The sequence below is a fragment of the Ciconia boyciana genome, chromosome 1 (genome assembly GCF_034638445.1).
Source record: "Ciconia boyciana chromosome 1, ASM3463844v1, whole genome shotgun sequence".
NCBI classification, from domain to species: domain Eukaryota; kingdom Metazoa; phylum Chordata; class Aves; order Ciconiiformes; family Ciconiidae; genus Ciconia; species Ciconia boyciana.
In genome coordinates, this window is record NC_132934.1 from 71552479 (window position 1) to 71678168 (window position 125690).

The 125690-nt window shown below is 41.2% G+C and overlaps 2 protein-coding genes across 2 annotated transcripts; both read left to right on the forward strand.

Moving 5' to 3' along the window:
* Positions 1-32285: 32285 nt before the first annotated feature.
* Positions 32286-40732, forward strand: STRAP (serine/threonine kinase receptor associated protein). Its single transcript, XM_072874259.1, has 10 exons — positions 32286-32549; positions 33684-33819; positions 34580-34661; positions 34924-34996; positions 35582-35678; positions 37115-37252; positions 37829-37965; positions 38707-38856; positions 39392-39457; positions 39796-40732. Exons 1-10 carry the CDS (start codon positions 32438-32440, stop codon positions 39855-39857), a joined length of 1053 nt encoding a protein of 350 aa, XP_072730360.1. The 5' UTR covers positions 32286-32437; the 3' UTR covers positions 39858-40732.
* An 825-nt stretch (positions 40733-41557) lies between these two features.
* On the forward strand, positions 41558-101233 carry DERA (deoxyribose-phosphate aldolase). The gene is made up of 9 exons (XM_072874270.1): positions 41558-41821; positions 53168-53265; positions 56773-56920; positions 58643-58738; positions 60042-60176; positions 67728-67856; positions 91106-91218; positions 95495-95644; positions 97431-101233. Exons 1-9 carry the CDS (start codon positions 41641-41643, stop codon positions 97485-97487), a joined length of 1107 nt encoding a protein of 368 aa, XP_072730371.1. The 5' UTR covers positions 41558-41640; the 3' UTR covers positions 97488-101233.
* The last annotated feature ends 24457 nt before the right edge of the window (positions 101234-125690 follow it).

Below are 125690 nucleotides of genomic sequence, written 5' to 3' on the forward strand. Positions count from 1 at the left end.
CTATGACTTACAAACTTGCCATCCAGCCATGCCAGTTACTAATGCATCAATTACAAACCATGTAAATTTATGGCTAGGATTAAAGTTGAATGCATGACGATAAAAAGCCTTCCAGTAAGACAAGGGCTCTGTGACATTACGAATTATCTGGCAGTTCTTTCTGCACAATCCTGTGTGGATTGCAATCAGCCAGTGAAGTAACGCGGAGGACCTTTCTCCCACTGGAGCCATGGGGAGTGTTGCCATTTATTTTGGAAGGAATAGAATCAGACCCAAATCCTTAATTTGCGCATTACTCAATCTCTGCACTGAGAGCTGGCTGGCTGACACTCGGATTTGGAAGTCAAGGACCCTGTCCTGGAAGAAACCTGAGGCACAAGAAAAGCCATATGGGAACCACTGACATCATGTGGGCAAAGCTCAGCACGTTCGTGATTACTAGATTTTGATCTATCCCTTCTCAAGAGCTACACTGTGTTTGATTGATGAGACTCTAATTGAATTTAAGCAAATAAATTGCAGGTTACAAAGCAAACTCGAACGTTGTTATGCATTTTTGATGCCTCCATATTCCTATCTTACGGAGACAAAAATGAAATAAGACACAGGCAATCAATCTTTCTATATCTACGCTCTGCTCTTTATAGGGAAGCATGACAGATGTTTTTTATTACAATTGTATGTTTATTGGGAGAGAGGTAGAGCATTAAACCTCAGATATTTCATTTTCCTTATATCTCATATTCATGAGAAAAGAAAGAGGGCAGGCAGAAAGAAAAATATATAACTGAAAAAAAATTTTCATCTGTTTTGCCAGAATTTATAGAAGTTTCTGGTTTTCTTTTTCCTTCTAGGGTTTTGTACTATACTTCTCTGGTGGAGGAGGGGGGGAACAGTCTTAGCCATATGGCTCATCCCAGGCCTTCAGAATTCTTAAGTCAAGTCAAGCATCTAAAATCAAGACATTTCTTTAATAATCACGAAGTGTTGATAAAAAAAATGCCGACATTTTTATTCAGGTTTGGGGTCTGTAGATTTCATGTTTCCTAGCAGAAATGTCAGAGGGAGAGGTTTTCTTCTAACACATGACAAAGATTTGTTGCATTCACAAGACTATAGCCAATTAAGCTTTTAAGAAATATATCAAATATCATTACCACAATACTAAAATCACTAGATTGGCCAGAATTACTTTGTATTTTTATTGTTAATTGTGCTGAATTTTAATTTTGAAAACAGTAGTCCCAGTTCCTGTTTCTAAGAACAGAAGGGCCTGGTTCAGCTGTCTGACCTGTTGAGAGAATGTGTAGGTCATCTGAAATTCTGTATTTGCATGTGTGGGAAAAAATCGCCATCATGTCAGCACACACTTGCTTAGTTCTGATTGCACAATTATTTCATTAGCTGAGGGAAGTAATTAATAATGCTGATGACAATTTTTGGTTACATAGCTCTTGCCACAGACCTCAAAATCATCTACCAGCATTAATAAATCTGGAGAGACGAGCTTCATCATTGTACAGAAGGAGCAGCCAAGGCTCAGCTAATACTGAAAAACCTCACAGTTATATCCTGAAACTTGCATAAATTGTATTTTTATTAAAGCCTAAAATCATAGAATTTCAAAGATGGTACCATCTAATCCTGGGAGATCAGAAATGAAAATAACAATAAATGCATATAAAACAACTCCTTGTGTGTGTGTACATGTATAGTCTTAAATACATTTTAGATGCACCTCATGAGTTTTGCGTGGAAGAACATGACTTGTTATTTCTGGTCACACTGCATTGGCAAAGCTGAGGAGCCTTGGTAACGCTGGGAACTTGCATCCACTGTGCATGGAAGTTGGGCTATGGTAGGACTTGGGAACCCAAGCTGCCAGCGTGGTGCTCTGACCATTAAAGTGCCTTATACAAAAATGGGACAATGTCTCTGAATTTGATTTCACACAAAGTCACAGGTGCAGTTCTGGGACTTACGACTGAGAAGCTGATGACATGATTGAAAGGCTGCGTATAAGTCACAAATGCAACTAGGCTCAACAAGCTTTTTCTTCCCTAAGGAAGGAGCCCATGAGATAGTTTCATTTCCATACAGTTTTCAGATCAACATATGTAATGTCCAAGTTCATAATTGCTTAAGTCCATGAGAGATGTGGCAGATCTACAGCTGCATTACTTGAAGCTATGATTTTGCCTTAAGGCACCCCAAACCCTGTGGTAATATCAGCATTTGAAGCACACATATTACCAAATCAAAGAGGACCTTCCCTGAGCTTATAACAAGTAAACTCAGGGAAGGCTAATAATAATAAAAAGGGAGACTAAATCCTACCTTTATTATGATCATTAGTCAGCTAGTGGTGGATTTCATACTGAGGCAGTCACAACTGTTTGATCAGATATGCTGGCGCAAGGAGAAACCACCTACCGTAGGACACCTTATGCAGCGCTCCCGGAGCACAGAGAAATATGGTTGAAGGCCCTCTGATGCAGTCTGACACTGAGCAAGCAGTTTGACAGCTACTGTCAGACATTGAATAAAAACCTGCTTAGGAAAAGCAATTAACTGCACAAAGCTCATCAGGTGGACTGTAATGGCTTCTTAACAGTTTACTAGCACACTGCACAACAGTATAAGGCAAAGTGAGAACGTAAATGCAACCAAACAAAAACATGCTTTCAAAAGGCAGGGTTCAATTACTTGGGTTGAATTTTGCCCAAACTCCATGCATGCTGCAGAAATCACTGCAGAGCAATAGAGGAGATCTAGAAAGAATATAAATGATGTGCCAGTCAATACACACTTTTAAAGGAATTTTGGAACCTTTATTATGGACACCTGGGATAATATTCTACTTTAATTGCCTCATACGTTTATCCCATGGCCCACTCCTGGTTTCATCACCTTTATTTAGGATCTTGCCTCAAAGACCTATGAACCTCTTGTGAGATGTTTCTTCTTCTCAGACAGCTTTAAGTAAATTGAAGGAGTTGAGGACAGGGACTCCGCACTCTAACTCACCAAAATATCCCAAACACTATGAGACATACTGCGTATATATCTACAAAGTGGGAAGCATCTTGTACAGTTTACAGCATATTGCTGTTCTTGCGTGCCATTCTCCCTCCACCATGTGAGGAGTTTTTAATTTAAGATGGATTCTTCTAAATGCTATTTTGCACCACTAGCTTATTAAAATCTCTTAGGGTTACTCACCTTGGAAGTTCACTGCAGATGTATGTATTCAGAAAGAAATATCTTCCCCTTTTATTAAATAAATAAGCAAAGGTTTGGTATGTGGTTTTCAGACAGTACTGAAGGATGTCCTTCCAGAGGTCTGAAAGACCTTTTCTACTCCAAAACAATCCTGTCTGGTAAAGAGGGGATGAGAGATTTCAGATGACATCTACCATATGCATGTTTTTCCAGGGAGAAACAGGGCAAAGATGTGGGTTTTAACCCAAGGGCTTATGAAAGTTCATAGCGTTTGGCACCCTCTCTCTCATCGATGCAACGATTGGGAGGTAGCATCGCCAGCTGTGTGACACACATCACAGGAAGTATTGAATAGAAATGGCTGGGGCATGGAAAAGTACTCAGGAAAACTCCTGGCTGGAGGTCACTGCCCCTCACCGGACCTGGATGGTGGAGGGGTCTTTGAGAGCACCATCCCTGTAACGGCCATCCTACCATCAGCTTGTTCAGCTTTTTTCAGCGGTAACTAGAGAAGCAACACTAAGATCCCACCGCATGCTCCACTCCCGTGTCTCTTGGGCATCGGGTTGCCTTCAGGCAAGGGATGTTTTGCTTTCACTGGGTGGCTGTTTGCCAAACCTCCCTTCTCCCTCTGCTCCCCCAGAAGTGTCCCCCTCTCCTCCCCAGCCCTGTGCTCCCGGCTGTAGCCTCCTAGCTCAGGAAGCACTGCGCTGCCATGGCTAGGGACAGTCCACAGGCATTGTACTAACCCAGCAACACCTCAGCACATGTCAGACTTTGTCTGGACTTGTTTTGGCCCGCCTGGAATGATGTTTTATCTTGTTTAGCCATAACAGCAATTTTCTAATGTCAAGGTGGCTACTGCCTAATTTGCTTAACTTTTGCTTAGCTCTAGAGTTGAGCAAAATCATATGGCAGAATCATATGGCATAACCATATGGCACAATAATTTTTATACAGATAATACTAATGAGCTGATAGTCTGTGTATTATGACACATTTATAACCCTACTATAATCATGTGGGAGGACAGCAGAAGCCTCCAACGTGGGGACACGGGATGCAGCCCAGAGAAGTACAGGCACTGGATGATACCAGAGACGTCAGGGTGATAAACCATTCACCTGCAGTGAACAAACTGGGGTCAGACACAGCCCCGGGGTGGCCAGGCAGAGCCATGGGGACGAGGACAGGCTGGGATGTGGGCCCGCTGGTGGACCCAGCTCGGGGGGGCCCATGGCTAGGCACGGCAGGGCTGTTGGGAGCTGGAGACTGGCCCTGCTGTGGAGTCTCTGGAACAGGGACCAATGGCCCCGGGGGGCTGAAATGGGGTCCTGGGCCACGGGCTGAGCAGGGACAGTGAGGGCTGGTGGTGCTCCCAGGGCCATGACACATGGGACACTGATGTCTTGCTGCAAACCTGCTACCCACTTTGTTCGTAAGGAAGACTCACGCCATCACCCCCAAGATGCAGAGAGGCAGTGGAAAGGAGCGTAACACTGGAGAATAAGGGGTATATTTGTGAGGTTGGTTTTCCTGTATAACAATTTTTAACCATTTTATTAATATTTTATATTAATTAGATAATTTGGACTGTGAATATTTGTGTATTGGAATTGTACTACTACTAACTGTGTGTTGGATATTTGTTAGCCTGTTAAGATTTTAGTTAGACAAAAAAACTCTTGGCTTGTGTGTTCCCCCTTTGCCAATAACAAGATTTTGCACATAAAGCCCTCTTCATCAGTCCTCCCCTTTCCCCTTTCTTCCTCTCCTTTTTATGTGATGCCCCATCACTTTGCCCTCCCCTTTATAAGTAAGTGCACTCAGCAACACCCACTGACACAGTGACGGGCCAAAAGCATTTTTGTCCTTTCTAGCAGCAGTAAGATGCCAAGCATTCAACCCCACTGGTGCCAGAGGGCCGAGAAACAGAGGTGGGTTCTTCAAGACCAACAGCCCTTGGCCTCGATATGCCCGTCACTGGCACACCATGAACGTGAGACTTGCAGAGCTGACTCCCCCCATCCCGCTATGAAGCCAGGCAGCACCAGGGCCTCCCCTCCCTCCGTGACCCTATACAAGAGACACAAGGGAGTGCGAGGGGAAGGGGCGCAGGGTGGGGAAAAGCCATCGTGCCAGGCTGCAGGTGACAGGCACATCAGTGGAAAGGCTCTCGCGTGGCAGCTTAGCATCATGGTCCATCCCCGTCTCCGCACCCGACCACCACGGAAAGTGGGAGAAACCTGAGCTGCCTTCCCTCCTGACCCTTCACAGGGATGCTTTTCAATGAGCTGAAGGAAGAAATCGAGCTTACACACAATGATAATCACCCTGTTTGTTTACAGAAACATTTTTCCACATCTTTTGTGGTTTCAGTTTTTAAAAGGGTGAGATTTTCAAGGCTAGGACTTGTCCTCACATATATATGAATACAGTGCCTAGCACAGCCAGGGCTCCATGCTGAGAAGGAACTCTGTATCCTACCAAAACAGGCAAAATAATTACAAAACTAATGTCAGTCCTTCCTCTTTACACAATCCTATGTTAAAAGAATAAGCAAGCGCTTGGCCAAGAGAAGAATTTCTTCTTCCTCTGGAGTGGTGTCAGCCAGCAGAATTCACCGCTCCAAAGGGCAGAGACACCCAGACTGCTGTTGAATTTAAAAAAGGGGGGTTGAATGGTCTCGATCAGGCGATGCTTGTGGCTGGTGCAGCTGTATGGAGACAAAAGGAAAAACTGAGAAGGATTGAAACTCTTATAACGTGACACAGATGACTTAACCCCTAAAACGAACAAACCAAGGACTGGGAACACACTCGTGAATACGGATATTTCTGGACTATAAGAAAAATAGGAAGAGAAGGAATTGAGCTAATCCCAAAGTAAAATAAACAAAAAAACCAGTTACTGGAAATAAGTGAATAGATAATCTGGGAGACTCCCTGGAGGGACCGTAAGAGCTTTCAGATTCACAAGCCTAAGACAGCAATACATGCCAGAAATGTGCACAGCAAGGCATTGCTAGCCTACCTACTCTATCAGAAACCTATTTCAAGGATTTGTAACCCACAAAGTATTTGTGGATTTGTGGGATCTGAAAAAAACATAGCAGGTTTATGACTGGTTTTTTCCTTGCATTTAAAACTTGGGCGATGTATTTTTTTTGATGCAGGTGGAGAAAGTGAAACTTGGATGTCTGGAACATCCCTCCTTCTCAGTCTGAAAACAAAAGCAAAGCCAACACAAATGAGACAGTTGATGGGATTTCTACCCAAACAGCCCAAATCTCTTTTGAAAATAAAAATGCTTAAGTGCTCTTATTTCTTTAGACTGGTCCTTTGCTCTTTGTCTTTATTGCAAAGTGAAACTTATTCTTAATTTGTTTTGATAACAGTTGTGCAAATTATTTTGCTCCCTTCTTTTTAAGTGTATTTACACATTGTACAAGCTGCAGAAAATGGCAATAATTTTGTTGTAACACTGCTCCTAACGTGCCCTCAAAACAGAGGCTCCACAACACTTTAAAATGGTGCTGTATCTGCATAAAAAAAGAAGCTCTCTTTCTAAGGCGTATTATATGCACACCATAGCCAAGCAGAATAAGGGTAAGAATAAGCATATCTCAGATTTCTTTTCTTTTTAAATCAACACAGACTTTTATAGTCCTAAAAGAAAGTGCAGGCCCGTCAGAAGGGCATGTGAGTAGGCAGGCTCTGGTTTTGCACATGCACCCGCAGGAGAGGCTGCTCTCCCTTAGCAAGGCACTACGGCCAGCTTTGCATTTCTCTCTTGTTCTCTGCCTCCAAATTCTACCTTGCCCTCTGGAGAAAGTGAATAGTTACGTGGAGGAGAGTGAGACACGGTGAAGATTTATTTAGGTGTAATTACAAGACACTCTCAGATCCCGAGATGAGAATTGTGATAAAACTGAATCCAAAGTCTGCTGAAGCCAAAAGGATATTTTCAATTCATGGGATGTTGGAGCAGGCCCATACAGACTGCAAAATTACTACTGAACTTTACAGAGTAAACGACTGTTGCAACAGATAAATCAGGATGCACGCAGTACTATGAAACTAGAATTAATTATCCTTTCATGTGCCTTTGCTCTGTATTATTCCAAAGAGATATTCTTGTTATCCTCATCTAAGTTATAGGCTGTTAAATTATCAGCACGAAGACTGCAACAACTGAAAACAAATCAGGAACAATGCCTTGAGCTTCCCTGTCTGTGAGAACAGGGCAAATGGCAAAGACTGTTTTTCAGTGCTGAGTTGAACATAACATATATAACATCTGACAGCAGCCCCAATCAAATCACTATAGCATGGAGAGACAATACTCCCCCAGTGTCAGGCTCTGTGTGCTGAGAGCAATTTTCAATTAACTTTCCTCATTTACGAGGTAGATGCTAGAGCAGTTTTGAAGGAATCCAAAAGCTTAGTGGTAAATGAAAAATTCTCTTGTGTGCTTTATTCAATGTGCTTCTCCCAGGAAGAGCAGGGAGAGACAGTTTGACAGCTTATTTCTTTAGTGGAGAGACAGACAGACATGTTAGGTTACCCAGTCGTGTCAGCACTCTCCATTCACTGGCAACTGAACACACACAATAGGTAAGGTTGTCTTAACGGGGACACGGGATTTTTCCTGCAACCCCCCGTGCAGTTTCCTTGAGGACCTACTGGCCAAGAAAGCTGAAGGTTTTAAAGAAAATTTTGTGTTTATGAGTGCATCTTCTCAATAGGGGGTTAACTCCTGTTGGACACTGATGTGACCAGCACTGGCATATACTCCAGGATGTGGGCTGAATGAATTTTCCCATTTCAAGCAGATACAAACTTCTCCAGTTCAGACTGTGGGTTGTTTTCTCCACACAGCGGTCTGCCCAGTGCAGTGACTCTAGCTGATGGCCACTTGTGGCTGAATCTGAGATTTGGTGGACCTGATTCTTGTTTACTCCACTACAGCACTGTAGTTTCACCATTTCATTTTCTTATATGGATATTTTATTTATTTATTTACACTTACTTGAAAGCCCTGTAAAACTGCAAGAGCTGGGGTATAAGAGGCTTTAATATAAATGAGAATCAGAAAATTACAGATTCGGATAATAATTCAGTTTGAATTACACTCTAGAGGAGGTCATTTAATACAATCTCCTGCTCAAAGCAAGGCTAACTTCTAAGTTAGCTCAGGTTGCTCAGAGACTCCTACAGTTGAGTTTTGATTATCTCCAAGAAATGGAAATTCCACAACTTATCTGTGATTTTTTTTTTCCCTTTCATTTACTTGGAATTTCCCGTGTTCCAACCTGCGCCCATTGCTTCTCATCCTTCCCTTGCACCTCTGAGCCACATCTGACCCTGTCTCCTCAGCATGCTTTTGTTAGGTCGTTATAGACAGCAATAAGTTCTTCCCTAAGCTTTCTCTTCCTCAGGCTGAAGAAACCCAGCTTTCTCAGACTCTCTTTGTACATCGTGTCACCCAAATAAATCATCTTAGTGACCTTTTCCTTCACTCACTTCAGTTTGTCCATGTTGCTCTTGTATTCTGGGGCCCAAAACCAGACACACTGCTCTAGTCATGGCTTCAGAAGCACTATTGGAGAAGTGGAATCACTTCTTGTGATCTGCAGCTACTTTCTTGTTACTACCGCCTAATATGTGCTCAGCCTCCATTTCCTTGGGGCACACTGCTGATGCATGCTCAAACCTGGCTGCCTACCAGGATCCCCAAGTCCTTTATGGCAAAGCTGCTCCCTGGCCCCGTCAGTCCCCAGCTTTGTCCCCAGCTCTATAGCCCTAGAGCTAGTTCATGTTTGGTCATATTTTTCAAGCATTTGTACATTAAATTCAGCTGTTGTTTTGCATTTTGCATTTGATTTTAAGCAACCTGGAGTGGGGTCAACCTGTGTCCATTGCTTCAGTCTAGCTGCTGTGTGACCCTGGTTTGAGTGCTTTCAAGCACTTCTGTTCTACAAAATAATAACAGTAATAATATGGTAATGTCTGCAAAATCTGGGAGTAAAATAAAAATAACCAAAAAAAGACAATACATGATATATTCTTGTTAATAAGACATTATGATTATTGCTTATGTGGTCTATTATTATTATAGTAACCCTGTAATCCTAATAAAGAACCCAGCAGTGTAAGAAACCAGTTCATAGAAATCTTTAGGAGGTAAAAGGATTCATATCAATGTAAGCTGTTTCAGACTTGGGTTTCACTTACTATTGAGCCCATTTAACTGTAACTCTTCCAGCTCTTCTGTCTCCTTTTCTTGAAATACACATCCAAGCTGTAGTTAAGATACTGATGTAAAATGCAAATATGGTGAATTCACTTCCATGTCCAACCTTTCTCTCCCTCATCCATAAGCTGCTTTTTAAGACCACTGACACTGATCTGAGGGGCCTTCTCCCTGACCATTCCCACCAGACTTCTCTCTCCTCATATCCAAACAGCTTTATGACCCAAACTTTCTTTTGCAGTTCAAAAATAAATCCCAAGGCTTGAAATCTCTCTTTTTTTTTCAAATCACCCGATTTCTGAACTCTGCTGGCTATGAAATCTGGTTTACCATACAACCCCATTCAACACAAAAGTTTATGTTGACAAGTTAGGGTATGTTGCGAGACTGCATAACTGTAATGCAGGACTGCTGTGCGGAGGCATGGTAGTGTTTTTATGGAATATGAAGGAATTAATTGCATAGTTTAGAATGAACTTGAGTCTCTGGGTATGACTAAAATTCTTTTGCTGCCCAACACAGGAACAGACTATTGTTCAAGGCATGTTTATCCTAGTGAAAATATATTCATTTTTCCGAGTAACAGCTATAACAGAATGAAGGTCTCTTCAGTAGTAGCCCTGTTTTTCAACAGAAAGGCTTTCCTGTTACCAACATCTTTTCATAAAGTTTTATTTTCATATTAGGAAGATTTCATTGCTGCTATTAAACAAGACTTTATGGGCTAAGGGTTGGTGTAAAGTGAGATAGAACTCAATTAATTGATGGCAAGACTGAAGTTTTTGACTGCGGATCTTACAATACATTGGAAATAAATAGCTCAGTCCCCCATCATCATTTGTCAGCAAGTGATTTGCTACATTTTTCACCCTCATTGATATATTTCATTGAGTTTACAATGTTATATTGACCTTATCCTTGTTCTAGTCATCAATTTCTATCCTTAAGATATTTAAGGATATTAAATCTTTAGAGTTATTGCAGTAGACCTTTCTCTTCAGAGAATTTATTATTTTATACTAGAGGAATGTGATTTTTAATGACCTGCATTTTAAATTATTTCTCACTTGTAGGCAGTTTTGACCATATAGTAATAAAAATGAGGTACAGGTCTTCTCCTGGGTCCCGGGAGGAGAGCAATAAACTCTAACAGCTAACTACTTGCAGCATTACTGTTTGCATTAACTTAAATTGTGGGAATATGCCAAAGAAATTGCACTTGATTTCTCATTAAGTTGCCTAAATTTCAGTATGCTTTATTTCACCTTGTTGGGGCTCATTCTTGGGTTTGAGTTTGGTTTGTTTTGTTTGGAGCCCTGTATTGATACTTGGAAACAGAAAAAGTTGGCTGTCGGGTATGTTTTCATAGGTCATGACAGGGGGTAATTTAGAATTGCCTTTTCTACCACTGAGTCATCTTTTGGACTCATATGAAGATCTGCACATACCTTCTTCTTTCTACCAACAGCCAGCACTTTGTTTGCCCAAGGCTTGTTCTAGCATCCTGTGGATTCCAGGCCTGTGTTGTCACAGCTGCACTTACTACAATAGGAAGTTTGTCATTAAGTTAGAGATATAAAACAGAAAAGAATTTATTTAGCTTACAGAGTTATAAAGCCAGAAAGTATTGAGCTTCTAAACTGAAATGTCATCTAGGGCACTAAAAGTACACAACAGCGCAGTGTAGAGGAATTTGGACATTGAGCATGCCAGAGGATGATCTTGAATACAGAAGCTCAGCTGTTTTGTACCTTTTAAAGCTACCTTCTTCACTTCCAATACTGTATAGATACTGTATAGTCGCTTGTATGGCCACTATACTGAGGCTTGTAAGGTTGCCTAAGCTCCTGGACAGGGAGATTTCTCTTCCACCCTCTTTAAATGCCTTTTGGGCTTCTTTAAACAAGGAGATCAGAGTGAGAGCAGCACCTCTGCAGCAGAGTCCTTTCAGTGTCAGAAAGTTTCTTGACTGCTTGCACACTACCCAATGCAGTAGGGAGCCCTGATTGATAATATAACACAGAAGCACGAAACACAGACACTAGTGTTATGCTCTCACAAGTCAAGATTTATTTTTCCATTTTAACAATGATGGGCATATTTCAGTGATAGTGTTTTTTCTGGTTGTTTCTTTGTGGAACTTTATATGCCTAGGAGGGATATTCACGTTGGCTATAGTGGGTATCAGTATCTAGCTATTGATCACTAGCTCAGTTTCTCAAAGATATGAACACTTAAACCCAAGCTCGCTCAAGACCACAGCCCAGACCATAACCCTCACAGTGCTGAGGATGAAGTAGCCAAAACTCTGAATATTTAACTAGTGAGTTCAGAACCTGTGAGTTTTGCAATTGTCTGGTACATTTGGTTCCCAGTTCATCTGGAAAACCTCCTATGTATATTCAATATTTGGGTCCTACAATATATGTCCCTACCTAAGACAGGGAAAAAACTATTGTAGTTGCAATAGGACAGTCAGGCCACTGCAGGTCCAGAACAAACCAAAACCCAGCACTCTCCTGCTACAGCTGCCACCACCATCTTCTACCCAATTCTGGAACCACATGGCTGTTCAGAGGAACAAATATTTATGCATTCTTGATCTTAGTCTTTGCCACTTTGGGATCCACAATAGCTGCTCCTTATCAGTGGTTTCAACTTAGTACAGTTAGTACTTAGTACACCCTGTCTCCCCAGACAGACCTTCAGCTCTTGCTCAGTACAGCAGTTAGGCAGCTGGAGAACAGGCAGCTTAAGGATGGGGTGGGGTGAGGGGGTGGGGGCATCTTCCTAGGGCTTAAACTGTTGTAAGGGTTAAAAAGGAGGCAGAGGAATAAACAAAAGACACAAACATTTGATGTTGGAGAAGAGCCTGTTTATTTTTAATACACCAGAGAAATAGCTGAAGCACAAAACAGCCATGTGAAAAATATGAAGTTAGCTTGCAGAGCTGACCTTGGCAGCAAAGCAACAGATGCCCAAGAGACGATATCAGTTTTGCATCCAATTTTTGTGAGATTGAAAACAGAACAAAACAGTGTTAGAAGAAAACTGCCCTTTTCCTCTTCATTTGCAAGGATTTGAAACAGACCGCTCTTGAAATAAATGTGTAAACTTATATCCTTACCAATATCAGAATTTTCACACATTTTTGCAACAGTATTTATTATCCTGGACCATGTTGAGTGTGAACCAGAACAGGCTCCAAAATAAAATCATAAATCCAATCTAGAGATACCTTAGACCACATTATTTAAATTGAATTGTTCAAAGTCTAAAATGTTTCTGGAAAAACAAGGATCCCATCAAAAGTATTAGAACTTCATTTGGACACATTTTGAAACAAGAAAAAATGTTTCAAAATAACAAAAATAGCTTATATAGGAAAGGCATGGCTGTGTTCTCTTGGCTAGACAAAAATAAAATTGATTTGCAATAAATGTAGAATAAAAATAAGATAAAAATTAAGCCAATCCTATTGTATTCTCATAAGGTATTCTCATACCTTAAAGTGCCTTACAAATACCATTTAATTACATTCAGAACTTAATGAGAGACATCAATTATCTGTCCCATTTCATCGTAGGAAATAGAAAGACAGATATCATACATTCTTTAAATATTTATTCCCACTATAAAAATAAATGAAAAGACCATATGCAAAATTTGTTTCTGGTCTGGTGTCTGTATTTCAGGTACTTACTATGACAAATTTGGGAGTTAAATTCTATTAATTTGTAACATCCTTTGCCAAAACATAGTACGAATATCAATATATATCGCCATATTTTCCTAGTTGTTCCTTTTTCAACACAGGACAGCCATTCATGAGATACAGTAAGAACTTAACCTGATGTAGCACAAGCCAGTGGTTTTCAAACACAGTGTGTGATCTATCTGGAACAGGCAGAGGCATTTGATACCGAATTCCAGAGATAACGTCGAAACAGAAGCTTGTACATAAATGCAGTATTTTCAGTTGCAGAATAAGGAGCTGGACGTTCAACGTGACCTTGCAGCACTCGGCGATGCTGCGGCACACGTGGCATGCTTCACCAGAACATCTTCTTACGGCAGCCGGACCGTGCACACCGAGCCCAGGGTTCAGGTCAGCACTGCAAAATAACAGTACAGGAGGACAGATGTTTGTAGGCACACTGGTGTTGCCCTTGTAGTTCTTTTTAAATGTTATTTATTTTACCATATCAGTTTAGTATGGGATCCTCCAAGAAACTGATGTCCTTAACTTAACCACAAAACAGAAACAGAATGGACACAGTGTGCCTGAAGTGAGGGAAATGTGTTGAAGGGATAGGGATTTCTCTTTCTATATGCATTGAATTGTTGAGAAACTACCAGCAAGTATGCTATAAAACTGTTTCGCATTATCTAGAATTTGCACACCAGATAAGCCTCCACACCTTTTGAAATTTTTATCACTTTATTAATAGCTTTATTTGTTATATGCAGATAAATGAATACATCTACAGGCTTCAAAACCAGGCTCCCCTTCTGATAACCACTCAGTATGCATTCTCACTCATATTATTTTCCTTTGCAAAGTGTTCTGTTACGAGAGCAAAGGTGACAGAATCTGTCCCACTGTAACAATCTGCTTATAATCACACAGAAGAAAACCTAAAGAATCCCATTTTACAGATGCTATATGAGGCAGAGAGACTATGTGATTTGACAAATTGCACAGAAAACACAAGAAAAAGGTAAAAATAAACTGCAGTTTTGCTGACATCTAGTTGAGCCTATGCAGCCTTCCACAACTGATGACAGCCTGGTTTGTACTGGTAGCAGGTAACAAAAGCTGCTGCCCACTAACAAATTATCAGAAGTTGTGAGTTTCTTTCTTATCATAAATTCAAAATGGATAATGCATTTGTTATTGTTAATGTTATTCATGTCATCATGGCTCCCAGAGAATAAAAATCCCATGACACTGAGATCATGGGAACGATTGAAAATAACTCCCTTCACAAGTGAATCACAAAACTGGAATCTTTGAAATGTCTTTGAGGGTAGACCATTTTATATTTAAATTATAAAAAGTTATCCCAGAAAAACTGGTATCTAGAACAGAATCTTCGGCAAAATTGCTAGTTGTAAACATCACAAATTATGCAGTCTAGCTGTGAAATATTAAATGAAGATATTTTTAGTTTCCCTTTGACTTTGAGCCCTTAAGGTGCACTTGGGTTCATATTTATTTTTTTTTCTCTGTGGGACCTAATAACTTCATAAAAGTGAAGTTTGAGCTTCTTCAAGATCTGAAGTATCAAGTGAAAACATGAAATACTGAAAGTGTGAAAATGAAGCTGCAGCAATCAGTAGTGTTATTCCACTGTTGCTAGCCAAATAGGAGGATGGGTATGAAAGCGAGCACCATTGGAAAAAAAAGGCACTCTTAAACTACCACACAAATATCACAGGCAGAGTCCCCTTGTTGGCCTACTACAAGGCAGAAAAATAAAAGCAAAATAAATGAACCAAGAGTTGTGGGGTTGGTTGTCAGTTGTTTTTGCTTAATACTTCCTCTTTTTTTCCTCCTACTCACCAATAAAATGGAGCAAATTGTAGACTGTCATATAGATCAGGTGATTTTCAAGCTGCTACCCAATTCCTAGCATTGCCTGACCACCTGGAACACAGCTGATTGCTTATAAAGGAAAGATAAATCTAGTTTTCTGCAAGAGTCCCTTCACACAATGACAGGCACTCTATTGCAAACGTAAATCTTGCATAAAACTGTTGCTTGAGCAATCTCAGCATGAATCAGCAGCTGCAGGGGTTTATCTCCATCAGGATACGTGGAAAGGCAGAAGAGGCTGTTTCTAAAGGGAGTTGAACATGTAGCATAAATCCTTCTCTGTTAGGAAAGATTTACTTTATAATTTGAATCAACTCAGTTCTAGTGGAAAAAAGTCTTTCACAAGAAAGGTCTGGAGGTGTATCTAAAATTACTCAAATCTGGGAACTAACAGAATCTTTTTCCAATTGGCAAGCTCCAAAGTTGGAGTCCAGAATGTCATAAAGGTCCCAAAATGAACAGCACTATTTTTCTTTTTGTGCAAGTAACTTTTAAATGATTGTGGGTTTGTTCATTCTAGATTGTAAACAAATCTCAGTAATCTTAGTTTACAGTTCCACGTTTCTGATATAAAAGAAATTATTTTGTACCATAAAAATGAGGGGAACATTCTACAGGGGAGACAGGTAACTGTGGAAAGGATATGAGGAATGGTTTTATGGTTCAGGACTGCGGAGTGTATGATCTCCTTGAGAAGATTACTCAGTAGTGAAGACCCTCTGCCACAAATATCTGTCTTCAGCTTTAGCGTACTTTGTCCTGGACTCTCTGAGCTGCTTTTCTGTAGTGCAGATAGCAATGCCCTGCCAATAGGAATAGATTAAAACTTGGTGATGGCTTTGAAGATTAGGATCTGCCCCTCAGATTGGCAGCCAGAGTAGACCTGAAGCTAGCAAAGATCAGTGCTGAGTAGAATAGCTGCAGTTCTTAATTCCCCTGAAAATTAGACAGTTGCATTCTTCAGCAGCAGAAGCCCTGCTGTTGTCTTTACCTTTGGACAACCTCTGTAACCAATGGGCTACTGTTGTCAGGATCTCTTCTGACTGGATACAGGGAAATGAAATCAAGTTTAAGGATGAGTTTTTGCCACACTGCCAATGACCTAATGAATAGGCTGATGCTTCTGATCACATTAACATCTGGATGGAAGGAAGAAAATATATTCTAGCTACATAGGTCAGCTCTGGGAGGCAGCTACTGTTACTTTGGCATGGCACACCATTGATCTGAGTAACTGGTTCCTCATTCAAGCATTAAATACTGTGGAATTTTTGATGCTGAATTCTTCTGTGGAAAACTATATAGCCAAACAATTATACCTGATGTATGGTTGATATCACTCCATTTTCCCAAGTGGTATCATATATCTACTGAAACAGGATTTCTGCCTAAGACAACTTAGCAGAAAAGGACTTCTTGCTCCTTACTGATCTCACAACACTATTGATAGGGAATGACTGACTTCCGTGTAGTACTGATTGGCCAAATCGTGCATTTTTCCTGTTTCACTTTGTGATGAAAAAGGGTTTTCTACAATGATGGTCAGACATGCCATCAAAAAGCCATCAAAAGACTGAATATTCACATAGAGTTTCTATCCAGTGCCACAAGAAAGTCTGGCCCTTTCTTTGCATCATTGCTACCCTCTCTGTACCTTGTTGATATCCAGTTAATCCAGCAGCAGGAACGTTTGCAAGCCTTACTACTTATTGACAATGATTTTTGTCTAAAAATAGGAGGATGAAATAGTGCGATAAATGGGGAGGCTACCAGTATCCATTGTTATCCTGACGCTCCTACTGCTTTCATGAAATTCATGGTTGTCTTATTTCTCTGAAGCTCATAAATTCTGTTAATAAATATATGCTGCTTTGGCAGTCAGAAGACACGCCAGGCTAGTTTTGCAGGTTGTCATGTTTTGGAGCCCAAATGTGAGAGCTTCATGTGTGTGTCTAACTCAGAGAGGTGGGAATCCCCTGTCTCCGGGGAGTGCCACTCTTACTTGGCTGATATTGCCTGTAAAATAGGATAGACAGTCATCCCAGATATCACTGCTGTGGTTGGATTACACAGTTAGTACAACAGGATAAAAAGCTAAGAGATCTGCTTAAATGACAAGTGGCACTAGGTGACCTAGGTTTGCAAAAAATGTTATTTGAAATAGAGAAACTGTGTGTCTTCCATTTCTTCTAACAAAAGAAGAAAAGCCGGACACAAACTGAAAATGCACTCCATGGTTGTATAAATCCACTATAACTTCTTCAATCGTCTTAATGCTCTGTGTATCAACTATTGATTCAACTACCATACAACTTCTCCCTAGTGTGCTACTGTGTCGCTTTGTAATTATTTCCATATGTATACATTTACCAGATGAGTTTCTCAGGCTTCTGGAAGAAAAGATCTCTAGTTTCTGCAAAAAAAGGTCTAGAGAGAGGATGGTATATATTCTGATGGTGGCTTCTTGCAATCGCAAAAAAAACCAAAACCAAAACCAAACTTCAGGCATATTTAGGCAGGCAATCTTCTCAGATCTTTAAGCAAAATGATAAATCAGTAGGTTTGTTTTCTGCTTTTAACGCACCATCTTTTCTTCAATTAACTAAGTTTTACATAGTGTTTAAGACTCCTTAATAAAGATTGTGGAAAAAGAATTAAGTGCCCAATCTACTTTCACTAAAATCATTGTAAAAACGCCCACTGGCTTGACTGGAAACAAGTCTGGACACATTTCAGTTATCACTAGAAATAGAAAGGCTTGATTTTTTTGGTCACTAGTTCCATAACCATATCCAAACTTGTTGGAAAATACTCATTTCTTTTATAAGTTGTTTAAAAATCTGGAATATCACATGTTTTCCAAATTATTTTGAATTATTTTAATGCAGGGGCTAGAAAACACTTCACTGCCAGGACCAGCCACATGCTTTTTGGGAAGCAGCTAATGCACATTAAATTTCTGTAGAGGGGATAATAGTGAAGACACTTCCTTCAATTCTAAACTGAGTGTAATATAATATAAGCTCTTTACCTTTGGTAGATGAATGCATTTGTGATGAAATGACAAACATTACTGTCATCTCTCCACCCAGAGCAGGTATGAGAGCAGCAAAAGCAGTGACTGCAAGACTCCACACTCCCTGCAGTGCCCTAGCAATGACTTTGGTTCTGTTCCTTTGCCTTTACGTCTTAACTTTCAGCTGAGACTGCCCACAAAGCACCTAGCTAAAATTACTTTTCTTAATCAGCAGACATCTTAGGGAGGTGGACAAAAAAACCTGCTGACTCACTAAATAAATGCCACCCAAACGTCAAATGGTAATGTTGTGTAATCACTACTAATTGCCCTTTCTTCTCAGTCCTCCTAGGCCACGGTTTACCTTAGCTTGACAACAAAGAATGAACTTAAGCCCATCTGTTTACTACTTGAAGTTGATGGAAGATGTTTCTGACAGGTTTCTGGAGGATGCTTTAGAACCCCTAGCTTACAGACACCTTTGTTCATTTCCAACAGTATAATGCAAGATACGTGACACCACGTGAAATGCAAAACAAATAGGAGAGAAGAAAGGACTTGATAGAAGACAAAATTTGCAGCGTGACTTTTGCTGGTTAACTCTCTTTGGGAGTGTGCCTATGTTGATGGTTCAGTTAAAGCTGTTTTATAAGTAGGAGAGTAAGTGGGTAATAAACACACTGCTGGGAAGACATTGAAAAAACTCATTGAATGAACTTTTTTGTATGATAATGCAGAAATGATGGAGAAAAGTAGGGAAACAGAACGTTTGTTTTAAACAGCCCTTTGAGACTACTCTGTATATGAAAGTATCAAAGGAGCGTGACAAATGTGAATGAAGACATATGATTAAATTGCATGATTTGCAACATAGAAGCTGACCTCATCCTTCAAAGGTGACTGTTATTGAATCCTTCTGCTGACTACAGTAACAGCTGGATACCCAATGGCAGTGCAAATCAGTCCAAATCTGACCCAGGTCAGACTGTATGGCAAACCCAGGAAAAATAGCATTAACACCTCTAGCCTTAACTACAGAGTTGTGCTTCTTGCAGAGTACTAAATAAGGGGTCTGCAAACTTTTCTTCAGCAGTCTTAACGGTGGCTGCCAATGGCAGTGCCAGCTCTCATTTCATTTTGCATTTCTGTACCACAAAATGCATGTACTACACTTCAGGAACATCCACAGTAGACTTGCAGCAAAGCATGAGCTGAAAAATCACTTTCCCTATCTTGCCCTGTAATAGTTAGAAAAATCCGGTTTGACCACAGAAAAATTTCCACTGCTGATTGATTCCTAGGTCTGTTTGGCTGATTATAATTCCCCAACCTACCCTTATGTGATTCACACCCATACATCTGCTCTAGCTTCAGTATATAATTGTTATTCCATACAGACAGCCCAGTATTTATTCAAACAAGGGTGCTCTTGTGTATTTCTCCTTTTTTAGGTTCTCTAACAAAAGTAAATCGGTCACAATACATTACATTGTATGTGTGTGTTTGTGTGTAGGAATAAAAACTAATTTTATTATCCTCTCAAAGGCAGCAGCTGATTACTAAGACAAAATAAATAAAAGTATGTTAAATGGAGTACTGTACATTTACATGAGAGACAGGGAATTCCAGGCTCCTCTAAAATACTGTGGCTAGTTAAAAACGATGATGATTTCTGTTATTTTCCAACATCTTTTCCATATTATAAAACAAATGTTTGTTCTCCTGAAGATCTGTTGCTCCAGTAAAAAAAATCTAAGCCATGACTCTGGGATGGTGCAAGTCTTTGACTCCTATGTTATCATTTTGTCCTGGGAGAAGCAGAAAAGATGCTTGTGGAATGAGCAAGTTGGTACTGCTTGGATTATCTTCATAAAAGAAGCTGAAATTAGTTTAAAAACATTTGTGCTCTGCCAGAGTCAGCTGATTTGGTTCTCAGGAGTTTGTGTGAACACTTGTTTCATGGGGTTTCTTTGGCTCATGCATGTGTTAGGACTTGGGGAGAGTTCAATGAACCCAGATCTCAAAGCAAAAATATCTTATCTACATTTTCTAGTGAAGATGGTTTTTGAAAGCTAAATTTAGTTTTCTGGAAAATATTTTAAAAGTAATTTAGACTCCTTTAACTTGTTCTATGAAAACAATCTTTATATAGACTTGAAAGTCTAGGGCTAGCAGTTTGGCTTTTGGTTTAAGGCATTATACAAGTAGGGAACTACTTGTAAAAAATTTTGTAACTACAAGCCTAATGCCAAGTCATGTGGTACCTGGATGTGGAATTTGAGCTATTTTCAGTAACATTGATTGAGATAAAAGCATAGCATTGTTTTTTCCTTGAAGTATAAAGATTCACAGCAAAGGAATTAATATAGGTTTTATTCCTGAAACCTTTGTGCTTCCTACGACTGTTTTCCATGGTACTTGCAGTCAGATCAAGAGCATATGAAGCAGTATGTTTGTTTTTATCTACTCATTCACATTACAGCTCTGAACAAATATCCAGTAACTATGTTTCCCCTCAAACTCACATCTCTTCAAGTACTTCAATTCTGAGTTTCGCAAATGGAATCAAATCAGCAGCTGGCACTCCTGAGACCAAGACACTCATACACACTGAATTGAAAGTTTGCACAGAAAGCCACAAAACAGCTTTCATCTGGAGTCTTCTGCACTGTCATCAAGTTCCGCAGTGGAAAATGGGTGAAAGGAATGCATACATTTAGTTAGCAAAACATTTGTAAAGCAGTAAGGATAAGAATATTAAGCAAATTAGCTGTGGCTTTAATGGAGGAGCTGATAAGAGGCAGAAGAGAGAGGTAACAAAAAAAGCAGAGAGGTATCAAAGTCTGGTTAGAAGCCACAGGGCAGAAGCCCGAAGGCCTTCAGGAGGGTAGGGGTTACTTCAGTTATCACAGCAAACAAAATATTTCACTTCCAGGCAACCAATTCACACTCAGCTACAGTCAGCAGTGCCTATAAGTGCTAGTGATCTGACAGACAAGATGGTGATCTGACAGTTGTCTAATGGAATATGTAGAATAAATCCAATTTTCAGTAGAATGAAATGAATGTACTAATATATAACTTTATACTTTTCCACCAATGTATTTTAACTCTCACAAGAAGAAGAAAAATTGTTCAGATGATAGGATTAAACTGTCTTTGGCCTCTCAAGTGATGCTGTCAAGAAGAGGTCTTTCTGATACTTTTGATTTTTTTTTAAGATGACAAGCCAACTGATAGCAGGTTTTGGTCTTTCAAGTTGGCACAGATTTGATTAATGATCCACAGATGGAAATCTCTGTAGCTCTTGCCAACTGTAGTAACAGCCCATTCCCAGGTGCTGGGCAGATTTTTAATGGAATTTTTTTTTTTTTTTTGGCTGATACACTACAATGTAACATGATAAGTTAAATTACTCATATCATTCCTGTAGGTTACCCGTTATGAGTTTCCAAATTCTGCTCCCATTTCTAACTTCACATATGGTTATTTGTTCAGTGCCTTGAATAGGTGAGATACTAGATGCCTATTATTGGTTATAATACTATATTCACATGAATTATTTTCAGTGTTGTTTTATTATTCATGTAAATAGACTAGCTGAAGTCCCCAGATATGCTAGTGTGATACGGGGTTTTGTCTGTAATCTGTTTGCAGCTGTCAACTCTTAGGTCGTCACACTGTTCAAGGGATTTGCAGGAGCTGTAGAGTGTTACTAGTTCTGTAAAATGACTTTTTTTGTCTGCCAGAAAAACTTCTTCCCAAAAGCCTACACTTGATAATACTCCCACCCTGGTCCTCTGTACTTTAGCAAATGAAGAGTGCCCCAACTGTCTCAGGGAATGTCTCTGAGATGCCTGAATACACTGCTCCCTTTGGATTTACTGCCCCCACAAAGATGGGGCAATCCAAGTCTGTAAAACACAAGGACAAAAACTGAGATAAAGGATTAGGCGTAAAACCGGGGGGAAAAATGACAAGTAGAACACCTAGAGAATGCTATTCTAGCTGACACATAACTGGATACCTCTGTTTGCTCAGATACTCTTACAATGAGTTCCTATGATATGCTCCAGCATTCAGAGCCAAGTACTCTGTTTCCATAGAGATAGAGTACTTTCCAGATAAGGCCTAAGATTAACTACTTAATGATTTTTCCTTACATGGTCCTATACTTATTCCTTTGGAGTTAGCCTTTGTTGTTAAACTTCAAAGGCTCTTGATGGGTCTGAAGGGATCTAGCTACCTTGGGAACTTATGATTTCTTCCTGGTTCATGCTCAGTCAGCTGATGAACCTGTAACTGTATAAGCAAAGATGATGGTTTCACCTGGAATCAAGTGGTATGGGTGTCTAAAAATTATTTCTTCTATTTTTATCCAGTCTGAAAGCCAGCCACTTCTAGCCTAAATCTAAACTGCTCTTTCATATAAAGCTATTCATACATCCACATTAAATGTTATATAAAACCTGGGTCACATAGACATTCACATGCAAATAAAAGTCTTGGTTTTAGCATCCTGTAGTGATTGCAGATGATCCATTACTAGTACAGACTAGCTTGGACATGACTGTGAGATGAACTAATGCCTCCCTCCAGTTTGTCAAGCTGTTCTTGTGCCACCATCAAGAAACAAAAAGAAAGAAATAATTATACTTTTTGGAATCCTAGTCTGTACTTTGACGATTGTATGATTAATGTATGATTGTATGATTATACAATGTGCAGCACCAAACATGCAAGTCGCATAGAAACTCAACTGGCAGGTATCTTCATTGCACTAATGAATTTCCAAATATTTGTATAAGCCTTACGAGCAAAGTTCTACTCAAGAATAATGACGGTACTTCCTATCTTTTTGACTCACTCCACCATTACATATTTTCAGTTCCTTGGAGTTATATAACCATTATGCATCTTGGACAATAATCTTTGTTCCCCCAAATCTCAATAAAATGGAAACCTTTGCAAATCACCCTGCCATGTCTCATACTTGTAAAAACACCATCACTGTCTTCTACCATCAGTGCTATTAATTTCTTTCAAAGTTTGATCCTGGCAAAAAAACAAAACACCACAACTGTAGTTACTCCAAGCATAATGCCAAATTAATCCATGATTAATCCATGAGCTAATACTGATGACATTGGTGGATTCAGTCCAGAGACAAATGTAGCTTTAAGTTGTTTTGAAATGGAGCATACTTTCAAATCTCCAAACAGCAATAATATTTGTTTAAAAGTTGGGGTTTTTATGCCCTTAGGGCAGAGAGAGTCATATGAAATGGTTGTCTATGCAATGAAATTTTACCTAGTAATTTTTCTAAATACCACAAATATACACTGCATATGAGTAGTTTCTCTTATCTTTTTCTTACTATCCTCTGTTTTCAAGTTCACCTATTTTTCTGGTGTGTCCTAAAAGGCAAAGACAATCTAACACATATAATCTTGGAGATACCATTTAAAAAAAAGTTCTACTTTTTCAAATCTGATTTATGGTACAAGTAGTAGCAGAACAACATTGCTGTGTTCTAGTTCTCTGCAATGCACAACTTGCTCTGATAAACCAGCAAATGTCACGTTGTCTGGTGAAGAAAGGCTTGCAGTCAAGTTACAAACGAAGCTTTATTTATCAGAGATTATAGCCTTTTACATCCTGGCCCCATACCACTAATATTAATGATATAACAACTGGACTGTAAGTGATTGCTAAAAAATGGAATCTAAAGCAAATCTGCATGATTGTTCAAAAAGCAATTAGAAAAGGCTTATTAACAAGCCTGACTAATGTTACCCAGTTTAGCTTCTTTTTTTTTAAACTGTTGAACTCGGCAAAGCTTATACCTCTGAAAACAAGAAAAAAAATTACAGTACATGCTGACATAAATTTAATTCTGTATCTGCTGCCCTGTAGAGGTCTTGATAGCTGCCTTGGATTATATAAATAAATTTCACTGTGTTCTTTGCATTTGGTCTAGCTCTTTTCATTGCTGGAAGCATTTGCTGCACTAGCTTGGCATTATTGCAATGTAAGAGGTCACTTAAGGAGCATCACTGATCTTCCCCCTGCCATGTCTGGTTGCGTGACTAAAGGAAGCAGATGTATGTGTCTTTTGAATGATCCAATTTGGTACTGAGTTATAGCAATCCTGCATCAGTCAGCATTGTGTCTCTGATCTACAGAGTCAATAATGCATAGGAAGCATATGTTAGATGACATCCTGTGTATGAAGGTGAAGGACTTGTAAAATGTAGCAGTGGAGCAGGATGTACTTCTGAGGAATCAGGTCAATGCTTGAATGCAAAGTATGTATAGGGGACTCCTGTCAGTCCTTTAAGACATAATGTTTTGCCTTAAACAAGCTGACAATTTTGGAAGCTATTCTGACTCATCTTCAAAGGCTGAGGGCAAATACGTGTAGTGAAGGCATAAGAAATCATCATTCAAAGGAAACAGGAAAGGAAATAAAATCACATAGGCTGAAAGGAAACTCCAGAGTTAACCTCCTCCAACCTTCTACTCAAAGGAGGGACAATGTAGATCAGGTTGCTCAGGGACTTGTACAGTCAAGTTTTGAGTATCTCCAAGATAGGAGGTTCCACCAACTCTCTGGGCAGCTCTTCCATTTGATCACTGCTGTGGTGAATTTTTTTTTTTGCTTACATTTACTTGGAATTTCCCAACTTGTGTCCATTGCTTCTCATCCTTCCACTGTGCAACTCTGAGAACAGTCTGTCTCTGTCTTCTTTACACCCTTTTATAGGTAGTTATACATAAAAATAAGGTCCTCCACCTTTGCTTTATCTTCTCATGCCTGGATGACTCCAGTGTAGGACTTTGCACTTGCCTTTGCTGAACTTCATGAGGTTCCCTTCAGCCCAGTTCTCCAGCCTTCAACAGCCCCCTTGGGATCCCTCATTTGGGATCATTTGCAAACTCGCTGAAAGTGCACTCTATTCCATCATCCAGATTGTTAACAAAGACATTACGTGTTACTGGCCACAACAATGATTACTGAGGGATGCCACTGGTAACCAGTTGCCAGCTCGACTTGTACCACTGATCACAATCCCCTGAGCCCAGCACTCCGGCTGATTTCCCACCCACCTATCCACTTACTCAGTTCTTATCATTTTGGCTCTAAGGATACTATAAGAGACCATATCAAAAGCCTTGCTAAAGTCAAGGTACGTAGCATCCATTGCTCTCCCCTCATCCACACAGCCAGCTATCTCATTACAGAAGGCAATATGGTTGGTCAGGCATAATTTGTCCTTGGTCTGAAAACGGCTCTACAACCTTCCCAGGAACACAGATGAGGCCGACTGGCCTGCAGTTCTCCAGATCCTTCTCTTGTCCTTCTTGAAGTTTACCTTTTTCCAATTATGAAGAACCTCCCCCGATCACCATGACTTCTAAAGGTGATAAACAGCAGCTGTGCAACGGCATTAACTTGCTCCCTTGGCACTCTTGGAAGGGTTCTCTCTGGTCCCATGGACTTGTATATGTCCAACTAGCTTAAGTGCTCTGAGGATAGTAGGACTAAGGCTGTCTGCTATGGCTGATTTTCAGAGGCTTATGTTTTAATTACTTTAGCCTGTTAGAACAGTAAGTATAAACATCTTGCACTGTGAAGAACACCTTCCAAGTGAAAACATCAAAGCAGCCTACAATTATGGATGAACTCAGCTAAAGCTTGTTCCTGAAAATTTGTATTACTATTTCTTACAGTACAGTAAGCTCAGAGAGAGGTATTACAGATGTGATGATACTTAGAGAATAAGAATTTTGCTGAACTGTTTCCTGGAAAGCAAGTGAACTGCCAGACAATTTTAATTCTCCTTTAGCAAAGCTTTTACAATCTGATTCATTTTTATTATGAATTTAAATTATTTTTGCAGAGGTAAATACTTATTTAGCTAGCCTGAATTATCAAGTAGTTCCAATATGAGGCTTGAAAAGAGGTAGGAAAATAATATTATGTTACTTCCATGTCTCCTCTTTTACAGTGCAGTCATGCTTTGAATGGTCTAGAGAGCAAAGTTGCTGACTGAGATAGAAAATGGCTTATTGCAGCCAGAACTTAGCACCCATAATACCTGTAACTTAGCTGTTTCACTTTGTCTTGGTTACAAGATCTCTAAGCATGGGAACAGACTTGTGTATCTCTCTCTCTCTCCATTTCCGCTTCCCATCTCCCCTATTAACACTGCAAGATCACCTATCCTACCAAGCCTTGTGTGAGCTGCTACAATGCTGTTCATTGACCTTTGTTCCTTCTACAAATGCATATGATATGCATTGGCTTACTGCAACATTCTATGCTGTTAAATGGATTGACTGAGCACAGTCCTGGTTCAGGATTTTGGAACACACACACACTGTATGTTCCTCTCTAGGTGAGTTTCCTATATTGACTCTGTCTGGGCTTCCCCAACTGTGTCTTTAAATCTTTCAGCCTAAACCCTGAATATGTATACAATTACTTTACATTCCTTTATTTTCTGAGGGTTAACCTTAGCAAGTCTGTATTCTGAGAACATTTGGATAGAATTTAGAGAAGCACTTCCTTTTCTTGGATTTGTTTTTGTTTTAATAATTTCTTCAATTGTTGTCCCTTTGGTTTTGCAGTTGCTCAGCTTTTCAGAGAAAACACTGGCTACTTAAAGTTTGTTATTTCTTTTTCTTATAGCTCTCCTCTCTATCTGGCCAGCACTGTCAACTTTTCCCTTTCAAAAGACAGAATGGGACCTGAAGACTGAGGAACAGATAAGCTATTGTAGCAAAGATTAAACAATTTTTAATATTCCTTATTGGTTTCATGACTCTGTGGTTGGTGCATGCTCTGAATGTGCCTGATCCCTGCCCTCCAGAAAGATGGAAATTCTCCTGATGGTCTAACTTGCATGCAGAAAACATTAGGAACAACATTCTTCTCAGAAGAGGAAATCCTTTTGAGATCCTGGCACTAAGGTGGTGATTAAAGAAGTGATCTTACATCTGATCTCACCTGAAGAGATGGCGAAAAAAAGGTACAAATCCCACTATGAGGCACACAGTTGATCTCTGAGGTAAGTCTCCTATTTCCCCTATTATCCAGCTTCTGTGTGTCACATTTCTCCTACTAAACCATTTATTTTCTCTTCCTTGCTGCTCGCTCAAACTCCTCTTCACACTCTTCCTGATTCCTCTACAGCCCATTTCTCTGTCTAATCCCCTTGGCCTCTATTCACACAAACTATACTACCATGCACACCCAACTGAAGAGTGCTTGTGGTCCAGCCCTCACATTCCCTAGATCTACATTACAAGAAGTTGCATGAAACTAGAAAAAATATGGTCACCTGTTATGAAAGGGTGATCTAGAAATGACTCCTTGACTTGAAGCACACTGTTCTATTATTTGTGAAATATGATTACATCTGCCTTTTATCTTTCATCTTGTTACTCGGTGATAACTGACTGCTCAAGGCTGGCACTCAGCTGTAATTATTCCCCCAGTGAAAACACAGCAACATGCTCTTCAATCATTTTCACATATCTGCACACAGCATCTGTAACACATCATCCTTCAGCAGCCAGCTATTCCTTTTTTTTTTTTCCCCTAAATCAGCTGTACAAATTAGTAGGGGACATTTCTCTAAAGAAAAACTTAACAGAGGTAAAGAGCATCAACATGCCTACAGATTACACTGAATGTTTCAAACCTGCAATACATTAAAAGAACTCACATTCAAGGTCCGCTAACAAAGGGGCTGCCCTGCTGCTGTCTGTTGTGGCATCCGGAGATTTCCATTTACCTATTTAGCCAATTCATTTTAGAGAACTAAGCATCTAGTAACTTCTTGAGCACTACATCCACAAAGCTGCCAGGTACAAGCTGAAATAACCATCAGTAAGCCATCTCACAGCAGAAGCTCTCAGCTAGATCGTTAACGTACTAATAAATATGTAAGGAGCTCCACTCAGTGGCAAGAGAATGTATTTCCAACTATGATATCTAACACAACATGAGAAGAAAGGAGTCTTTGGAAATGTAAATACGTATACTAAACACCCTCTACTTAATGCAATCTCTGCTTGATTTATTTTAATCAAACCACTAGAATCACGACCTTTCACTAGGATAGCTTTATTCATCTTCAGCAACAATTTCTGAGAAAATTCCATCACTGGCTGTGGAAAGATGTTGTTTAATCAAGCAGACACTCTGAATTATAAATGTTAAGTAAAAGAGAGTCTTGCCCAGGTGCTTTATAACCTGTGATTGGCATACTTGTCATTCTGTGCAGTAATGGGGTGAATTACTCTGAATGATTAAAATGCCCTGATTACTTCCTGACAAGTTGGGGTTGACGAGTATTTATTTAACACTACAAGACAGTTATTTTGATAATAAAGAGATAAATATGAAACTATGAATAAAAATGTTTTAATGACATTTCTTTTCTTTGTAATGTTATTGGAGTCTGATATATAATCACCTTGGCTAGAAGAAAAAAACTCAGTATTTTTATTTTAAGCTTGCTAGGCTTTCATTTGTAACTATTTTTTCCATCTTTCCTTCTTTTTCTCATACTTTCTTGAAACTTCATACTTTCTCTAGACTTTCTTGAAAATTTGAGGCCTGTTTCACAGTTTCCAGCTTCTCTAACAATCTCTCTATTAAAAGTAGTCTAGCCTGAGTGCACAGGTATTTCTAAATCAAAGATTCTCAAAGTGTTTACGGAGATGCTCCTAGGGAGATCAGAGGAGGGCAATGGCAGGGGAAATGCCAGAGGAGTTGCAGCTAGGGCCTAAGGCTGTCAGGCTCCAACAGAGGAAAACAGCAGCTCTGAACACAAGCGGAGGAAGCATGCCTGATAGACATGATTGCATTAGGATGTTGCTCCTCAGCAAGAGCTTGCTAACCATGCCGGATCAGTTCAGCATCTCCTTTTACTCCTGCTCTGTGTGTATTTTGCCCCTTCCCTTCTCATCCTTGCTCTTGCTTGTTTGAAACACTTCCTCCCGAACACACTTCTCATTCCACTTGTAGTGGCTCCATGGCAAAGTGCTTCTCCTTCCCCAACTGCAAACATGCTTCATGGTAGTATTTCCCCTCCCCATGCTCAGTTTAAGAAATGCTGCATTATAAATTTCTAGTTGGAGTTGGGCTAGAGATGCAGAATGTACTCCAGAATGTAGAAGGAAAAAAGTCTGAGACTGCCGCTAAACAAACTGGCTGACTGAATTATGCATTATATATCCCGAGTTAGGCCTAAGACAAACTTTGGAGACTTTCAATTACTATGTTCTGTCTTGGTATTAAAGATTTGATTTAAGCAAAAATGTAGATAGCTTTATTTTCAGTATTATTTCTGTACGTCTTTAATCATGTTTCCCAAAGACAATAAAGCCCCCCCCTGCTTTGTAGAATTGCAATTTAAGAAGTCACATCCTTCTGTATCACTGTTAAATCTAGACTCTAAAGGCCTAATTCCTATACTTCCTGTCCAGCCATGTGGCTGTACTATTACTGTACGTAGGAATGCAAACATCTTCAGTGCAGAAGGCAAAAATCAGTTGGTTTCTGGAAGCCATTGTCTGGTACAGAGCAGAGGAGCTAGCAGGTGGGAAATGAGGCCAGAAAGGCTGTGGTTGGGGCCAGCAGGGAAGTGCCAGGCTCTAACTGGGAATCAATCAAGCACCTACTGCTGGAAGCAGATACAGGCACCATGTGGGATCAGTGCGCATGTGATCATCTACATGCTTATACTAAGTCCATCTAGCAGCAGAGTTATAACTTCTATAAAACTGCGCAGTAGCTGATAACAATCAATCCACAGGTACCCAGTACAATTATTTTCCTCAGGATGAAACACAGCAGTTAGTAGCGTGATGCCTAACGTCTGCCTAGGTCCCACACTAGGTATCTAAGTCCCTTTTGAAGGATCTGGCTTTAGTGACAGCCAACATGTTCCTTACTAGAATTTTCATGTTCCTGCAGCATATGAAAATCTTAATCCGTAACACCACCCTACAGTTTTGCCGGGCCTAGTGGGATTTTTAATATAGTCTAGATTTTATAGGTTTCACATCCCCATGATTTTTCTCTTTTTCTGATTTTTCAGCTACCTACCGGCAAATTGGAAATATTTTTGCCTTTGTCTGCCTGTTATAGATTTTGTGTCTTCCTAAGTGGACGTCGTATTGTTGCTTTGTGCAGGTGGAAAATCAAGCTCCAATTTAATAGAAGACAAAATCAATCAAAGCTATGAAATCATTAAAAATAAACTTCCCTAAACACAATCTTCCCTTTCTTTCCATTCCTCAATACTAAATTTTAAGTAGGTAACTTAAATTTAATGCTAAGTTTTTATCTTTACTGACCCCTAGGGGTTTTTTCACTCAAAAAGTTTATAACATCAGTTATCAAAACAGGGTTTTAAAATGTAAACCCAAGAAGCATTGCTAACTAGGAGATGTAACTCTACATTTATATTAGGCTTTGAAAAAAGTAAATGTAAAAGTGATAAATCTTTTGTTTAGTCCTGTTTTAAATATAAACTTAGATAAGGGATCTGCATCTGTCTTTCCACCTAGTCTCTGCCTCATTCCTATAAATGTATCTTTTGTTGTGCAATGGCTCTACTGAGGACAAAAACAGATACACAGTTAGGAATGAAGAAACAAAATGACAAGGAATAGGGCAAATATAGAACATCAATATAAGGTTTAGAACACTAAGACTAATATACCATGACATTTTGGAAACACTGCTATCATATAAAGTATAATAAAATTGCATGTGACTTTTGCACTCTGAAGTTTTAGCCACTCAAGAAAAGTATTTTATACATTAAGCTCTCAAAGTATTCCTAAGAATGGGATAGAATACAGAAAATTCTTCAGTCACAAACAGTTTTATCAAGGGAAACACCCATTTTGGGAATTCTATTTAAGTATGACTTTTAAAGTAACATTAAAAGCTTTCAGAGATACATTTGAATTTCCCATGATTATAATCTGTAGTCTGAGACTTGCTAGATTCAGCTACAGGCCTATGTCAAAGCACAGTGAGAGACTTGTATCACTGTTAGGAAAAAAGAAGTCCAGAAAATCTTAAAAGATACTGAGAAGGTCTATGTGGTAGTTTGTGCCTGTGTGTGGAAAAACTGGAAGTGTCAGCTACAGTGGTAGTATGTGCGAAAATTGGTCATGAAATTACAAAATCATTAGGAGTTACTTTTGAGAACTTTGGGATGACAACTGAAACACCACAAGGTCAGAAACTGAAATACAGTGCCTATCCTTTAAAGAGAAGCTGCAGAAGAGTGAAGTCACCTTAAACTTCAATTATCTGATGATGATTTGTTTTTTCTAGTTCTAAGACTTGAAAAAAGAGATGAGTAACCATCAATCATTCTGATTTTTTAGCCTGTTGAAGAAGAGAAACACCACTTCCCTAATTTTTAAGTACGGCTGTTGATGCATCTTCAAATGCCATCTTTAGATGCTTCTGAGCACAAGCCTAGACACTACCATCAACATGGCTCCCTTGTGTTTTATGCAAACCCAGGTGGGTGCTGCTATGTGTCCCAAGACCCCTACGTCCCCTTCAGTCTGTCTTCCCACCACCTCCCCGGCCGGAAAGGCTTATCGGGTCCTGCAGTGAGCCGTAAGGGGAGCTACCCCGACAGAAAAAACGGCGCTTCCTTTCGGCAGGATTAATTTACTGCTGGCTGAGGAGCCTGAAGAGAGCAGGGGAGCACCGGCGGGGGCACAAAGAACTAACTGGGGGGGGGGAGCTGGGCAGGGCCGTGCCAGCACCGGCATCCATTTATGTGAAACCCCAACTATTGAAAAGCAACTACAAGGCCGGGGAGTGCTGGGAACGGCTGCAGAAGGGCTCCTTCTCAAGATAAAGGAGCACTGAGGAGCGCCGGACCCTGTCCTGGGGTCAGTAAAGCATTGTTCCTGCAGGAGCTGGGATGGGGGACGAGAGAGCGCGGCCACCCCGAGGGAGCGGGCGGGAAGAGCCCGCCCGCCGGCCCAGCTCCCCTCAGCGGCCCGGCTCCCCTCAGCAGCGCGGCACACCGCGCGAGGCTCACCGCTCTCACCGCTCTCCCCGCCGTGCGCCTGCTCCTGGCAGCGCTTCCGGCCGCGCACCGGCCAGCTGACGTCGCTTCCGCTCCGAAGCGTTTCCGTGCCGTCATTTCCTCCGCCGCCGCCGCCGCCGCGATCGCCGTTTCCTGCCCGGCCGGAGAGGACTCGTGTCCCTCCCCAGGCTCCCTGCGCGCGCGTCCCGCCGCCGCCGCCCCGCGCCCCCTCCCCCCGCCTCCGGGGCCGCCGCCGCCGCCATGGCCATGAGGCAGACCCCGCTGACGTGCTCCGGGCACACGCGGCCCGTGGTGGACCTGGCCTTCAGCGGCGTCACCCCCTACGGCTACTTCCTCATCAGCGCCTGCAAGGGTGAGCGGGGACGGGGGGTGGCGGCGCCCGTGTCGCCGGCCCCCTCGTTTTAGCCTGCCCGGCGGGGATGCCCTCGCCACCGGCGTGGGCCGCGCCGCGCCTCTGCCCTGCTGCTCGTAGGCCGCCCATCGCCTTCCTGAGGGGGTGTTGCGGGGTGGGCGGGAGGGGGCCGAGCAGCCGGTGCTCGCCGGGACGGTTGTGCCGGGGTGCCCTGTTCGCCCAGCGAAACGCTGGTACTCGTAGGGTGATACCAGCTTATGGTGTTACCGAATGAAAAAGGGAGCGGACAGCTGATTTTCGTGGTGCTTAATTACGGGGTTAGCCTGGGGGGTATCACTGACCTCATTCGTTCAGTTTGGATCCAACCTGGGGGTGGGGGAGGAAGCCTCGAAAAGATTTATTTCTGAAACTGCCTGTTTCTACCGTCTGTGCACACGTGCTGTAGATTTTAAAGTGAGCTCCCGTTTAACCAGGGCAGCTGCCTTGCTGGACATAGAATGATGTCGTCCTCCTCCTTCCCATGAGAATGCTTTTCTGATGTGAATAGCATTTCCCCTTCATATATGTATATGTTGATCTTATGTACGTATTCATAAGTTTAAAAGGACATTCCTCTCTGCCTTGAAGTGCTTCCAGTTCAGCTCTACATCTTGTGTGAACAACTTTTTGATAGCCTCCCAGAAAAAATAATCACAGGAAAGGCTTTCTATTTCTGTTTCATTTTTGCAACATCTCTGTGTTTTAAACGTACCTGATTACAAACACCAGACTTATTTTTGACTACTGTTAGTCTGAAAATATTGTTCCAAAGTAAAAAACCGAACCTGTTCTGCCTCAAGAAAACTTGATTACAAAGAAAACCTAAACACAGTGCTCCTTTCTGTCTTCCTTCTACCTTAACACAAACCTAAAGAAAACTTTTATCTCATTTGGAGTGGTATTTTAATGCCTATACGGTTTTAGATGCCTGCAGCAAGTACAGCTGCATATCTAAGTTCTTCAGCTAAACTCTTCTACAAAGAATGGCTTCATAAAGTATGTGCTCTTTCCACGTGCTGGTGCAAGGGAATCTTTTTGTAAAACAGCTTCCTTTTTTTATCATGTTACCTGAATATTGGTTTTGTTTTTGTGAAGATGGTAAGCCTATGCTGCGTCAGGGCGACACAGGAGACTGGATTGGCACGTTTCTAGGTCATAAAGGTGCTGTTTGGGGTGCCACTTTGAACACGGATGCCACTAAAGCAGCTACAGCAGCAGCGGATTTTACAGCGTAAGTGATTAACTGTCTTTGAAGTCTGTATTTTGATTTTAGTTTATAGCGCTCTTTGACATATAGAAATTATTGATTCATTTGTTTTTCTTTAGTAATTGTTACCTAATTTATTGCTAGCCAGATTAAAACCTAGACTTTTAGGTTCTTGAAAGCAGCTACAGTTAATTCCATCATGATGAACAACCATGATTAATTCTTGATAAATATACTTAATTACCATACCTGTTTGCTAGAATAACATTTCTATGCGGCTCTAATCTCTGGCACTGTAGTTATAGCAGAGTTGAAAGAGTGATTTTTATTTTGCTTCTACCAGCTAGCCTCTTTTTATTACAAGAAAACTCTTGTGAAAATTCTAGTGAATTATTTCTTTGATGTTTTTTGTTGTTTGTTTGTGCTGTTTGCAGCATATATTAACATTTGGCAAGTTGAATCCTGTTAGTAGAGGGGAATCTCTATTAAGTTACAGAGAAGAACTGCCTTTGTCTTAAAACTAAAATGCTAGTTAGTCTGCATTATCCTGAAGAAGATGATAAAGGAAAATGGTGGGATAGTGCAAAAGAAAAAAAAAAAAAAGCTTTACTAAAAGCATGTAAAGTATTATCATTGACTTACTGGGTTATAACTTACAAGAATGTAGCATTTATGATAAAATGTTATGATGGTGTCAGGAAAGATTGCTTACAAACTAATCTGACTGTTCAGGTTGATTTGTCCTGGTGCTGCTAAAATATAAATGTTTTCTCTTGCTGTTTAGCAAAGTGTGGGATGCTGTGTCAGGCGATGAACTAATCACATTGGCTCACAAACACATTGTCAAAAGTGTGGATTTTACACAGGTATGAAAAGCCTTTATACCGTATTCACCAGGGAAGTAAGCTCTTGCGTATGTTTTGCTGTTGGTTACTTTTCTACTTTTTACATGTGTATCTTAACAGGCAAATAACCTAGCATACCACTTCTAGTTTATAAGATTGTAATGTAAATGTAATAAGTGTATTAGAGGCTGTCTGAGAGAAAGAACTGTTTTTTTAAGACTCACAGATGAAGGCTGGTATTTTGATTCAAAACAGAGTTGACTCTTTATAACTTCTGTTTCAGGATAGCAATTATCTGTTAACAGGTGGACAAGATAAACTGTTGCGTATCTACGACTTGAGCAAGCCAGAAGCAGGTGAGTCTGCTTTTAGAACTGATTCTTGGGTTTTGGAGTTAAATAGAAGTTCTGAAATTAAGAGCTACTTTCTGTTATGAATCACAAAAGGCAAAGTTGAGGGTTGTTTTACAAATGCAGTGTCTATAACCTTTTGGTAGAGTAAGATAATCTGGATGTTTTAAGTTTACGCTTTTACAAGTGATTTAGAGTTTATCTGTAATGGACTTCAAGGATAGCATGTTCCAGTTCAATGCAGACTCATTAGCAATAGGTCTAATTAATTAAAATTTAGTCATCTGAAAGAAAAAAGACTCCACATATTTAAGTGTGCTTAAGTTCATGTTGATACTGCACTACTAATGATTGAGATGAAGGTAGAGAACCTTGATGTTAAGCTAGTGAAGCTTTTTAAATTCAGGCATTCAGATACCCAGTTTACATTTATCCTGTTCCTGGAATAAGATCTACAAATAAAGTCATAAGTGCTTGAAGTAATTTTAGTTTCTAGTAAATGGTAATCCATATAGCTTAAAAAAGCTCCCAAACTGCTGCATGACATTATTTCATTTTCTTACATGTATTAAAATATTTGGCTTTTTTAAGAACCTGATGTTGTCAGTGGACATACTTCTGGCATTAAAAAGGCTTTATGGAGCAGTGACGACAAACAGATTCTTTCAGCTGATGATAAAACTGTCCGGTAAGAAAAAGTAACTTTCCGTTTTCTAAGAAGCTCACTTTTATTTGTTGTCATAATCTATGTGAGAAGATAGTTATGTTTTTTGGTAAAGGTTATAAGTAACACAGGTTATTTGATCCTAGATTATTATAGCTGCATGCCTAATACAGTTCTCTTCTGCTGTTAGAGACATAACTTTTGTAGTAATTCTAATTTACCCCATAAATGTGTCCTCCCTGATAAGAAGAGGTGGTCTTGGAGAACTGCATAGTGGAATAAATGTATGCCTTTCATAATCCTAGAGGAGATGAATTTATAGATGAAGTCTTGTGAATACACATTGTGCTGAGGTATTGCTGCCTTGTATTCTGCAATGCAGCCTTGAAGTTGCACAAGGCATGGACTAGCCAGGGACTGGAATAAACGACTAGGAAGAGTATCTGGAAACAGTGCAGTGTTCATAGACGTAGCCCTCTTTCTCTGCCATGCTGATAAGTTGAGTAGGCTTTAGTGTTTTTTATAAGATGGCTCATCTAGTTACAGTTAAGTGTTTTGTTTACTTTATGCCCAATTGGTAGGACACGTGCTGAAACCTAGACAAACCTGGCTGCTGGGGAGATGAATTGACAAAGACCCTTCCTCAAACTACGTTGTCCAGAAAAGATGGGTGATGTGCCTGACTGCTTCCTCAGCTTTCTGGCTGATACGACCAATGTAATCTCATGCCTAGCTGTCTCACCACTCTTATGGCACAAAGGAGAAAGAAATAGAATGGTCTTTTCTGCTTTGTGGAAGGAAGGATGGGAGGGTGAAGTCACTGGTGCAGTTTCCCTGTAGTGTCCTTTTCAGCTCCAATTCTTTTCAGTTTCCTAGTGTTCAAGATAGGCAAGAGCTTAGTCTTGTTTATTTTTCTCTGAACTGTAGAAATAGAAATGCAGCAGTCAGCTAATGAACAAAGATTCTTACGTGTCATAGCAAAAAAATTTATTTTCTTTTCTGTTTAGATAGCTCTTGCACCCTTAGAAGAAAACTATTATCTTAAATGAATCTCTGTTCTTTGCATAAATTGGCATTAGTACCTCTTTGCCTTGTTGAGGTATAAAGGCAGAATGGAATCTTCAAGCCTTGCTTCTAGAAAGCTGTATTGCTAGGAGACTTATAACAAGGTTTTTAATCTCTAAAAGAATCCTTGTAGTTAAATGGTACGTGTACCATTTAATGCTGTTGCATTAAGCTTCAAAAGTAGCAGTATTTTAAAATAAGCATGTCTTCATTCTCACCTAGGCAAAGTTTTAAGGTAAGGATGCCACTGAATATCCAAAGTACCTGTGGAATCAAACCACGTTCTTTGTTAGGTGGCTTTTTTGACCCAAATCTTACCATTGATGGGAGGTGAAAATTGTTTGATTTGCTGAAGTAATCTGAGAGTCGTCTTTTCCTTTTTGTTTCCTCTTAAGCCTCTGGGACCGGAGTACCATGACCGAAGTGAAGGCACTAAATGTTGCAATGTCAGTGAGCAGCATGGAGTATGTTCCAGAAGGACAAATACTTGTGATAACATATGGGAAGACTATTGCTTTTCATAGTGCAGAAACGTGAGTCCAAAACACAGAATTTTCACAAGTTGAGTAATGGGCTTGGTTGTGGGTAAAAACTGACTGTATGAGGCCAGAATCACCACGTTGTCAGAACTGGTGTGAGTAGACATCTTTGCTTGCCATCTTGTCAGAGGCAGAGTGTGAAACAACTGCCCTTTTCTAAAATAGTGAACCCTAACTGTCTATAAGATGCTACACTGTAAAGGTTCAGTGCCATTTTCGTATTTCACGCTAATTGTAATTGTGGTTAAATAAGTCTCAGCCAGGGTTCAGTTCAGTGCTTTTCAGATAACTAATTATTTATACATTTCTATGATGTCTTAGGAAAGCAAGTTACACACTTAAGTGTATTCCAGAAAGTAGTTCTGAATGTGTGAGCTTTTGTTTTGCTTATTCTGAACTTGTTTCTAACTTGATGAGCGTGATTTGCAAGTATTAAAACTTGTTTCAGAAACTGTGTGTGGGTGTCTTCTGTTTTTCTTAAAAGCAGTTGTGATTTGTAGAATCACAGTTTCTTTGCTCTCAGGATCTTTTTGTTTTTATGAACTTTGTTAATGAACTTCTCCCCCTCAGTCTAGAGCAGATTAAATCATTTGAAGCACCTGCTACAATCAATTCTGCATCACTTCACCCTGCGAAAGAATGTTTGGTTGCAGGTGGTGAAGATTTTAAACTCTATAAATATGACTATAATACAGGAGAAGAATTAGGTATGTTTGTCTTCTGTAATCAAAAATGAGTTCTGAAATAGGTATTAGATTAATGACATAATGACTAATAAATGAAACTGTTGTACTCAAATAAAGTCTTAGCATAGCATGCTGTGCAAGAGGATGAAAAGGTATATTATCAGTTAAGCATTTATCTTGGTATACCTAACATTATTCTTCTGGAACTAATTAAAGCCTCCATTAAACAGGTCTTTGTACCTATTTAAAAAAAAAAATTAAGTCATTCTGTATTGCTGCAATACCAAGCTGTATGTTAAGTGTCATACTATAGCATTCGTTAAATACGTCTAATGAGTTGCAGCTACTTGCCTTTATGAAAAATGTGGTATGTTTGTGTTGTTCTTAATGCTGGCCAAATATATTTCAAAAAAGTGTACTTCTAAATTTGTCGGTTGATCCTGTCCTTGTTTTAAATTCTACGTACGTAGAGGGCATGGCTGAAGGAACGGAGCATGTGTGCTCCATGCTACTGGCTTGCTTCATAGTTTTGCTTAGAATAGTTAAGCGCCTATTTTCTTGCAGTTAATAAAACATTAATGTTACCTAAATTAGAGATGGCTGAGATACCAATTAATAGAAGCTTTGGTTTTTGTCAGAAGTTAAATACTGAGAAAGTGCCTCCCATCAGTATCTTTTTCCTTCTTCTGATCAGTTTTTACTAATTAATTTCAGTTATTGACTGAACATTGAAATTAATGGTCTTGATATGTTCTCTTATAGAATCTTACAAAGGACACTTTGGTCCAATTCACTGTGTGAGATTTAGCCCTGATGGAGAGTTATATGCAAGTGGATCTGAGGATGGTACACTAAGGCTGTGGCAGACAACAGTAGGGAAAACCTATGGTCTTTGGAAGTGTGTAGTTCCTGGTAAGTGTGTGCTAGTTCCTGGTGAAACTTGGCTGCTTTGTGTGCACTTTTTAAGTGATACCTATCGTAAGTGGTGAACATCATCTGAATTTCATACAGTAACTGTACTGTCTTCTGAGGGTCTCTATCATCCACTCAAGTCTGTTAGATTTAAGGATTTACTTTTGTAGCTGTCATTTAAGCAATTAACTTCAAACCTGTAAGCTTATTGAATATAGACACTTTGTGGATAGTTAAGCAAATAGTCTAATGTATTTTTATGTTATAGAGCAAGAAATAAGAAATACCACTTTCATAAATCTAGAAACTATCTAGAAAAGAAGTGTGGATGATAGTTTTATTTTGTATTGTACTTTGGTTCTCTCAACTTGGAGGGGGAACAATTTCTAGAAAACTGCAAGTGAGTATTCATTAATGGATTGCTTACCCAACTCTTTCTCCTCAATACTAAATTAAGTGGAAATTTTTTTTTTTCATTAAGGTGGGTGGGGGGGACCTGAAGGTATTGACTGTTTTTTCTCCCTTCTCTCTACAGAAGAGGAGAATGCAGAAGCAGCAAAAGCAAGGACCACCCTTCCAGGAACTGCAGAGGAGGAAATAGGTAATGCACTGAACTTGCCAGCTTCAACTCAGCTAAGTGTTAAAAGATCAGTCAAGGTGGTAGCATTCTTTAGCATGGAAGAGGTAGTTTTCCCCCAGTACCTTCTGGCATTTTTCACTTTTCTCAAAAGATCTTCGAGTGCGTTTTCCTGAAAATGGCCATGTGGTAAGTGTCAGACTAGTGACTAGAGCTGTGCAGACTGAACAGATGAGGTAGGATAACTGGATGAGGTTAAGTGGAAAAACAGACTGAATTGGACTTTAAGCAATTCCTGCAACATTTCTTTGGTTTATATATCTAAGGTGAAGTTAAATAACACCCTTCTTATTTAATTGCAGAAGATCTTGCCTCTGAAAACTCAGATTCAGTGTACAGCTCAACTCCTGAAGTTAAGGCCTGATTATTGCAACTGTTATGCAGCATATGGACATACGAGACTAAATCAAGTTAACAGTGATAAACAGCAGCCTTCCAGAGTGCACTCTCTACATAAGGCAAAGATGGGCAGTAATTGATGAGGATGTGGTGGAACTGGCTAGGTGTTGTCTGTAAGAGAGCTGAGTATCCAAAAAAAAAAGAAAAAGACAAGTAGTAGAGTTTTGCTATCTTTTTAGCATAACTGCCTACTGTCTTTTCAAAGACGTGTGCAAGCCAAGAATCCAGTCTCTCCAATTTCAATTAGACTCATTGTAGTGTGTTTTCTTTATTATGGAGAAGAGATACAATGGCTTTTACCCATTTTTTTTCTTGAAAGTTGGAAAATTTGGCTTTAGTTGAAAAAGAAGGGTTTATGTACTAAAACTATTTGGTTTGGGTTTTGTTTCATTGTAAACTGCTTCTGAACGTTTGTTTTTAGTTGTCTAAATAAAAATGCCTCTCAAAACTTTTATCTTACTCTTGAGCGTTGGGTTCATGGAATGGAAAAGCAACTAAGTTAACTATGTAATCCTTTCTAGCATCTTGGTTTTGTACTATACAGAGGGAAAGCAGTAAGAATGTTTCAGTGTTGGTACAGAGGGTGGCAAGTTCCTTGATCTGTAAGCTTTGTGTCTTTTTATTCTTTAAACTTTGAATGTAAATGTGAGTCTCTCAAATCAAAAACAGTGAAAACTCCTAAATTAAACATGCTGCCTGAAATATTTGGTTGTACATGAAAATCTCAGAGGTTGGCTATGAATCTGTATAAAGCTTGGGTTTAGTCCTCCAGACTGGATTAAAAAGTTACTCTTTCAAGGTTACAAATAATTTTCTTCATTAAAGAAAATATTGCCATTCTTCCACTTGTCACTTCCTTTAATGTTATGCTGAAAGGTTTACATAATGCATTATGTATGGAAAGGAGAAAAATTATACACAGGTATATTTTGTACACAGTTTTATTCTTTTCATATTCATACTTGTCCTTACTGTTCTTTTGGATTTCTTCCCAAGAGTACAGTAATGCTGTCATCTTAAGAAAACTGAAGCTTAACTTTTGAAAAGTGGGGTATACATTGAAACATGGGGAATTCTGTCTGAACCTAAGAAAATACTTTTCCAGTGTGGAGGGCAGTCAAACAGTGGAACAGCTTGCTTGGAAAGATTGCAAAGTCTGTTCTTGAAGATACTCAAAACCCAACTGGATGTGGCCCTAGGGACCCTGCTCTAGCTGAGCCTGCTTGAGCAGGTGGTTGGACTCGGGTGGTTGCTAGCACTGAGCAAACAAGGCTAAAAGTGCAAGATGTTTTGTCTAAATGAGAATATTAACAATATTTAATACTTTTTTCATGTGAGTTTGTGTCATTACAACTCTGGAAAAAAGTAAAGGCTGTGAAGTTGTCAGTGGCTTTGTTATGGGACTTTCATTTTGCAGGTGTTACTAGAAAGTTTTACAAGGTTGGTTAAGTTTATAGAGCCCATTGTGTATGTGTGACACGAGTTTCTACTTCAACTCGATTCAACAAGATTGAATCTACTCAACAAGATTGAATCTACTCAACAAGATTCAACTCGAAGAAATCGGAAGTTGCTGGACCTCATTACCATCAAGACAAGGTGTTCTTTATCACGGAAGGAACACAATGTGCTAGCACCTCCCGTCACAGAAGGGCAGTGGTCTCACGCTGTGGAGGCTGAGGGGTGGGGGTAGGCCTTGCCTGCTTCGTTACCGACAGCTCCGGTGCGGTGGGCTCGGGACTAACACCATGGCGGCGGGGGAGCACCGTGCCCCGGCGGCAGGAGCAGGCCCGCCCGCCGCCGCTTCCTGCCTGCGCGGGGCGGGACCGGCGAGGCCGAAGTCTGCCCGCCCCGCTCGGGTCCGCCAGCGGGGGCGGAGAGCCGCCGGCAGCGGGGCCATGGCGGGCCGAAACCCGGGCACCGAGCTGGGTAAGGGGCGGCGGCCTACGGGGAGGGCCGGGGCGCCCGCCAGCTGCGGCGGCCCGACCGCGCGGGGGCCGCGGAGGCGGGCCCGGGCCCGGCTCCTCCGGGGAGAGCCGTTAGCCGTGGAGCCGTGGCGTGAGGGGTTCCCGAGGCGGCAAACCGGGGAGCGCTGCTCGGGCAGGGCCGCCCGCCCTGGGACGGGCGGAGAAGTGCCGGTGAGCGCCCGCCCGGGCGGGTGAGGCGCCGGGTGGCTCCCGGCTGTGGGACCGGCCTCCCGCCCGCCCGGCCGCGCCTCTCCGGCCCGGCTGACCCACCTCGGTGTGTGCGAGGCAGGCTGCTGCAAAACCTTGTTTTTCTGAAAAGCCAAAATAGAAGTAGGCTTACGATTCCTTTAGGTTCTTTAACGTATACTCGTGACCTATAACCGGGGGGCCTGTAGGAGGCTTATTTCCCTTTGGTACTCCAGGTTGAACAGAAATTGAGGTTTGCCCATCATGTACGGCCTCAGCTTGAGAGGCTCCAAGCAGGGCACCAGATTGTAGGACGGCCGGTACTGCGGGACTCGGCAGCCCTAGTCCTGTCACAAAGCTGGGCCTGGTCCCCTCTGCACACCTTTCTGGTTCTTACTGAATAATCCTCCCTCCCTCCTTTCTTCCCAGGAGGTTCAAAACACTTTTTATTAGTTGGATTCTGATTTGCAAAGTCAGGACTTTACGTCTCCTTATTGTTCTCCTTGTTGCTTGCTCTCTGAAGTCTGATAAGGATTTCCAGGCGTTTGCAGGTGGTCTTCAGGCCCGAAAGGTGGCTGTGCCTCAGGTGAGGTAGAGAGCAGCCAAGAAAGGGTTTCTCTGACATTTCCCAGCTGGAGCTCCTCTTCTACTGATTGCTGGGGGAGGGGAAGGAGAAAGGGCTACAGCTTTCTGACTTCTCCACCCAGCAAAACCCAACTGCAGTGGTGGAATGAATTAACGTGATTAGTCTTCCTACAGTCTGCCTTTAAGGTATGAGACTTTGGTCAATATGAGTAGATGGACAACTAAGTGGAGGAAATACAGGGGTGGCATCATGGAAGATGGGAAGCAAAGGACAGCTGGTGTGCAGCGGGGAGATCTCAAAGTTAGCACAAGCAGAGTTCAGGAGGCCATGCTGCACAGAGTCATACGGCTACGCTCCTGTCTCTAGCACAAGCACAGGCATTTTTACAGAGCTAACATACAGTTTAAATGATCAGCCTGTGGACAACTGGGAGCTGACTACGTTTTCATTCACTGAAATCATTGACATGTTGTAACTCCTAAAAGTGAGCTGTCAAGTTGCTCTCTGATGTGCTTATTCGTGGGCTGCTTGCAAGGACAGGTGAGTTTCAACTGTTGCCATCTGAACAGCATCTTTTTGCTGAAACAAACATGTTAATAATGTAGTGGCAAAACTTCAGTGTCTGTTAGGAAAAAAGCTAGCACGGAAGTTTGCAAATGCACTCCATTTACTTTAAGCTAGGTACATGTTGTGCTTTTTCTTACTGTAAATTTAATCTTACAATTAATTGTCAGTGTGTGGGGGGAGTCCAGAAACCTGAATGTGAAGTCAGTTCAGTTCTTATCAAAGTCATCCTCCAACGGACAGGCATACATATAAGGAAGGCCATGCTGCCAAGTGGGAAATTACTGGAAGAGATGAGTGACTTCACTAACGTTTGGCTGGATCTTGCTGTACAACCGTAGTCAAAGGAAAAGTATTCAATGTGCAACAGACCAGCACAACATAATTGTTGATTTTTGCACCCACTAAAATAATTTTTGAGTATGTTCCAAATATTTTCTGTAACTCTTTCTTCTTCTGTAAGTAGCCCTCCTCTGCCCAAGAGGCAGAGTCAACTAGTGCTCAAGGTTATTAACGGAGAGAGCAAGAGGGATGGATGTCTTCAGGGCTGCACCATGTGGCCTCTTCCAGCTGCAACTGATTTACCTGGAAAGGCCACTGCCCTCAGCTTATCCGCAGGTACTTGTTGCCATCCCTTCCCGATGATCTTTGTTTAAATCAGTTGCAGTCAAAATGAGCTGGGTTAGATGTGCAGGACGGGCATAGCAGGGGAACGGCGTGGCTGCAACCGTGTTTGTGTTAAGCAGCAGCATACCCACTGTGGCTGTTTCTAACAGTTGCCTTATGCTGGCCGCTTTAAAGGGAGAACTGAATCTCCCTGCCATTTGCTAAATACACATCTGAAATATACGTTAAGTGGTATATTTAAGTAAGTTGCTGTATCTTACTTAGTGCTGTATCTTAGCTGGTAGCAGTACTCAAAAAGGACGTTAAACCCTTGCCTTTATCTTTCATGGTTGTTAACAACACACACTGCTTCTGTGACTTAGGCACTTTGGCTTTTGAAGGTTTTGTCAGCTTGTGCCAGCAGCTTTAACAGTAATTGAAATGATTTGCCCTGTATCTCACAGAGCATTCTGTAGGATTATAGTTTCTAACAGGGACACCTAGTGGTAAAATATCTTTTACTTAAAAATAATTATTTGAGCCCTTCTCTCTGTGTCTGCTATTTCTGTGCTTGCTACCTAATGTCATTATTTAAGCAGTAAATTTCTAATGCTGCCATTAGAGAGCATCTGTTTATCAACGACAAGCCAAACTCTTCTCAAATCATGGTATAATAATGCTTTCCCATGTGATTTTATTTTTTTGGTAAAATAAATACAATTTTGTAAAAGCCCTTCATTCATTCTTTCTTTCTTTCTTTCTTCTTATCACTGTTCCTTAGTAGAAGAACAAGGTGTTTACTTGGAATAAAGAACAGGTACATGTAACAGATAAAAAGACACTGATTTGCATGAACTAGTCAGAGGGTCACTAATCTAATACACTGATACATTTGCCATCAGAGAGTTGTGTAAAGAAGGTGGATAAGGAATTTTACAAGTTTGTCATTCCACCGGGACTGTTTGTGGAGTCATTCTTGGGTACTGGGGCTCACCACAATGCCTGCAGGGGCTGAAAGGAGTCTGCCCCTCCTGCTCTGCTCCCAAGGACACTGTAGTATAATGGACCAGATGCTTCATGTTTTGTCACATTTCAGAAAAGCATCAGATGCAACTTTTTAATGACACTTCACAGTAAAATAGTGAAACACATCAATGAGCATCTGTTTTGTAGTGTAAGCTAGTAGCATACTCCTTTGGTTTAACTGTGGGGATGCAGACATCTGCCACATGGGTTTTCTGTTCCCTGCAGATGGAATTTTGATGCAACAGCTTCAGAAGTCATGGAGAAAGACAGACATTCAGTAACCTTGAGTAGAGGCAGAAAATGGCAAGTAGGATGTTTAAAACCGAGCAGATAACACAGCTTGTTTGTGTGGAGCCTGAACTTGTGCCTAGATACAAGTCTTTCTTCAGGCCACTCAGTAGGGAGATTGGAAGGGAGAATGGCCTGAACAATAATAACACAAGGTCACGTGGCAAAACAACAGTAGAGTTGATTGCCAGTCACATAGTTTTATCATTTATTGTGTTGGTAAAAGCGTAAATCGTGCCTGACCACCCTAATTGCCTTCCATAGTAAAATGACTGCATATGTTGACAAGGAGAGAGCGATGCATGTCATTTACTTGAACTTTAGCAAGGCTTTTGACACTGTCTTTTGCAATATTTCTTATCCAGGTTGGGACATTTGGATGGGTGGATGCCAAAATGGTTAAAAACCTGGTTGGATGGTTGGGCTGAGAAGGTGATGATCAATAGGTCATACTCTACTTTGAGGCTGGTACCAAGTAGGGTAATGCAGGGGTCTAGCCTGGGACCTATCCAGTTTAACATTTTTTTCAATGACCTGGAAGACGGACTGCTTGCTCATGAAGTTTAAAATTTAAAACTTGCTCATAAGTTTTAAAATTAGCCAGATTATTCAGAGGGACCCAAACTGGCTGGGGAAATGGGTCAACAGGACCCCAGTGACGTTCAGCAGGGCCGAAGGCAGAGCCCTGCCCTGGGGAGGACGAGCCCCGGCAGCCACACAGGCTGGGGCCTGCCTGCCTGGGGAGCGGCTCTGCCAAAAGACTCAGGGCCTGGTGGGCAGCGAGCTGGGCACGAGCCAGCAGTGCCCTGGCAGCAGAGATGGCCAGCGGCCTCCCGGGCCGTGCCAGCGGGGACACGGCCAGTAGCTCATGGGAAGAGAGGGATCATCTCCTCTGCTCAGCACTTGTTAGACCGTATCTGGAAGATGGCGTCCAGTTTTGTTGCCCCCCAATAGAAGAAAGAGATTGATAAACTGTCACAAGTTCAGCAGAGGGCCACCAGGATGGTCAGGGGCTGGAGCACCTGTCCTGTGAGAAGATACTGAGGGAGCTGGGCTGGTTCAGCGTGGGGAAGCAATGGCTTCAGGGGTCCTAATAGCAGCCTGCTCATCCCTACAGGGAGTGTATCAAGAAAGCAGAGCCAGGCTCTTCATAGCATTGCATGATGGGATGAAGCGAGACAGCAGGCTTGTCTTGAGACAGAGAAGTTCATACTGGATATAAGGAAAAACTTCTTCATGCGGGACAGTCAGGTGGTGGGGCAGGTTGCCCAGAGAGGCTGTGCAGTCTCCATCCTTGAGGAGTCCCAAACCCCAACTGAATAAAGCTCTCAGCAGCCTGGTTTGAGCTCAGAGCTGACCCTGCTTTGCACAGGAGGTTGGACAAATGACCTTCGGAGATCTTCCAACCCAAATTATTCTATGATTATATGGTTTTTTACCTATGTGTGTGTGTCTACCTAAGTGTGTGTGTGTGTATATATATATACACATATGTATTCTGAATAATGAATAATTAGTTACAGTTGTTTTGCAAAGTATGTTCTTGGATTCTAAAAAAAAAAAGATAATCTATCTGTGTTGCTCAGCCCCTCTAGTTGAAGGGCCAGAAATACATTCATTATATTTCAATTGATATTTTTAATTATAGTTGGTATTTCTGAGCCATTTACATGTGAGAGCTAGCCTGTTGGTAAGTGGCATTTAGATAATGAAGTGTTGCATCCCTTTTCAAGACAGCATAATTCTGTTCTAATATATTAATAGCTGGGTTTAGCCTGTACTGTGGCTCTGTTTCTTGACTGTTCCTTTCTAACACCTTTTGAAGCTGCTGGATAATTTTAATCAAATTTGAAGAAATAGATGTCTCGGAATTAAGTAAGTCACTGGGTGGAGTGACCAAATTAGTTCCTCTGTTGAGGGAAAGGCAGACACAGCTCAGCAATTACATGACTTTTCATTACATCTTTTTTGGAGGGGGCTTTATGCAAGTAACAACGTCCTGTTTTGCTCCATGATTGTAAGGACCGTAACAGGACAGCTGGGTTATTGGGGTGAGGAGAGGTCCCTGGAGCCAGGGAAGAAGAGAGGGACTCTGGACCTGCAGGAAACCAAGCTCCCATTTTTCTGCAGCTCGCTTTCTGAGGAAAAGCTTGTCAGAGGTTTTCAAAGTGCTTTGGAGGATACTGTGATCCATTTCACGTGATCCACGGTCAACATTGTGTGATTGCACTAATGTCACAAGATAGTAGAGCTGATTTCTGTCTAGTTCAGGGCTCATGCCTCGGTGTCCTGCTTTGAGTATCTAAAAGCTGATGACTTGGAGACTGAACTTCTCTCATATAAGGGGGACCCATCTGAAAATAAAATAGGTCCATAGCAAGAGTCACTATGGAAAAATAACTACAGCTTCTGTCTCAAAGAAACTGAATAACCCCCAAACCTCTAAACAGCTTACATGGTAAGATACCTGTAACAAGACCTGATCCTGAAGCTTTTTCTCTCTCTTCAGTGGCTTTGCTCGGCTGTGCGTGGCCAGCTGGGGTCAGCCTGTGTCCAGCTGGATACCTCATTGCTCCACTAAAGGTTCAGGACGCAGTTTCACTCCCTTCTCCAGGAATAACAGCTTTCATCACGTCCCTTACCCATTTTATCATGTTCATGGTAAGAGCAGGAGCACACATGCTGTTTCTGGCACAGAGGAGGAAATAACCAGTTGGGGGGGCAGCTTCTTTTGGGGACAGTGGTGCCTTAAAATGCTTGTGAAACTACAGCCTCAGGCATACTTGAGCTTTCTGTTTCACCATCTGAAGGGATGCCATCTACACTTTTTTTTTTTTAAACCTTCTGAAAAGCATAGTCTGTTTTATGAGGAATGTGTTAGGTATCTTAGGTATTTATGTAATTATACTAATGAAGTGGCTTTATTTATTGTTTTCTGAGGAAATGCTTGGTATTTTTGGATTCATGTTCTTCAAAGAGGAGATGAATTTCCTGTTAAGATTTTGAATATGATTTTTTCAAATGTCTTCAGAGGAAAAAGTAAACTTGAAGAGTGATTACAGAATATTGGCTAATTAGCTATAGTGTAACTGCTTTAATTACTTTTATCCCCGAAGCCACATGACTGTGCAGATGACTAGCAGATGACTTATTTAAAAAAAAAAAAAAAAAAAAAAGACGTGTTCACACTGCAAGGTTAATGAGCCTAATTAAATACGGTTTTCCTTAGCCAGATACTAAATCATAAAGCTTGGAGTAGTGGGGGAGGGGGAGAATCCAAAGGCAGTCAGTTCTATTTCAAATAATGGTTTTATTCTGATTTTTAATGCAAAAAAAAAAAAAAAGCTGGAATTGTGAGTGATTTTTCTGAATAGAGACGCATTTAAAGATTTGGTGAGACCTCACATGGCAAACTCTGAAAGTCTATTTAGAGACAATTACGCTGAGACATATTTGTTTTCACTTGCTCACTGCTTTAATTAATGGAGAAGTGGGCTTGAATAAAAGGTCTGTGTTAGACAGAAGTCTCCATCTGCTGCTGTGTATCACCAGAACCTTTGTCCTTCCTCACCGTGCATTTTTTTATTACACCATTTTATTTCCTTTAGTAAGCTGCATAATGTCTCACGTTAAGTTGTACAGACAGGATGGAGTTCTGATTTATTTTTAATTATTTTAATTTTTTTTTAAAGTTTTCTGCCTTTGCTGTGCACAGTGGTTCAATATCCCACATTCACAAATATACTTGGAGATCCAAATTCTTTCAAGGAAACTTGCGTCTCAGGCACAAAAATTAGATATTGCACCTTACTGAGTTGCCATGTGTCAGCTACCTTCATGACTAGTCCGGAGTTATTAAAAACAGAAGGTAAAATGTGTTACACAGTGAAAAGGGCTTAAGCCAATGAATTTCATCATATTTGCAAAGAACTAAGAACATTCAATCAGCTATTGCTGATCGGCTGATATATGGTAACTTTCACAGGTGACTTTGGGCAAAGATGAGCTAGCAAAAGTAGTAGCTTTTTTTCACTTCCACTATTCTTTCCCCTCTTTTCTCCCATTGATAGTGAATTTCTTAAGCATTACTTCCCCAACCCCCGCTCCCCCTGCAAAGGGTATTACACTTCACTATTTCTTCTAAGCTAATCTAGTGTGCAGTGCTCTGTTTCCTGCAGAGATTACTCAGACCCTCTGAGAAGCTATGCTCAAAAGTCAGGTAGGGGCAGATACAATAACAGTATGTTTCTACCAAAGTCCAGCACAAGATGAATCAGACTGAATCTGCTCCAAATAATAAGTAACGAAGGGTTAACCTACTCATGGGGGAAATTTTGGTTCTTTCCCTTAAATTCAGGTGTATGCCCCAAGAACCAAGAAGGTGAAAATTTTCCAAGTTTAACAGACTCGGTGCTGTCTCCATCATCTTCCTAACTCTTCTGTAGAAGGCAGTAGTTTTTATAAATTATTTAGTTGGATTTCTTGGTTTTTTTTCATAATGTAGAAAAAACAGGTTAGGGCAGAGTAACTGAAGCTCCTGGATCCATATTAGAGAGCAAGAAGCTGAGTACCTCATCTAAACGGCTTGCTTTGATTTTATCACGTTTTGCAGAGAAACTGAAAGGTCACCATGCACCCAGTAGGGTTCAAAAGTTATCTTGATAAATTGGATTATGATTAAATGATTCCACCTGAGCACTTGGCATACAGTAGGAGAATCACAACACAGAGTTTGTGTTTTATTTATTTATTTGTGTTTTCCTCCCCCATGGACTTTGTCAAATATTCCCTATAACGGCCCCATGGGAAGAGAGGTATGCTCTCTGCTGATCACATAGGAGCCTCAACCTTAAAGCAACTGTGGAGGATGTAAAGGTTTCACTAGCTTATATTTCATCTGTCTGTGTTTATATGGTTTGTATTTATTGGTATTCAAAAAGAAGGACATTTCTAGCCATGGGGTTTGTAGCAATAGCTTTTCTCACCTGCTTTCTACATGTCCGTTGAGCTTCTTGCTTTTGGGGCAGAATGAATAAGCCTGTGGCTTTGAAAGTGGAGAGAGGTGATAAGGGTTTGTTTTTCAACTGGTTTGTAACTTTGCAAGCTCCTCCTTTTCTTTTTTGCCGTACAGTGAGACTGATGCTAAAGTCTTAAAGAAATCCTTAAATTCCTTAGGATTCCTTTGAAATTCCTTCTTTGGTTTTACCTTTTTCGCTTTTGGCCAACATTTTGACCTTGCAGGTACTGCTCATTTAATTACTTGATATGGTCATAGGAAAGTGGTAGCAAGGTGGCTTACTGTGCTCAGAACAAGATTTCGTTTAGCTGTGTTTCATGCCTTTATCCTGCATTTCCACTGAGTCATCTTTACCCTAAATTGGTTTCTCCAGAGCTTTTTGTAAGTCTAATTAGGAAAACAAGTTTGTATTTACACATATTAGTTCTGCACTTTTTTTGGCTATTAAAGCTATAAAGTAGGAAAAAAAATTTGAGGCTAAGATTTCTGTACAAAATCAGTGATTTTGGCTATCGGCTTTTTAAAAAGTTTTAAACCTTTTTTAATCAATGTGCTCGAGGGAAATGCAAGTTTAATACAGTAGCGTAATGGGTTTGCATGGCAAGGTTTTGGTAGTGGGGGGGCTACAGGGGTGGCTTCTGAGAGAGCTGCCAGAAGCTTCCCCTACGTCTGATAGAGCCAATGCCAGCCAGCTCCAAGATGGACCCGCTGCTGGCCAAGACTGGGCCCATCAGCGATGGTGGTAGTGCCCCTGGGATAACATATTTAAGAAGGGGAAAAAGAAAACTGCACAACAGCAGCCGGAAGAGAGGAGTGAGAATATGTGAGAGCAGCAACTCTGCAGACACCAAGGTCAGTGGAGGAGGGGAAAGAGGTGCTCCAGGCGCTGGAGCAGAGATTCCCTTGCAGCCTGTGGTGAAGACCATGGTGAGGCAGGCTGTCCCCCTGCAGCTCATGGAGGTTAACAGTGGAGCAGATATCCACCTGCAGCCTGTGGAGGACCCCAGGCCAGAGCAGGTGGATGTGCCCAAAGGAGGCTGTGACCACGTGGGAAGCCTGTGCTGGAGCAGGCTCCTGGCAGGACCTGTGGAGAGAGGAGCCCACGCTGGAGCAGGTTTGCTGGCAGGACTTGTGACCCTGTTGGGGACCCATGCTGGAGCAGTCTGTTCCTGAAGGACTGCACCCCATGGAAGGGACCCACGCTGGAGCAGTTCATGAAAAACTGCAGCCCCTGGGAAGGACTTCACATTGGAGAAGTTCATGGAGAACTGCCTCTTGTGGGAGGGACCCCACGCTGGAGCAGGGGAAGAGTGTGAGGAGTCCTCCCCCTGAGGAGGAAGGAGCGGCAGAGACAACGTGTGATGAACTGACCGCAACCCCCATTCCCTGTCCCCCTGCGCTGCTGTGGGGAGGAGGTAGAGAAAATTGGGAATAAAGTTAAGCCCCGGAAGAAGGGAGGGGTGGGGGGAAGGTGTTTTTAAGATTTGGTTTTATTTCTCATTATCCTACTCTGATGTGATTGGTAATACATTAAATTAATTTTTTTTTTCTCCAAGTCGAGTCTGTTTTGCCCGTGACAGTAATTGCTGAGTGATCTCTCCCTGTCCTTAACCTCGACCCACAAGCCTCTCCTTATATTTTCTCTCCCCTGTCCAGCTGAGGAGGGGAGTGATAGAGCAGCTTTGGTGGGCACCTGGCATCCAGCCACAGTCAACCCACCACAAGTAGTGAAGAAGACTAGTAGAGATGAGATGCTGTTAATAAATTCAGTCACCCAGAATTATTATCTCTTAGTATCTGAGCCCATGTCCATAAACTGACCTTAACTGATGATGGTATTTGATGATTGATGGTGGTGATTTGCTGATGATTGGTGGTTAATGATTGTCGATGTTGTCTTCAGAGTATTTTCATGGACTGCTTCTATGATTATTGTCTTCAGAGTATTTTCATGGACTGCTTCTATGATTAGTATTTAGAAGAATTATTTATGTTTTGGGATATGAGAGATTTTAAAGATGTTCTGATTTCTTTTTCCTATGTACTTCTGTGAGCAGTTTGTGTTTATTGACATTCAAAATTCACTTTTGGTTTATCATACGAAGCAGAAATTTCAAGATTCAAGGGCCTGAACCCTCATTTCTCCTTTATCAGGCAGTTACCCTTCATTAAGCAGTGTCCCATTTTTGGTACTTCTGTTTCTAGACGGTTACATTATTTTAGTGAATGTTGAGTATCTGCTTCTCTTTGGGTCTGGTTACTGTTTCTGGATAGTGAAACTGATTGAAATTGTGAGCCAGGCTGTCTGCAGCAGGCATCTGAAGGAATTCACACGTTGAAGATGTTGCCCTGAGTCCTCCAGGGTGCTTGGCAAGGTGAGCGCTGCTCAGGCAGGCATCTCAGCAGCTTCCAGGCAGATATGTTGCCCAGGAATTCAGTGCTTTTGGAAACTTGCAGTCAGCCCCTGGTAGCAAATTCAGTAAAATTAGCTCTAGGCAATAACAACTCAAATGCTTTGTTATGCAAGGGTCTGTCCAGAGTTTTTGGTGACTGTGGGGTACAGTTCCTGTAAACAAAGGTTCATGCACACCACAAATGCTGGTGCATCCTGGGTGCTGGCAGACAAGCAAAGGACTGAATAAATGTTACCATATTCTGAAATCAAGAAGTAAATCAGCAAGCAATGGCAGAAGGCTGTTTTGTGGGGCTTTTTTATATGCTACATGTATAATAGATTTCATAGTCCAGGATTGGCAATTTACTCTCATTAACAGTAAGTTAATTCAGTTGTAATGGCAAACAGAGCATGCTGTGTGAAACATCCAGTTCACAGATCGTACCCTAACAGAAATTAATGGTAGTATGTTATTTTGGACTGGCGATAAATAGGCAAGCCCTTAAAAGGACATAAAAGCACAACATGCTCTTCAGAGGTCCCAAACCAAGCTACAATTTTCTTCTGAAGTCCCACACCATATATTAGAAGAACACAGAAATAGGTGAGACTTTTTCTTCTTCTTTTTTTCGCACCCTAGAACTTGGCTGGATCTCAGAAGTGCACGTGAATCAACCTGCAGTTGTGAGGCATGCAGAACGAATTAAAAAATGGAGAACTGTGAAAGGTAATTGGCAAGTAAGTGGTCTTTTTATGCATTCTGTTCCTGTATTTTTAAAGCAGTCACTCTCCCTCTCCAGGCTGCAATATTGAATTTTTTTCAAGATGCATGTAAACTTAAAAGATGTGCTTGTCCATGTCTTATTTTAATAATTTGTATTTGATGATGATGGGATGGAATAAGGTGACGCATTTATCCAAACAAGTTAAAAGCCTTATAACTCATGAGTGGCAAAACCGCAAATGAATTTAAGTCATCTTTATTCATGAGTGGATTAAATTGTATATTACTATCCCACCACATTTATTCTGTTTCCCAGACAGACTTCTCTGCACGCTGACTTCTTATTTTTTAATTTTAAAGCTGTAAGATATGATCATGGTCCCTGTCAAGTTTGACCTACCTGGATTATTTTTCTTTACTTAAACATCCTCAACATGTGTGATTTCTTTGCTTAACTAGTTCTTACCTAAAACTCAAAAATCCTGACTGGCTATGGCACTGGGGGGGAGAAAGGGGGAAAAAAAAAAAAAAAAAAAAAAAGAAAGCAAGAAGAAAACAAGGGCCACTAATGTTAAGGGGGCTAACTTCTCAACTTCTGAGATAAGGTAAATGATCAGTTATTGTCCATCTTAGTATAAGATGTAAGCCACCGCTAAAGCCAGTGGTGCACATGAAGCTTTCTTCAAGGCTATCTTGTATTCATTGAACACACACATTTAATGTCTTAGCAGTTACTGTCAACCCCTCCTGTTTACTGCCTCCCTGGCAGAACTGGCAGATACTGGCCCAGTATGCGTTTTGGTTTCTTCAGTTTGTATGTGAGAATCGTAATGCAAAGCCATCAGGTCAGCAACATAAGTTAATACATTCTGCAAAGCAGAGCAGGTGAGGCACGGCCACGTGCTGGTTTCTGCCGTCTCAGCGGCAGGACGGGAAGCGCTGAAAGGTTGAACAGCAGGCAGAGCTGGCTGCAGGATGCCCCAAGTGCTTTGGCAGCGTTCAGCCAAAGGCAAGGTCTGAGAAATGCCATGGAGCAGACCTGGAGCTCCCAGTGAGCTCTCAGCTGTGGGGTTGTAACCAGTGTCTGAAGGCCAAGTTGATTCTTCGTTCACCAAACAGCTGTTCTGCAAGCAAACCTGTGTGATTCCTCCCCTCTGCACGCTAAACAAATCGCTTACTTGCAACAGTAACTTAATGTGGAAGCAGAAGGAAGGTGACACTGAAGGATCAATCTTAACAGTCCAACATAGTAGACCAAAGCAAGAATCATTTAATTATACTTAATTATTAAAAAAACCTGTTCAAAATAGTTGGTATCCTAGCACGTTGGGCAGCCATTCTGGGGTGGCTGAAGCTGCATTCACAATGAGCACAGATTTGCGGATGACGGTTTGGGGATAATTTGATGTAGCTGTGTAAAATCCTACTGGAAGGTGACAGAAAACAACTTCCTGCCTGTTACATGAACCTGAAAGTCTGTGCTTTGAATGTTATAATTAAATAAAAAATGGACATAAACTGAGGAAAGTTAGACATTAGCTCAGCATTTCCCAAGAGCTTCTTACAAATAGAAAGTCACTTGATACTGAGTTTAGCAGTCCAGTGGCTCTGGTTTGGGAAGTAGTGTCAGTGAGAAAATCCAGAGGGTATTCCATAACCTTGGCTATCTTCAGATACTGCAGGTGCAGTAATGTAAAAAGTAAGTCTTCTGATTTGACAGAAGTTACTGTATAAACAACAAAGGAAGAGAGAGTCACAAGCTTTGATTACAAAGACTCATTGGGAAGAAAGGGATTTAGTGTCACTCCCTCAACATGGCTGTAGGACAGAGGTTTAATTTTTACTAACACTTCTCCACTCTCCTGTGTAGTAACACTGGTACTGAGCTACTCGAGTGAGGTTTTACATTGAAGAATGCCAAGAGATTATTTTCAGAAGCATCTCTCCTGTATTTGAACACTGTCATTGCAGTCATGATAGTCATGTGCTGTTTATTTCACAAAGATGATTTTGAACCTTTATGTGTTTGAATGTAAGTAGCACTACAGATTCAAATTTTGAAGGCCATTTACCAAAATACTCATTTGAAAAACCCTTTTAAAAAGATGAAGTTCATACCAGTTCTTGGAACTCCCTGGCTACATCTGTCTTGATGACTTTATGATTCATGTCATAAGAGATGAGACAAAAATTCCCTAAAGTGAAGGATAAAAAAATCCAAGTAAAAGAAACTTAAAACAATTTAAAGTGAAAAAACCTTCTGGAGTATTATAGGGTGAAAGTAGAAATAAGTTAGAAACAAGCAGTCAAGCTTAGATTAACAGACGTCAGTAACGGTTCATTACTCTGTTTAGTCACCCCAAAGTAGCTTTCAGTGTAACATGTACTGCAAGTTCAGAAAGGAGACTCCCATCAGTGAAGTCTGAAAGGTTTGTAGGCTGGCCAGCTTCTTCAGATTTGCAGACTAATACCTCCATGAAGAAACAACAAGTTTTGCTGCCTATACTGACAAATCATGTCACAGAGCAGAGCAGTCAGGGAGGGACTTTATGGACTCAAGTGGACTTTGCTGTTGCAAACTCCCCTTGTTGAACAAGTGCCCACTAAGAGATGTCAGCTTTTAGTGAAGCCATCACTGTAAATGGGAATTTGCTGGAAGACCTTCAACAAATATTTCACAATAATATCTTAAGCTCAATTTCTGTTCAGCAAAAAAATCTCAAAAAATTTTTAGTTGTGCTTCTGTTCCCTTCTCTGATTAGTAAGTAATTTAAAATTCTGTAGCATTTTCATCTAAAGAGTGCTTTAGCCCTGTCACTTAGCTCTTGCTTTTTTTTCCTGCACCAAATAATTACAGATGTTTTTTATTCCCCATTCACACAAAAGAAACTGGAAACATCTGGAGTTGAGACCCTAAGTTTTAAGAAGTCTGGGTTCTTACCCCCTATTGATTCCATGTTTCACTCTCACAGCAGGAGAAGCATGCAAACATGCAAGTGTGCAAATTGCTGATGTGTACACTCATCTGGTTGTTGGCAATTGCAGCCCTGTGCTCCTCTTGAAGCATGCGTATAATTTAAAGATACAGACGTACTATATAGAACGGAGCATGTTATAACAGCGAGGTTCCTCACATAGGTGATGTTTTTATCTTTGTCTTATAGAATTAAAATTGAAACAAGATGGTTTTTGTCCAGGTAAAAATGTTTGTCTGATTCTTAGAGTCCCATTTGGTAGTTAGCTTTTGCACCAAAAATTGGAACTAGATCCTTTGATTCTGAGAGAGCTGACTTTTGATTCCAAATCCTTTCTGTGCCATTAGCTACTGCTCAAGACATGAACAAATATCTTCTATCCCTGTCTGTCATAAACCATTCTTTGCATATCCTCCACGTTATATCCCATACGTTTCCTTATTCTTAGAGTGAGAGCCAGGCTTCTGATTCCTGCATCTTCTAAGTCAGTTTGGTTTTGGAAGCATAAGCTGAAATATTGTATTCTTTGCTTCACTCCCTGTGTAGGCTGCTTGGTTGCTGAAAGCTGTCACCTGCATAGACCTTACCACTCTTTCAGGTGATGATACTCCTTCAAATGTTCACAGACTGTGTTTTAAAGCAAAGCATCCCATCAGAGAGGATCTGCTGAAAGCCTTGGATATGCATGATAAAGGTATGATTGGTTTAGTAGTGTGTGTTGTGTAGAGAAAATGTCTGCATTTCCTCAGTGTTTTTTCAGTTTTCAGATAGGTGTAAAAATGGCCTTCTCTTCCTAGAACGGAAGCAGTTACGGTAGGCTGCACTGCAGAGCTAACAGTCCTGAGAGAACAAACTAGGTCCTATATGGTCTGTATTCAAAGCAACTGTCTTAAGTTCTAACTGCAAAATATCTATTCCTTTGAGTTAATGTAAGAATACAAAGAGAAAAAAATCCATTCTCAGTTTGGCAACCAAAGTGAAGCATGGACTTAGGGCAACACTGTAAGTGTTGATACCTGATGAGTAAATTTGATATGGAAGCCACGAGTGTGTAACCTCAGTGTATGTCTTTTAATAACAGTGCACTAAGGTGAAACTAATTGAGTATTCTGTTAATCTGCTGATGTCCTTACTAAACTGGAGAAGGGGGGTGTGTTCATGTGACTCCTTTGGATTTCATGCTTAGCTGCTGTTGCTGTATGTAACTACCGAGCCTGCCACTTTGCCTGTCAGAAAAGATGCAATCCACAGTCCTAAGCATGTTATTTTTACTTCGGAAAACATTATCTGTTACCTGCTTGTTTCAGTAGTTAAGATAGGAGACATCTTTGCAGCCCAGTCTACTTCAAGTAATCAGTCCTGTAGTGAGTGTATGTGGTTGTGTCCATATCATGTGTACACACACACACGCACACACACAGAGTTCCCAGCTAAGTCAACAGAGTTGAAGGGGCAGAAGGCAGCCCTTAAGAACCAGTGGTAAAACTTTCATTGATATTACTCAAGCAGGCTCCATCTGAAGTCCCAGTGTTACACCCAAGACTGACCATGATTCCACTTCAGAGCAAACTGAGACTGTCAATATAACTATCAATAAAACCTCTTTATATCTGAGCAGCTTTTCTGAATTTTTCCAGATGTAACCACTGATGTGTCGGTGAATAGCATTTGACTTTTGTCCTGTCATGTTGGCCTTATGATGATTATCAAAACAAAAATCTCAGTGACGTTTGGGGCATGCTTTTACTATTGAAATAATTGAGTTTTACATGGGCATTGGTCCACCGATTGAAGTCATATGATGTAAAACCAAAAGGGAAGTCATATGATGTAAAACCAAAGGGGAATCAGGCCTCTGATTTTAAGCCATACACATAAAATATCAAAGATTAGTCTTTTTTTAAACCTTGGATTTATGGACTCTTCAGACAGTTGAAGTATTAAATATGAGGTCAATTATCTGAGACTTTGAGAGAATAGCATTTTAACTAGAAATGCAGTAGGACTGCATTAACATAAAGACTGCTCAGTTGCTGCTGGGCTCAGTCTGGCTCAACAAGTAAGGACAGAGCTTGGCAGTGCGGTTGCTCTCGCAGTAATTTGCTGACTAAGCATGTCTTAACCGCACATGTTGGCATTAAACAGTGAATCTGTTGATAAAAATCTTGGCGGTTTAATTCCTGCTAATGCAAACTTGCTCCCAGGGTCAGGTGAAGGAACATGAGGGAGGTAACAATATGGAGAATCACCTGAAGTGCTTGAACAATAAAACAGATATCCCTAGTGTAGGTGCTTAAAACCCTTGTGAGAATGAGGAAGTGGGAGGTGCAAACAATGCGCACATGCTCATAATATGGAATGCACTAGAGAAGGTGGAAATCTATACATACGAAAAAGTGAACTGTGGCTTTTGCAGGTATTACTGTCGGAGCAGTTTGTGTGTATCCTGCAAGAGTCACCGATGCTGTTAATGCCCTAAAAGCTGCTGGTTGTAACATACCAGTAGCTTCAGGTATGTTTTACTCGAAGATATCCAATTAAATATTTTGATGCTATAAAACATATAGAAAAATCCAGAAGTTTGGACTTGCTTTTGTTTCAGAGAGTAAGGTAAAAAGGTAGCAGGTGGAAGGAAGGGAATGGAGTTGTTTTCTTTCAACTTCAAGCTTATCAGGAATGCCAAGTCTCTTTTGCTGGAAGCTCTTCAAAGAGGTCCTTGAGATCTGTCAGCGTTTTCCTCACCTGAATAGAAGAAATCGCAATAGTGTGCAGGACAAAGTATCAGTAGACGCTAAGTAGATAATAATAATAAAACTGCAATATGAGATTTTAGGAGTTCTAATACAAGGTTTTTTTCCTGATCAGTTGTTTGGCTTTTAAGTATAATCCTATAAACTGAATGAAGCTGTGTGCAGAGGCAAGGGTTATTGTCTGCTGAGCAGCCTGCAGGTTCAGGACTTGTACTCGCAAGTCTAATAGTGGCAGCTCTTCTCCAGTCACCACACACAACAGACAAATCCTGAATCTACAATAACCACGAAGCAGAATCAGAGAATTATGCAGGCTGGAAGGGAGCTCTGGATGTCATCTGGTCCAACCTCCTGCTCAAAGCAGGGGCTAACTTTGAAGTTAGATCAGGTGTTTAATGCTAAGATCACGTTTTCTGGTTTTGGGGTTTTTTTTTGTTGTTGTTATTGTTGTTTCATTGTCGTGTAGGGAAAAATGCATACTAAATGGATTTATACGTCAGAGAGAAAGAGGATCTCTTTGTCAGAAGCCCTCTTTGTCACTATTTCTTCCATTTCCAAAGTTACCTTTGGGTTTTATACTTAAACATCATAAAGGTAATCTTAAGTAGACCTGATTGAAAACATTTTTTGCTGTATTGTGATTTAGCTGTTAAACTTATTACTGGGATTTAACTTGAAATACTACTTAAAAGAATTGGGAAGAATGAAAAATGTATGTATTGCTTCATATATGAGTTCGCTCCTTGTTTGCTGAATTCTGCTGAAGGCCATAGATAATTGTGCTTTCTTATGTAGGCTGCTTTGGAAAAATTTAAGGCATGTGAAAGAGACCTTTGTGCAAGATGCGCTTATTATCTTGCTGGACGTTGGTTCTTGAGAGGAGAGCACATGCTTCTTGTGGTTGAAGAGAGGGTAGGATGAGGTGCTTTTAGATTTTTTGAATTGTGGTAGGGATAAAAAAAAGGAATAGCTTTCAAACTCTTCGGTGTGTTAGAGGTATTTGCAATTTTATGGTCAATTTATAAAATATTTTCTTCCCTCTACCTGCATCCTCCTCCTTGCTAGTGGCTGCTGGGTTTCCATCTGGACAAACTCCTCTAGAAACCAAATTGGCTGAAATAAAGCTGGCTGTGGAATATGGTGCCAGAGAGATTGACATTGTCATTAGTAGGAGTCTGGTGCTGACTGGCCAGTGGGAAGGTGAGTACCCACCCTTCGACAAGGAACCTAAACCTGTGTATATGCACATGCAAGCTCTGTCTTTGTCTCTTCTCCCAGTCTCCACATCAGTCCTTGAAGAATTTGGTCCCTCCCCTACGACTGCCTGATAATGCGAGGCACCAAACTAAATAAAAACTTTTTAACTAATTTATGACTAATGGTCAGATTTTTTTTAAAAAGAATGCTATTACTGTCAGGTTGGGTATTCAGAATGACTTTGTGTTTTGAAAATTTGAGTCTATTCCTTCTGTGCCTTTACAGGATTTTGAGTACAGGATTACAAAAATAGCAAGTGGAATGGAATTGAATGCCTATGGTCTAATTATTTGAACAGTTTTGTTAAAACCCCCAAGGGGCTGCTAATGTAGATGATACCTTGTTAAATATACGTGTTTCAATTCTTGACAAAAATATGTATTTTAGTGGTTTACTTTTCCCTGAAAGTTGAGGGTACAAATTGACTGTTCATATTATTTTTGATGTTCTTGTGCCTGTAGACTACTACTAATTAGTAAGAACAATAACGCTGAAGATGGTTTTTGCTCTAATTGCCTTCTTAATGTACTGTGAATAGTTTGCCTTAAGTGCTGACAATGCTCCTATAACTAATCTCCATGTGAAGGTAAACACATCATTGTCTTGGAATGAATTTTCCATTTAGTTGTATAATGCATTGCTGTAATAGCCTGTTTGCTTGGAAGACTTTATAAAGGACCCCTGGTTACCTGAGTTTGGTTAAGGAAATACAATCATCATGGTAACAGATCTTATTTTCTGATTTTGGTCTTCCTTCAATTAGCAGTTAGAATTGAACCAAAACCCAAGTTTCTGCATCTGTGTCTTCAGGACTGATATCCTGGTTTCCACTTGCTCTAACATCTTGGCCTCTTTTGTAGTGTTTACCTTCTCCATTCTTTTGCTCTTAAATGTATGTAGCTTTACAAATGTTTGACTTCTTGAGGATGGGCATTGTCTGTATGCAGGCAGTTGCAAATGCAGGCTCGAGGTTATATTGCCCAGGATTATGTGAAGGAGAACTCAGAGGAGAAATATAGGGCTAGATTCAGAGAGAAAGTTTATATCAGTGATTGAAATGAACCAGACATACATTGCTAGGTTTTTCTATATGGGAAAAAAATTGTTTTCTGTCGTCATAAATTACAGGGGAGAAGTACACAGACATAGCAATGATGGATGTAGTATAAAGCTGTCAGTTTACTAAATAAGTAAATTAGGAATGACTTTTGGTTTGGTATGCATATTCTTTTATCCACAGCTGAAGTTGTGACAAGGTTTAAAGCCATTGTTTTTTTGGCAATGGTTAGTTTACATTTCTTTTACTGAGGGCGGAATTAAAATTATTTCCAAATGTTTTCTGAAAGTTTGTTTATGAACATGCATCTGTGGATGGCACATATTTACATGGTCTTGAAAAAAGCTACCTCAGGAACAGAATTTACTTGCCATCCAGATAATGATGCTACAGGGTGAGAAATTCTAATATTTAACTTTCCCATCCAAAAAATTTACTTCAGTAGGTGGTCTGAATATTTTGGTGAAAATCTAGTGTTCTGGGTTCATGTTTAACTTTCAATAGAAGTATGTTACCTGTGTGAACGTGCAGCTCTCCACCTTTGTCTAATGATTAGATATGATACACAACAATGTGTAAAGTACATTTAAGGAAGCTAGAAGGGATGAGGAAGTCTTTTTTCAGGCTGGATTCCTACATAAAATTGAAAAAGTCTGGTGCAGTAACTATGCCTGTGTTCAAGGTACTTCATCAACTAGAGCTGCCTTGCAGTTACGATGGAACCTCTGCTTATGCTTGTAACACTAGTATATTTTTATCGTTATTTTTTCATGCTGCCTGTCTTCACAACTTCAGGAGTTATTGACAAAAATACGTATGTGGTAGAGTGCTTTATCTTACTGTTCATATATTTTTAGCTTTTCTTCTAGCCTGTGCAATAATTGGGGTCACCATGATAGAATAGTGTTGCTTTGTGATTTGTTTCAAAGGCTTGTTTGGTTATTAAATATTTTAGTGTATGTCCAATTATGTCAAGTTATTTTAAAGCAGTTCTTAAATATTGTTGGAACTCTTTATGACACTCAGAATATATTTTCTAGATCTTTACAAAGTAATTGTTAAGAGCTTTTTAATAGCGCTGAACATGAAAGCAGCTTTATTGGACAGTTAATTTAGCTTGGAAAATAACATTAAATGAGATTTAAGTTTATGAACTTGTATACCTTTTATAACCTATTAGCTTTTAGAGCAATATTACTTTATAATAGTTTACTCAACCATTGTCTTGTATCACTCAACAAAGTATGTATTAAGCTTAAAAATCACAATTTAGTGTCTTTAAGCCCAGAATGTGGAGCCTGTTTGTAAAGAGTGATGAAGTTGACCAACAAATTGTTGAAAGAAACTGGATTTTTTTTTTCCCCCTCCCACCCTGTTATCAATTAATATGTTGGACTTGCTGTACCTTCTGAAGCTGCCAGGGGTACCGTAATGTTACTTCTAGTTCCACAGCTTTTAGCAAACACCTGGACATACCAGAGTGTCAGCAGCTTCAGAGGTCTTGATAACCTATCCTTTGCTCTATGTCAGTTGAAGCTTCCTACAAGAAAAGAGAAAAAAAGTATACTGTAAGAAGTTTTAACACAGCTGCATCCATGAAATACATTAGGTATAACCTTGTTATGAAAGCTGCCTTTCAATTCTTCTTAATAATTATTCAACTGTGAGTTTAGAGGCTTTGTTCAGGGATTGGGCCCCCCTTTTGTGCTACATAACTTATAAACAGGGCAGGGAAAATACCCTCCACACTCGAAAGACTTGGAAAAGACTCCACAAGTTTTTCAGAAATATTATAATTGGATTTACCGTTTTATAGATGTGCAAGCTGACTTGGGACCTCAAAGTCTAGTCGCACAATTTCTTTCTTATATTGTCAGCAGCAGCTCAGACTCCTGAAGCCAAGCTCTCTTTTCAGTTTCATGTGAATCACTGGAGCCTGGAGTTGCACATATGTGGCTCAGAGCAGAACTGAAAGAGTCGTGTTGTGCTGATAGCCTTGTGCTTGTCATTTTGTTAACAAACCTGCCATTAATGTGCAAGACAGAAGGGATTCCAGCTCATTTTCCAGTTTCCCATCATCATTACCTTGATCTTTTGGTCTAACAGAAATTGAAACATCTTCCCTCCTCGTCTCAGTTTCTACCCTTAACATCAGTCAATGCGACTGACTAGATAAAACCACCAAATAAGCTGAAGTAAAAAAAAAAACAACAAAACAAAAAGTGTTTTTATCACCACATTTTTGGAAAAGAGCTGTTTCATAAAAATTTAAGCTGTGTTTTTTTTCCCTTAATATTTTCATTTCCTGTGTAGGAGATGTGGATTATCCCCTTTATTATGTGATTTTTAGGACAAATGTATTACACCAAAGTAAAAGGCCATCTAGACAATCTGGGGCAGATTATAGCCAGCAGTAATTGTCAAGGATGTTTGCTTGAGACCTGTTAGGGAGAGGCACGTTTTCTGTGGTGCATTTAATAGCTGCAAAAAATCAATGTAATGTTTGTACTGAATAGTTAGACTTTTAGGAAAACTACAAAAAAGCCACCTTCCAACACTTATCTTTTTTAACAGTGGAATTAAAACCACAGCTATGAAAGTATTTTTTTTGTTCCTATAAAATCTGAATTTTTCTTACTTTAATAAATGCATCTAATAAAAGCAGATCTAAAGTTCATGAAAGCAGCAAGGTATCTTAAGTAAGTGGGTGCAAAGTAGAAGAGTTCTTATGTCACATCCATTTTAACAGCTAAGTCAGTGGAGCTACAACAGACTACATCAGCGAGCATCTGGCTCCACATATATTCTATATAAGTTGGCTTGCTTTGGGTTTTGGTTTTTTTTTTTGTTTGTCTGTTTGCTTGTTTTTCCTGGCTTAAGTCTTAGACTTCTTTTAGAATGGATAGTGTTGGTGCTGTGTTCAAGATGCTGCACAGTATTGGCCATTTGCTTTGAGAGCTCTTGATTGTCTTTTCCCTGTTTTTAGCAGTCAGAAGGAGAATCTCTTGCAACTTCTTCATGGTGGTCTTAGCTCACAGCTGAAAATATGCCTGTGGGGTTTTCTGTGACAGAGGTTTTCCCAAAAGCTTTCTGCCACTACTGCTAATCAGAGAAGCTCTATCTGCTATGTCAGTGACTGGTGTTCTGCATAGGTTGCAGGTATTCCCAGAACCACAGTGTCCAGCTCTGCTCCTGCTACTGATCGGCTTGACGGAACCGAGTAGTTAAGTGATGGACTTTTTGGCAGCACAGACTGTCCCAGAAGCAGCCCAGGATCCCTTGAAACGTGTGATTAACTCCACCCATAGTTTAGACATTTGCCAGGAAGTTTCAGCATAATCAAGTTACTTGTGTCTTGATTTAAATCTGACTGAGTATTGAAACCTCTTTCATTTTTGAAAGGAGTTTTTGCACTTGTTCTGTATCAAAGCAGTCCCTGCTTGTACTGGGACTGGGGTGCTCTGGTTAATTTTCCCTGTCCCAGAGGTAGCTGTACTTCTATTTGTGCTTTTCCTGTAGGGCTGAGAATGTCCTATGAATGCCAGCTATTGTCTGCAATAATTGGTCTCTGAATAAAGAGCAGTATTCATTACCTACACACCTGCCCCATTAAAGCATGCCCACTTTTCCACCACCTCAGCTAACCTGATAGACACAAATGATTGAAGATCCTCAGTTGTTCCTGTCTGTGGGTTGATGCGTGCTGTCAGGTAGTGAGGCTGTTCAAATGATCTTGGCACTAATTGCATATAAAAGTACCTTACAACAATAGGGAAGATGCTGTAGCTGCAGTACTAACTCCCGTGAACAACAGCTAACAACAGCATAATTTATTTTAATGGAATCCAACCAAAATGTACATTTTGTTGATTTTATTTTGATATTTTTGGTGGTGTATCTTAAAAGTAGAGAAAACTCGAGTCTTTTCTTCTTGTTACCGAAACTAGAAGAACATGAAAGCTGCTTTCTCTGGCTTTCCAAAAGCTTCAGGAAAGAGTCACTCTGCAAAAAGAGACTGCCTTTGGATCTAACATAAGCAGTGTTATCAAATGCACAAGAAAATAGCACAAGTTCTTTGTATTTCCTTTCTGAGTCTCGATTTGATGTAGGTTTCTGGAGTATCATCAATTGATCAATAAAACATGTTAGACTGCATGCTAGTACTGATTAATTCACACCTTTGGTACACAGTAAGAAACAAGGTGAAGCCTGGTGTCTATAAAGGGACTTGCTAAGTGCATTAGCCAGTTGTCTACTAATGTGTGTGGTATGTCTCAGAGGACCACCCCAGTGCTCCCAGCCCCGGCCGCCTGGTGTGCTGATGGCATCAATAAGATGCGGCAGCAACGCGGGTGGAGGGGAGGTCCAGCCGTACGGCAGCTGGCAAACCCTACTGTATGTTTCCAGGTCTTGCTTGAGGACTGAGAAGAAAACAAAGCTAGTATTGCTGAAAAAATTTAGTCTCCATAGCCATATCCTGGACTTTTTCAGCAGAAAGATTTGTTAAAAGCTGTATTTTAGCCTTCCATAAACAAACTTTTTAATTATGTGCTTGAAGATTGAATACAATTTGTGAAAAGGACTCTCTTGCAAAGGATCCTGTTTGCTTATTTTGTGTCTTTTTTTTTTTTTTAAATAATTCAAATCCCAGAAATCATGACTGTACACTGTAAGAGCTGCTTTTCTGCCCACCATTAACACTGGATGAGTCTTAATCATCCCCAAGTGGCTAGCTTCTAACACTATGTTTTGATAATTTCTAGCTATTTTAATCTCCCTATGTTTAAAATTTTGTGGAGGCACTGCTGAATTTTACCAAAAAAAGGGTGGGAGGGTTTCCCTGTGCCCCCCGTGTTGCATTACCTGACCAGATCTGCAAGTTCTAGCCTTTTTTAAAAAACACAGTAGGTTATGTCCAAATTTATTCCAGTCCTTACTGAGTCTGTGAAAATATAAAACTGTTAGAAAGTTAAGCATGGCTCTGGCCATGACACTTTGTAGATCCGAAAGCAGGAGTTTGTGAAGGGGTGGTCTGCTCTGGACAGTGTCCATGAGCACCCAAATGCTGTCCTGTCCTCCCCGTCCCTGCTTCTCCCTGGCCGCAGCCGGTGGCCAGGTTCCCTGAGAAGCGGTGAGCAGGTGGGATGTGTGCTGGCTTGTCTCAGGGACACGCTGGCTGCTTGGAGATCAGAGCGATGGAGAGCTGAAGGTCAGAAGACAGACTGGTAGCAAGAGGCCCTCCAAAGGCGGTGGAGCTTTCTGTGGGGAGGGAGGGGCAACTCCAGGGCAGGGTTTGCTTTTTGTTTTTCAAGTGGTGTGAAGCTACAGAGATAATGGACTGCTTTATCTCTGATCTAAAAGGCTTTATATAAGTCAGTCCTGCTGTCTGTGTCAGTATGAGCGGCAGTGCTTGTGCGTATAACAGTGGCTCATGACAAACCTCCTTCCTGAACTCCAGACGGCTTCCTCAGCGAGCGTGGGCGTCAGAAGCGAGGGTCCAGCTCTGCCCTTGGAGCTGCAGCTCCACAGCACGCTAGGCAGGTGTTGTCCTGCTGGCCCTCCTGCCGCCGTGCTTCCTTCACCCTTGCTGGGGCTGTTTGAGGTCATGGCACAGTATGGTCCAAGTCCTTGGTAACCTCGTGCGCAATGCAACTACTTGGGGTGGTTTGTAAACACAGATCCATGCGGATTTGCTGGTCCTTGGGATGTGATCCCAGGCCTTGGTCTCTCCTCACCAGGGATGTTATCAGACCACATTGATTTTTTTCAGGAAATTCTTGTTTTCAAGAAGCTTAAAGTGGGATTCAGATGCCTAAACACGGGCATCTAGCTCCATAATCAGACTTCCCGAGATGGTCCCATGGTACTAGGGAGAACGGTAGGAGACCGAAGGGAGATGTGGAGCCTCCAGGAGTGGCAGCTGGAAGCCAAGGGGGATATGTCATGGCATCTCAGGTGGCACTAATGTTTCTAATTAGACAACTTGGTCACACCTTTGGTGTCTTTTAGGCTGAGCCCTTTGGCAAATGTGGCTGAAGGGGACAGAGAGGGTGATGACGTGGTGTGGACAGGAAAACATAACTGTCCCTGAGTACTGATTCAATGTATTACCATATTTATTGCTGAAAAAGCTGTTTTAAAATCAATCTTGACTATCGTAGCATTTTTTACTCCTGATGTATTCATGAGTGTTTGGCATACTGTGCACATTCTTAGTTTTGAGAGAACCGACATTAATAGCTATTAAGTTAAGTCTGAAACTGTGTGGCATTGTTAATTACCTCCAGTCATGTAATTTATTGAACTTACAAAACTTAAGTTCTTGAGTGCTATGACTAATTATAAGATTGGAAATTAATCCAGAAGTGGAAATTACAGCCATACTTGAAAATGTCTCTCAGGCAACTTTGATCATTTTCACATGCTTTTATCCACAGGTCTCTACAAGGAGATCCGTCAGTGCCGTGAGGCCTGTGGAGAAGCTCATATGAAAACAATCTTGGCAACAGGTGAACTGGGGTCCCTTGCTAATGTCTACAAAGCCAGTATGATAGCTATGATGGCAGGTAAATATATGTGTTTTTCTTTTTAAGCTAAGAATGTCTTTGCTGTATTATTTATGAAGCTTAAAAAATTCTAGTTGTGAAAGTTTATTTTTGCAAATAGTAGGTGAAAACTATTGTACAGCAATTACCGAAGTTGCAGGTGTAGTAATGAAGTGTCACTTGTTTTGTATAACCTACAAAAACTGCGCAAAATGTTAAATAACACTTAAAACTGCTAAATGGCAAAACTTGTAGGAACAAATATTTGCCGTCAAATGTCTAATCCTTGGTATATTTAATAAGGATACATATATTTGGGGCAGATACGCATATTATCCAGGCAGTTGCGGTGAGCTACAGATGTGGTGTAGGTGGATGGCTTGTAAGCTTATTTTAATGCGGGGGTAACTTTTCTGTGAAGATTCATGCTGACAGCTCTCGTTTCTGGTTTGCGATCACTTCTAACCACCTCTATGAGAGTGCGATTCGGGAAACCAACTGTACTGGACATGCAGCGAGGGGAAGAATACCATGCTCTCCAGCAGGTGCTGGGATGGGCTCGGTTATAACTGGTTATAACTGGCACACTCAAAAGCAGTAGCACTCACTACCGGCAATTAACTGGCGCTTCAGAAGGTGTTGGGTCTTCCCTGTCTTTGAAAACTCGATTACATCTGACCTGCTGTTTAGGAGTCTATCTGTCTTTTATCCTGAACCTTTCAGCTAAGAAACACATTCCCATGAGCAAGATAAGAGTTTTTAGGGGCTGCATGTAGTTTGTAGGTGTTACCTTTTGCATAGCTATAGCCATTGCAGACTGAATGTAGCAAAGCACCCATTTGAGCCCAGATTTACAGCAGTATATTCTCTCTGCAGCTTTGGGCCTGCGCTGGTATAATTTTCCCTAGTTTAACCAGGATTTTAGGTCTGTGTTTTAATGCCATCTTTAAGATGCAAAACTGGGAATTGGCTGATAAGGCTGTGTTCTTTGAACTCTGTTCTAGACACCGGCTTCTTGCACCATGCTTGAAAGAGGGGTCTTCAAGTGTATTGATAGAGAGAAGTGTAAAGATATACTGAGAACCACTTGGGTTAGTCTGTCTTCTAAACTTTCCCTCATTGTTGTGTTGATTTTTTTTTTTTCCTACTGTAAGCTCTTCAGAGCTGGAATTCTTTCTTATTTTAGAGCAAGAAAAAAATAATCCAAGTGTCTTGTCAGTATTTACATAAATATTCAACTTGCTGCTGACCTCATTGTCTCCTTATACAACAATACGCTTATCTGCTTCAAATGGAATGGGAAGCATTTCAGGCTTTTTACATGCTCAGCTACAATGTCAATTAGTATCATTAGATACAGAGGATCAGTATTATGCAAGTAAATATTGCTTTTAATTAGCAGAGGTGTAAGAAATACACATTTCCTGTCATTTAAATTGATGTACTAATCATTATGATCACTTTTTGTAACACGGAGTTGTGAAAAATTCAGGTTGTAAAGCATTTTAACATTTTCAGATTTTTTGCTGGTGTAGTTTTTTTGAAATACAGCAGATGGCTCTATTGTTAATGATTTTCCTTGCATAGTTATTCATTTTACAGGATATTTATCCATCTGAATATGTGCAGTAATTTCCTTATTTCAGTCTCTTGCTTTTTTGTTGTGGGTAGATGTAAAAATAAGAATTTATCGGTGCCCTACGTACATGTATGAGGGCCAGGTTTTCAGACTCTGACTTGTCAGAACTGCTGAGAACCTCGAATTCCAGTTGAATTTTGTTTGATCTGCATATTTGTAGCATTTCTGGGAGAAAGTAATTTGGCACGGTATGTTTAAATTCTAGCTTTAGTATCCATTTATTTTTTCAACTGGTGCCGTGATTTAAAAGAAAGAAAGAAAAAAACCAGATGATCTTGTGGATATAGGAGGCCCTGGCAACTTTTATCTGAAGATAAAAAAGCAATACCTCTGATAAACTCGACTCCAGTGATTAGTTTTATATGGGGAAATGAGTTACACACTATAGTGGATTCAACTGCAAAACTGGCTTTGAAGTCTTTGCTGCTGCTGGCCAATTGCTCCTGTCCTTTACACCAAAATTTGCTGCTCCTTCAGCTGTGCTGTTAGAAGTGCTTGCCATGCTGTATTGTAAACTGAGCTTTGAAAGTAATAGGGTTGAAAATTACTCCAGAAAAGGGGTATCTAGTTTGTTGTGGGGTTTTTTTGATTGGTTGGCAATGTTTTTTTGGTTTTTTTTAATGGTCATTACCTCAACCATCTGTTTACAGCCTTGCCTTGCATGCAACTGTATCAGTGCAACTGAGGACATGGCGTGCAGTCCTTAAGCTGTTTTCAGTTCACAGTGCATGATGTAAGCCTATCATGTATGGAGCACAAAATCCTAGCCTTACAGATGTTTACATTGCCGTTGCTGAGCATGCACACATTCACCTAGGTTCTGAAGCACAGAGCCACTAGATGTGTTGTAACATATATATAAAACATATGCATTTCCCATGTGTCTCATTTCTGAGACGCAGAAGGCTGAGAGAGTAACACAATGCTGATTTATCACTAGCTCCGTGCTTAAAAAGCTTGCCTGGGATGTCTGGGAGTTGGTCTGTCTGACTGAGGTTCTTCTTCCACACAAAGGTCAATTTTACAGTGTATTTGCCATTAAGGATCTCAGTCCCTCCCGATAAAGTTGCTCTGCTTTGCACAAAGCAATTAACTGAGCAGGGAATACAACCCAGATGTCTCCTCTCTCGACTTTCCAAAATTTCTATACAGTCTTCCATGTGCTGGCTTGAGGAATTATTGGTGTATGCTGGGAACCACAGCATGTTATATTTAGTCTGATTCAGCTAGCAGGTGGGGGTTCAGCCTCTGGACGTGAGGCCAGCTGCACAGACTTGAAAAGGGATGGTAAAAGGTCAAAAAATGGACACCTCTACATTGGCTGGGATTTTAAAAGAACACTAAGGGCCGTGCTCAGGCTGGGGTGGTGTGCCCATGCACTTTTATATTCAAAGCAGATTGCATAGGTTGCTTCTGTAGGCAAATATCTGTACTCTGAATCACAGCCATTGAAGGACTCAGCGGAAGCCATTCACTACACACCAGTGAGTGAGGCTGAGCCTAGCGAGATGTGCAGATCCCAGCAGTGCACTGGAGGTGGAGGCCAGTTGTAGAAACGGTGCTTTGTACAACATGCCTGTGTACAAGATGTTAATGCTTGCACCTGCAAGAACTTGGGAAAAAGTGTTGCTTCACAGTGAGGTGTGATAATAATTTGCCTTTATTTGAAGCGATGGCTCTTGGCTCCTCCTGTGTCTGAAATAGTACCTCCAAAGTACCATGACTACTTTTTCGTCCTTCTCTAGCACAGTACATAAGGAGAAAGACATCAGAATGGGAGCAGGCACCCAGTTCTCTTAAATTCTTCTAACCACACCTTTACAGACTTGACTGACACACTAAAAATTCTTCTGCAATATTTAAGAACCTGTTTCTGGGTGAAAGAGGCTGACAGCCCTCTAAGGACAGTGACTTACCTGGCAAGAATAATCCTTGCAGTGCTAAGGAGGACATAATTGCAGGTAGGATTGCACATCAGTGTGTCTGTGTCACCACCAAAGGAGCACATTGTTTTCACAAAGCTGACTGAGAGAAAATCTCAGCATTGAATCAGGGAACTTTTGGTCATTGGTTTATAACATCCACTGCCATTTCTTGAGCTTCTTGAAGTCTTGATTGTGGTTTGAGTACATGAGCTTCTCAAGGAAAACTGACTGCATCTTTGACTCTGCCAGGCAGCTTCCAGACAATGAGTAGAGCAAACTAATGAGTGGTTTTCACCAGCTGGTGTATACTTGTGTAAGTCACCTACATTTCTGCAGGAGAAACTCAAATCTGTGTCTTTGTAGCCTCTTGGAATAAACAGTCCTAAGGAACACAAACGGGAGTGCCTGACTCCCCCATACCAGAGGGAACTATTCTATGTTACTTCATCGTGGTGTCCTTGAAAAAAACAGGTCTTGTACTCAGTTGTCTTATGAGAGGTAAGCCATTTTTTAATTTTTATTTTTTGACACAAACATCAGAAACTGCCAAGGAAGCCAGACAAGGAAGGGAAAGATGATGAACTTGCAGTGGGAAAGGAATGCTTCAGTAAAGGTGTGGGTGACTTAATTGCATATTTCAGTCAAATACAAGGTTTTTATTTTGGAAAATCGTGTTTTAACCATACTACCTAATTACAAAAACTTTATTGTTCTGTATAAGAATTCATATTAATTAAGATATGGAGACTGAGGGAGAGGTGGAGGAAGTGATTAAGTAAATGTAGGGCTTTTGAAAGTGAAAACTTCATCTGTGTCATTTTAACTGTGAAAGCTGGTCTTGACAGTACAGCTCCTTTTATGTCAGTCTTTGGGAAGCTAAGGGAAACACAGCAGTCATATGTGAAAGATATTCATATATATCTAAATGAGTACCTGTGGAAAGATCACGGAGGTGTGATGTATGTTCTTCTGTAGTTCTACTAAATGTATGGGCTTAAAACAATTTTTTCCTAGGTCACTAAGCAGTTAGTCAAATAATTTGTAAGTTGAGATACTGACTCATGTAAAAATTGAATTTAGAAAGGGAATGAGTTAGTGCTAAAACAAACTAACATCTTAAGTCTCTAGCACAAAAAACTCTGCAAAAAGCAGTGGAAGATGGCTGAGGCAATAAGGTCTCTGATGCTGATAAGTTAGAAGAAGAAAATTTAAAAACTGAAATGTGAAGCAGAAATTCTTTTAGATGCTTTGATACTCTTCATCCCAAAGTGAACAGAAATAATATAGCCAAATGGTGAAGAAAAGCTGTGTCTTGCAGTTTTCAGGAGAGCCCACTATCAGTCATCCCAGGCTTCATCCTGCCTTACAGGAGTGGTTCCAGTTAATATACACTTACCATTTTCACAGCAAACCTTACCAAAACTTAAAGGCATGCATAGGCTGTCCTTGTACTGGATTCAGAGACTGGATGAGGGCTGTAGTACTCAGTCTTTGTCTCTAAAAGCAGAGAGCAGTGCCACAAGGTTCCCGCAAAGAAAACTCAGGACATGGGAGTACTGCATGAAGGGGTTTCCTCAAAAATCCTGAAGACCGGAACATCTCACTGCACAAAAGCCTAGTCCTGAATTAAGGAAAGATATAACAGTTTAATGATTATAAGAAGAGAGAGTCCAAGAAATGTGGTTTGGAACATCACAGGATAATGCCTGCCTACACAAAGCTTTTACCCCAGCTCTAAATAAGGTTTTTATACTGTCACTAATATTGGTGCAGATCCCTTTTTAGTATGCATAATGGAAAGACAAATTCTAAGGTACCAATAGCTGTTCTTTTGAGCACTGTCTTGCAAAGATTTGTTTTGAGCAGGGTTAGGTGGTGTGGCTGTAAACATGCTAGCAGCTGCCTAAGTGCAAGGGATGAATTTCCTACTGCTGGATGTGGACCGCCGTGATCCAAAACTTCTACCACGCAAATGTTTCAATGAAGAATGTAAGAGAAGAAGGGAAACCAAACTAGCAAAATTTGACTGAAAAGCTAGGCATGCTTTGTGCAAATCCTGCTAACATAGGAAACAAGACTACTGAATAAGTAATAATAGTTGGCACTTAGATAGTACTTTATGTCTTCAAAGCACATACAGACATTAGCAGAATAAATCTCACAATCTCCCTGTGAAGTATGAGACAAAGATCATACCAGACAAGTAAAAAGTCAAGCTGAGATCAGTTGTGAGTTCCTGGCTTTAAATCCCATGCCCAAACCAAAAGTCCAGGGTCCCCTCAATGGCATGTGAGTTGTATTACGTTTAAAGAAAAGTTTGATTTAATTATGTATCTACAACTTCAGCTGAATTTGATACTAAGCCAGTCAGTTATTAGAGCCCAGAGCATTTCCAGATGAAAGGCAAACCAAGGGAGGAGGCTTGGTAACACATATAAAACAAGATTTCAATTTGTGTCTCGTTTTACACATCTGAAATAAAACCAACTGTATTGAGTTTACAGTGTATCTGTAAAGGGCACACTTTACCTTGTGAAAGATCCGTTAGAAATCGGGGGCAATGTGTGGCTGTCATCTTCTAAAAGGAGAGCGGGTCAAAATTGGCAGCTCCTTTCTACAGTTGTGAACTGGCTCCAAGTGCTTTTCAGGGTGACAGATGATGTTAAGCTCTGGTCTGGAGGTCCAGTTTAGGGCTGGGGACCAACTAGTAAGTCCTTACTCTTCTGAATGTGTAAGAAGAGGACTTACCGGCTGCATGGTGACTAAGGCTTTGTCGCTCACGGGCTGGTGGCAGTTTCCTTCCCCTCCAACCAAGCAGGAGTCAGAGTGAGTCCAAGGTGTGATGGGGATTGCTTGCGGTTCCAGCTTGGCTGAGCTGCACTCACTGGCTGGGGAAGGTAGACATTGAAATGCAGCGTATTCTTGCATCTGACTGCTTGTCTTCAGAGAACAAAGCGCAGTGCAGAGAGAGTTCTTCCACCTGTGTTGTCAAATGGTAGGGAATAATCCCAATGTTCTTTAGCTGTGATCTTCTGGCAGTACAGATTAGATCTAGCATGGGCATGAGCACATTTCTGAATTTCTGTCAGTTTACTGAGAGTGCATAAAATGATGTTTATGTCAGCTCTCCTCTGTCTGCATGCATGCAGACAATACCTCATTTGTCCAAAGATCTGCCCATTCCTTCAGAATTTTTAGATAAATTTGAACTTGCAGAGTTTGTACTACTTGAGTACTTTGCATCATGCAGATGCAGTGTGGCATGTTGTTTTAGGAACATAGCCTTTGTTACTGTCTTGAATATGTAGAAGTGGTTGCACTTGGCTGCTGTAAGAGGCTCATCAGGACAGTAATTAATGCTATGGAATTATATTAGCAGTTGATAACTTTCCTGTCTGTTTGCTGCAGCAGATGTCTTGCATTCTGCATAGTCTGCGGTTGTTCTGCATGTTGAGAGCTCTGGTAAACATCACTGAAAGTTTAGTGCAAGGAATGAGCACAAAGCACTCTGTGGAAAACCAAGGTACAGAGCAGATCAAAGTGACAAGGTCTGTCTCAAAATTTTGAATGATATTATGCACTAAAAAAGTTTTTTGATTAGGAGTTAGATCAAAAGGTGTTTTTGGCAATATGGAAGGTCTTTAAATATAATAGGTCTAAAAGAGGTCGGTACAGGAACAAGTGACTTCATTTATTCTGGTACAGAGTGGGGGGAAATAAACAGCCAGTAGTATAAAAATGCAGACAGCTGCATGTTCACTAAGGCAGTACAAGGCTGCTCTCTTAAATGATGTAATTGCCTACAAGCTTAACAGTAATACTGCAGCTAATCACTAGAAATAATGTAGGTGTGATAGATAAGCTTGGAGTTGAAAAGTTCTAACAATGCAATCACAATATCCTCAGGTTTGAATTATTGATGAGAGTCCATGCAAAGACTAGTAACACAAAAAAAATGTTGGTCTTGAGTAAAGCAGACCTTGAAGGAATGCAAAATGAGACTTAAAAAACTGTCTGGAACTCAATAATGTGTATATAGGAAATCAGAACTGAAGGAATGGAAAGTGGTTAAGAAACACTAGGGCAGGCTCTAATGAAAAATCTTTTCAGTAAAGTCAAAAGAGCAACAGAACCCTATATGGGTAAGTAGAGGACAGAAGTAATATGTAAGAGAAACAGAGATGTTGAGAGAGAAGAAAGATACAAAGAGTCTGTGAAGGGAGAACAGAGTTAGAGTGTATACAGTAAAACCTCATTTGTTTGCAGTTTGTTAAGCTAGGAACCCAGACGTGCATGCGATGCCACATTTTGTTATGCATTTATTTATGTGCTTACTGAACTGTGCGCTAGCCTATACAGCCATATCTGAGGGGAGATAGTTATCTGGCCTGTTCATATTTGTCATACCAGGGTGCCTGGCAACTCAGTTTACTAATTTTGTGAAAGGTCTATTCTATTAATGCTGTTCTACTGTAATCAGAAAATAGCAAACTACAGCCTCTACTGAAGTCAAAGAAGATATACCAGTGTAAACCAGATGACATCTGTCAGCTCTGTACCTGTTTATTTGATTTTGAATTAGCCACAACACCGCTTGACTTTCTCCCTCCACCAGCCTCATTTACAAATAGAAACAGTGCTATTTCCAAGCACCTCTCACCAGAAGAATTCCAAGTTAGGTCAGGAAGCCAGAAGATGGGTAGGATTGTTCAAGATAGCAGAGTGGCCCCTAACTTGTCATCACCTTTGACAAGTCTGTTAGCTTCTCTGTTTTTCCATACGTAAAATTGACGTTGTACATTTCATAGGACCTCTGTGAGGTCTAGTAAATTAAGGTATAAGCAGAAATATGTTCCTCTCACTAGATGGCAGAAATTTTCCTTGTCCGCATGAAGATGGAGTACCCTTGGTGACAACTGAAATTGGGAACTGGAGCAAGAGAAAGTCTGGGAATTTTCTGGTGGGAGCTGCTGACTCTGATTTACTAGTACAGCCAACCCTGGTGAACTGTTGGGAACCCAGCTCCCAACAGTGAAATTGGGAGCTGGCACAGCTTGCCGTGTTACTCTAGGGTGATGGTATCCTGCACTGCACAATTGACCGGCCGTGCCTGTAGCAGCAGGAAGGTCACCTCCCTTCAGCTGTTTTCATAGCACTCCACCTAAAATGTTCTTTTAAATGAAGGAGATTTGCCGTGCCTCCCGTAGGCCTGTTTTGCTGTGCTTTGGTGTTCTCCCTGCACTGAGCAAAGTGGAATGAGCAGTACGCCCCTACAAGACATTGTGGGATAGCAGGAGTGTGATAACTCCCCAGAAATCCCAGGACTTGTCACTGGATCTCAGAGAAGGGTTTGAGCCCTGATCTGCTGATTTCTGCTTCTTGACCTGTAAGAAAGTGGCTATTCTTTACACTTCAACCTTTGCAACTGGTTGTGAAATAGTAGGTTACAGAGAGTAGGCAGGTACTGACAGTTTAACATACTGTTGAGAGGGGTCAACCTTCTATTAACAAACTATCCTAAATGCCTGAATAGCATTTTTCTTTTGCTAATGTTCACGATCTTTGCAAAACATGCTAATTAAGGAGTATCTAAATGGTATACTTTCAATTTATAACAACTGATGCAGAGAGGTGAGAAAGCACCCCTGTTGTGTTAATTTTCCCCATGAATGAAACCTTGTTTCTATGTTAAATAATTTGTTAGAATTTGAGTTAAAACTTCTGAAGTTTCATATCACCTCAGACTCAGAAATCGTTGCACAGTGAATAGTTCTAGTCAAACATGCCATCAAAATAACACGGCTTCATAGCAAAAAACTTTGCATTTGTGAAGCTCCGGTATTGAAGGTAATGGTTTGAGAGAATGCAGTTTTAAAACATGGAAATATTATGTAAAATCAATAGATGTACAGGGTGCTATTTATTTCTCTGTTATTTCAGGTTGGTTTTTTTATTGTGTTAGCAGCAGGTGTTAAATTCGACTAAACCAGTGAAAAATAGAAATAAATATTTAATTTACTGTATCTATCAATTATACAAAATTGGCTTATGAAATATTAAAGTGTCTTTTAAGAGATTGCAAGCAGGAATACTAGTTAGAAAATCCAATCCCTTAACGGAAACTTAATATAGATGTGGAAATAAACTAAGCATGATTTTAGGGTTGTAGGTCCTGGGATTTTTTTGTTGCTTTTGTAAGGCGGCAAGGCCTAGAGATTGTGCCTAATTTGAAGGTATATGCTCATGACAGCAGAAATGTGAAATTAGATTTCTAAAGAGAAGGATGTTGAATGGAAAAATATACTAGGAATATGTGATCTTGAACTTCAATAGGTTCTTTTAAAACACTATGGATGCTCATTTGAATAAGCCTATTTAATCATAAGGAACAGAAATACAGTGGAAAACGAAGAAGCATAACAAGAGATGGACGCAAACATAAGTAAAATACATATTGAGACATAAAAGTGGGACAAAAATTAGTCATATGAAACAAGAAGTTTGCCATACGGAGGTTATGGATAGTTTCCTTACTGATAGACTGGATGTTAAAACACACTGAGATCAATATAAAGACACCCACTAACTTTTAACAGATCGTGTCCTAATGGTGGTGATGCTGTATTTCAAAGTGTTACATCATTAAGTGCAGAGAAACAGGCTGAATACCCAAGCTGACTGCCGGGTTGCTACAAACAGATTCCTCACTGAGCCAAACAGGACTGCCTATTCAAATGCAAACATTCATGCTTGTGTTTAACATTTCCCCTTCCTTATAAATGCAAGTTTTTAACTGGAATTTAAAAGGTCTCCTTAATAGAGTTTGTCAGGCTTTTCTCAAAGGAAAATGTTTCTATCAGAATATGACCATAGGATATAGCAATATTCTTCAGGAACGTGCTCATTTCAGTGGTGTTCGGAAAGAGAGCTTCATGGCTTTTTCCAGCTTGCCTCTGTGGTTGCTAGCAGTATTTTGGTGAGTTGCACAAGGGACTTGAACTTCCTTGATAGGTACCTGGGTTACTTGGAGCCTGTCTCCCAGGCTTTCTGCGCTCCTTTGATTCATGTTGCCCAAGTGCAAACCGTGTTGGGAAGATGTTGAAAAGAATGGAAGATATTCCCTTCTTTGATACTATACATTGGAATTTCATGCCCTGGGAAATGTTCCTGATTTATATTTTTTTAATTCCTTTTCTGAAATGGTAGTTTTTAATTTCAGCATCTCTCAGATAAGACAATTTCTAGTTTCTGACTATGCTTACTTTATAGTTAGCAGAGACAATGGCTTTCCCGGAGCTGTCTGTAATAGTCCTGCTTTTGAGAGAATTTTTTCAAAGACAAAGATGACAGCAAAGTCCAAAGTCTTCATGGCAAGTCAACAGGGATCTGATATCTGATTGTCATTTGCACCCTTGATGTTTCTTCCCCTTTCTAGCATTTGTGCTACAAAGTTATTTCCCTGCGGTGTACAACGGCAGCTGATTTCTCAAGTTGAGTTCTTCCTAAATCTAAGATGTAGAAAAGATTCCTCCTTGATGATGCCAGGACTTTTTCTTAAGCAAAAAGTCTTCCTTCCATCACCTTTGCAGTTACACTGCCAATCCAATGTTCAACTTACCAGCCTATCCCAAACATCTCAGAGGTGAACTCTTGGAGTTTATAAAGAAGATTTGTTAATTCATCTCTAATGGACCAAAAAGGAAACAGATGACAATGTTCCATATTCTGTGCAGCACATTAAACTTAAATTATGCAATACAAAATTATTACTCGTATATCTTCAAAAGCCTCCTTCCCACTGGTCCTGGAAAATGGATGTGTAGAGAGCTCAAAGGAAACACAAAGCCGTAAGGATGGAGCTTTGATGGAGCTTTGAAATGAACCCGAGCCCCAAGATGAGAAAGCAGCTTGGTGGGGTGTGATGGAAGGGGGTGCCATGTTTCTTATGACTTCTAGTCCCCAGTAAGAGGAGGGGTAGCATTTTCAGGAGGTGCTCTGATAACAAGATACCATATACATGCTGTTGATACTGGTTACATTTATGTTGTAATCAGGTACTGTGTTTGCAGCTCCTGCGGATGTAAGCAAATTTAGCTTCACAGCAGTTAGCTTGGTTGCCAGTTGCAGCATGGTTGCAGCTTTGAGGCAGGCTCCTCCAAGAACTTCAGCTGGATGGACCCTGTGCTATTATAACGATGCCATTTCCAGCGATTCCAGCGCCTGGGTTAGAATTACAGCTCACTTAGCTTTAAACTAACTGTCTCCAGAGTGTACTGCAGAAACGCTGGTTTGTTGCTTAGAAGTAAAACAAAAAAATCCTAGTAAAATAAACAGAGCTACTCCGTGCTTTTGAACAACTTTTTGGCAAGTTCATTTGCAGGGACTTGTTTGTATTAGGGAGTAAGAACTGAAGGCAGGAGAGAAACCTAGAAAGAAAGTAATCTATTTTTCTGCTGAAATGTTCAAGAGATTAAGTAAAAAAAAAAAGTGTGAGGGGTAAAGAGAAGGTTTGAAGGGTTCCTGTGCCTTTTTTACTGTCTTAAGAACACAGTTTTGGAGGGAAACACAGGAACATGCAGAGCACTTTGCAATCTATGTATGAAAATGCTGCAGATGAGAACAAATAATTATTAATTAGTAACACCACTGCATTTTGTTCCTCAGAAATAATTCAGAGAAGGGTTCTGCCAGTTGAGGTTATTGTCTGATGTTTGTTTCATGAAAGACAGAAGCAGAAGAGGATCTGAGATTATTTGAGTGGAATTTTTAAATGGCAGAAAGCAAAGGGAAGGTAAGAACAGAATCCGTTCAAGTTGGAAGGAGGCAACTAATATGGCATTTGAGGTGTCAGTGATGCATTCTGTATTATTCACGGCCGTGACTCTGGTACGGCTTGTAGGTTTTCTACGTTTTCATTTGCTAAATTAGGTGGGACATCACATAAAGAGTAAAGTAGTCAGTGAAATGTAGAAAGGTTTAGATCATCATGATCATCCAAGGCTTGCAGACGCCTTTCCACAAAATGTGAGTTGCTACAGCACTGATTTTTATGTTAATTTACTAGTGAATAATTTAAAAAGACCTGTTTATTTTTTAATAAAAAGGAAAGATATAAATTGGCTGAGTGTTCCTAATGTTACTTACAGCTGCCATTGAGCAGATGTTAGGGATTCTTAGTGGTATGCTAGACCAAAATAAGTTTTATGAATAAACAAACAATTTCTTTTTACTACCAACTCTTTCAGGCTGATTCTCCCCCAAATTCACAATAAATAGCTTTTTAAAGTCTCCTCATAAATAATTACCTTTCTTGTGCCACTTTTTTCTAGGCACTTGGATTTTAATTACAATGATGAACTGTTTTAATAAGTTGTTAAATAATTTTATCTTTTTAGGGCTGAATCCATTTTCCATTTCTCTTTGACTTCATTGGTTCCTGGGATTTTAATCCTTTTAATTCTTGCTAATTCACTTGATATTGCACTTTCACTCCCTTTTATAAATTCACATTGGAAAAGCAAACAGCACGCAGCAGCATCTTTTTCTTCTGAACTCTACGCACATACACCCACCTTAGCTTGCTGGTTAACAACGGTCTCCTGTTACTAGTAACCATTTTCTTTAACTCAGTCATTTTGATCACAGTAGGTTTGAAAAGACAGGTAATTAAATGGAGACAATACGTTTTTGCTTTGGGCTAATGTCTGGGGGCCTTAAAGCACTCTACAGAAGTTGTCTAGCAAAGTGAAAACTGTGCTTAGTTGATAGATAAGGGGTATGCAACACTTCTGTACTCCACTTCAGACCAGTGTTTTCCAATGTAAATACTTATTAGATACCTTTGTATGTGATTTGATGTAGAGAAATGCTGAACACATAATTCCTCGTAACTTCAGCTGTGATTCAGTATCTGTGAAAAACAGCTGCTTTATTGAAATGTATGCATCGCTATCAGGATGGGGGAGAGAAGAGCCAAGTGACAGGTTTTTAAACTTCCTGATTTTTAGTCTCATGGCATGATCAAGATTTACTTCATTAAAAGTGACTGCTGTTAAAAAAAAACAAACCACAGATCATGTTTAAAATTTCATAGTTTTCTTTCAGATTATGTATGAAACACAAAACATGGTAGTATGTCTCATGATCCCACTCCTGACACTGAATTGGAGTCACTACAGAAAATATTAATACCAATTTAGATATTGTTAGAAGTCATAGTTAAAAGTGTGGATCTTGCAAGGCTTTACTTTTATCGGGTTAGGGTCTGTCTGTTCACATCTAATATCTGTGTCTTTGGGGTGCCTTGGGTAGCTTTGCTTACTATTATGCTCTGTATGACCTAAACGGAGCATGCTTAGGACCAAGCTGAAATGGAGAGACAGTCCTGCAACTTTTTGCTATTTATGTCAGAAGCTTAGGATTACAGAAGGAAAGGCATAGACCAGGTGGTCGTGCTTCCTGGTGTGATGGTGACACCATCACTACTGCTGCAGCTTGGCAAGTGACAACGCGGTAAAACACAGGTAGTGTTTTGCTTGACCACTTCTATTTCTGAACATGTAAGTGTGGATGAAGAAGCCATTGATACCAAAGTAAGGCTCTGAAATATTGCCATGCAAAGCTACGAACTTGAGATAGACTTTTTTTTTTTGTAGGACAGACATAAAATGTACTGTCTCAATGAACAGTGACATTTAATAACTTGCCACTAAATACCTATGAGGATATATATACATCTAACACAAAGAGAGTTTGATATTCAATTTCTTTTGTTCACAGTATTTCAGTAAAAAGAGTGGAATGCCAAAGTACAAAATGGTAATATATATTTAGTGTAGGTTTTTAAAAATATAAAACCTGTATATAAAATGTAGATTTGAAGATTGAAATATCATCTTCATTTTGGCAGTGGACTAACGAAATGTGCATTTCTATATCAGTTTCAATTATTTTTAACCAAAACCCAGGCAGTTGTTTAATCAGATTGTTGGTACTTTTGGTTTGAGATGCTCACCATGATTGCAGTCCATGACCAGATCAGTACACAGGCTGTTGACAAATGGAGGTGCATAAACAATGCCCCAGCATATTAAATACCTTTTTATGAGTTGCTGCCTGTTTCTGATGGCGCTTAAGAGTCTTTTTGATTTCTTTCATTTTTTAAAGTAGTGCTCAGTAGGTTGTTATGCCAGAAAAGTCTGACTGAATTTATCAGCAACACGCCTTCATAAAGCATCCCTTTGAAATAAAATTGTTAGTTTTGCCATGTAAGCATCATTAATAATACAGTGGGGGGAAAAAAGATTTCTTAAAAAAACAGAAGTGTGTTTTTCCCTGACCCCCAGCAGAGAGGTAGCTCCTTGGAGTGTGGCTGCACAGTCAGGGATTTTGGTTGTTTTTTTGTTGAAGGGGACTGGCAGGCTTTTTGGTATTCAGGCTACCTGAAGAGCTAGAAACCTTGTAAAACAACTGTACTGACAGTGGTGAAAACATCTGTCAGTACCTGGAAGTTCTCACCCATATTGCAGACTACGCATGTGGGCTTTTGCAGTTTTGCCAGGTGTCAAGTTATCAAGGTAGGGAAAGAAAAAGGAAACGCTCTGAGGGGCAAAAACTTCTGGGAAGCAGGAGCTGCGAGTAAGATCGGTACCTTTTAAAAACAACCATAGCTTGCCATTTTACTATGCTGCCTTTATGTGCAGGTAAGGCCCTCCAGGGTGTTACCCTTTGGATATTTATTGGACCAGGAGAATGCCCAACAGCTGCACGCAGGAAGTCTATGATAGAATCTACATGTTTGTTAGTTGATTGTATTGAAGACTTTCAAGTATCATAAAAATTAAACTAAAAGTGCCTAACATTTTCCTAGTAATCGCATGATTACTGGAAGTGGAATATTCAGCCCTCTATGCAAGCCCCTAAGTAACCTATTCTACCTGATTTGTAAAAGCCAGGAGGAAACAAACACATCACAGATGAGTCTGGTGAGATCTGGCACCTTAATTTTTTTTGTTCAGGCAAAGCCAAAAGCTTGACATTGGCCACAAAGTGCTCTTGGGAAATGCCTTTGATACTGGAAATCCCCTCAGTGCTGAAGCCTGGCACCTGTGCCAGCTGCCTTTTTATGTGTAGGGAGCAGTGTGGAAGAGGGGCTGAGGCTGACTGTTTGTCCTCTGCATGACAAAGAGACTAGATGCCGGACAGATTCTGACTGTGGCATTAAGACATGACTTAAATCTCAAAAATCAATCCTGCCTTTCTCTGGGTCAGAGTCAGAACAGAATCTTAAACTGCTTTTATCATGAGGTGTTGAAAAACACTCAAAATGACATTGAAGTGTCATGATTTTGGCTGTTTTATGTATGTTTTTTAAAAAAAATCTTTAAAATTCCTAGCACCTTCTTGATAAAATAAACTGATTCTCTACTTCCTTTGTTCAGTGTGGAGTATTTCCAAATGGATTTTAAACAGCTATTACTTCAATTTGAGTAATTTTGTTACAAGCTAATAGATAATACATAAGCATACCTGGGTTTTAATGTTAACATATTTGTTTCAAAGTTGCTATCAACATTAAAAAGCACAAAGCTAAATGTGGTTGCTGAAACATGGTATGCAGTATGCCATGTAGTGCTGTGATTCTAAGCAGTCATGCATATTTATTATTTTCTTCCAAATTGCAGTGCTATTACGGGTAGATATATCAGGGTTTTAGCCTCAGTCTGTAATATGTCATGTACTGGACAACGTTTTGAGAGACTGAGATGTATTGATCCAAACCCAAGAATGCCAAGAGGGAAAAAGCCTGACCTAGATCAGTGCTGTTTTAATTATATCGCAGTTTAGGATGGTTTATCATTGTTTAGATTAGTTTAAGTGTGAACAAGTAAATGATGCAATGCAATTCAGTGTTTGTAAAGGAAGCTTAATGGGTGGGATTTTCAAAGCAATTCTAGTTTCTTCCGCAGCATTTTGCTTTTTCACCCAGCCCAGCAGGAGCACATGGCTCAGTGCTGAGAACCTGAGTGCCTGCATCTAATCTGAAAGGAGAGGCCAACCTTTATGTTGCTCCATAAAGGAGCAACAACCTGTTTTAGAAGCAACCTGTGTGTTACTGGTAAAGCAATGAGAATGAATGTCATGGTTCCTTCTCAAACACTCAGCATGCCTGTAGCTGCTGTATGTGGGACACTAACACTCTGCCAAAGCAGAGAAAGTCACCATCCCCCTCTTAGCCCTTGGCCACATCCATATCCTTGTACAGAGACAATGTGTTATTTTATAACCTTTAGCTTTTTTATGCAAATGATGACTTTTGGACTTTAGGGCAATCTGCAGGATTCAGCCATGCATGCTGCGGAGCAATTCCACTAGATTTTATGCAGGTGCTGCGGCTACTCTCACCACTAGCACACTATCCATGCTTTTTTCAGTTGTTTGTGGTTCTACTCCCTTTCCCCCTTACTCTTCAGGTATTTTGGTAGCTGATGGAACAGCCACATCTTAAAGCTAATGGTAACCGACACGCTTCTATCTCCACGTACCACTTCTACTATTCCTTTGACCCTGTTTCACTCTTGTCTCCACTGGATAAAATGCACCACAACTGCCTGCTTCTGTTTTGTCATGGGTGTTGTGCCGGAGGAGGCCACAGGTTCAGGCATCTGGGGCCAGAGCTGTGCCACCAGCACTGCCTCCTGCCCTGGGTGCGGCTGGAGTGTGCTCTCAAGCTGAGTCTATGCTAGGGTAGAGAGGAGATTTGCACTGATGTCTCTTATATTTTGTGTCTTGCTCAAAATCAGAAGGGGTGTGGCAAAAAATAGCCCACAGAATAGTCTGTAAAGGAAAACAGCATTGCAAGTGGATAACCTGAGAGGAAAGGTGTATTTTTTCTCAGTGATTATAGTAAGGTTAGGATTAGGTGTTGGGATGCATTGATTTATTTCTTCTTTGTACCTTTGGCTCGTCATGTGTCATTAGGCAAACTGCTTAACCAGTTCTAGTAATGCTATCTGCAAAATGAAATAAGGTTAATATAGGTCATACACTGTACAGCCCTTGAGTGTAATACATGGTACAAAGGTTTAAAGAAGAAAAATAGATCTTGGTAAAGAAACGTGAAATTTAACAAGCACATAACAATTCCTTAAGCTTCCTTGTGGTCCCACTAGTAACTCTTGGGAAGATATCCTGCTGCTTCCTCTTTGGAGAGGAAGAGGAATGGCTGTTCCAGCAGCACGTGATTGCCTGAACTCTTCCTGCACCTTGGCATCTCCCAACACTGCTTCTGCCTGGCAATACAGGAGGGGACTGGGAGCATGTTTTCTCCTGTGCTTTAGTGTGGTTTGAAGCCTAAAACCAAGAGCCACCATTGACAGGGATTCCAGTTGTGGCCTTTGAGCTTGGAGCACATGTCAGTTATTTATCTTCTCTTTCACCATACCAAATAGGGATTGGATTGGAGGGAATGCTCTAAAAATAGCAAGAGCCTATGCTATATAGCCAAGTAACAGAAGGTGGTATGGATCTTTCTGTTGAACCTTCTAAAGAAACACATTTTAAATGAACACACAAGAAACTAATACTAATTAAGTAAGAGTATTCTATGGAGACCTGTGGTAGACGCTATAATAGTGCATTAGCGAGCTATGCATAATTCAGCAATGCTGAGTTCTTTCAGACATCATCTACAGGGAATTTTGCATAAGTATGGACTTAATAATTTGTCCCTTCGTGTGCATGCGTAAGTGTTCCTAAGGGCACCATTTGGCTTGCAGAATGCCTGTTACCGGAGGTGGTGTACAAGAGAGGAAGCATCCATTCCAAGTCTTGAAAACCAAGCTGAGATGATAGGATGGGTCATTAGAAAGGTTGTCTTATCTGTAAACAGACATTAAACGTGGAACCCTATCATGTGATTTTTTTCCCCCCTCTCCGTGCAGGCACTTTTCCAAAAAGAATTGCAAAAAATAGGCAGTTCACAAAAGACCAAGTTATAAGCTAGCATTTTTCAAGATGGTAGCTTAGACACAGGCATGGGAAAAAAAACATAGGCACTTAACCAAGTGGTCTGGCAGCGTAGCCATGTGTGATGGAGTTAAGGCTACTTGGTGAGGTACTGCTAAAGTGAGTTGTCACAGCTTCGTATTCTCTTCTCCTCCTCAATGGCAAAGTTAAGCTAGCAGGGAATGTATTTTATGTTGCCACTGGAGTAGGATAAGGACATCTAAGTGGAGAATTATGATGACTCAACTGACAAGAATTAGCTAGTACATTAGACTTTTACATCTTGCCCTGCCTCTTATTTTCAGAGGGTTGATAACCTGGTTGCCCCTAGTCAGGCTAATTGTGTGTGAATCTTAAGACCCTTATTTTGGATACTCATAAAATAGAAAGATTATTTGCTAATGGGACTTTATGCACATTTGATAAAGTACTATTTTATCATTGCTACCTTGTCAGCACAAACAGCAGGGGCTTTTGCAGGTCCCCTCAGCAGCATGCCTCTTTTTGCCACCAGTCCTAGAAGTCTTGGAAGGGTATGTGTTCACCCTATGTCGCCGCATATTGTTATATCTGAGTTGCAGCAACCAAGATATATTTGTGCTCATTGCAAGTACTCACAACGTAGCATGGCATAATTGTTCCTCTGCAAGCATGTCTTTCTAAACTATTGTTTAAAACTGCCAGATGCATCTTTGTTCTTTATTAAGAGTAAGGCAACAACACAGAGTCTGTAGTTATCAGGAGATAATCATTCCCCAAGGGCATTTGAAGCACTTCACAACCAAAAGGTTGTGATTACTCCACGATTGCTATACTGCTTATTATTCCTTATTGCTTAATTATGGAACCAGACTGTGTTTCCTGGATGCTGTCATCTAAATAAGATTCTCCAGTTCTCATGCTCTGCTTCAATGATATATGGTCTGGGAAGCTTTGTAGCATTTTGAGATGATGTAGGGGATAGCAGTAGGGCAGGCCAGTCACGGCAGCTCTTCTGGCCTTCGGGAGACCAGAGCATTCAATCCCTGCCCTTCCAAATGCTTGCTGAGAGGCCTTGGGCAAGTCACTGAGCTTCTGTATACCTCAGCCCTACACCTCTCTGCTCAGGTGCTACCATGATGTGTGAGTATCTAGAATAGAAGTACATAATGGACTTCATCTTGACTTCTAGATATGGACTCAGGCAACATGCTATGAAGACACTGATTTTCTTTTTAGTGCATGCACATTCAGCTGGCTTATTTTGAGTGGTCTTTGGTGGAGTGCAGTGGCTGAGGGTCGTGTGTGTATGGGGGGTGAGAGCACAAGGAAAGAGGGGATTTAATGTCTTAAAATCTCTACCCGATTTCACAAGATGTGTGACTGCAGCCTAAGTGGTCTGGCTCCAAACAGCACTGGGACCTCTGTTGCTCTCGACCAGAGGGAGCCTCTCAAACAGAGGCTGCAGCACTGTTCACATTTCTTAAGGTTTATTCAGATTTCCACCTCTGGTTTAAGTAAGCCGAAGCAGTTTGTGCTTGCCAGGCTGTGGTGCTGTAATGTATCACACACAGGTGGGTTACTAGGTTGGCAGCAAGCCCACCTGAAACAGGCGTGTAATGTTGCTGTGTTTCAAAAAGGCTTTGATGTCTCCACTCTTTACTGATTCAATGAGTCTTACATGACTCGCTGCCTTGAAAGGCAATGTACTGTTATGGTTACACATTAGAAAAGAGTAGAAAGTATGGCCTTTTCCAGGCTCACTGGGCCTAGAAATCTACCCTGAAGAACTCATTTTTTTAAGTCTTTGATGTAATATTTCATTGAATCATGTAACCTACTCAAAGGGGAAAGCCATCCAGTGTGTATTTTAACATTAACCTTGATTTTTTAAGTGTATACATTCATAGGAAGATGAGATGATGGGTGATAAAACTCAGTTTCTAAATCATCACCTAAATTTCCAGATGAAACTCCTGTTGAACTTCAGTCCTTAGACTTGTTTTTGAAAACTTGAATAAGAAAGACTTGGTGAAACTCCCTTATTATTACAAGGTTGGCATAAAGTCTACTTAATGAGGTGCTCTTTACGGCAGTGGTTGATTTTTAAATCCCCCTTTTCATTCCTGAAATCTAAACGTTAATAGCACCTTCCATTGTGGCGCACTCTGCTAGCGTGCATCTTCTATCTGCATGCAATCCTGCTAGCAAGCTCTTGTGTCATAAATAGAATTTGTTCAGGAAATAAAAATGTATTGTTTTCATTGTTAGAGGATGCTACTAAATTGGCTGTATGTTTTTCTAATAATCACATCTAAAGCTGATTATTCTGGTAATAGCCTTAAGATATTATTTAAAAATAAATATATAAATGCACTACTTTTGTACTAATACTAGTTTTTAATCTCTTCTTGTTTCTATGAAGTCTGAATGAGATTTTCAAAATTGAATAATAATTTGATCCGTTAATCTTTTGAAGCTAGTAATTTTATTTTCCCCTCTTTGCAGTCTCTGAGGCTCGCAAATGAATAGAGCTTCATTACTGGAGTCTGCATTTAATAACCATTATCCATTATCTTGTAATTAAGACTCCCTGTAACGAATCATGAGGACAATGCAAAAATACATAGTACATTTCTTTAATGAACTGGAAAATGTTCATCTTGTTCTATTTAGTAATGAGTTGCTGAATAGTCGTTAAATCCACTGGAGAATAGAGCTAGATGGATTTTGAAGACTATCTTGAGTTTGTGGTTAATCTATTAGAATTAAAATTTCATCTTCTATTTTTATCAACAGCTGATTAGAAGTCATTCTGTTTGACCAAATTGATTAGAAGACCATATACAAGGGCAGCTGTTGTTTAATGAAAGTTTTTAATGAAACTGTACCATAGAGACTTGTAATTATAAGACTTATAAAAGCTTTGACTTACCTTATACTAGAAAAAATGAAAAGTATTGCACTGAAGGACTTTAAGTGCTACATTTCGAAAGGGAAATTAAAAATATAATTTGGCGATGTTGAAGTTTCACTTCCACTGTTACTTGTTTTAATGTGACTATCAGATGTCCATAGTGTCTCTCTGGAAGGCAGTAGCTCTGAAATACGTAACTCAATTGTCTGTCCTATGTGCTCCGTTCTTTGCAAAGCTCAATCAACTATTAATTGCCTCTTTTGCGCATTGCACTTTCTCTGGAGTTAGAACTTTTTTCGCAAATAACTGTTTCTCTTTAGAATGGGAATTGTCATAGGAGGGTGCAATTTAATCACCAGTGGGCTGAGTTAGTGCCTAGAGAGGAAGCCTACAGAAAAAACCATGGTCTTACAAGACACAACGTTAATGATACCGTTCGATTATGTTTAAATCACAGGATGCAGAAACATGCCTGGCTTTGTCTTAACTTCCCATCAGGCTGAGACCTAGCTGTGTGCCAGTCAGCTGTGTCATCAGGAAGACAGGTCTCTGGAGTGTGCCACAGCACACCGTCAAAATGTAGTCTCGGCAACTCTTTAGTTTGAGCCAGTAGTGAAACTTTCCTTGCTCACTCTAGGGGATGTTGTAGAGGCATCATCATTCAAATAAGAGACAAAATGGACCCTAAGCCAAATTTGAAGTGGAAGCAGATGCAGTTCCAATTGACTTAAGTGGATGATGCGCTACTACATAATGTTTGAATTATCCCTCTTCTTCTCCCGATTACTTTTGATAATTAATGATCCCACAGCACACCTTTTCTAAGAAGTAGCTTCCCAGGGATGAAGTGCACCCTAATGCAATTAAAGAAGTTTTGTCATTGTATTGTGTCAATGCAGGGTCATACAGTGCAAGGCAATTTTTTTTGTTAGTTTCTTAGCTTTTTGTTATATTGTGCTGAGGATTCATTTTAAGCCAACCCAGAACAGCAAGAATGCACAAGAACCCTACACAAGTATTCAGGACAGGCAGTAGAGAATATTGTTCACAAGTGAGAAACCAGAAAAAAATAAGCCAAGGCTAACTCTCGTTCTTTAAATAACACAGATGTTTTGACTTTGTTACTGCACTATATCAGACCATGGCTTTAAGTATAGTAATTTTCGATGTTACAATTGTAAAATATATAAGAAGGGAGTTTTCCCCCTATTTACAGTATTACACAGCTGGTTTTGTAAATACACGGGGGATTTCTTTCCTTTCACTTTAAACAACTGTGGGAGATACAATACTAGGCTCTCAAATGTGAGACGAAATAGATGCAAAGTTAAATTTAAAAAAATGATGAAAATTGTTTCTATTCAGAAAGTTTCCTGTGGAAATACTAAAATGTTGATTTATATGCAAAATTTGTTCAGAGGAAATAATTTTCATTGTTGTGGTTAGTCAGACACTTTCCTGTTAATGTATATATACACATATATTGAGTGTCTGTACAGGAACATATATTATATGGGACTGTCCTGAAGAGATTCTTGGTTTGATAGCTAGAGCAAAGAATTAAGAGCTGGGATGTTCATTTAGCTGCTGGGATGTCGGACTTGCTCTGAAACTGGATGGGTATCATCCTCCTGCTCTAGCCTCAACCAGAGCAAGGTTAGCATCGACACCACGGGGACATATGTGTAAAGGAATGCTTCATAATTGCTGTGAAGGATGAGGACATCTTTGGAGGGTGTGAACTATGTATGTGCAGAGTGGCTCTTGTTCTAAAACTACCATAAAGCTTTTTACTTCCTTTCAGGTTCTGATTTTATAAAGACATCTACAGGAAAGGAGGTGGAAAACGCGACCTTTCCAGTCGGAGTAGTCATGATGCGAGCCATTAGAGAATTCTACTGGCAAACTGGCAACAAGGTAATTCTCACTACCAAATTAACAAAACAGCCTCACTCAGAAGGAAACAAGACTGTAATAGTTTCAAAATGCAGAACATATAAATCCACATACATTCGCTTCTGTGGCTATATGAGCAATAGGTAATGGGACTTTGCTCTTGTATTCCTCTTTTGATTTGCTAATATTTGTATACTTTAAAAAAAAAAAAAGGTGTCACTTTTTGGCTTTCCTCCCTTGCATAACTGTCACTTCATTCCCTGAAAGCTCATGCAATCTTGATGCATCCCCTGCTGCGTTTAGGTTTGAGTTTTGTTTTACCATTTAAGGTATTTAAACAGTCAACTCCATTAATAAAAGGGCAAATCTCAAGCGGACAGTGATTGGCATACTGCCATAAACCTCAGTGGAGCTATACAAATTTATAGCCACCGAGAGTCTCTCCACTGTACACAACTGTATTTTCTGACTTTGTTCTGGCAACCCAAGGGATAAATTCTGTTCTTTCCTCCCTTGCTAGAGGGGCTTTCCAAGGGGACAAGAAGGCAGATCCAGTTGGATCCTGTTGTCTGGGATGGAGGGAGGGAGGGACAGGGGCTGGAAGAACATTATGTCCTGGTACACAACTGTCCTGGTTTCAGCTGAGATTGAGTTAATTTTCTTTAGAGTGGCTGGTATGGGGCTATGTTTTGGATTTGTGCTGAAAACAGCGTTGATAATACAGAGATGTTTTAGTTGTTGCTGCACTAGCCAAGGACTTTTCAGCTTCCCATGCTCTGCCAGGTGCAGAAGAAGCTGGGAGGGGACACAGCCAGGATAGTTGATCCAAACTGACCAAAGGGCTATTCCATACCACATGACGTCATGCTCAGTATATAAAGCTGGGGAAGAAGAAGGAAGGGGGGGACATTTGGAGTGATGGCGTTTGTCTTCCCAAGTAACCATTACGCATGATGGAGCCCTGCTTTCCTGGAGATGGCTGAACACCTGCCTGCCCATGGGAAGTAGTGAAGGAATTCCTTGCTTTGCTTTGCTTGCGTGCGCGGCTTTTGCTTTCCCTATTAAACTGTCTTTATCTCAACCCTCGAGTTTTCTTACTTTTGCTCTTCCGATTCTCTCCCCCATCCCACCAGGGGGGAGTGAGCGAGCGGCTGCGTGGTGCTTAGTTGCTGGCTGGGGCTAAACCACGACAACAACATTTATCCATCAGGTCACTGTCAAGTGAGGTCAGTGGAGGCAAGGAGCAGAGGGGAGCGTACGGCAGAGCCAGTGATGAACTATCTGCATCCAGCCTTGCGCTGAAGCAGTGAGAAAGGAGGAGGTTATCCAGGAAGTCTTAAGCCACCTCTCACCTCCCTTATCCACAGGCAAGTGGGAGCTTCCAGTTAGATCTGGTGCTGGTGTTCAGCAGTGGGCTTTGTCCTCACCTGCAGCCTCAGGGAAGGAAACCATATCGCTAGCTAAGGCCCTTTCCCCATTTCTGGGTCACCCTTCTGTCCTCTCCAGCTCACCCTTCTGTCCCTTCTGCAGGTGGCCTTTCAAGGTATGATGTTAGGACATGGGATGAGCAGTGGGATAGGGGCTGAGATGGCTTCAGGGGCTGTTGGAGCTTGAGGAGGAGCACGTGACAGCAGGTTAGACATGTGTCCATCTGCTCTCTGTAGTCGTCTAGATGAAGGCAGTGTGGATCCCTGGGCTGTCCTCACTGCTCCCTTCACCAGCCTGCATCTCTCTGCCATGCAACAACTCGAGCAGCTCCAGTAGTCTTGCTTCTGTGGGAGCATCGTCACTGCTGCCAACCTGAGGCAGATCCCTGGGGCCGGGTGACTCACCTTGGCACCAGCGCTGCTTACACAAGCTGTGTGCCAGAGGCTGGGCTCTGATGCATTAACACAGCTTTGTACCTATAATTGGATATAAATGTTGAATTCAGCTTTTGCTTTAAAAAGATGCATTCATGGTATAAAATGTGTTTTTAAGAATGAGTGCTTATGTCTGTGTGCATGTGTGTGTCAGTGAATTAGATGTAAACTGACTTTATGTGCTTTTATTAACTGAAGACAATATTATCAGTGACAAGAGATTTCTAAATGGTTTCTTTAACAAACTAATTTTGCTGCTGTAGGGATGCTTTCTAGCAAGGCGTTGGCTGGGAAAAACAGGTTAATACGGAAATTAAACTTCGTCGAGGAAAGGAACAAGTTGCAGAGTAACATTTATTGAATGATAAGCTGTGGTGGTGATATGAAAAGTGTGCAATATAATGGGAAATAATCTTTTCCTGTCATTACTGAAGGACATACATAAATTGGTTTTTCTGTTGGGAAAACCCCCAATCCAGAAAAACTTATTACTTTTAATAATGCAAGGTGAAGAGAAAATTCTTGAGGAGATGAACTTATTAAGCAAAATAATGAAATGCTGTGAAACAGCAGGAAAGTGGTAGCTGGACTTTGTACTGCTCTTGAATTAAATTCCAACCCCCCTTCCTTTTTGCGATTTTATGGCAGTCAGATGTGCTGTTTGGAAAGCTGGTAAATGGAGGAGAGGACAGGCTTGTCTTTGTCAGCTTTTTTGCAAAGAAAAGAGCTTTCAGAATTTGCTAAAAGGGGAAGGAATTCTGCATGGTGTTTTTAATTTTCTTATTAACTCCATTTTACTTGTTTTTGCCACAGATTATCTCAAAGAGCTGTAATATTTCTAGGAAGAAGTCTAAATTTGAATTTCATTAGAATTTCTCTTCCTGAGAGAAAACACATTCCCACTATTTTAATTTATTGTCTAGAAGATGCTTTTCCAGTTGCTGTGGTTTAAATTCCTTTTGGAAATCTAATGTTAACAGATGTATGCATACACTCATGCATGCATCCATCCATCCATCCATCCACAAAAACACAGTCTTCGTGTTTTGGATTTATCAAGCTTTTTGAGTTATTGTTCTTTATAATCTTATTGGAAATATGCTGTTATCACAATGCTTCAGTGTGAGAGAAGGATTTATTCTGTGTTTGTTTGTCCTGAAATCACTATTAAAAAAAAATATTACCAAACACAATTAAAAACAGATACTTTTTGATTCCACTATTACATCCATAAGGTACAAAGAAATCCTCAATGCAGTGAGGTTTCAGGAACGTGTATACAGAAATCAGAACGATATTTCTTACAGAAGGAGGCTGATGGGAAGGAGTACCCAAGGTAAAGGTTTATGGCAGAGGGAAATGTAGAAAGAATTGTGTGCTACTGTACAGATTGTTCAGATTTAAATTTTTTTTGATGCAGAACCACTTTTTCCTAAGTCTCCTTATTTTTCAAGAGTTTAGTAAGCTGCTGCAGGCCAACATTTTGGCTAATGCAGGTAAAAGAATTTTTGGTGAGGTATTTGATAGCTGCATGTCACAAGCTCTGTCTCAGAATGAGATGCATTTAAATGGCACGTAACCAAACGACTGGCATTAGGGGTGCATGCCAAGTCACCTCAGTGCTGGCTCTGCACAGCGGGTTGATCATGGGATTCAAGACATGCTTTACCTCAAAGATAGGTTTTTCTTGGTGTGTGTGCCTCTACATACACTGCAGTTCACCTGACCAAATATGACATGAACCTCACATCAAGTGACTGAAAGCATATCCAGCATGTGTTGGGAGAGAAGTTTTGCAGTTCCTGTGAAGCACAAAACTTTCAATTTTTGGTAAAGACAGACCTAATTTAATTCCTGTTTGGAAAATTTTAGTGAAAATTAAACTTCTCATAGGTTTGAATGTACAGCGCAATCATGTATAACTGTGGTGCACAGGCTTTTTATAAAATACAACCATCTCTCACTGCTCTCCACATGAGTCAGCTGCCTCACGTGCTTTATTTGAGCACCTTTAGTGTTATGTTATTGCATGTATATTTGTTGTTATATATTTGGAATTAGATTGCGACGTGGGCAGTAGGTGGTATGCAGGTATCCCAGGTCCTGCCTAAATCCCTTGGCCTAATACGTGCTATGGGCAAAGTATTCCCATTAGACCTCAAACCCAGCTCCTGAGAAAGTGCACTGGGGTCAAAAGTATTACTCCCTCAGTTGCTGTCCTTCGGGATGAAAATGTTATCTTTCACAGTGATGGCTGAGGCTTGATAGCTCTCAGCACTAGTCCAGAGCTTATACTGTTTGCAGTCAGATACTTACCGAGTAGAGTTGTTACATACACCACAGGCACTTTGAGATTGCAGGTGTACAAATGCTGATTGCTCTTCTAGGGTTGCTGATGAATGAAAATGTGTAGCACTTCTTTTTTCTATATAAAGGTTGGATTTAAACCTGCTGGGGGCATTCGGACGGCAAAAGAAGCTATTACTTGGCTTATGCTGGTGAAGGAGGAACTGGGAGCGGAATGGCTAACACCAGAGCTCTTTCGCCTCGGTGCCAGTAGTTTGCTGGATGACATTGAGAAACAGGTTAGTTGTTAACGGTTTTCAGCTTGGTGGAGAGAAAAAGTAATCTTTCTAAATGTGCTGGCTTACTGTTTTTGCAGAATATGCTTTTGGTGCTGTTTAAAAAATAATAGAACATACATCTAATTCATTATTAATGACAGGTTCACTTCCAGCCCAGTATTTCTTTAAATTTGGCCTGTCATTACAGACATCTGGGACTCTGATATTCCAGCAGCTGGCAATTGCCTGGGCCAGGTTTGCAATGCAGTGAGCAAAGAGGCTCATTTTGTACATATACAGAATCTTTTGCAAATGCATAGTGGTGCACTCCCCTGCACTCCTAGCTGTTGCCAGTTCAGCTGACCCTCAAAATATCTCACAGACCCTTTGTGTCACTTGCCGCAACTGTTCACAATATATTTCCATGCTGTGGAGAAAGTCACGTTTCATCCTACATATGGTACTGCTGATAGAGAAGCTTTTACATATTGATTATTTCCTGGGGAAGAAAAGCAATTGCTTCCTACAAAGCCTCATTTTTCTAATTGCTTTTATTTTGTGCAGGCTGGTCGCTGTGTTTCCTGGCAGACGAATAGTGCATGAGGTGCAGTGGCAATGTGTAGTTTCCAGTGGGAAGAAGGGTTCTGACCTATGTACCCACGACCTACCTAACTGGCACAGGGTATCAACCCTGAAGGATGCAGCATAGTTGAGAGCAGTGTAGTGTCATAGGAACTGCTAAACCATTAGGACTGCTGAACTTCACTCCCATGTTCATTAAACCCAGGAGATGCAGTGATATTAGCTTTAACCAAGAAAAAAGTTTGAGAGTCCTTGTGCTGTTGCTGCTGGTGGGAGAACATGAGATGTAGGGGATTTGGGGGAGGAAAGAGGCGTCAGTCGGTTCCCTTTCCCCATCTTTCCTAGCAACTGAAATACTGACATGTATTAAGAAATATGGAAATATAGCTGTTATAGCTGTATATAGCTGTAACAGCTGAGAGATGTCAGGTATATTCATGACTGTTGAAAACCCCTGGCTCACTCCTGCAATGAGAATAATATTGGCTTGCTCCATTGCCAGACTGCCTCTGCCTCACTCTTGACCTAAAGTCATGTCCCTGGTTATGACAAAGCAGCATGATGTTTCTTGTTGCGCCTGCCATCGCTGCTGAGTCTTACAACACAGCCAGTGATTGTGTCACATGATTTGTTCTGATTTCTTAAGGGTGGCATCCTTTTATCTGCCAGGGATTGCACAAATGCCCCAGTCATGACCAAAGCTCTGCTATACTGTGCCATCTAAAAACATGTAAGATAAAATGTCCCAATCATTATATTCAATAAAATAAACAAGGATTTAAAAACAAACAAACAAACCTAGAAAATGGGGAGAACACTCCCCCACCCCCAAGGCAGTACAGTTAAAAGAATAGTTTGAAATGAGCCATATAAAAGCATAAGCAATTTTAGATACTTTGGATATTACAAAATTATACTGAAATCATCAAAATAAGACTACAGTGAGAGTAAAGCATTATCTTCTACCTGGCTGTTTTTGAAAGCTTAGTTAAAAACAACAAGAGTCTTTGCTTTTTTCTTTTTCTCCAAGCAAAGCAGCAAGAGCCCTTAGTTCAGGTCCTATAAACAAGTATGTAAAGGTATATTACATCATATATTATGCACACACACACACAAACAAATATCCATCATCTTCATTTGGCATGCCTTAAATTTGTTATTTCCTTGACACTTTCAGATTTATAGTCATATATAATTCCATCATAAATTTTCTTTTTTCTTGCAGATTTTCTATCATGTGACTGGCTCTTATGCACTTCAGCATGACCTGGCAATGGCTTAGACACAAAATCAACTCAGGGTTACTTTTACAAAAGAGGTCTTTAAGCAAACAGCATTCGGAAGCCTTCTGACAACCAAGTGCATATGACAGAATTAAAGGCCTAATTCTCCCTTTTTCGTATTTTATAATATTTAAAAATATGCTCAAGTCTGCTGGTTGTACTTGATCCAAAAGCAGAAAAAATGGTAATTCTGAAATAGTTAAATAGTTAATACTTACAGATTTGCAAAGTTAATCTTGCCAAGTCTTCCTCAGACCAGCCTGAAAAGCTTATTAATGGCAACACTGAAATACTATGAAAAAGATTTAGGTGGCCTGGTAACACTTTGCAGTCACAGAATATGAAATATCTATGGAATGTTTCAGATTGCTAATTAAGAGCTACAGATCTTGGAATAGCTTTCCATTTACCTCAGACAAAATCTTCAGCCACAGATGTGTTGCACTATTAATTGTTATGTTGATTCAGTTTCAAGCATTGTAACCTGAGAAAATGAAATTTGGCCATTACTTCCTTTTATAAAATGTCTCTGTAGCAAAAAAACCTTTTTTTTTTTTTTGTATTTTTCCCCCAAACTTGGGCACAGACATCCATATTTAGACCCTTGAATAAAGGTGGCTTGATTTCTAGAACAGCTGAGTATCCACAGTTGCTCCTGAAGTTAATGGGAGCTCTGGGTGATCAGAACAACTGAAAATCAAGCAGCCTCTATATATGTGCCTAACTATGCATTCAGGGGCCTATTTTTAGGCATTTCACTCTTAAAATTTTAGTCTAACTTGCTTAGAAGCTCCCATTCCTGTCTCCTTGTCATTTTAAAACACATTTATGCAAATCTTTCCATTTTAATGTAGGGGGGTTTGACTGTCAGTTTGCAGGTGTCACTGCTATGCTGGCTGAACTTCAACTTTGCCATTCTAAAAGCAATTCTTTAATTTAAAAGGTGATTTGAATTGTGTCCTATACGAGGTTTACAGCTTTAATGTAAAAAGTACTTTTCTCAGAGGACATTAAGAATAATACCAAAATCATCAACACCTTTTGAATATCAGACTGGAGCTAGTAGATTCATTATTTCAGAACTGCATTCCGCTCACTAACCAGAGTTGTACTAAAAACTTAATTATCTTATCATCATGACTAGTCTCACTGACTTAAGTAGGTCTCATCAGGGAAGTAAGAGGAGGAGGATTTTGCTGTAAATCAAGCTACAAGGTACATTTATTACAAAGAGATCTGTGCTTCATAAAGATAATAACTCAGTTATTTATCTGGTTATACCAACTGAATCACTAGTGCTCTACAAAACACTTTGGACAGATAGGAAAGCTGAATAGGGAAAAAACAACTATCAGAGAAACAACATACACAAAGCAAAATCCTATATGCAGTGCTCAGTACTAAAAATAGGCCTTAATTTCCCAGGAAGTAGTTAATTCAAGGCTCTCAGCCTTTTTCTGGTTTAGGTCTCAACACAGAAAGTAAGGCTGAGCTGTGACTATGTTTTTACACATTTGTTTTCCTGGAAAGTGGCCTTTTTTGCCACGGGTTTTCCTTCTGATTTCACTGCCAGTTTCTTGAAGGAAAACTCCAGTGCCTGTTTGCTTATTTAGAGGAAAATTCTGCTGCTGAGCTTTCAGAAATACAGAGCCCATTATATGAAGCTGATTGCCAGGTTGACCCTCCGCTATGCCCTCCCAGCAACCGCACGCTGGATTTTGCTCCTGTTTAGCCATATAAATATTAGAGTGTATTTCAATACTTTCATAACAGAAAGATTCACCTCACTTGCAAAGTACACTTTTCTGTTGTTGGTTGTCTTTTGGACATTTAGGGCAAAGAGAGAAGCTATTTTTTGGAGATGCTTTAGTTTCTAGGTGAAGGACTCTGTGTAGTTCCTTAAAATTAATGAAGGTCCAACTTTGCCACCTAACTATTTAACGTGAGTACCTCTGAGAACAGCCTCACTGTTTCCATGGGAGCTACGTGTTGATTAATGAACTTGCTAGGAGGAATTGTTTATATTTCTCTTGATGGCCCCCCTTCGTTTTGATGTGCACATGGGCTGCTGCTGGTTACTTTGCTTCAGAGGGAACAGGCTCCATTTGAAGAGGGAGAGGTTTGGCTTCCTGACAAGTCGAAGATAGCCGCTTCCCTTTTCCATGAACATTACAAACACACCAATGTGAAATACTGTGCAACTCCAAGCCAACCAGTGTTTTGGAAGAAGCTGGATGGGAAAGTAATTTAAACATTTTTTCTGTTGAAACCTGTAATTTTGGGGGGAAAAAAAAAAAAAGAAAAAATGTAAAGGTAACAGAATCTGTAAACACATTCAAATAAAGATGATTCTGGTTTTGGGGTGGGTTTTTTTCGAGGAATAAGCAGAAGGTTCAGTGTGACAGAGTGCCTGCTTGTCGTTGTTAACTTCTCTGTGACTCAAGTGAGTTGTATTCATATTGCCTGTGGTTGTGGACCCCCAACGTGACACAGAGCCATGTCTCTCACTCCTCCTACAGAAGCTGCTGCTACCAGCCACGTATTGGTCTGTTGACAGCCCTAGGCGATGCAAGGGAATGAACCTGGGCCAGGGGTCCCACCAGAAGCAGCAGGGGACTGGGCTGGAGACATAGGACAAGGCACGTCCAAGGGGCCCATCCAGGAGACAGCTACCAACAGCGCAGATCCGAGATCCATCCCGGAGGCAGAGGCAGGGCTGGAGACCAGCACCCCTGCGACGTAGCTCAGGGAGGTGCTGAGGGCCATGGGCTGAGCTGAAGTGGGGCTCGTGGGTCCCTGCTGTGGGTGGGGGAAGGCTGGGCAGGGCCAGAAGCATCACTGGGCTTATTCCAGTACTGAGCCTGTGAGAGAGCCGAACACGGGGGATACAGGGACTAACATACGTTTTCAGCTCAGGTCGGAGGCTGGCGTGGCAGGACCTATACCCCCACCCACGGGGAACTGGAAGCGCTCACAGTGTGGCCTCCTAGGCTTGCTGCCCTTCGCCCCGACCGGCACTTCCCCTGCCCTCCCTTCCATCTTTCCCATCGCTGAGGGCCATTTGCTGCTATTTAGTTCCCGTGGTCCGGGAGCAGTTGAGATTTATCGAGGCTGCTGCAGCTGGTTGTCACTCCTGCAGACAGCACGAGAAAAGCGATGGGGGCCTGAACTCAGTCGGGAACCAGGGAGGGGGCGGCGCTCCGTCGCTGCATCGACTTTGGGAAAAGTTCAGATTTAGCGCTGTGCTTCAGGCCATTAGAAAAGGAACAGGCAATTATGCGCTCCTGTCTAAATATATTTCGGAGTATAACATATGTTTTGTGCAAGTCAGTCTTGTATACTAATTTATTATTTTTATAACACTTATTCATTTAGGATTTTAAATAGCTTCATTTTGTAGACCACATTACTTTGCAAAGAAGAGAATAAATTCGGGAAGAAAGTAAAGTAGAAACTGCAAATCTAGAATATTGTGCATCAGCTTATTTACAAGAAGAGGGAATTGGGAGAGATGGTAAGCTTTTTTCTGGTTTGTAGGAAACAAAGATATTAAATAGTAATTATATGTGAAGCGTACATATCAGCTGGGGCAAGTAATACTTTGATATCTTTATTTCATCAGTTGTATAAGTTCATTCTTTCATTTCCTTTGCGAAGCAGGGAACATACATTATATACCATAGCACATGCTACTGAGACAGAAAAAACTGATCTACTTTTAATTTTATTTTGCTCAGTTGGAACTTTGGCTCCCTGCCTCCCCTGTGGGGGAAAAACCACAAAACAACAACAGCAAGTTTTATCCAAATCTTGGTGAGCTTTTGCTGAAATTACCACTGCTGACATCTGGATGATATGTATAGTGTGCAGTAGGAGTAGAAGGAGGGAACTGCTTTTAATTAGATGTAACCTGCCCAGGAGAGAAAGACAGAGAATTGTCCATCTGGTCAGTCCTTCTTTAATAGGGCAACCAAGGATAAGAGTGTTCTTAATATGCAAACACACCATAAGTAAAATTACTCATTGACCATTTTTATTAAAATCCCAGAAAGCTGGAACTTACATTAAGAGGTGGTAAGACTTAGAAAGAAAGAAGCATCAAGAAAGGTTGCAGTCCTTGCACTCCCTAAAAGCAAGGGTAAGCAAGTGATGGGTGACTATCACATCCCAACCAGCTAGACTGTAGAGACCTTTCCTCTGTTCTAGACAATTTACAGATCCTTCCCCTTCTGCGAGGACCTACAGTAACCATTTAGCAAGAGAAAGTGTGACAAAGTTGTTGTAATATCCTTTAATGAAATTTAACATTGATGCAATGAAGGAGGGCCAACAAGATGCTCTAGCCATTCCTAATGAGTAGTGATTTTAAGTGGCTCTGTTTTGAGCACTGGGGACATCTTGTGGATTGCTAACTCTGGAAATTGCAGAAAATTTGGTCTTCCGGAAGCAAAGCTTTCTTGAGGCATAACAGTTTCAGATCTCCGCGATCACAGGGAGTGTTTGAAAACACTGAATTGTAAAAGAATTAATTTAGAATTGCTTCCTTAGCTGAGATGAAAACAAAGGATTTTTTAAAGAAAGTTAACAAGCTGAGGAAGCCATAGTGGAATTGACTACACTTGTTTTTTCAAGTCTTGCTTTCTGTATAGGAGGAGTAGAGGAAGGAGCTTTGCAGGCTCAGCTGGTGGAGTTTAGCATCATCTCTATACAGTACAGTGTCATATAAAACCAAACCCCGAAATGGATGATGGTTTGCTCAGAAAAACAAGAGAAAGCTTTATAAGCTGATTTTTCCATTTCAATAATAGCATGAGCTCTCTTTGTATTCAAAGACTTCCATGAGTTCTCACCTATTTACTAGCCGTAACAAACAAGCGAACAAGCAAACCAGCCAACCAGTTCCCTACTTGGGTCTGGGCCGAGGCCAGTGACAAGGCTGGTTTGGTAGTCCCGCGGGTTAGGGGTCACTGTCGCAACCTGGAGAGCAAGTGGGCTGATGGAGGAGCCTACCAAGGCTTGCCGTCGTGCCTGCCGCCTGCATGAACCAGCCCGTGCTCTTACTGCCTGAGAGGTTGCCCTGGGGGTGGAAGGTGCTAAAACTGTCTGCAGTGGTTACTGGTCCATCGAGAACTTTTTTTTTTTCCAGCCTAATGCTCAGACCTGAGCAACCAGCTTCTGAGGAGAAGCTGGAGAATGCGTATTCTCCATAATTTAATTTAATTACACGTAAGTTGATTAAGGATGTTATCTTCATTTCCAGGGGAAATAAAACATTCAGCCGGCATCGTGTCAGAAGTCTGGCTGAAGGCTGGCACGTCTCAGCATTGGCTGCTTTCTGCTGCCTTCGGCAGAGTCTTGGGCTTTCTTCAAAGTATAGGCACCGGCTGACCCAGAGCGTGATTTCTTGCTCTAACTTATTTAAAGGCATGAATTGAACCAGAGCAAAGAACAACTAGCTGGGCTCTGAACAAGAAGTGCTTTGTGTTCTAGTTAGCACAAATCTGTCCAATTAAAAAAAAAACAAAAAACCGTGAATGCCATCGCCCTATCTGATAGCGACTGTAACGAGGCCTCTGGGAGGGCAGTGACAGGAAGATGTAGATAAAGGAAAAACAGAGGGGTAAAAAGAGAAGTTGTGAGAAGTAAGAGAGATCATCGCCACCACTGTTACTGCTCCTCAGAAGTGTAATCTTTTGTGATCTCTTTGGAACAGGAGGTAAATAATAAAACACAAGGGAGGGGAAAAAATTAAAATAAATGTAGTGTGTGTGAGTGCATGTTAAAACAGATACCAGATTAAAAATAACTGAAAAGGAAATTCTACTGGGGGGGAAAAACTGCTTTTTCCTTCAACATTTTATATTCCACCTTCATTAGGCAGAAAGTGAAAGAGCTGTAAAGGAAAAGGGGAACTTTTGTTGTTTCCCTCTGAACGTTAAGAGAAGCCTAATGTGAGCGCAGGGGGGATGCTCTGTGGTGCGTGGTGCTGGAGCAATTCTCAGGGTGAAGCCCAGAAGCAGCAGGGATGTTAAACAGATTCACTGTGTGCACCGAGCCCTGGGACCTGGAGCTTTAAACCTGCAGTGCTGCACATCCAGGTGGTTTAATCCTCTCCATCTTCCCTCCCTTAGTCCCTTCAGGGTTGACGAGTCCTCTAATGTTGTAAAAAAATAAACCCTGCAATCTGGTAGGATCACATCATCCAGTAATGCCCCTCTAACTATAGATCTAGGCACCAGGGAGTTCATTCTAATTTCTTCAGCACTTTTAAATGGGCTATTTCAGCGTTTGATGACAGCAGAGTGGGGAGCATCTACACAAACACGTATTTTTCCCCACATGGCAGCCAGACCACACCCATCCTTGGAGATGGCAAGTACTCACAAAAATACCAGTGCCACTCTGTAAAACAGTGTCATCCCGGGTCTCTTCTGCTAAACGTGCTTCAGAATGGCTCCTAAAAATTCCTGGTCTGAAAAGTGACCTGCCCTGCACCTTTTTAAAGCTCAAGGAGCTTTAAATAAATACCTTGAAGATGTGCTGAGGCTGGACTGGGAACCACTACATTTCTTGGAGAGCTAGCATGGGTCATTTGGCTTGTTCGGATTAGCTAACGAAATGAGAATAATCTTTACATGGTTTCCTCCTTTATTCCTGAGCGTGGGATGCAGGTTTTTAAAGAAAAAAGGCACAGCTCTGTGACTAATGCCTCAGCTTACAGGAGGAGTCAGAAACGACAGATATCTTTGGCTGCCGTTACAGTGTGAATGTCCACTGTACTCGAACAACTTGGTGAGATCCAGAGCGAGTATATTCCTACAGTGTTTGAGAAAAATATCTTTACTTCTCCCTACCATTAACTTGAGCGAATTCCCACAACTCCTGTTTCTTTAAGACACTCAAGCTAAGGAGGAGGCAGCTGAGACAGAGGTAAAAGGCGTCCTAAAAGGCATCCCAGCAGACTGAAGGCAAAGCTGTTTCACAATTTCTGTAACTTTTCTTAAGCGTGTCCTGAAAATGCCAGGTAAGATCCCAATGCAGAGTCCTCCTAATGAGAGCTGCTGACGAGCAGGAGCATCTTGGCGTTACGCTAGCTGAGGATTTGCCAGAGAGGAAGGAACAGACGTAGCCTGAAGCAACTCCACGCAGCCAGCCAGGGGTGAAACGGGTGCGTTAGCAGCACGGGAGAGTACGCTACTTGTTAAACGCATTGTGTTAGACTACGGTCCGATGGGACGGTGTTAGCAACGTGTAACATTTTCAGAGAGGATCGCTAGGTATCAACGGCCACGCACCGGACACACGCCACCTCTGCCCACAGACCGTCCCTCAGAGACACGGCAGAGAAGCAGGGACGTCCCCAGCAGCAATGACTTCCCCAGCAGAGGTGGGGAGGCTGAGGTCTCCAGGAGGTTTCACCTGCTGAGGTCTCCGGGAGGTTTCACCTGCGCTCTTCCCACTCATCCAATTTCATTCACCCCCCCACCCCTGCTCCTCACTAAAAAAAGAACGCATGACCTTCTGCTCTGAATAAACAAATAAATGCATAAATAAAAGTCACTTCACCTGCAGGAAAATATCTGTCTGCTCTTAATTGAGTATGTGTTTTCACAGCTGCCTCCTCCAGGGGAAATTTCTTTGTTAAGCGTTAATTCCATTTCATTTTGCTGAACGTGTCTGCCATTTTCTCCATTAGAGGGCTGCAGAGCAGTGTGTTACAGTGTCTTAGAAACAGATTTAAACCTGTGTATGTACTTTGGGCCTAATTTCCTGCTGTATAGCTCTCCTGAACTCAATGGGGTGTAAAACTGGTGCAACACACGGAGAGAAAAAAAAAATGCGCAGCGCCTCAGAACCCATCAGTGCTTTGGGTTTTGCTGACGAGATTAAGAAACGCCAAGATGCTAAGACAGAATTTTAAATACACGTGTGACAGGTAAGGCAGATGAGTAAGTTAATTGCTGCTTGTGTGTTTGAACACAGCGTAATTGGTCAATAGGGTATGTTTCCAGAGATGAGTAATGAAGTGCATGAGCAAAGCACAAGTAGAGCTTTAAATCCTTCCTTAGAAACTATGCTTATTCTAGGCAGAAGTTAGAGTCTCTAACACTTATAAGAGTCATAAACGTTATATTCTCCATTATGCTCCAATTGTGGCGTTGGCGAGCTAATTGCTTGGACTGAAATTTTCTATGTAGATGTCTTCCTCGGCTGAACTTTCTTCTAAAAATTAGTCAAAAAATAAAGCTGAATAAAAATATGGAGTGGGCTGGGGGTTTTCAGCCCACACCTAGAAACTTTGGCAATTGAGCTCTATGAAATTCCCACATTTCAGAGCATGAACCTGTGGCAAGGGGGAGGATGGTCCCGATCCTCGGCATCTGCCTTCGTGGTGTCAGTACGGCGCGCGGTGCCAGCGGCAGGAGTGTAATTCCACCGGCAGGCAAAAGCCAGACTAGAGGGAGAGAAAGACACTGGCATGGGTTAGAGAAATAAAGGAAACGGGGAGTGCGAGTGTGAGCAGGGGAAGTGGAAGGAAAGGCGTGGGGGGAGATGCCTCAGAAGACCAGAAGCAAGAACTGGCAGCTGCACAGCAAGGGTGAGGTGAGGCGGGCAAGAAGAGTGGGAGTGACCCTGCCAGAAACACGGTGCCTCTTCACCGGAGGAGGAATAGTGAGCGCAAAAGAAAATGGTCCACAGACCTAATCTCCCATCCATGAATTTAATTTTGGGAATGGCTGGAAAAGAGGCAGACAGACAGACCAGGGAACAACATTGTCACTGAAAGTGGCATTTACAAAGGTTGAGATGCAGTGGTGCAGGCAACCTTAGTACTTAGTGTTTTGTAACTTTGAAATACTTTGCCCTCCTGACCTCGGTGTTTATTCGTCGTTTCTTGTCGTGCATGTTGTAAATTTAATTCATCTGAGCAATTAACTCATTGAGGCAGGGATTGATTTTTTTTTTGTTCTGTTTTCGCACAGCACTTGCTGCGATGTGTTGTGGTTCCCGGCTAGTGCCCTTACGTGTCACTAATGCAAACAGGCAATAACATGTTGATGGAAGTAAATGTGAATTCCAGCAATGGAGGAGAATGATTTGATACAAAATACTGAGATTATATCAGGTGCAGCAGGCAAAAATAACAAGAGGAAAATTGAGGGTGAGTACCAACAAGTCTTTCTGTAAGTAGTTAGGCGAGGCTGTTTGGCAGCCCATCGGGGAAGCAGCAGAAGTCCCTCAGCTGGGGCCCGACCGAATACGAGACAGCTACGTTCGGAAAGCGCAAGCCTGTGCGGGGAGGCAGACAGGCTGGATGGTCTAATGGGTCCGCTCTGTCTTTAACTTCTCTGATTCTGCACAGCCTTCCCCAAAAGCCGGCACAAAGGAGTGTCAAAAGACGCAATACATATTCATGGACATTTCTGGAGCTGCAAACTATGAAAAGAAATCAAGTCGTTCTCATCCATGGACTGAAATTGAGAGTACACTGTAATCCAAAAAGGATACCAGCTCACAGAGTGGTGTATGAAAATCTTATAAAGCTCTGCAACGCTCCATAAATAATTTTCAAACAAGAAGCTTTTTGTTTCAGTGATGGCAATACTAAAAAGGAAGAATGGCAAATAGCCGTCAAAAAACGGCTGAAACAGCCTGCACTCTGTACCGATGTTAACTTTAATCACTGCAAGAGTTACACACAGAGTTATCAGTCATTTATTAGAAACCGCAGATGATCATTGCAGAAGTTTAGATTAACGCGGACCGGAGCCTGGTACCTTGCCAATGGGGCACCACGTGACGGGCAGCCCATGGAATAAACATTCTGGCACATCAGCGCGCCATAAATCCTCCAAATGAAAGAAATTAAAAAGCCAGGAGCAATTTTGAAAATTATTTATGATTGGAGGTGCACTTAGGAGTGCTTTTATTGTCACGGGAACATCTCCTCTCACATCCTTAAGGTGACAGACCCACTCCGCTTCCCTCTGGATTTCTTGGGCTACCCTGCTGCTGCGCGTGGTGCGGAGGCGAGCACCACGGGAGCGCGCTGGGTGGTGGGGGTCATCTGGGCACTTTAGCAGCACCCCCCATGTTGTGAGGCTTAGCTTCGCATGGCCCAAGGGTGAGAGAACTGCAAATCTGTTCTGACATTTTAAGTATGCGGAAAGACACCAGTTGTGGGGTGGTGGTTTTGTTTTTTTTTTTTTACAGCTATACCATAACCATGCTCTTAAGTGCAAGTATAAACATTTTATAACATGGATTTGGAATAATGCTTGAAAAATAAACTTAAGAATAGTTCCTAAGCAGAAAGTATTCTTATCAAAATAGCAGTCTGTTGCAAGTCAACCCTTTGCTCCATACGTAAACAGATGCAGCACTGTTAGTGTACTTCTAGTGTAAATATTACTAAATGTTTCACTAAAATACAATTTTAGTACTAATATAGATATGTTTTCTTAAACAAAAAGTGATTTCACTATAAACTGAAAGGCAAAAGATTGTGGTTTGCAGGCACAGTACTCTGTTGCCTATCTAAAGAATAGCAGTGCTGATGTGAGTGAAAGCCTGAATATCTTGTATATCCGAGATATGGGCACGACAGTTAATCCTGCCCCAGGCCGGTGATACCCTGGGCCATGGACACAAACCTACCTACAGCATTGCTGCCTTCCTCGTTTCTACTTTGGGCATGCCTTCAGGCACTTGGCCTTGTGCCTCTTGTTCTTCTGGGGTGGCACTGGGCTGTCCCACATGGGGTGCCATGAACGGGTACCCAGCAGGGCCAGCTGGTTTGGATACATTTGGATTAGCAAGCCTGTCTGATCATTACTGCTTCTGTCCACGGCTGAAACAAAACTTTAAAAAACATGGTCTGCATGGGTGATTATTTCAGCTAAAGGCTTACACATCTCCCAGTGTTGCCTATCTTCTTTAGGTGATTGTGGGTACCTGTATTGATCTAAAAGTATTTCCTCTGCATGTTCCTGCAGCTGACTTCTTAGAAAGGGTTAATTTTGCATCAATCTACTGATCCTTCTGATGTTCCCCTCCTGGGGCAGCGCAGCAGAACAACTTTTATAACTTGGTTGGAGGTCGGCTCTTCAAAGCCAGCAGCTCAGGAGCTGTCTTGTAAAACTCTGTGTGTTTGCCAAATGTGACTTTTCCTTTGCTGGGCTTTAAACTCCTGCAAGGTTCTTTCACCCTTTTTTGGGAGGCCCACACTCACTCAGACCCACTCACATTCCACCTCCATCAAATCTAGGCAGTGCCTCCTCCCCGGGGACGCCGTGAATGGGCTGATGGGATGGGGCACAACGCATGGGGACCTGCACCACAGGCGAACATATGTGAGCTTGTGGGGTCCCTCCTCACCCTCACGTGGGGGGGATGTGGTGGGAGGGCGTGGGGTTAAAACTTTTGGGGGATTACTTATGGAAGGCCTTTCTTGAATTTGCAAGTGTTTATTTACATTTTGTAAGCATCTTGTATTGTGGTTTATTTGTTGTGCTGCTGATGTTGACCCTGGATGTATAGTTCACTGATTGATTGCCAGTTAATTTCATGTCATTAATAAATCAATAACCTGCTTTGATCCTGATTTGCTTTAAAATGTATGAATTGAGCAGCTTTTCCCTGCAACAACACTAATCTTCCTCTGTCCATTTCTCAGAAATAAACCAATGAAGTTGTAAAGCAGACCCCCCCGCTATCTCTTTGCACGTACCATACCTCGTCCACCACGCTGAACAAAAGGGGCAGAATGAGATAAAAAGGAGCTGGACACTAAGGGAGAAGCATTTCAAGCCCCATGGCACTTGAAATGAAGGGTACAGCTAAGTGTTTTCCAGGGTAGTAATAACTCTGGGTGGGGGACAAGCTCTTGCAGCGCAGGGAGAGATTGTAAGTTGTACAAATTGTGCAGAGGGAAACTGGAGGGACTGGAGTTGTCTCAAATCGAGTGAGCACAAGAGGGCTTTAAGCCATTGAAGCTTCCTCCCTGCAAAGCCTGTGCGGAGGCACTGCAGACTCGTAGCTCAGTCGCTTCCCCGCCTCTGTACAGACCAGGTGTTAGTTTGCTCTGTGCACCTAGTCTGGTCTTGATCTCTCTTCCCATTCTGCTGACAAGGCTGCTGAGCAGTGGCTGCGATGACGTAATAGGCACCTGTGGATCCTTATTTAATAAGAAATAACCTGAGAGAAATTCTCCATCTGCATAGAAGGTTAATGTTCCTCCTTTTTTTTTCTAATTTGGATTGATTTAGAAATGCTAAGCCATAATTTTAACAAGGCAGATGCTGCTAGAAATGCAAGATGCAACAAAAAGTGATTTAATCGTTGAGTTGTATTTAAAACAAGAGTATGAGTAGATGCAGTGAAGGACATCTTAGCATGTATCAGCTCCATAACAAGTTCTCCATCCTAAGTGGAGGGGCACGTCTGAAACGGTGGCCTGGGAGCCAGCCATGTTCCTCAATGAACCGAGGGGCTGTGATCCCACCACACAACCCTACGCACCCCCAGTCTGGCATTTCGGCATTAGAAGCTGAACTGCTCGTGTACGAAGTATCTGTGGTTTTGTTAGTGGGTCTGCCTGTCCCCCCGCCCCATGAAATCTGCATCAAATCTCCCAGCGGACAGACTGATCTCCATTCTCGGAGAGAGATCTCACTTTCGCAGTTTGTAAGGATGTATGCCGTGTCTCGCGGGGCCTGTTCCTCCCTCTCTCTCTCACCCACCCCATCAACACTCCAGCGTGAAAATGGGATGCCATCAGGCGCAGTTATTAATACACAATAGAAGTGCCATGTGTGATTGTCTGTGAATGCTCCAGTGTTTTATGTAATGCAGATTTAGAGATTTCATTGTAAAGTCATTTTAAACTCTGAACTAATGGGTAGTTTGGCAACAGCTTCTAAGTATGAAATCATTATTAATTCCTTTAGTACCATAATAACATTGATTTAGATGAACTCTTATAACATAGAAATTGTATAGTATTTAGCTGTAATTAACGTCCCCTAATTAGGAAGTGTTGCCAAGTAGTTTTCTCTGCTGGCTCTGTTGTACTTAAGTGCAGCTGGATGAAAATTAACCACAAAGGGAACAGCTTGTGTTTTATGTGAAGTTTGCCTTTGATTGATTAAAAAAATATTCCTTGGTACTTTATTTTATTATCAAAAAGGGTGCACTGGATTATCGATGTTACAGAGAGCCACAAAGTCCACATGCCGTAAACTATACACACATTTGTATAGTATATAAGCCCAATGACTTAGCTACACATTCAGAAAATTCACAGATTTATTTGGTCTCAATACCACAAGTTACCATAATAAAAAGGAATTGATTTTAATGTGGCTGTCATTAATGAAGTCTGTAGAAATTTAAGCAGAATTAGCATAATTTCATGTCCACTCAGAGGAGAGAGTCATGCACTGCAAGCTGAGAGGCATTTGTTGATGTGAAAAATGCTGACATTTTTGGAAATTCAAATTATAAATGAAATACTGCTGTCAGTTTACTGTGCAACTTCGTAGCATATGGTGCTTCTGCTGGTGGGTGTTATTTCAAAGTTTGCAAATCACACTATGAGAGTGTCCCTCTGGTGAGCTTTTGCAACACTTAGCAACTGTGAATCAAAAGTGACAGTACAGAGGAAGAGGGACTAAAAAAAATTTCTCTCTCTAAGTCAGTAGAACAAAGTACATGATAAGTTAATACATTTTTACAGGAGGGGAAAGGAGGCCAACATGCTAAAGCTAAAAGAAATCCAGTGCCTTCATTCTTGCGGAATAATGCACAGAGTCTTCTAAATTGTTAAAATAAAAATATGGTTTCTCTCTCCCAGTCTCTTTGACTTTGGTATGACAAGAGAATTAAAACAACTGGCAGAGAGAACATATAATGGTTCACTTTCAAAATTAGGAAAGTTGCTTCAAGACATAATGCAACCTCCTCAGAAGGTCCAGATGTTTCTTTCACCAGTCTTGCTGAAAAAAGTTCCTATGACCACAAAATAGCATTCGCCATTTGAAAAGCATTGTCTACCCAAGGATGTCGATGCAGAGGAAAAAAACAGAAAAAAATTAAGTTTTGTATTAGCCCAGCAATGATGTCAATTCCAACTAATCTGATAGAAAGCATACACCGATAAGGTAAATTTAAGTAACCGAAATACTACAACATCCTACACCATGGTTTTCAAGAATCTGCCACCCAGTGACCCCTTTAACATGCATATACACTATCAAGAAATGAACATAAAACTTGGATTCATTGTGATTTGATATGACTGTAGTTGCTGCTCATTGTTCTGTTCCAGGTAGTGATTTTTGGCACCAAGATGGAACCGTGGCTGCACGGTACAGACCTTGTCAATTTGCCAATCAAGCTGGCTGAGAATAGAAAGTGATGGAACTGTCAGTAGGAGTTCAACCATAAGCAATTCTAAACTAAGCAATTTGGAAATTGAAATAGTTATAATGACCAAGATTCTCTATGTTGGCCCTTAATTACTGGAATGTCAGTTCAGCTGAAAATTGCCTTTCCCAGGTAATGATAATTCTTAGAAAAGTCTTTGCTTATACACCCACCCATAGCACTCATTAAGTCAAGCTTCTTCCTTTTGTCTGAAGAGCTGTCAATTTTATGTGACATCACCAATCATCTGCCATCTAAAAAATCTCTAGGCTGTCTTGCTGAAGGCAGGCTTATTCTCTTTTAGCTGTAGCACACTGCATGACAGCACAGCCTGCTGTTACAAGCAACATTGCACCAAATGTGTGTAATGCGTTGCCCAGTCTTGGCACCGCTAAAGGATGAGCCACTCAAATTTGGTTGTTGGCATCTCGGATGAAACCTAGGGTCCGTGAAATAGTAGTACATGTTTTATGCGTGAAGGGAAACTCCACGACCCAGCCCTTCGCAGCACTCAGCACTGGAAGAGAAGTTGACATCCCCTCCATCGCTTTTTCTGGAAAGGAAAGAGAGGAAAGTTGCTGGATTCGCTATGTCAGAGGGCTCCCCCTGAGATGGGCATAATGGGTAGAGACGGGTGGAATGAACCTGTGGGGCATGAACATATCCCTATGTATTCCATATATCACATTTCTTACATTTCTTTTGCAGCAAGCTGTTATTTCCAATTCAGAATTATTGCATTGCAACTGTCCGTGTCAATCTACATTGGTGGACATCACTGGTTGTTTTCTTTTTGAGAGAAAAAACATGAAAAAGAAGCAAAACCATCTCCATGACTTGAATGTGTATATCAGCAATCCTTTGTTATTGTCACCCATGTTAGTAAGATTATTTTTTTCCCGCAGAAGGCCAACAGCACCCTGCAGTTGTGGGTACAGAACAGCTATGCTTCGTTCCCCTCTTCCAGTCAAACTGGAGCAGACTTTGCCTTCTGCTTTCATATGAGTGATATGGAATTCCAGGGAAACCAAGAAAAAGTAAGAGTAGCACAATCACACCCGCTGAAAAAGTCCGTCACAGAGGGAATTCAAGTGCCCATGCATCTAAATTCAGACTAGTTCAAATCATTTACTGCCTCATCCTAGCAATGTGTCGTGTGCCCTAAGGCAGTATTATACCTCTCTCAACACCATGGCCAATACGTGGCGTTGTTTTTAGCACAAAAAAGAGGAAAGGGACTCCATTATTGCTTTGAAAAGGGGAGAGGGTTTCTTCCATGCTGCCTTCTTGACCATGACTCCTTCCCTCACCGGCCCTACATGCTGAACGTGCCATTGCCCCAAATCTGTAACAGCTGCATAAGGGTTGCAATCATATTCTCACAGTCAGAACTGTTTCTTACTAGTTTGGATGCAGCTTGCTCACTCTCTCTCCCCACTCCTGATTCTTGGCTTGCACACAATGAAATAGTAGGGGCCTTAGGCACTTAAAAAAAAAAAAAAAACCAGCCCTCAATAAATCCCCTTAAGGGCCCATTTTAATTCTGCTTATGCTCTTGATGTGCAAGTTCTTACCCTGCTATCCCCCTAGAAGCAGTTTATTTTTGTCTGTCAGCACTGCCAAAGTGACAAAATCCCCTTTCCCACCCACCATGTAATTGCTCTGTTGTTGCCCTTCCCACACATGCCTGTAGAAAGAAAGCTCTCGCTTTATTTGTACTGCCGAAGTGAATAGCATCTCTTTCCTCCCTCCCTCTATGTGGCTTTCAAGTAGTCACACTGTCATTAGTTATTTCTGTTCTGGAGGAGCTCACCATCTGAGAAGGGAGCATATTCCAGAGGAAGCAGAGCGAAGGCCTGATCTGACAGCTCTCATGTGCCCCCAAATCCTGGAGCTGAGGAATTTAGGGGTTGTCAGAAATGCAGAAGCAAGCATTACAAATAAAGGACATTCAGAGAAGGGTAGTAAAATAAGAAAATTAGAGGACCTGGCTGCATTTTTTAATTGCATTTTTCTTATTGCAAAGGCTATGGGGCAAAGTAGCTCCCTTTGTTCTGTGCTTGCACAGTGCCACATTGTTAATTTTAGTCTACGACAGGAAAACTATCCATTGGAATAGGGTTATTTTTACTTTTCCGGTGTCTCTCGTGCTCTCTCTTCTTCATTTGAACTTCCATTGTAGGCAGAGAACAAAAGCAGTTCTAGAACCAGTCTAAGTCATGGATTTCTTTTCATTTCTTTGGGTTTATCTATCCATTTATTTTAAAGGTGCACCACAGATTAATTTCCCCACCTCATTCTAGGTATTAGGCGTATGATTACAAGAAGACCACACTGCTGCTACTAACTAAATAATCAGAAATAATTTCTTCAACTTGCCTAAGGAAACTGACCCCTAACTCTTGTTAAAACTTCAAAATTCACTGAAGCATGGTTACGTGGAAACAAGAAATAGAGTTTCAGAACCACTCACCTCTAAGGCAAACAATGCGCAATAAATTCATTTCTTAATAACATTTTCAAATATAACAACATGGCCTCAGATAGAACACATTTTTGTTTTAGACATGCTAAGTTTTTCATGTAGTTTTGCTCCTCTGTGGTTTGGCAATCTAGGATTGGTAAATAGCCATAGTTACATTGTTAAATAATAGGAGAGCATGACTGTAACATATTTTGCAGTCAGCATCCTATTATATGCAGCTTCACAATTTTGCAATGTGACAACTCTCTTTGCGAAAAAAAGTCACTAACAATGGTCTAAATCACACATTTGCTCTTCCTTCGAGCACCGGTGGTTGTCAAAACCTGTTGCACTCTAGTAGGGGAGCCTTTTAGACATATTCCAGGGCTGGCTCCATGCGGACAAAATGCATTAGAGGCCACTCAAATACCACATCTAAACAATCACACAAACCTGCTTATGCCCACTTCATCCGCGAGCAGTCCTGTAAACCACACGCAGGGGTCAGCTATCCTCCCCCTCTGCGGTGTGGAGCACTGCCAGGCACAGCAAATTTCAAGGGCTGGTAGAAATTAATCTATATTACTTCCCAAGCATGTATTTAGGATATCAGAGGGGGTGTTATCAAAAACAATGCAAAAGACCAAGTTAGGAAAAAATGAGAAGAATCTAATTTTAGTAAGAGCATACTGGACTAACCTTAGCCTGTCCCTCTCTGGATGCCCAGACTTCTCCCTGTGCTACTGTTCCTCCCCAGCACTCCCCCTCCATCCCAGGTACTTCCTCTTAAAGCAGTCTATTTTTATTTAAACTTCTGTTTATTCGGAATTAATGAATTAATTTCTGAAGCAGCCAAAACGTATCTGTGAAGGAGCTGTATTACAGTACCGTTCTTCTCCTGGGCTAACCCAAAGAAACGTGTACTGGGGGAGAGCCTTATTACGCTACTGATAACAATGTTCTTCTGACAGTGCTGCCATGCTGGACACTGGCTGTGCACTTTTATATTTGGTTTCCAGTCCTTCACTCTGCTTTTTTATCCCTGACAGGACCTTTTCTCTCCAGTTCAGGTATCATCAAGTCTTCATAGCTGTGTCTGATTTCAACATTTTATAATCAGCTCTAAAATTTTCCATTTAAATCACGGCAGCATGGATTTGTTAATGGCAGCCTGGAAATAACAGCCTTCGTCATAAAGCCCTACATTAAAATTTTATCTTTATGGAAATATTTACATTTGGTTTTGGATAAACAGAGACCAGTTATGCCATGAGTGCAGATCGGTCCTCATGCTGTAAAAATTGAGGGGATGGAAAACACGAACAAAGAGGGGACTCTGGAGTATGCTCCCCAATGATCTGCAGAACCCCCCCCCAACCCTGTTATTTATTCCTAGCTAGTGATTCCAAAGCTGACATAAAACCATGTTCCTCAGAGTAGTTTTTGATTGGTTCAAAGGTGATATTTCCATCAGTGATGATTTACTATTCTCAGCAGTCCCACTGATCCAGCCCTCCTGAGAAATCACACCCCTTCTCTGAGCCCCCCAAACCTGTGGAGTTTGAGAAAAGAGACCCAGATGGCCTTGTGAAACTGCATAGCCTTGCCCTTTATGTAGCCTCTGATTTCTGCTGACCAAAGGAAGTGCCAGATAGCATGAATAATTTCTGTAGCGTTAGCCAGAGCCGATAAACAGCCCCTTGATGATGACAGCTCCCCACCTGGCTTGGACCAGCAGCTGAGCTTTGCCTTCCCAGTCCCAGTCCCGGGTGTTCCTGTGACCACCAGAGCCTTGCCGGCCATCCCGGCTCCCCAATGGCTGCGGGATCCCATCATCCAAGCGCAACATGCTCGGAGCGTGCCAAATGGCTTCTGCGGATGGCACACAAGGGGGAACTCAGCGACGTTCACGCTTTGAATTGTGTTGGCACTGCAGTACTAAGTGGAGGTACAAACACAAAGGGTTATTTTTCAACACTCATTTCAGCAGGTGAGACCTTACTTATAAACACTATAAATAAATCAGCTATGTAAGGCAGTGCCAGACCTGTGTTAAGAATTTAAGGTTCATCTGCTAAAATGGATTTAAGCAAAACAGGACTAATTTCCCTGGCTCGTGTGGCTACTGTGGGAGCAAGAAGCTGCACGCAACATCTTGCAGGCTGCCTAACTCAGATCCCTGACTGCCTGACACTTACATGCCTGTCCTCCCTGTAAGATGACCAGGAGAGTGACAGGTACCAAAGTACCATCCACAAAACACCAGCAGTGCCCTAGATGAGCAGCTAACCAAGAGCCAGGTGACAGAGGGCCAGCAATACGGGGGAGCGCTGCCCTCCACGCAGTGCACAGCTGAGCTCTGCTAACTCTGCTTCGTGCCCCAAAGCGGCAAGCGGGGCTCACCCTCGCTTGCCACCACCGCCTGTAGGGCTTGCAGCATTACAGCACTTAACTGAGATCCAGCACATCCAGGCGTGAGTCTTTTCTCAGTGCAACAGGACTCAGACCCACACGTCCCACCCTAACCACCAGGCAACAGCCTAGTACTGACACTGTGCCTATATGGGTGTGTGGGTGCACACCCGTGTGCCGTAACACAGCCATGAGTGAAGGCGGGAGCCTGCGTTTGAGTCCTCTTCTGAAAAGCCAAAGAGCTTCAGTACTAATTGGGCCAGAGAGAGAGGAGAAAGAGTGTGCCTAAGCAAGAGGGACCATGACTCTTCAGATTATTATTGAGAGCTTTCCTCTGAGAGCAAGAGTCTTTGGTCCCAGTGCACACTCCTGGAAAGTGATCTATTTTACATTACATGGATTTTACACGGATAAAATACAGAAAGAGCTGGGACTGGAACTCGCGACTCTCTCTTTTAAACTAAACGCCATAACCACACAGCTGGTTACAGTCTCCCTCCCTCCTTCTGGCCCAAATCATTGCTGAGTCTCTCCTGTGCCGTGGCACAGCTCCCACAGGGAGGCTGGAAAATGCAGCCCCCATCCCGGCAATATGGGCACACAGAGGGAGATGAGAGGAAAGGGAGGTAACTGACTCAGGACTCCTCCTTTCTGGCCAAACTTCCTAACACCGAGCCACGGTACAGGATCAGAAAAGCTCCAGTTGAAGACAGAACTTAAATGAAAGCAGAGGCTTCCAGCACATTTCACTCAATCTGGTTGGCATTCCCAAAATTTTCAGACTCCTCTGGGAGAAGCAAATGTACGAATATATTGTTTGAAGATCTTGATCAGGCTTAGGCATAAAGATAGGCACTGAGCTGTTCAGCCATTTCAAGACTAGGAAGCTGCTCTCTGTGCACTAAAGTGGATTGTGAGGTTTTTGGAAAGCCTATAAGGAGAAAACTGCCCATAAAAGATTATGAGGCACAAGCTGGGGGTCCAAATAAATGATGCTTCGTCGGACAGCAGTTTAGGATATACTTGACTACCTTTAATGGCAGTACCACTTAGGCACCCTGATCCTTTTTCTGTCTTCCTTTTTAGAGGCTGATCCACCTCCCTATGAGCACTCCTGAAACCTTGTTCAACTGACAAGGTCACTAAGTTTCGGCACCGTATCTCCGCTGGCTTTGATTCCCTCCTATTTTAAGCAACCGTACATGGAATGAAAGACAAGCACACGTTTCTTAGGCAATCAGAGGCATTTAACTTTTGGCTGTGTGACACAGGATGAGAGACGTACCCAACCTCCCAACTTCTCGCCTGAACTCACGCTTCCTTCACGGCTGACATTTATCCTTCTGCCAAGTCAAATCAAAACCTTCTCTCACAACTATCCTGAAAACCGCATTTACAACCAGTCCAAGGCTCCCTAGCCGGTGCCAGCTCTTCGTACGCCTCAGAGTGTTTGGTAGGAAGGAGAATGGCCTTATGCAATACACCTGCTTCGGTTTACTGGACAAGAGCCTATTCTCATTTAAGAGTCAGGCATAACACTTGTGAAGACAGAGGAATTATTCCTGTATACACTAACTGCAAGAGCAAAATACATCCCCCTCTATTCATGCAAAATATAAACCCTTTCTTTCACCTTTAGAAATCTACCGCCAGCTCCAAACTTGCACCGTCCGTTGATTTAAATCACAATTCTGTAGGGTAAAATTTGGCTCATGATGCCCGGTACTAATTTAGGAGGAAAAGAGGGGCCTCGCTCATGAAATATTTCAGGTATAATCAGGAAATTGTGGTTACAGATGCAATCCAGGAGCATTTTGGGTTGGTAACCAAGGCAACACTTCTTGCTTCAAGACACACTTTTCTGTTGATAATCTATTGTAATGCCAGTAGTTGCAGCTGACAAGGCTCTGTTTGTTGTGAGAGATAATTAGCACTTGAAATAAAGTAACAGATTTAAATAAATTGGGGGGAACTGAGTGGTGTGACCTGATCGCTTTAGAAACAAACAAGAGCTTTGCGGGCCTACGCACTGTGTGATGTTAGTGGTGGCCTCCACGGCGACTGAACAATACCAACATTTATTAGGCATTGTTTAATTGGGAATTACAGTGCTTTCGAGATGAAAACATTTTTTCTCTTTCTCATCCAGGTTATATTTACATTATAAGACACTCTTTAACAAAAAAAAAAACAACAAAACCCACAAACCACAAAAACCCTCTACCTACCTTACCAAACAAAACTACTGATGTTTTCATGTGCTTGCTCTTTTGCTTATAATTTGATTTGTTTAAAACCAAAGGTTTTAAAATAAATAAGTGTTTTGGAGAATTGCACAGTTTAAAGAAGCCTGGGTTCCTCCGCACAAGGTTGTGGAGGGAGTGTTGTTCATTCCGCACATACCGGCTATGTCGCTGGGGTCAGTACGCATGAAAACTGCTTCAGTTCGCTGCCAGTTTTTTCAAGCCCTGGTTTCATGGCTTGGGTTGTTAACACGGCTCCTTAGTTGATGTTTGTGTTAGGTGGTGTATCTAGAGCTAAACAGGCAAAACAGCTCTGCCCGATGTAATGCGGGATCTCATATCCTGCAGAAGGAGTATTAGCTGGAGGGGAAAGGTGGGGGTCGAAGCCACAGCAATTCTGTTAGGCTCCACTAATAAAACCAGATTCAGTATTATTTTTTTCTTTCTGTAATTGTGAGACATAACTGCTTGGTCTGTGGATAGCGAGAAGAGGAATGCAATCCTACTGAAACTTGTAGCTGTTGAAATGAGGATGCTTCTGGGATGGAGCAACACAACCACATGGTTGTATGCAGCCAAAAGTAACCTAGTTAAGTGATCCACTTTTCCACAGTGCCTGAGCATCGTTTTCGCAGTTAAAGAGAAAATGAGATCTCCTAAGAAAATAAGATCAGCTTGTTTATAAGAGAGGAACGGAGGCTCAGGCTACACAGCTTTGTCCAGGCTCACAGGCAAACACACGGCAGATCAGTGAATGGAGCCCACGTCGCACAAGGTCAACAGCAGCAGCCCAAACCACAGGCCACATTTCACTTCTGAAAGCCAGGCTATTTTGGGCTGGAATGGTTCAGCTCCTTCACAGAATCTCACCAAACCTGTGAAACCTCCTGGCCAGGAGATGATATCATATCCAGTGTCAAAACAGAGACTGTCATGTAAATGCTGGCCAGAAGGCAAAATCAGTACCCTCTCAAGATTTGCTCGTAAGACATTAAATGACTAACTATGGCTAGTAATATTGTTTCTTTCTTTAATACTTAATCAAAAAGACAATGTCTCTGTTATCCTCAAGATGACACATTATTTCTCCAGCAAACATTAATCACAATTTCTCCAGCAAACATTAATCACATCAGAATCATACAGTCATTATACATTACTATTCACAGCCCATGTAAGGCAGGATAGTCATATTCTCAGGAGTCCAAAACTGCATTATTTCTACCTCTTTCTACAAGTGAGGTCAGTGGTTAAAGATACCAGAACTGAATTGCCTGCTGTTTGCTAACCTCTGCTGAAGTTGTTACAAAGGTGGCTGGCAGAGACCAGACTGAAGCCCAAGGGGGTTCATGCTTCCAAGGCCAGTGGTGAGGCTCTCCTCTGCCACCTCCCACACGCCCTGTTTTCCATACAGGTTCTCCAGAAGCAATCAAAGAAAGCTGGTGCGTTAAAACTACAAGCTCAGCGCATGGATTACAGTTGTCTTCTTTATTTAGTAATCAGCAATTTACTTCTACCAGGTTTTCTACTTTCTAAATGCTTTGAAACACACAAAAATGTTGCGTTTATAAGTTATTTAAAAAACAACAACAAATAATGATCTGCAGTAGTTCCCCAGGAATTAAAAATTGCTTACAATTTGTAGCGTATGCAGGATCTTACCGCAAATCCCATCCCAGCCCCAGTTCTAAGTAGCTCATAAAAATGGCCTGTTTATTTTCTAAAATGATCTGCATAAAAGGATTAAGCTTATTTATTGTAAAAATTAACGTCTTGCTGAAACAGTAATGACTATATCATCGAGGAATGTTCTTTCCCTGAATGCCTCCCTCGGCAGTGCTGTGGAAGGAGACCCACATTTATAGCCTCCTAGAATAAAGTTAATGCTCATAAGATTCTGCTCTTGTACGCCTACAGCTAAATCATGGTATCTAGCAGATGGTGTACGTGTGTTTCCTAATGCAATGTCTTGTATGTGTGTAGTTGTCATAATTAAATAATAACTCCCTACACCATCTCATGTAACAGGACAGCCACAGCCATATTTCCCATCAGAGTGAAGCCGTCAAACCCAGCTTGTGGGTAGATGAAGTAGGCTATAAGGAAACTAATACACAAAGCACCCCACCATCTCCTCTCGGAAACGAAACAAGTTCTTCTGTATGTGGCTAGTCCTTTTTACAAAGTAAATAAAAACATCTCTGCTCAAAACCTGTCAGATACCAGGGTCCCAACACATCTCTGAGGTTATGTAATGTATTCTCATCCCGGAGGTTAAGTAATCTATTCCTGCGGGAAAGGAGTCTGGCCTTATATATTTCAGATTTTCCTTGCTTTTTCATGGTCATTGTCGTGACAGAGGAATTATGGACATCTGCAGGAGAAGTGCCTGTGCGACAAGGCAATTTACAGCTATCATCTTCTTAAGATAAATGCAACAGCTGCTTTTTATATTCCTTTATGGATGGAAGACAGAATGATAGGTCTCTGCAGATATTCATTCTTTCCTTGGCTTAGGGAGAGAATTAAGTTGTTGATTACGCCCAGCAAGAAACATCTCTGTTCAAACTGAGGACAAATGTAACTTATTTTAAGGGATACGAGTTTTACAATTCCAGTATTATCCTTCACTTTGCTGTAAAAAAATCCTTTTGCTAAGGATACTATAAATGCCTCGAACAGATGAAAGGCATTTAGCCTTTATTTCATACTAAAAATTAGAATGTGAAATCAAGAAAAGCGTCTTTCAAATTTGAGTGTGCAAGTTAAACAGGAGGTAGTGGGAGCTATTTACCTCTTTTGTGTGAAAAAATACAAGGAAGCTTTGGCTCTCCTTTGGCCAGGCGGTGCTCTGCCCACGGATCAGCCGCCTCCTCCTCCTGCCCCAGCACCTCCCAGTTAACTGGTTACTTCTTGGGAGCCTGGGGAAGCAATAAGCAACACCTCCCTGCGGCTTTCTCTTCTGTAAGGTGGCACAGCAATAGCTGATCCTCTTTGTCCCCTCTCCTTCAGCTCCAGAGAACTGAAAGTTAAAACCAGGAGTCAGTTCTAAACTTTGCAAAGGGCCTCATCCTCCTAGCAAACAAATCATTCCTCCTCTGTCTTCAGGACGCTAATATCCTCTTTTTGGCTTGAAAAAGGGAAGACATAATTGTGTAGAACATATGAATGACTATCTCGGTATTTTTATTTCATACAATGATCATTTTACTTCACGTACGTGAGAAAAAAAGAAAAATTCCACCTTTAAATTTCACATCATATACTCTAATTAAAGTCAAGGCGAGCTATTGCCACAGGAAGCTCATAAAGACAACAAACTCACTTTTTAATTTTTCTCCTGAAGTTTACATTATAATAAATATTCATGCCATACTCCCCTCCCAGTGTAACTGCTAGAGAACACACTGTAATCTGTTTAAGAAGAACATGAATCAGACTGATAAAAATAATTGGTTGGATTTTTCTTTTAATTTTTTTTAATGTTTTAAATAAAGCTGTCAAAGGTTCCTGTGGTAATGAAGAGCTTTGTTGTTATGACAACTGCTTACTCCTTTTCCTTTGAAGAAGTCTGCAATTTGATAGGCAAAACATCAGGAATAATTAAAACAAATGGTAAGTGAAGAAAAACATCTGCTAGGAAAAAATCCCTACCTGAAATCTTAACAATCATCTTGCTTGTGAAGTGACAAACTTCAGATGGAGTGTCTTCACGTCACCTAGCACAGAGGGGTTCGGGGAACCCCACGTCAGAAAGCCCATCTCTTCATAAGGGGCACATATATGTTGTTCACATGACTCTTCCCCTCCAATGTATATCATTATCAAAGAAGGGTCCTTTCAGAAGTTGATTCTGCTGCTTCTAATGATTTATTCTGCTCCTCCATTTTAAAGCGGTGATCTTTTAAACCACGACCTCCAAGTGTCTGGTAAATGATGCTGGTGTCTCCTGCGACACATCCCTCTCTCACTGCAGGACAGGGACCGGGGAATGGGGAGCTCTGGGCAAACTGGTGTGAATTACTAGGTTTTGGCAACCAGCAGGGCTTCCCTTTAGAAGTGAAGGTGGACGTTGCCAAAGAGTCCTCTAGTGAAGACGGAGTGATCCTCAGAGCACTGGCTGGGGACGTACCAAGGGTCTTGGTGGCTTTGATGAACCTTTGTGCGAGCAGCTAGGGCTGTCCGCAGCTGAGAGCATAAGCAGACAGCTTTGGCGTTGACAGCCACACACACGCAACGGATCTTGAGATGCCTCAATCAAAAGTATTTCTGCTGTCTGGGACTAATGTTAGGCACGAGGGGGAAGCACACCATAGACAACTACCAAAAATTTGGGAAAGTTTTCCACAAAGCAATTTTTCCCCTCATTGTTATCTCATGGCTGTCCTTCCCAGGAGACATGCGACTGTCAGACTTTAGTCATTTCTTCTGTATGATAATTAGTCTGCTCCACTTTACAAACTGCAAGACTTAACCCTATAGATGTAATATGGCAGAAGGGATACAAATGCATGCTCCTGGCTCTATAATGCTAATAAACTCGGTGTTTGGCAATAAGCTATGATGATACATGCTGCTCGGAGACTGGAATTGGGAGTGCCAACATTCCTGCTGCGTGTCTGACTTCATGAGAAATAGGACACTTTGCAATAATTTCTGTAGTTTTACACGCCAGCTCGTACTGCCAGGCACGCCACGGTCTCATTTTTGCTGTTCTTTGCGGCACACTCTGCTCTCCATCACTCCATCCTCTTGGAAATAATCCAGCGCTCTTAAGCAGCAGAATTTTAACCGCTGTCTTGCCTTGCCACCGACATTTAAGGACCTGCATTTTTCATGAAGTCTCTTCTTGATACCTCTGTGCTCCTCATTCATTCAGCCAAGATACTCCTATCGGAAGTGAGGATTTCAGCAACTCTAGCGAGAAAGCACGGTCCCTGCTTGCTACCCTTTTCTACGCTGAGAGATTTCAGACATCCGAGAGAAGATGATCTCCCTAAGAAGATGGCAGGATTTGGAAACAGAAGCAGTAGTTGAGCTGTTGCAACTGTAAATTTTTCTGAAGCTGCTGTAGGAGCCTATGCTGGCTTAAAAAAATAAAAAGACCCCCCTGAATTTTATTTTCCTTTTTTGCCCCCAGCTGGCTGTGTTCCTACGTTAAAGACATCTGAGTTGCCAGGCTCGGCACTAGGTGGTGCTAGGACAGTGGTTTGTCAGGAAATGTAGGAGGAAAATTCTGGGTGGAAGAGCACAGTAGGTTGTAAAAGGCTACTTGCCAATAAAACATTCGCTCTGGTACAGCTAATCCATTACTATCTGTCTTTGTTAGACTAACCCACATGACTGGACACCATTAGCTGGCAGCGGGGACACCTAATGCTGCCTTTTGCCAACCTGGTTTCCCATACATCCATAAGCTGTCAGAGGTATAATGCTCCTTTTGCCAATCTGTCACTCTTCCCCTCCCTCTCCTGTCCCCTCCTGGGAGGACACCAGCCTGGCTGCCTCTTGAATGCAGAGAGAAGGATGCTCGAGAAGGTTTCCAGAGCTAGCCCTGCCGCTTGGGCGGGAGGGAGGCAAGGGAGCGGGGCAGCTACGTGGCCACTGCACCTCCTGCCTCGTGCCATGCCCGTAATAGCTGTTTGCGTGGTTGCGCAGCTGGCCAGGTCAGGGAGCTGATCTGGTTTTAAAACAACCGTTTCCCACCACGTCCCAAGGTTGTTTTTCAGCTGAATCGGGTCCCTCACCCACTGCATCACCCACGTGAGACACAGGGTGCCAGCGCAGGGTGCAGGGTCAGCCCTGCTCACTGTGACTGCAGCGGTGCTGCCACTGGCCGGGAACTTGCAGCCCAAGCCGCCGTGGCCAGCTCTCCTGGTAATGAAGGTACCAGAAATGGCAAGCTTTGATAGAGGGCTGTCTGCTGGGAGCGGCCAGGAGGACCCAGCTTGGCTCCCTGCTCTCCTGAGCTGCTGCAGAGGTGCAAGGCTCAGAGTCCCCCGAGCCACCCGCTCCCTCAGGAGCCACGCTTCCCTCGCAGACATGGCACGCATCCTCCTGCAACTGCATTAAGGGTGTATCGTGCTCCAAAGGTTACAGCAGCTGCCGCAGACCGTGACAGTGTGCAAAGAAACCCGACGAAGTCACATTCAGATGCACTGCAGCACTCTGTGCTCCCAGAGGTGTGAGTGAATCTGGTGACAAGAGGAACGAACAACGCTTAGAAACCAATTAGCGAGAAAGGCTTGCTTTCTCTGATCCGGTTTTGACATGCAGCTAAAGTGTTTCTCCTCATTTATGGGGTGCTACACGAGTGAGAGCCCTCTCATCACACCGCCCGCCCACCCCTCTCCCCCAGCCTCCAGGCAAACTGCACCCCATATTTACAGACAGCAAATGAGATTAATTACCTGGGGTCAGCCAGGTGCAAACTGGACATAGCTTGGCCTTTTAATATGTTCAGAGAAAAAGAAGAGTTTGAAAGAATAAATCCTGTACTCGTATGATGTGGTATACCTAAGGATTGGCTGAAACTAAAAAACTCAAGGGCCAATTCATTTTTCATGCATTCAGTTACTTCCTAACTACACAATTTGGTTGTCTCTGCTTCAGCCTAAATCCTTTTATCCAAAACTTTAGGAATAACAAAGTAAAGG

What these genes read in the sequence shown, in the direction of transcription:
- STRAP (XM_072874259.1), top strand. Translation starts at nt 32,438, where the DNA reads ATGGCCATGAGGCAGACCCCGCTGACGTGCTCCGGGCACACGCGGCCC. An exon ending in CCTCATCAGCGCCTGCAAGG is followed by an intron (nt 32,550 to 33,683) that starts GTGAGCGGGGAC and finishes GTTTTTGTGAAG; the next exon opens with ATGGTAAGCCTATGCTGCGT. An exon ending in AAAGTGTGGATTTTACACAG is followed by an intron (nt 34,662 to 34,923) that starts GTATGAAAAGCC and finishes CTTCTGTTTCAG; the next exon opens with GATAGCAATTATCTGTTAAC.
- DERA (XM_072874270.1), top strand. Translation starts at nt 41,641, where the DNA reads ATGGCGGCGGGGGAGCACCGTGCCCCGGCGGCAGGAGCAGGCCCGCCC. An exon ending in TAACATACCAGTAGCTTCAG is followed by an intron (nt 58,739 to 60,041) that starts GTATGTTTTACT and finishes CCTCCTTGCTAG; the next exon opens with TGGCTGCTGGGTTTCCATCT. An exon ending in TATGATAGCTATGATGGCAG is followed by an intron (nt 67,857 to 91,105) that starts GTAAATATATGT and finishes ACTTCCTTTCAG; the next exon opens with GTTCTGATTTTATAAAGACA.